Raw genomic sequence first — 144,179 nt, forward strand, 5'->3', positions numbered from 1 at the left:
ATTCTAGAGGCCCAAACAGGGACTGGGTTGCTACTGTAGTTCTAAAAATATATAGCCAGTAGCATACTTGGGGGCCCCATTTACAGTGCAAGTAAGGCCCTGGTCACAGACTATAATAAGGCAGTGCCAGAATCCCTCTCCCCTGCCATTCTTCCAGAGCAGGGATAGCTCTGCATAGCAGTGTATCCGGAGTGGGGGCAGGAGGCTAGTAGAATGGTAGTCGCAGCATAGGAAGTCTTTGCCACAGTATGCACATCCCTGCACCCAATAACTTATTTAAGTGGGACAGCTAACAGGTTACAAAGAGAAACTCCCAGCCTCGGAGCATGGGCAACTGGTGCTGCCTTAGTGGGGTGGGGCACATGCTCTCCCCTGCGACCAGTTCCGCCAACTGGGGGGGTTCCCCCACGGCTGATCCTGCCAACTGGGTGCTTCCTCGTGATTGATCCCACTGACGGCTGATTGTTGTGGCTGATTGCTGAGATCACTGCAGCCACTTCCAGGAGTGGCTGCAACCACTTCTGGGAGCAAGCACCAGCCAGTTGCTTCAGCCATTCCCAGAAGCAGCTGCAGCGATCGCAGCGATTGGCCGGCTCTTGCAGAGGGGGCACTGGTGCTCCCACCTGCCCCACTGCCCATTGCCTAAGCTGCAACGGGAGCTGGTCAGGGGGTGCACCAGCACTCTCAGGGGGTGTACATGCATGCCCATGCACCCCCTATGCATTGCCACTGCTCCCAGGGGCTGCTGCCTTCTGAGTTGATCCTTTTACCAGCACCAGCAGCTGCCTTCACTGTGTATAGAGCCAGGACAGCCCCTCACCTGCCACCATCTACAGTGGTTGCCATACCCCTTCCCTACCCTGACTTGGCTTCTTAAGCTTTCTAGGCCTCTTTGTACAGTGAACAAGCCCCTGAAGTTCCTGTGCTGCTATACACAAATACATAAGAATAATATCCAATAATGTTGAAGCATGGACCATTATTTACACTTTCAATTATGGAGACAAAGATACAGAAAGATTAACATGAGAGTTGCCCACTATCACACAGGAAATCCTTGGTAGGACGAAGAGTTGAACATAGGCTCCTTGACACCTAGTTCACAAGATCACTTCAGAAGAACCAGGCATCAGTATAGAAAGTGTGATAAACTAAGAGCCCTGCCTTGTAGCTATTACTGAGATGACTGGTATAATTCTACCAAGCTACTGCTGTTTTCATTATTGGAAGTGTCAAGCAGTGTGAAACTAATATGACTGGATTAAAAGGAAATAAATTATAGATGCAGGGCTGGCTCAACCAGGTTCTGATTTCAACTGATCTTTTTCAGGCTGTTTAAATAATCACTATGTTGGGCTACCACTAAAGTTTAGTGAATTTGATTAAACTGGAACACTTCAGGAAAATTAGAAAATGGGTTCTGCTTTTGCTGTGATGTAATGCTCCAATATTTAGCCCTTCCCTTGCTTAATATCTAGGTGAAAGAAAACATTCAGTCCCCATTGGACATCATAGCAGCTGGAAAAATATATTTTCATATCCCAGTAACAGATATAAATATATAAAAAGGGAAAAACAGGACTGAAAATTCATTTGATCTACCTGATTGACTAAGAAAGATTTAGATACTGCTATTAGCTACGAAACTTGGAATCTTCCTTTGTCCTGATTCTGAGCTCAGTTACATCAGCTTTATTCTTATGTAACTCCAGTGGCTTTGCTAAAGTTACTTCTGATTCGCACAGATGTAACCAAGAATGGAATCAGACCTAATATGTCTGATGAACTAAGAAAACCTCAATGTCACTGAATTTCCAGCAGTAACATGCCTCAAATTAGCTATCTGCAGAACTTCGTGGTTCAAGTCCATTTATTGCATTTTTATTTTATTTGACTAGTGCAAAAATGGCTTTTTTTCTTCTTCAATTGCTGCACTTTATCCTTTCACTGATGCCACAAAATATTGAAAATGCTATGCACAAAAATGTGCAAGTCAGAGCCTGTTCAGATGATGATGTGAAACTGGAGTTCTTTAAGCAAGCAAACTAGGCCAAGAACAAGATGAAGTTTAAGGCAAAGATTGTGCATACCTCAGTGATTCATTGGGCTTGTCTACACTAAAGTAGATTTCCCATAATACCTGCCAGTTGGGTCCCTGAGCACATGAGAATGTAACAAGTGCCATTCTGGGTCAAACCAATAGATCATGCAGTCTAGTATTGTGTCTCTGATAGTGGCAGAAGTGGATGCTATAGAGCAGTGGTCACCAACCAGTGGCTCTTGATCCACTGGTAGATCTTGAAGCTTCTTGCAGTAGATCTTGGAGCCTCTTGGAGTAGATTTGAGGCTGGGTTGCGGGGCTGAGTACCCAAATGCATGCATGCATGCAGCCCAGCCCAGCCCAGCCCAGCCCAGCCCAGCCCAGCCCAGCCCAGCAGGTCAATCTGTGGGGGCAGGAAGGGACGGGGGCTAGATTGAGGGATAGGGGCTAGATCTGCCCCCCTTCCCTCCTCACAGACTTACCTGATGGGCAGAGTAGGGGGTAAGGAGAGGAGGTGGTGGCACACAGTAGATCTTGGGTTGCTTTAAATGCCAAAGGTTATCTCTTACTTTAAAAGGTTGGAGACCGCTACTATAGAGGGAGAGAGCTGAACCCCTATTTAACACCCGCTCTGGCATCTGCCAGATGCCAGAGGAAATATCTGCAAATGTTCTGTGGGTGTCCCCTGATTGTAATATTCTGGGACCCAGTGAACAACAATTCCCTGTTCATTTGGTTCACACCCTTCATGATTTTATAGTTACACAGGAATGATCTAAATGGGGCATATAGGTAGATACCATTTGAATTAGTTTTCCTTTCAGCAAGCCTTTAAGTTGGGTCAGTCTAAACTACTTCTGTCTACAGTGTGGATTCTGGTGCAAAAACATACGTGGATCAAATAGTTTTACCCACCTACCTTTCAATGAGCTTTAATTGGAACGCTGACTCTGTTGCTTGTCAGTTGAGCTTGACTTGGAGGAACAAGATAACAGTGTTTTCCCCAGCTCAAAATAAAGCCCCTAAGCTCAAAATGAAGTCTACCTAGCTGAAAAATCCAAGTGTGTTGCTCACAAATAGACTGTATATATATTTGTATGACCACATGTCCAAGCTTCAATGCCCATTGAAGTCAGTTGGGTTTTGTCATTGACTTCTTCTGTAGAAACAGGTTTAAGTCCATTACCAATACCTAAAATGTTGAATGTGCCCTTCCAAATACTTTGTCTATCACATGAAAACATCTTAGATAATGAATGGCCCATGACAGGTGAGTTGATATAATTATTTTAATTTTCCAGAATTTACCCTCCTCATTAGTAGTACGGAAAAAGGAAAAAGAATGTATCCTAGGGAATGACAAGGACTTTCCAGTGGCAAAGAAGAAAATAGAGAGTGACTTGAAAGAACTTGCCAGTGTCTGTGGCTACAAGCATTTACCATCCATACTTGATCATATGCACACAAAGGGCAACCGTAGTGTTTGCTTTTTGCTCTGGAACCAGCTCTCAGCATCACCACATTGATTTATGGAAGCACTCAAATTCTGTAAGAAAATTTGTCCTTGGTTTGCAGGGAATCAGCTCAGGAATGTTGAAATGCTTAGAGTTGTGAAATACCTGCAGCATGTCATTTTAGCACAGCACAATTTTAACAGTTTCTTAAAAGGGCAGCTCATTTCTTCACTCTTATTGGGGCCATTAAATAAAGAGCCGATTATGACCATATACTGATTCATATAGTTAACTTCCATGTGAGTAATCCCTTCGTTTGAGATGTTGGTTTGTTTCAGTTCTTCACAAATTCAGGTGTCAAGTAATGGCAGGCAGCAGTAATGAGGACAGCAGTAAGAGCATTTGAAACAATGGAGACAGGTAAGCAAAGCTGTGCAAGGAGGACAGTCAGCCTGCAAAAGATCAGCTGCTGGTGTGTTAAGGTCAAATACCTAGCAGGGAGGATAAGTGGTTTAGCTTACAAAGAGTATCAAAGTAAAATAACAAAACCAAAAATGGTGGCTTGTAAAAATGATGAGCAATGAAATAGAACAAATCCAGCCTAGGCATTTCTATGACTCCTCTCACTATGCTGAGTACTTATGATTTTTAAGGGGTGTAGGTTGTAGGCGTGTTGGTCTAAGGACATAGGCAAACAAGGTTCCTTGGGTGAATTTGATATCTTTTATTAGACCAACCCAGATAGTTGGAGAATAGTTATTAAGTAAGCTTTTGGGTGCAAAAACCCTTCATCAGGCTAAGGAAGTTTCAGCAGTTGGTGTGTGCTCTTCCTGGATGGAATGAAAAGTAAAGAAGCCAGGGGCTGGGCTGGGGAGTCAGATGTCAGGCAGATTATAATGTGTCAAAAATCCAATGTCTATATTTAGTCCATGATCTCTAGTATCCAGGAGGTTGATGAAATGGAGTTCATAGGCTCGTCTCTGGGAAGTGTTGTGTTAGTTTCCCTTGAGGATCAGGACTGAGAGACTGGAGAGAGAGTGGCCCTCCTGTGAGAAATGTGCCCCCACCGGTAATTGGGTATTTCTGTCTTTGATAGATTTCCGGTGTGCATTCATTCTAGTGCACAGTTGTTGTCTGGTCTCTCCTACGTATTTTCCATCAGGGCATTTGGTGCATTGGATGAGGTATATCACATTTCTGGAGGTGCAGCTGTAAGATCCTGGGATGCTGATGGTTCTGTTGTGGGGTGTAGTAATAGTGGGGGTGGTGGAGATGTGTTGGCAGGTTTCGCATTTCTTGTCCTGGCACGGTCTGGATCCTTTTGGTGTGTTCTGGGCTTGAGGAAGTTTGCTTCTGGTGATGAGGTTGGCGAGGTTCGGTGCTTGTTTGAAGGCTAGGATGAGTGGCTCTGGGAAGATCTTTTTAAGAATAGGGTCTTTTTCTAGTATGGGTTGCAATTGTTTGAGGATTTTTTGTACAGGTTCAAGGGAGGGGTGATATGTCATAACCAGCGGTTTGCAATTTGTGGGGGGAGGGAGGGGGTTCTGTACGGCAGCAGTTCTTCACGTGGTATCCGGGTTGCTCTTTCAAACGTGTGATCTACCTCTCTGGAGGAGTGTCCTTGCTGGGTGAAAGCCTTTTTAAGATTGGTGAGGTGGCAATCCCGGGTGTTCTCTTCAGTACAAATGTGGTGGTATCTGAGGGCTTGGCTGTATATCACAGCTTTTTTGGTGTGTTTAGGGTGATTGCTGGTTCTGTGCAGATATGTATGTTCGTCTGTGGGTTTCTTGTATAATGTGGTCTGTATTTTATCATTTTGGATACTGATCATCGTGTCTAAAAAGGAGATGCTGGTGCTGGAGTATTTTAAAGAAAGTTGGACTACAAGAAAAACTACAACCTTGATCCCCCCACTACCTATCCCAGGGACTTTTTACATGCTCCCTAAAATCCACAAACAAGGGAACCCTGGCAGACCTATCATATCCAACCATGGGACACTAACAGGAAATATCAGGTTTTGTTGAATCAATCCTAAAACCGCTCGTCACCCACCGAGCAAGTTTTGTACAAGACACTACAGACTTTCTATGGAAACTTAAAAACATAGACCACCTTCCCAGCAACACACTCCTAGCCACCATGGACATTACCAGCCTATATACCAACATCCCACACCAGGATGGCATCCAAGCCTGCCTTACATATCTACAGGAACAAGATTACAACACAGATTATAGACCCAAAGATATTACTGACCTTATACACTTCATCCTCACACACAACAATTTCACTTTTAATAATCAACACTTCCTCCAGATGATGGGAACAGCTATGGGCACTAAACTGGCCCCACAGTATGCCAACCTTTTTATGAGCCACCTGGAAGACTTTCTCAAGAACTGCACCATCAAACCCTTGCTATACTTAAGATATATTGATGACACCTTCATCTTTTGGACTGAGAACCTGCAATCTCTGAGTTCCATCAGAAATTCAACAATCACCATCCCTCTATCCAACTTTCTCTAGAAAGACAGAAATACCCAATTACCTGTGGAGGCACATTTCTCACAGGGGGGCCACTCTCCCTCCAATCTCTCAGTCCTGATCCTCAAGGGAAACTTGCACAACACTTCCCAGAGATGAGCCTATGAGCTCCATTTCATAAACGTCCTGGATACTAGAGATCATAGACTAAACATAGACACTGGATTTTTGACACATTATAATTTGCCTGGCAACTGACTCCCCAGCCCAGCCCCTGGCTTCTTTACTTTTCATTGCATCCAGGAAGAGCACACACCAACTGCTGAAGCTTCCTTAGCCTGACCAAGGGTTTTTGAACCCGAAAGCTTGCTTAATAACTATTCGCCAGCTATTTGGGTTGGTCTAATAAAAGATATCAAATTCACCCAAGGAACCTTGTCTGCCTGTCATTTTTAAAGCATGTATCCTCACAACAGCTCTGTGATGTAAGGAAGTGCTCTTATCCCAATTCCCAGATAGGGATTTGAGGCACAGAGAGACTTATTGGCTTGCCCAAAGTCATATAGGAAGTCAGTGGCAGAGCAGGAGATTAAAGTCAGATTAGGTTCTAGATTTGTACCATAATCACTAGATCATTCTTCCTATTTAAAATACAAAAAGACCTTTTGCATCACTTCCACTACATGGCATGGGAGCACACAAAAGGTAGAGAATAAGTAGAGACCTGCCCCTTTCTTTTTTTATCATGTATGTCACCTTCAGAACAGATGCAGGATTATTATTTTTCTCTCTCCTTCATTCCTCCAACAATAATATCTTTTATGTGGTACACCTGTGTACAGCATTAATACTTGTTCTAATCCCTGCCCTACTCTGTTCATGGACCCCATGGGTTATAGCAAGATAGAAGTAACCTACATTTCCAAGAATGTAGGAAAGATATCCATAAAAATATTTTAATTCAAAGAAGGAAAAAATAGCTAAAAAACTACATTAGGATAGACCTAGATATTCCTCAGTGTACAGGTGACAAAAACACTCTTAGGAGAGATCAGGGGAAGTGCTTCCAGTAGAAAAACTACTGTAGAGGCCCATTGTAAGAGGGTCACTCACCCAGCTTCCTTAACAAGGCCAGTCAGCTCTGTGTTCATTGTTTTTAGCTAGTTTATTTTACATGGAGCAACTTTGTCCCCACAATAAACAAAACAAACAAGCACACAACAAACACACAAAATCAAAATCTGATGTCTGTCTTCAGACCTTGAGAGAGGCATTCCCCGTGCTGTGCCTCTCTCCCAGCCTTTTCTCCCCCATGCACTTTCTTCTTGCAGCTTTTAACCCTCTTCCTGGGTTCACCCTCAATTGCAGCTCATGACCAGCCTTCCAGCCAGGTAGACTATTAGCTGCTAACCACCTGGGTTTCAGTTCCCTTAAAGCTGAGCACCTTCTCACATCCAAGATGGGGCTTTGCTGGATTTGATGACCCACAACTCCCTTCTAGTCTTGGGTGCATCTTCCCACAATCACGTGATAAGGTATCCATTATTTCAGGTAGCTTTGTGCAGTCACAAGCAAATTTCATTATGAAACAATGTTCCAATAACCAGTGTTATTCTAGCTGTTATCATTATCATTAACAGTAATCATCATTACAGCTCATTAGTTAGGTAATACCTTATTCTAATGAGTTCAGTAAAATTGCCTTGGGAGCAAAGTACATCAAATATAATTTCTGGTATCAGACATCATTTTCACACTTTTTCTGTCATAGCATCTGAAGCAAAATATTTTATAAAAGTTTTCCAGATTTCAAAATATTGGTTGCTTTATTTTTCTTTCATGCCAGGCAGTGCTTCCATGAGTAGCACATCTCATACTTTCTGCTGTTATGCAGTAAATCCTGTATTTTTAAAGGCCATTAATTATTATGCATCTTCATAAACCTACAGGCTAAAATTACTTTCTTTTTTACATCCTGTAACAAGTATAGGCAACTGTAAGCATCAGGCATATCCATAATCATGTAGCCTTTGTATGTATTTTCTGGTCAACTTCTTGATGCTGCATCATTTTCATTCAATTCCACAGCCTTTTAGTTTCATCATTTCATGCCTTAGTAATATGCCATGCCTTGCTTTGCTTTTTTGTTTGTTTTTTTGTTGTTGTTTTCTTCTCTTTTGCATACAGTATTTCCAGCATGGAACATGACTGGATGTTAGTTTTTCATAAAACTGATGTCAGTTTTTCATTTAAAAATGGAAAGATTTGAGCACTGGGTAGTTCCTTTCATTTCTAGGCTACTGTTTTAATTTTAATGCAGCCCCAGAATAATTATTGTTGCCTCATGGCTCTTTGATTACTCTGTGGTGCCTGGGATCAATTGGAATTCCAGTTCTTTGAGGGAGCAGTTTTCCATATCATGCAAAGTGCTGCCTTGCCTGAACAAATTGGCAGTCTTGTTAACAGTCTCATTAAAGAGACACAAATGAAATAAGGTGGATCAGAGGGAGAGAGTCATCAGAGAAGGGGTAGACTGATGAGGTTTTCAACAATTTATTGAAACCTTTACTTAGCATCTCTTGTTCTGAACTGGAAAAGTTCATTCAAAGTTTTACCTGAAAAAGGAATGAGGAGAGGGTGCTTTCAGAAGAAGCAGAGTCATTTTACTGGCAACGTTTTAAATTGTGGTTTGTTTTTTCCTAATCTGATCAAATGCAGTTCCCTTGAAGAAAATAAGGAGAAAGCTTACAAACATTTTTTCCATGGATACTTTGCATGAATTGAATGCAAATAATCCAATGAGGATCTTACTGAGAACATAAGAAAAATAGCCATTTGCAAATATTAAACACATTTTAAAAAGCCAGATTCTGTAGCTCATATGGCTATGAATCCCTTATGCCATGAGGAGTTTTACTGAAGTCAGTTGTGTAGCACAGGGCAACCCCCAGCACGGGTGCCAGAGTGTGGCACGGAAAGGCATTTTGCTTGGTGCACACATCTCAGAGTGGATAGTGGGGAAGAGACTGGGGCTGCACTGCCACAATAAGGATTGGGCCTCTTGTGGTTTCCCCACTATCAGTCCAACATCTTACAATTCCAGGTTGTGGGTGTTTTTGGCACTCTGCCCAAAAATATTGCTGATCCCTGGTATAGCATATTCCATAAGCAAAGGCCTGAAGGAAAATATGAGTTTTCTTGTTTTCTTTTTCCTTCAAAATTGCAGGGGGGGTGGGGGGGGAATCTATCTTTTACGTGAGGTTCTGTTTTTATGGTGCTACATAAGAAAACCCATTTGACCCTGTGAATGAACTGTTCAAAAATGTCTCTGCCTCTTTAAGAGATAGAAGTCATGTATCCCATTGGGAATCTTGCTGTCAAAACCAGCCTCCTGGCTTTAGGCATTGATTAATATCTTATAAATAAAGCCTATTATTTGGTCATTCTTTTAGTCCATTTGTAATTCACAATCTTTCACCACACATAATGCTATCTGTGTTGAACTCTGTGTAGAGGGCATTGCAAATTGTTAGTAAATCTACCCTTTAATACATTTAGTTAGGCAATAATTCAACAAAAGGCATGTATGTTATAATGCAATTGTTGTAGCCAAGGGTTACTAGAACATATGAAACACCAGCAGACTATGATCCTTCTGAGGAAAAGAGTTTATAACAGCTACATCCTCAGAACTTTGCCTATTGATACAAAATTATTGGGACAGAGCAGTTGGTACTGAAAAGCAACATTAGCGTTGCTAACTATTACCCATAGATTCACTTTCCATTGCTCAAAGAAGGTTCTTTTTGGAACAAATACCAACCAATACTAGTGTTGAATGTTTTCATAAACATTTAAACACAACTGTTTAGGATGCAAAATTCCAAAATCAATTAAACGTATTAAAAGTTATGATTAATTTTTATACCATAAAAGCAAAAAAAGTTCTGGCTGGTTTCATATAACAATAAAAATACTTTGGTGTTCATTATAAAAAGCTAGAGGAATAAAACAGAGCATTTGCTCAATAGAAAATGCTGTAGTAAACTTTCAAAAGTTTTCTTATAATCCTCCTATCTTTGAATGCCTATAACTATGCAAAATATTCTCCTTTGGGAATAAAACTCCCCAGCATGGATGAAAGATGTGAGAGTTGGTGTCTGTTCCCATTTCTTCCACACATACTTTTCTCTGTAAAAGCTGGAAAGCTGCCTGCAAAAAGGTTGGAGAAAAGTTCCCTCAGGACCAGCACTGCTTAAGTTGTCATAGATGGATCTATGCTAGTCTCATGGGCCTGCTGGGGATTGACCCAGGGAAAAAAATGGACCCTGTCAGGAACAGGACCAAAATGCATGAATGCTACTGTAATTATTCTTGCACTCCAGCATGTAAATGGCCCTGGAGAGGGTGCTGTAGTTTAAATCTGTGCACAGCATTTTTCAGTTGTCAGGAGCTGTGTTGGTCACCAAGATGTCCAGAAATGAGGGAGCATAAAGAGGATTTGAAGCCAAATTTTGCCCCATCATCCTTGGACTGTGGCACAATATCTGCCAAGTTTTTGAGGAAGGTAGGGATTGAGAAAAAAACCCACTCTTTAAGCTATATTTGCATTAGGTTACAATGAAAAAATGTTCTGTGTGTTTTAAAAAAATTCTAACTATGATTTCTAAAGTGGATATATTTACCAAAACTAGATGCAGCTTGAAAGGTGAACCCCAAGTGAAGATGATGAGTTTGTAAGTAAATGATGAATTAATTTCTAACTATGATTTCTAAAATACAGACATAAAATCATGGACTATCTATTTTTAGTACAACTGCTTTACTGCAAAGTTTGTAGAGGAGCTTGGCAGCTAGAGGCTGACTTCTAGGAGATCCTGGGAGGGCAATTTACACCTCCTCTTCAGATAGGCCTCTAAAGGTTATTAGATGCTTTTGAGCAATATTGCATCTCACAGGAAGAGTATAAATCAACACAGCTAAGTCTAAGGTACTGGTTTCTGAGAATGAAAAGCAGAAATAAGTATGATTTTTACAGAAAAAGGAATTATAGGTGGTGTCCTCATTCAAATACTTTGCCATCTATTTTAATAAAAAAATCTCAGCTGGAATAAACATATTGAAAATGTAAGCATTAAAGCAAAACAAGCTGTGGACATAGTTTTATCTTTTTACAGTGAGACTGGTAGAAGGGTGACAATGGCAACCCTAAAGGACTATAGATCTAAGGTAGGATCCATTATACTGAATGGAGTAGAACTATGGCTCATCCAGACATAGAAAAGATCTCTAATTACTTTTTAAGGTGTTTTTTATCTCTAACAAGTTCTGTGAGAGGGGGGAATCGTGCAGTCTGAAATGAAGCTGCTTAATGTGAACATTTAAGCTAAAGCAATTAAGAACTTTAAATCATTGAATAAAAAATAGAGCTTGTACCCCTATTAAATACCCTAAAAATGCATTGTAGAAGCCTCTCCTCTTCCAAAAAAAGCCCTTATTTGGATGATTAAATAATATGTAAATGTTCTTCCGGACAAATGACCTGGGAAATGTATCTAATATTACCCTGAATTTAAAACAAGATACACATTTTAAAATTAGAGATGCCAGCAGGCAGACAGAGATTTTCTCAAACTTCTCCTTTTTGAGATTTGGCCTTTTGGCCTAAAAACCTACCTATCAGAAGCAAAATCACAAACAACAAAAAGCTGGTACTAGACTGTGATTCACTCAAATGAGATGTGCAGACATTATGGGCAGGTGGTGCTGACTGCCCCATATGCAGAAAGGATATGTTCTTGGGGAAAGACTAAAATAGACCAGGGGTGCTCAAGCCCCAGGCTGCGGGCAAGATTTGGTTCCCAGTCCCATGTCATCCAGCCTACAGGGCTCCTTACAGAAATTTAGGGATCCCTGTGGGGCATGACCCTGCTCACTAGATTGGGCATGCAGGGCACTGCAAGCCCTGATCCTGGCACATGGGGCTAGGGGATAGCACAGGGCCCGAGCATGCAGGACATGGCAGAGGCACCATGAGGCTCCTGGAGCCTGATGCCAGCAGACAGGGGTTGTACGGGGCCCCAGGGTCCAATCCTGGCTTGCAGGATCTGCAGACTGGCCCTGCACCCCTCATCTGGCCCATGGGGCCAAAAGGTATAGTGCCACTGAAACATAAGTTTTCAATCACTCTTTGTAGACTGCTAATTCTTTGAAGAAATAGGAGAAAAGTGGATCTCTCTATTAGTGGAAGATTGTTTTTAAAAAAAACAGGCTAGTGAGGAAACAAGAATTTGGCTCCTCTTCAATAACTTTAACCTATCATGGACTCTGATAGGTTTCAGGATCAGACAGCTATTTCTAGGCTACTCAAAACCCAGTGCCTCCCCTTGGTCTGTTTTTTTTTTATGTGGCCAATATATCTGGCACTTCATAGTTCTGTCTCTTAAATCCTATACTCTTCAAGGTCTTCATGAAAGCAAAAGCTACGGGTTGAAGGTAACTTTTGCAAAAAATGGCCCTTATTTTTCTAAGTTGGCCCATTTGAGGAAAAGCAAATTGGAAACAAACCTGGGTTTTTTTTATATCATCAGAATCATGGTATTGCACAAGACAAAATTAATGGGTGTATCTAAGGCTAAGAACAGACATTCACAAATCCTGAGACAGAATCAATCTAAGTTACGCGGTTTTCTAGAAGCTGCATAGTTCAATGGGTAGCAAACAGAATGAATACACATTCACACTTGGATGGGGTGGCATGCAGGCTGCCTGCACTGGCCAAAGCCAATACATTGGGGGAGCTCCTGCATGCCTCCCAGCATGCTCCTTGGGCTCCCCACGTTGCTGGAGACTGCCAAGCATAGCCAAACTCCCAGGCTACACTCAATTGGCTGCCAGGAATGGGTTAGCACTCCCCCCATCCCCTGCCACATCATCTGTCAGCCACAGGCATCTGTCAGCTGCAGGCAGGCCACGCAGGAGGGGAAGGGAGGTGTCTGTGTCCCTTTATGAACCCCGTCACAGAGCACCCCACAATGTACATACAGACCTGACACTGAGCCACGAGAAAATCTGTGAGTGGGCACAGCACCATGGAGCCTGGCTGGGCTGTCGGGCACGGGTGAGGACGCTCCCCCACCACCCCACTGGGCACCACGCACTGCCTGTCTGCAGCTAACAGATGCCTGTGGCTGACAGATGGCGCAGCAGGAGATGAGGGGAATGCTTGCCTGTGCCTAGCAGCCCAGTTGGATACACAGCTACAAATTAGAAAGTAGCTTTACATAAATAATTACTTGCTAGCTACCTGACAATGTTATTATTCCTTTAAAAAACCTCTAATTTTGAACTGTGTCTGAGAAGCATGTGGCGGTTATACTCCATATTACTATAGATGGATGTGATGGCCTGAGGGGTGCTAACTGAGATTGATTGAAACATCAGTTTGGTTTAATCCTGATGGTTGCAAGAAAGGAATATAAATGGTAAACAGAGGGGCAGTGCAGAATGAGATGATTAATAAATAAAGCACTCGCAGAACTCTAAAATATCACATTTCACATGAACTCTGAACTCACCTAATAGTATCTGTGCTGATATATGTGTGATCCATATTTTTCATGACATTTTATTAAAGTGTAACTTTTTTTTTCCAAACCCATGGTCACATCTACTATTTTATATGGTTCCTTGGGAAGCATTTCCTCCAAATGAAACCTATGATTTTTTTTTTTTTTGTATGAATGGAATTGAGATTTTTAGTTTTAAAATGATGCATAGTAATTAGAGCATACATTATTTAAAGGACTCATAGTTTAAGGAGACATAAAACCCAGCGGGCAATTAAATTCATGGCAAACTCCAGGGGATACTGGTGGAAACAGGTGGAAGTGAGTATTTTATAAGACTTGAGGACAAGTCTCACAAGGCTCAAGGGCTCAGGAGATGATGGTGTGTAGATACAAACTGACATTTTTCAATCTAATGCTGTTTTAACAAGCTGCATGGGAAACACTATAGCACTGGTGTGCATGTCCCCTATGAGGCTGACTGAACCCAACACTTCTCATTTAGAGCTGCAGATGGAAGCACAATGCTAGCTCTGTGAATTCTCCATGGTACTTACCTTGGCTTCCTGTTTTCCACAGAAGATGTTTTAATACTAATTTTTCTTCATTATCCAAATGTCATCCAGTTTAAAAATGACTTATCAAATAATGGCACACATCAACACTGAAAAAATGTACAATACTTTTATAGGATACGTACACCAATTAAACAGAATCATAGCTCTATTTTACTATCTGTATTACACTGTGATGCGTACAAAACTATGAGACTTTCTGTCTCCTCATTAAATGTGGGTTTTCATTAACAAGTAGTAACAAATAATAAATACATTTATAACTGATAATTTGCTGGACACACTTTGCTATGATGTAGCTACAAATCCTTAATCACTTGAGTAGGTCATAGTCCAGCAGACACAGGCAAGCTGCAGGTATGTTTAAGCATAAGGCATAATCCTCTGCATTAAGGGGCCAGATCCATGGATCTGGTATATTGCTCCCAGCACAGCTCAGCTAACCAAAAAATGATTTTGTCATTTGTTTCATTTTTATCACCTGCCAAGCTAATTCTCTAACATAATCTGTACATTATGCCAGTTTCCTGTGACCTCTAAGAGACAATTCAGACATTACATTGCATCTTTGCTCCTGTCTCTGAGATGTGCATCAGAAGGAGTGGCATAGAAACTGCAATTCTCTTTTACTGACAGATTCCTCTGTATTGGGAGGTTCAGCCTATGGCTCATTAAGGCAAATTTAAGGTTGCTTTCACAGTGGAGTTAAGTGGAGCTAAACAGGTAGTTTAAATACTACATTCTCTCCAGAAACTGTCATTAGAGAGCTTTGAGGATAGAAATTCCATTTTGTGAAAGTTTGGGAGAGTCCAATATTCATCTTTGTTCCAATTAGGAACAAAACCCCCAATGTTGAAAATTTCCAGGGCAAATATGTTTTTGATCAATAGAGGGGCCATCTTTTCCAATATCTTTGAACCTTTACATCTTCATGATTAATGACATATACGATAATGCAATTTTAATATTCAGAATGAACAATTAACAAATTTAATTCTCAGAGTATCAAAAAAGGGATTGTTTAATATTGGTAGAACTATTTACTTTTTGTTTAAATTAAATTTCAGTGGTATCAACATGATTTCACAAAGGACCAGATTCTATCCTACCTATTAGACGCTTAAGTGGCCTTAGGTACTTAAGTGCAATTCTATGCCACCTTGCTCAAATGCTTGAAAAAAATCTATCAATGCATCTATTTTTCTAAAAATCGCCATCTTACCCTTGAGATTGTAACATCTTACCCTTGAGAAGTAACAAAAAACAGCAAGAAGGGGGAGGACCCACCCACTTTTCATATTAACACCTTTTCGGGTACTCAAGCAGGATAGAATAGGATCACACTTAAGACTAAAAGCACTTTTATACATGCTCCAGGGGTGGGGTGGAGGTGCTTTAATTAGAGTGGCTCCAAGAGCCTCTCTAATGAAAGTGCCCCAGGATCCCATATATCAGTATCCCCACACTTCAAAATGGCAGTGGGGGTGCTTGAACTAAAGCTCTTTCAACGAGCTTTAGTTCAAGCACCCCCGCCACCATTTTGGAGTTGGGAGGCTGATACATGAGACGCAGGAGGCTGCCAGAGCACGATAATTACCATGCTCCAGCAGACTCGATTAACCGAGTCTGCTCCAATGCACTGTGATTACAGTGTCTACAGGCACCCTAAGGCTGCTTGCACATCTACTATTTGGAACAGAATCTGACCTGAAGTGTTTCAATTTTGAATGAATAGTATTCACTGACAGAAAATGCTTCCATCAAAGCTTTTCCGAGAAATTCTGTTTAGTTTCTGATTTATTTGGTTTCTCTTGGCAGAGAGCATCTGTTGGTTTTTGACAGTTGACTCTGCCATTGGGACCAATCTGAAAACTGTCTTCGTCTTAACTCCCTGTAAAATAACTTGATCAGAGAGACTCCATGAAGGAACCAAGTATCCTAAAGATGCAGATTTTTTCTTTCATTATTGTTTCCACTGGTGTATGAAGCTGGTGTATGCTGGTGTATGAAGCTATAACTGGGCCCCCTGTATATAACTCTTTGCAAAGAGTTATGTAGCCTAATCAGAAACTTCCTAATGCTTCTGCATATATAATTAAAGGGCATTCCAGAACACAACTGGAAAAAAGTGTTACTTCTACATAATGACTGAATTAATGGCTGCACTGAATCTTTCCATTATGTACCAGGTTCATAAGATCAGTAATAGAGCTGGCAGAAGTTATTTGGTGAACACTGGGCATGTCTACCCATGCACTTGAATGCACAGTAGCCTATTTTACTGCTCATTAAAGCATCATATCAAAAACTGTGCTAATATGCTAATGCACATTAAAAATAGGCTACCGTGCATTAAGTGTCACTAAAAAAAGTGTGTGCTTTCACTACTGCACATTAGAGCCTCCTATTATACATTTATTTAGTACCTCACATTAGAGGTACTAAATTTAATGTACAGTAGCAAAAGCACATTAATGCACATGTAGATACACCTAGTAAGTTTGCTGAAAACTGTCAGGTTGTCCTGAAAATATTCACATCCCAGTTAATGCAATCTATTGGGAACCAAGAAGCAGAGAACTGCCAGGAGTTTTCTAAGTTTGGAGACTTTTTAATATTCAGTACTTGGTTTGTTTGTTGTATGATCTTACATTTTCATCTATAGAACCATGTCTATGAGTCCTACAAATTTTAGTCAAATCACTGAAAAATAAATGATGTATCAGTGTTAGTCTCAGGGTTGCCCCAGAGTGAGTGTTAGGCTGAGGAAGATGAATGACCTGTATAGCAGAAGATGAACAGGACCTGATAAATGTATTCCATCCTTAGCTGACCCAGAACCATTGCAGTCGGCAGTAGTGGGAGGCAGATGTGGGGAGAAGGAATGTTGGTCTTCAGTAAAACGTGCTCTCCCTGGGGAAAATACACAAGTGACTTTGTATAGTATCCAGTTTATCATGTCATAGTGTTATCACAGGTGTCACCATATTCTTTGTTTTCTTAAAGCCCTAGATTCCAGATTCAGTCAATTCCACGAGAATGTCAGCTTTTATTTACAAAGCCAATATCTAGAGCCAATGCTTGAGAAGACAGCTGGGATGTGTTGCTGCTTTCGTACCAGCAAAAGCTTAATAGCAAATTGAAGGAATCCAGCATTTATTATTTTTAAAGGAGGCAATGTATAGACATTCATTCTATCCTAAGAGAGTTGCTGCTCTCCCAGGAAAAACCATGAGTCTACAGATGTTAAGGATTTTTCCCTCAGAGCACAAATGGCCTGTTCAGGAGAAAAAATAACTCAGGAACAATCAGAAATAGATCACTCCCATTCTTCCCAGGTTATTTTTTTCCTGGAGCAGCCATTTTTGCTCTAGGCGAAAAATCCTGAACATCTGTGCACCCATGGTTTGTCCTGGGAGAGCAGCAGCTCTCCTAGAAGAAAAAGACTGTCTGTATATGGCCAAAGTCTCATGATTGTTAAGACAATTCCATGACTTTTTAGGAAGTGGCTGATTTCTGAATGTTTGAGGTTGGCAAGAGGGGATTCCCTAGCTTTGCACCTAAGCCCTTTGTTGTAGCTCCTTAAATCTAGGGTCCTGCATGCTCTACAACTGTGTTGGATCACTGACAGGGGTGTTTCATAGTTATGGTGTGACAGCATTTGCCCAAAATGAAAACTGCACAATCCCACGGAAAACACCAGTACTATTGTGGGAAAGTACTTTGTGACCAAGAAACTTTACAAGTGCTTTCTAAAGTAAGTGGTTTAAATCAAGCTGAAGTCAGTGGGGAAGAAAGGGAGTCAGTATAGGCAGATTTTGTACCTATACAATACTTATGATGAATTGTATAATTTTGTAATGTAAAGTAATACTGTAAGCAGTTAGGGCACTATTCTCCTTTTATAACACAGATCAGATTTCTGCATTGCAGAAACCCACTTAAAAGCTGTGGAAACCCCTAAAGAATTGATTATTTTTTAGGCATTTGGTGGACTTGTGCTAAAGCCACTAAACCCAGATATATTTCTTTAACTAAATGTGCTTGTATGTAAGTGATACTACTTTTAGTAAGAAGTAAAATATTTTTCACTGTCCTGGAAAGCCTAGGAGCTTGTATAATAACCTATATAGCAAGCACTGTGTATATTCTGATAAACAATGCTGCCATTAATAAGTAAAAATATTTTTCCTCAAAATGTAAAGATTAAGTAGGACTGGTGATGTAAGATTTAATTAGTACTTCTCTGCCGATGTGAGATGTTCCATTTAATTAGAAAATGCTGTTGAACATGGAGGTTCTTCTTTGATTAATAAACCCACTTGCTGTCTAGCAGTTGATTTCTATTTAAACCTTTCAAACATTGCCAGAAAACTTATCCTATAATTTTCATAGTTGCCAAGAGGATTTGGGCACCTATTAATTTCAAAGGAACCTGTGCATTGAAATCCTCTAGGCTGGGCTTTTCAAAGCCCTCCTTCATATGATGCTGATGGTATTCTTTTTATTTTTCTTTGTGATAAGTCATTCTAGATGGTTCCCAAACTTTCCTACTGTTAATCACATTGCTGTGCCAATGAACAACCATTTCTGGTTGCATGCCCATTGGGTTTTTGATGCCACTCATAAGTGCTGTGACTCCAGTCTCAGTCCCACCCCCCGCCCCCCACCCCCAAGCTGGGAGGAGTGGCATACCATGGGAGGGTTTACCCCATTCCTGCCTGGCCAGGCTGGCTCCATAGTAGGAAGGATTGAGCCCCGGTGCCTGGCACAAGCCCCCTAGGCTGCCTGGATTATCCACTAAGCCTGGTAGATAAAGTACTGTCCTAGGGCACCCACATCATATAACGATAAGCTGATAAACTAATCATAAACTGATAAAGCTCTGTCTTAAAAGCAGATATTTTCATCTTTACCTTTGTTGAAAAGATATTTTAGCATTTCATTGCTCTAGTAGTTAGACCTCTTCAGCATTCATGACTGGTTTGTGCTCATCTGATCTTGTTCTAACAGGCCAATTAGTTAAATGTCTATTAACATGCTTATAACCTTCCTTTCTATTTACCCCTTTAATGTATTTATTGTATCATATTTGCAGTTGTTGCCTGGCTTGGCTTATTCAGGTATATAGCATATTCACAAGCACCACTGAATGGTTCCATTTCCCTTCATATTTATGAAAGCTTACTTTTTTTTCTGTAATCACTAGCATCTTAATATCCAAAGATGCTCTATGGGGCTCATTTTAAACTGTCAGAATAATACGTTGTATCCTTTGGATACCTTTGGAATCTTTACTGAGTTTCTCTAATAGTTGTGTATTAGGGGATGGACAATTCTTGGATTGCCCTAAAGATGAATTTTGCTTTATGTACAAATCAACTGCTGGTAACATATGGATCCAACAGACAATTCAAGAACAACATTTATCAACATGCCTTCTGTTATTTTTCAACCCCTACCAACTGACTTCTAGTTTAAAAGTCACCTTCATTTTTAAGCTAGTAAGTACTGCCTCTCTTTAGTTTCTCAGGCATTTAACAACATTCGTTATGACAGATTAGATCAGATTGTCAAACCAGTGGCATTTCCTTTTTTCATTGTGGTTCTCAGTTGTTTTAAAAAAATACCTTCACTTTGGTTAGAAGACCACAACATTCCTTTTCTAGCCCTTTCTCAGGTTTTGGGCCTGTGATAAAGTATGCTATTGATTCAAAGTGTGACCCTGTAGTGTCAATAGGACCAATGCAACTATGAATAACATGTGGAAATAGTTCCTACCTTCCTTATCTCTACTACTATATTCTCAGTCTCTTTAGCAGCCTGTTAAGTTTACCTTAGCAGTAAATTCCCAGGGGGGCTTGTTGGTATTTTTCAATAGTAAGACTATTTTTCCAGCTTGTCAACTGGCACTGACATTATGCAGTTCTTTAGTAGGTGTTCTTTTGATGGATAATGCCCTGGTGACACAAGCCAGAGCAGCAATGACAGAAGCAGAAGCAGCTGAGGTGGTAGCATGGTTTTTAGTGGATGAAACAGAAGAACGTGCAGAACCTGTGAGAATGTGACCCATAGGAGAAGCTGTTGCCAACCTTCTCTCCCTTTTATGACTTTCCCCCTTTCTTTTTCATTACGTCTGACATTTTTCTGAGATGGAGTTTTGTTAACTCTAAGTAGCTTATAGCAGTGAACATGGGAAACAAGGGTCTGTTGTGATATGGAACATGGACAAAGAAAACATGTGAAGACACTCTTGCAAAAAATGGAGAAGTTATTGGTGAGTTAGGCTTAGTCCTATTGTGTGTTTAATGCCAATCATTGCACTTAGAGGCTAATGGGAGCTAAGGATGCTTTGATCGTTGTAAGTTGCTCAGCAGGCAGAATCAAGCCCTGAGTTTGCCATGAATTTCATATGCATTGTGCTTAAAGCTTAGAGCATTTTTTTTTATTACTTTCATTGGACAAGAGGGTTATCAGAGCCAGAATGATTCGCTCCTTGATTTCCATTCAGAAATTAAAATTAGTGCAGAAACGAGCTTCTCCATTATTCAGCAATTTTTTTCACATAAAAGACATTAAACCTCTGCTCCTTCAGTTACAGTGGCTACATTTCCAAAGTACTAGTTCTGAAAAGATTCAAGACCTGGTTACCTGACGGACCATCTGTAGCTACAGTCCCTTGAAATCAAGGATAACGTCTGTCAGGCTAGATGGGTTCTCAGGTGACTGAGGAGCCCGATTTTGGATGCACACATTCTTTGGCAATGGGGACATGTTGCATGGGGGAGGGGGATTCACAGACCCAGGTTGGTCTCCTTCTCCTTTCTCTGCCACTGCCTTTCCGGCTCAGTATCGAGTCGTTGGGCCTCGAAGCAGTGCGTGCCTTATTGGACCAGGTGGCACCATGACACACCATCAGGGACATACTGGTCCAGCTGAGATCAAAAGCCTCAGTGGACACAGGGTTCCACCCATATGACTCCTCAAGATGATACCATGAGAGGTGGTAATAACTAAGGTATTGCTACTGGCAGTCAATACATTAGTATACACTGAACACAATCATGCAAGTAGAGTTATAAATGATTCTTTGTGTAGCATCTCCAGTACATTTTTAGAGGATGGCATTTATATATGAATTACTTGCTTTTGTTTTTAATGTTCAGCTATTTTCACTACCGTTTGCATAATGTACTGTCCATGTTATCAGAAGAAGTGGGACAATGCAACAAAGTTGAGGGCTGGATTCGGTCTTTAGGTATGATAAGATTTGGGATGTTTCAGCAAGATTACATTGGTTTTACATCAAAGTGAGTGAGATAAGAATCACATCTAGCCACTTTTTCTATCTCTAATACATACTGTGCAATAACCCAGGCACAAGGAGTGCCTACAGGGAAGACATTTCCAAAGGCTCTGTAGAGTTTGCGCTTTACATACAACACCTTAAAACTTAATAGACGTTTCACGGCTTGGTGCGAGTTTCGTGCCTTGCTGTATTTTGTTAATTACACAAAGGAGATTGCTTTGCAACATGCCGATACCAGGCTCCAGAGCTAGCTATGCCTGGTAGCAGTATTAGTAATTACCACTTCGAAAAGCCCCAGTTAAATACATATGCAATAAAAGCAAGCTAGGTAGGTTGAGATACAGTTCCCCTTATATTTAAAACGCACACAATGAGGTTTAATTAAGGCAACTTCCATCATTTAAAAATAATCTAATGTCACCCATGTATATTGGCAGGTTTAGAATGCTTTAAATAGGGAAAATCACCATGTGTATAGGTACCCCTGGACTCAAAGTCTGACAGGGAGAAGACTGCTGTAGGGATTTACTGGAGAGATATAGCCTTGAATCACCAGGGCACCAAAACAAGATGAGCAGCACTTGTCAGGAATGGATTTGGCTAGGGGAGGGGGGCAGGCATTCACCCAATTCCCCCCGTTGTCAGTTCTCCTGAATTTGTGACACACCTTGATAGTGGGCAGGAGGGGTAAAAACACCTTCTCCTTCTGCGGTTAAGGCAGGCTTATGCAGCAAGATATAATTCACGTCTCCTTTGCTGAGAGCCTTAGCCACTGTGCAGTGATTCTGTAAAAAAAAATCACTGCAGCAGGTTATAAATGACGTGGAGCAGGAAATCAAAAATCCCTGCCTTACCCCTATTGTGCAGAGAATGCAGACAATGCTGCCTAATCCTTATTGGTCTCCCCTGCACAGCTTGCTGCGAGCTCCACAGAACTGCAGTAGTCATCCCAGCCAAAAGAGCCCAGCAAGCAAATAAATAAAAACACCTCTTCTTTCCTCCTCTCCCCAATTCTTGTGAAGTGTTTTTGTATTTAATCTCTTTTTTCCAGTCTTTCCATGGCTTCCCTAGCCACATCCTAAATGCTGTTTCAGACTCACCTACATAGACTGAGAAAGAGAGGGAGAGACTGCAGCACAGTGAAAGACTATCTGAAAATGGCTGCTTAAAGGGAAAAGAAGCTCTTTTCCCAGGTGTAGAATCTGAAGCAATTTTTTTCCCTCAAGTTTAAAATGCATTTTATCTATTTGAGGTACTGGGATTCTCTTCCCCAATCATTTATGTGTTTGATGGTAATTAGAGAATAAAAACACCTGCTCTGCTTATACAAGTATCCACTCCCATATTTGAGATACATCGCGATTAAAATTTTGAGGTTTGATGCACACAGTTTTACATATATGGCATTGCATATGTTTATCTTAAAGCATGCACATTCCTCCTTGGCTCTTTGCATATTCATGCTTTGGCAGGCATATTTAAGGTCTGTGTATGAACAGAAAACCCGATCTGATGGGATTAAACACATAATTCATGTGTTGCTATTATCATTATATATTAAAACAAGCCAATATTCCTACTACTGTACAACAGGAAGGCAGTTCTGTCCTGAAGTCATTAAAATACAATAGATCATGCCTTCTAACATTAGCCTTATGAATTAGTCATGATCTAATGCATGCACACAATTTCAGTCATGCAATTTTGAAAATCTGGTCCACAGTCTTTTCTAAATTGGTTTGTTTTTAATCACAATACAACATTTGCCTCTAAAAAGGTCCAGAACAGAAATCTTTCCTTACTTCTTATTCCTGTGTGTCCCTATGTGTTGGTTTAAAAAGATGCTTTATATTTGTACAATAGCTTATGACTATCATGTGATGCAGGAATTACCATGGTAACTACCTGTATGCATTTTTTATTGAACAGTACAATGAGAAGGCAAGTAAGAGCGATGTAAGTTGCTGGCACATAAGTTACAGTTGCCTGTGGTTTATCTGTCTTATTCTGTATTCTGTTTTATATAACATTTTATAACATTTATTCTGTTAAATAGATATAATTCCCCATAGATACTGAATATCTATCTATCTATCAACCTACTTAATTGAATGCTTACATTTTATACATTATGTCTGAGAGAAGATATGACATTTTAACAAACTAGTTTCCCTTCCTGTGTGTACCCTATTAAAAGGCAAAACAGGTGGATGAGTTTTGCTATTCATGAGAAAGAAAATAACTTTTTTCCCATCACAAAATTAATTTCAGGGAGAAAGGTTTGATACATTTTGGTAGAAACTGTGTGGAAATGATCCAGTATATTTCTCATAGAAAGGAACCTACACATTGCCTGTGAGATAATGCCTACAGTAGATTTTTTTTTTTTACATGCTTTGTCATTCATTTTATATTTTAACTAATTCATTTATTATGACTCTCTGGACTCCCTGGTATTCTTTGGCATAAACAATAAACTGTGTGTTTACTGCAATGAAATGAAGCCTTCTTCAGAACTAGTTCAAAATAATTACGCTTCTTCCTCTAAGGACTATTTGGTTTAGCTTATTCCCGTTTTCTTTCCCATTATGCAGCAAAAGCATTCAAAATTTAAATACAGTTGTATTTAGTAGGAAATAGTAATAGCTATGATTTAGATACCATCATTTATTATGTTCATAATACTCCTCTTAAAAACTCCTGTATATCAGCGTGAGACTCCACCTCAGGATATGCGGCAGAAGGACACTGCATGTAATCTTATTCACTGAAGATTTTTGTGATCCTTCAAGGAGCATTTACTACTAATCCATTCCATGTCAGCAAAGCCCAGAGGTTCTAAGTGGCTTATTGAAGTGCCTGGCAGCGTTTTGTTCTTAGCCCTTCATTGCTTAAAGGAGAGAACAATAGTATGTTTATAGGAGAAAAATATATTTGTACCTTCTGCAGGCTACCTCTACAAGTAGCTATGGAAATAATTTTAATTGTTTTTTTTTTTAACTCATTATAAGCTAGACCAGTGATTTAGTGCTCACTCCTGTAAGGTGCTGAATACCCTTTCTCCCTGATGTAATAATAAAACATGCTGCTGCAAACCACAATAGAGAAAAAGAGAAGAAATGTTAAAGGATGCTGGAAACAGACCAGCTGTTGTTAGTTTCAGAGCCATGTGAATTCTTGCCCTGCAGGATGTAAACTATACTGAAGTTTTATGCAAGTCACAAAAGAGAAGTGTCTTCTCTAACCCTTTGGGAAGGCAGCATGAGCCAAATGATATAGCAATAAAAAGGAAACCTGGGCTATACTCCCAGTTCTGCTACTAGCCTGCTGAACTTGGACATGTCACTTCAGCTTTCCATGCCTCAGTTTCCCTATCTGTAAAATGAATGTCACTTATCTTTGTTAAGCCCCTTGAAATGTAAAAATGTCAAGCTCTATATAAACTAAGGGTTAGGTCTTATGATCTTATCATAACAATAAGGCTAAATACTTGTTAATTCATATAAATCCTGCTCCCTTTTTTTCTTCCTTTTTGCCTCTGGTCTTAGTCCATTGACCACAAGATCTATGTAGGTACAGTGAAGAACTCATACCCCATGAATTACAGGACTATAACCTTAGCTTCCCAGCTAAGTGACCCACCTGGCAATTTTGCAGAAGATGTAAGTAGCCCCATTTTCCAAAAATAGTTCATAAAAATGAAAGCTGAATCTTATCTTCATGGTACATATTCCTTTGAGGGAAAACATTACTATATCCATGGACATACATTGTGCAAGAAAACAGATCCACCTTTTTATATTTTTAATCCACCGTTTTGGAAGCAAGATTGTAATTCATTTTATCTGCAGCTATAAAACACAGAGATAAAGTTTAAACTGGCACGGTTTCCAGATCACTCTTAACCTATAAGAATTGCCCTAGTGTTCTGTCCAGACAATTCATTACGAAAGTTTGGCTCCTTTTACAAGAAGAAAGAAATCAAAGCCTCCCAACTCCCAAAAGAGGACACTGACTTTAAAATAAAAAATCTCTTTCTCTCAGTCTTTCTGCCTGTCAACACTACAGGCTGTCAGATTTAAAACCCCCACAAGGCTACATTAGCTTCCAATGCACAGGCATGGGTTGACGTCACTTCTTATATAAGATCACAATCAACTGGGTTTGCTTTTTTATTTTTTTTTTGGGGGGGGGGGTTCCAATAATGAATTAGTAATAGCAGTAGCTGGTCCTACTCAAGGGAGGTAGCCTCTAATATTTACTAATGTATATTTTAGAGTTGCATCACCCAGTATTTCATTTAAGGGAGAAGATATTACTCTTAATCTCAATAGATCCATCTGTGCCCTTATTCTCAAATGGCCTTAGGTGCAGCTTTCAAAATGTGGCAAGTATGACGCTGATCTGTCAATGAGAATGGCATTGTGGGAAATGTTCGAATGTCAGATAACGCCTAGTCCGTGATAATGACAGAAGATGAAAATGGAAGCCAGATAAGTTTGATATAGTCTAGACTACTGAATATACCTTGTATGCATCAGCTAGCCATTGGCAGCAGGACAGTGCTCATATCAGTAATACGATGTTTTTATCTGTTTAAGATTTTTCTTGTTTGAAAGAAAAATTCTATACAAATTACATATAAATATTCCTGGTAGAGGGGCAGTGTTAGTATTATTTATGTTACGAAGTTAAAGACTACAAAAGTTCCTAAGTTCAAAATTTAAGGCAGTTTATGAAATCTAAATTCTGACCCCTAGTGTTCTATCACTTGCAGCAAATGACTCAGGGTCCTCTATGATCATGTAAAAGTCTATATATCATAATGAATGTGTACAAGGGGGAGATTAATTAAAATTTAACAGGCAACTATCAATTTCTCAGGAAATCGTAGCACTTCCTAACTTCCAATTGCTTATCTATACTGCTTAGTAATGCTCTTTTAAGTTAGTTTTTTAGGTGTAACATTCTATGTTTTTAAAGGACAAACAAATTCTTTTATATATAACCATGACAGCCCTCTTATTACGTATTATCAGCAAAGTTTCAATCCTGAATTTTTAACATTACATCACAGACTGTTCAGATACAACTTGAACCAAAAGACTCAATATATCATCTGGCAGCAGGAAAATGCTATTAAGAACAAAAAAAGTTTGTGGATAGTCTGCTGCAGCCATGTGCTAGATGTGGGAGGGAGACAGAGAGAGCTCAGCCTAGCTCAGTTTTCCCTTCCCAACCCAGAGTTGTAAAATTCCTACCCCATGTAGTTCTCCAGAGATGGAATGGGCCTCTAATGTCCAAAAGCACTAGGCCCAAAAGCTGACTGTAAGGAAACATATCTTGTGAATCTCCTAATAAGTCCCACCTCTCACTCATCTCCAGCTGCTCCAAGTATTATATTTACTTGGGCCATCTACATGTATGCTTTACTGGGGAGTTGACTAATGAGCTCCACAGTAAAATGTTACTGTCTACCAGTGCAATGCTATTAGGTTGGAATAAGCTATTTAACTCTGCCATATGATAGTACTGCTCAACACAAATACTATCCTATAGCAGAACTAATTAGTGCTCCACAATGCACATATAGATGGTGATCAGGGCTGGCAAGGGGAAGAGGGTGCTACAGTGCAGGAGCTGTCTGCTTGCTATCCCCACACTGAAGCACCATCATGCCTGAGCCAGCCCCTCTGCAGCGTGTTAAACCAGGAAGCAGCTCTGGACTGGCAGACTGACCTCCCAGGTCCCCTGGCAGCCAGGGCTGTGCTGCCCTAGCTCAGCATGCTGCGGTTCTGGGTGCACATGTAAATGCTGCATCCGGGAGCAATAAACACCTGTGCAAACCCCAATGGAAGTTATTCAGGTGCATTAATAGCATGTGTAGATGCACCCATTATTTAAGTTCTGTTGCTCTGTGTAGCATCTACTATTGCTTTGATGGCAATGTGGGTTCACTCTTAGAATACTGAGACTGAGATACCATCTTGGCAGCTGCCATATTTTACCTGAATAACATAAGCCACATCAGGGAAATAGTGACTTCAGCCATTTGTATATCAGAACACCCTTCCCCCCCCCACCCCAACCCCCCAAAAATGTGTAGGACAAACAAAAGACATTCATTTAGCCTCAGGACTTTCCTCCCCAAGCCCTTAATAGTAATAACACGGAGTACTGGTAGAAATTGTTAAAAACAATTAAATACTGACTGAAAGTATATAATCTGTATGTGTGTGTGTGTGTGTGTGTGTGTGTGTGTGTGTGTGTAATTTATACGTAGCATATCTTATTCTTTTCTATTCGTAAAATGCACAGGTATAATAAAATAATATAAAAATAAAAACATGGATTTGTAATGGAGACATCCATATGATCCATTTTAGACCCACACGACACAATGAAGTAACCTTTCACCTTTCACCACTTCATCTGCACTTTGCCTACTAATCTCCCTCCACTGGGAACGCAGCTCATACTTCAAACCACTGAGCAGCTGTTAGATGGGCCCCATTCTTATTATCTTTTTTTAAAAATAAAAGCAACCTGCCACCAACCCCCCCCCCCGTTTACTTTATGAATAATGTGTATATTGCATACAGAGCATAATCTCAGCCCACCCACATTTAAGTAAGTGCAGGTCAGGTAAGGGGTGAGAGAGAGGGAGAGAGAGCTCCAAGCCATTTTTCTGCTCCCCTAATCCAATGCTGGCTCCAGAAGTGTACATGTCCTCAGTGTAAATTTACACTGGCCACAGCAATCCCATAAGGACTCAACTGGCCAAGATTTTGGTATAATGCCAGGTGCTCTGTCTTGCCTCTCTGTAAAGGAAATAGTCTATATCTGAGTGTTAGGGCAGGATAGAGAATCAACAGCTGCCTGTTCAGGGCAACTTTCCATATGCTTTGCTCTGCCCAGTGTCAGCTACACTCCACATGTCATCTGTAAGCATTTGTGTATATATATAAAAAAGGCTCAGCACACTTACTCCTATCTGTTGATGTATTGTATTAAAAGATTATTTCCATCATCCTATCTCTTCCTAGATCAGCCATGCTGAATCTACCCTTGGTAGTGGTCACTGAATTATATTTGTCAATGATGTATCTGTTTATGAGCCTTACAGCCTAGACCTGAGAAAACAATGAATAAAGGAGTGTTTTCCAAGAGAAAAAAAATGAAAGAGAGACCTTTACTTCTTCATTATCTAGTTGGCTCACAAAAAATATGAATAATTAGTTGCAAAGAAATACATTTGTAAACGTCCTTGACTTTTCATTTTTGTGCATCTCTTGCTGTGTTTCATAAAACCACAGCTATGCCATCACATGCCATCAGAGACCAAAGCACACATGAGCTGAAGGAAAGGTTTTTACTTTTTACCTGTGAAGGGATTCAGGTCACAAATAATGTTTCTTGTCTCAACCAGGACAACAGATAGTAATAACTAGCACTTCAGTAAACAACTTTGAAATAAGAGAGAGACATATTCAGAATAGAATTAATGAGCCTATTGTGAACTTATCATGCAAAGAGTGGACCAGATGATCAAAACACCCATTTTAATCTCTAGACTGACCGTTTAGTGGTAAGTGACCCTTTCTACACCGCTAATTGTGTGTATTCAATAGTTTTCTGAGTGTTTGAATAAAAAAATACTATTTCTTGGTTGCCTAGTATGTACATTTTCCCCTACCACTGAAAGCCTCATTGTGTCCTTCATTCATATTTCATTGTCTGGATTTGAGCAAGAGTTTCTCGCATGCATTTAAGAATAAGTTAGTGAAATTTCTTAGGCTCTAGTGGCTCCTTGTGGAGTTGCCTTTTTTAGACTCAACTCCTGTGCATGATTCAAAGTTTGATGGATAGGATCTGTGTAAGGAATTTGTCTTGACCTATATAGAGGCATGCCATGTTTTGCATTATAGTAAATAAATAAAAAAGAGTATAATAGAAAAAAAACAGGTCTCTGTCTAGTTACTTGGTACTTCTCTGCTTTTCAGTACCTAGTCTAATTAGGTTTGTATCAATGTTGTTTTAACTCATAACCAAAAACATACCTACTAGAATTGATCAGTATTTAAATAGAACACCCATGGGCCAGATTCTCGGTTAGCATAGGGAGGCACAAATCCCTTGAAGTCAATGGAGCTACACTGATTTGTATCAGCCTAGGATCCAGCACTTTCTGCAGTGCTCTTGCTTTGCTGCTACCAAGTTGCTAAATTCATCCACAATGCACTTATGCCCACTTCTGTAAATGACTCAGCTATCTCACAGGTGAAAATGAGGGCCCTCTATCACACAATAGGAAGAAAAACATCTAGCAATGTGATGTGCTAAGGGGCAAACTATATAATCTACAGTAAATTATATTAAAACAGCCACTTTCAGGTCATTCAGGACAACAGTCAGCTCCAATTTGCCATATGCAATTATTACATTTACCTCCTCAAGTGTGGTAAATTGGGCACTATATTGCTGTACTGCTATGGTCAAATACCTGTCTGTATGCTTGAAGTTAGACTCTGGGCTGATGTTAGATGAAAATGTAGCTATTAACATGCTATGGGCTTAGTTCCTTAAGGCAAAGTACAGTTCTTGCTCAGTGGGAATTGAGGGTCTCAGGACCTTCAAGCGTTGCTCATCAGCACTTTACCCTTCTGAGGTATGTGTGTACGTGTACACATATATATATGTGTATGTACATACACACAAATCAAATAAATATTCAAAACTCTAGCCACTTCCTACACCTCTCTGTTCTACCCTGTATATTTGTTCACCGGGGAGATTTCCAGAGACCAGAGTCTACATTTTGCATAAGACTTTGACTGATATCTAGGCATTTAATACTCAGAGTGAGAGCATAGAGTCTTCCTTCAATTTATTCACCGTGTAACTGTGTTAGGTTGGGACACAATCTGACACAAAGCAACTTGTGCAGAGTTTTAATATATGTAGCTAAAGAATGTGCTTATTTGTGTTGCAACAATCACAGTTGGCTTAAAATCTAATTTGCTCACATATCTAATTTGCAATCCTACAGTTCATTGTGATATAGGATGATATACCTCGCTGACAGAAGTGAAGTCTATGCAGCTGCTTTCCTAGCACATATAGGGCATACACATATAGGCTATGTACAAACATTACACTTTTACAGGTATAAGTGATTGGAAACTGGTCTATATCTGTAACAGAACAGAAGTTTGGCACATAAAACCAGCCTATACTCAGAACAGAAGTTCAGAGCACACAGACTGGTTTAAAAATGGTCTAAGATTTGCCCCCTCTCCCCCCCCCCCCCGAATCCCCCTGCCCAACCAAAAGGCAAAAGTGCGTTCTGTTCACTACCAATCTAAACTAATGCCACTTATAGAAAACCACATAACTTAGATCAATGCCACCTTGGGCTTTTTGAATGTCTCTACCTAGCCACAGAATAAGATATGAGCTAAAACATTGTTTTCTTTTCCTTCATTCACATTCCTTATCAAGCCCATTCTTGTTCCTATATATGCTAGGTTTCAAATCTTACAAAAAAAAAATCTCCATACCTAACCCATTTCTTTAGTTTTCTGCAGCTTCTGTAAATTAGGGCCATAATTGGGTCTTGTTCACTTATTGCTGCTGAGACACCCCATTTGTTTTGATGCAGATCTAAGCCCTCCATTCTCTGGCACGTATGGGAGTCTGATTCATGTTATTCCCTTGGAAAAGTACAGACCTAAACCCCAGGGATTCAGCCACTGGAGAACTTTCCTTGTGACAGGATTCATTGGGTAAGGCAGACCTACCATAGCAGGTCCCAGAACCAGCTTAGAAGACTTGATCAGTGAGTAAGTAGGGTCTAGGAACTCCCAACTACCTAGATGGTCCCTGGAAACTGACTATGGGTGCTGGTAAACTTTAATAGCATGATGGGACCTGATCCCAAATCCCAACAACTGTGCATCCTTCCATGCCACATGTGTGGCAGAATGTACAATTTTGGGATCAGTGTTCAGCTCCTAATCACTCTTTCAACTTGTCAGACCATGGGAAAGCCATATGCTGTGCAGCCCTGCATGGGGCTGCTGGGTTCATAGGTCTGCAAAAGCTGGATGGGGAAGTCAATCGACAAGTGCAAGGCTGCATACCCAGCAGCCCCTCATAATTACTTGTACAATAAATGTAACATCCGCTAATGGACTGAGGAAGGAAAAAGATTTTATAAACTCCCATTTGCATTAAATCGCCTTCTGAGCTACCCTGTTTGCACAGATACAGCATCAGTTCCAGGCAAGATAATTTCAGGTCCAATAAATACTGGACAGATGAACTGGTCTTATTTGTTTTAGATAAGAATAAAAGCCATAAAAGCAGTAGAACCAAGATCATTCATATCCAAGTAGTTCTTAACCAACTTATCTTACAGGAGGCTGCTGCGTGAAGAGCCACACAGCATCTTGCTGTAGTTTTTACTTCATAGGGCACCATTTTCTATTGTATTTAAAAATGATGATGAAAGTGTCGCAGCATTGTTCACCAACCCTGAATATGCTTCGATAAAATTCCTAATCACATATACTTGATAGATATTTAAAACTCTAATCGTTTTTAGTTTTGCCTCATAGTGCTCCTTTCCAAACCAAAGGTTTAGCCAAAGCCTGATGCTAGAGTAACCAGCAAATCAGATCATCTTATTGCCAAATGCCTAACAGAAAAATCTTGTCTGATATGTCCATAGGAACACTGGACTGATGACCTTCTGGGTCATTGAATCCAGTCCCTTCCTACCGCAGATACCCTATCATACAATCTTTTTCATAAACATATTGAGCACCAGACTATAAATAGGTAAGTTTTAGCTGTTATGAGTTCATTTTGGGAGGTGTTCTAAAACTTTACTGTTTTAATAGTCGGAAATGTCCAGCCTAAATTTAACAATGCCCAATTCATATCCTGCGGGGGAGGGGGGGTGGAGGGCGCATATGCCAACTCTGCCTGTTGTATGTTATCTTAAATACTTCTTTTCCTTCCATGGTGTTTGCTGTCTCCAGCATATTTATAGACCTGTCATATCACCTCTCAGCCTTCTTTTTGCTGAGCTAAACAAGCCAAACTTTTCTGACCTCTTAAAGCATGATAGACTTCCATTCCCCTAATCATCCTCATAGCAATTCTCTTCATCTCTTCAAATTTGAGTTTATCATTCCTGAACAGCGGTGTAATGGGGCCCCTCATTACTAAAAGCGGGAGGGAGGCCAAGGTTAACTGGCCATCCCCAATCCCTGGGACAGTCTTATGCAGGCAGGGAGCTCTGGAAAAAAATGGCCATTCAACCCAGGTGCAAGCAATGACTGGCAGGCCTGGGGCAGATTTATAAGCACAGGAAGGGATTTATAAGTACAAGCCCCAAGCCAGAGGAGCTGTAGAGTTCCAGGCAGAAGTCAGGTTGGGGAGTTCAGAGGAGGGACTCTGGGCTGCAAAGGAAGGACTTGGAACTACAACTGAAGTGCAGAAACCCTGTATCCTTAACCAGAAGTTGATAAGTAGCTTGGGCCTCTAGGCAAGGGCTTCTGCAGGGCAAAATTAACTCCAGGAGGGGAACCTTTTAAAAGAATGGCTATTGTCAGCAACAAAATGTTATCATGAATTGACAAAGCCTCTGTGAACATGATGACCCAACTGCTCCTTTTCAATTACAACAGTTTAAGGAAGCCATTAAACTCACTTATGGGACCACGGAGCTGAAACAAAGGGACAAAAGAAAAACATTTGTAAGGCTACAGAAATGGAATAGTTTTTTTCTGAGGTGGAACAGTGTTTGTCAGAGGAGCAGGTGAACAACTAGGTAAAGGACATAATGAAGCAGAAGAAATCCATGAATACAATCAGAACAGTATGAGTGTCGCCCTTAGCACTTCTCTCTTACTCTCTCAGCTTTTCTTTTGGGCTAAGTTCTGGCCAGAATGTGGTTTGCAATTATAAGTGGAAAAATGGTTTCCTTTTTTCAAAATAAATGGGACTACATTAAAAAGCCACCCAACTCCAACACCATTTTGTCCCTCTAGCTGCTAGAACAACCTGCTAATAAAGAAGGCCTAATTTTTTTCTTATTAAACAAAGGGCATAGCTACACTGTACATGATAGTGTTGTCTAAAAAAGACTAAACTAACTTTGAACAAGTTTGCTCGGGTACCCAGGGCAAAATGGAATCTACCAAGGCCAAAAAGGAGCTCTGTGTAAGATAACTTACCACTCTGAGAAAGTTTTAAAAGAACTTAATTCTTGGTGAACCAGAAACCCTGGGTCTTGGTCAGAGCTACCTTCTAAACTGATAGAAGGTAACAAAGTTAAAACCTTTCCCAGAAGAACATGTTTTATGGACCTGTCCTATCAAACATCAAAAGATAGTTATTTCCATCTTTGCATTTTATTTTTCATTATAAAGGGGTATTTGAACAGTGGCACAGTGCATTTTATCCAATGGGTCTCTCAATAGCAGCTGTTTAATTGTGTAGTCTCTTATGACTATTGCTAGAACTATCAGATACAATAACAGCTAATTAGCTAATCATTCTTGTTGACTGCGTAAGAGGTAATTCAATTTCTAGTTAGAAATTAGGCACAAATGTTTAACAAAGATGGTGATTAACCCGTGGAACCACTGATTCTATACCAAAGTAGAGAATGGGTTTTCTATCTCTTGAAGACCTCAGATCAACATTGGATGCCTTCCTTTTAGTTGAACAAAATATTGAGATTAATACAGGAGTAACTAGAAGAAATTGTCTGGCTTCTGTGAGATAGGAAGTCAGACTAGATGGCTTTAAAGATCTAAGAACAAGCAGGAGAAACCACCTTCATGAAAAGCTATAATACCGATTGGATGTGAAGCTGTTCATCTTTTAGTAATGTACCTTATTTACTTTATGTTGAACAAGGGCAATTGTTTGCACTACAACAATAGAAAATAATACTTGCATTACAGTGATGAGATTAGTGTATGTACTGTGTATAGTTTTCTATGAAGAATATGTTCATCTTCAAGTTAATTTTCAGTGTTGGTTGCTATTTATTGTCTGATTTCACTGATGCATAGTCATGTGTTTCCTACATATTACAATTCCTGGCTTCATTTCTGCCCATCCCCTCAGCACTCTTCTAGTATGAGAGTACAGAAGCCTTCTCTTTCCTTGTTTACCCACCCGTATGTGGCCAGATTGGTGTCAATTCTTGTGCCACACTGATTACGAACACTGTTACCTATAATGCAGCGCTGCTAGCTCTAACATACCTAAAGGACTAAGATAAGCTTCCAGTCCACATCAACCATTGGATCTGATTATATTTATAGAGTCTGGCACAGAAGCTGTACTGCTCCAGAGGCTCCTGGAAGTAAGTTCCTGTCTAAGGCATGGGGTTTACAGAAACTGCTACTGAACATCTTTTTATGGGTTTCGGCTCTAAGATGCCACAGAACCCTGGATTAAGTGCTCTATATATATTGTTGCATTGTCCCAAAATGAATTAAATTTATTATAGGCAGGCCTGGCACCCATTTAGGACAAATAAGCTGGCACTTATTTGTCTCTGTCTTTTGATTCCATATGACTTTGCCAAATTCTAGCCTTCATGCTGAAATTTCTGGGTCAGTATCTGCCTGAGGTACAATTATCCTTTGAAAGTTTCATCTAAAATTGTCTGGCTGTTTCCAAGGATGAGAGTAGGGAGAAATATGTTGTTCTACCCACATTGTAGAAACATCCTTCTGGCTGTCATTTGAAAGCTCTAGTACCCATAAGACCTGGAGCAAGGATTTGACAGGCAGAGGAGTCAACCTGCTACTCTTCCATGGAGGGGAAAACAGCCAGCTACTGGTATTGGTTACTTTGTTAGATTAAGTGGCCAATGTCCAGGGTGTGGATTTAAAGATTATAGTCCTCCTGATGACCCGTGAAAGTCAAGCCAAACTTCAAAGCTGCCCAAGTAGCTTTCATTCTTCCCCCCTTTTTAAATATGCTTGCTATTTTTTTTCTGCAGGATGTCCACTTTATCCAATGCACAGGATGGACTATCTTTGTAGATGAGCAGGAAAGCATGTCCCAGGACTCTGGCTTCATTTGTTGCAGACCTTGTAAAGTGTATGCTGAGTGAGAAAGGGGTTGGCAGGAAGAGCAAGATAGTCACACACTTCCAGCAATTGAACATCATTGTGGAGAACTGGTGTCTGATTTGCAGAAGAATCTATAGAGCACTGTATGATGCTGTGTAAGCACTCAGAAACACCAAATTGTCTCAGATTAATGGATACGTTTGGCCTTACCTCTCATCTGAAAACCTGGGAAAATTGCTCCCTCATATTGGGTATTGTGGAAATAAATAAGACAATGTTTGTGAAACTCAGATGTTGTAAAGCCAAGTGCCATGGAAAAGCACACAGGAAAATTACAAATTCAGTCTTCACAGTATAATTTGAAGACAGTAAGCCCTGGGGCCACACATTAATCAATAAGGATAAAAAATATATTGAATAGCCTCTCATGGGTGAATGCTGTGCACTCAATGAGGCAGGGGTCCTGTGGTAAAAAGCATACACAGACAGTGTGATCATATAATCCAAGGTTATTTCATAGTGTATGTACCAGAAGGAAGAACTAGGGTGACACAGATAATTCTAATTCTGGCATTTTTTAACTTCTGAGTGCTTGTCTTTTCAATCTTAACATGCTGTTAACATAGCTGTTTATGTATGTAATAAAATACATATTGATTGCATATTGCACCTGCTCCATTTGATGCTGCAGTGTCCTTGGAGGCAGTAGAAAGGGGAGAGAATTACATTTGAGCCCTATCCTTTTGTTCCTGTAGACCTGAATCTGTTTTTGAGTGTTTGGTAGAGAGGGAATACAAAATTTGATCTTGAGTGAGTTTATGTTCCAATTATAATATTCTTCAAGATTAAATAAATCTAATAATCCTAAGAAATGGGGTACTTATGGAAATATTAATGTAATAAGCCTTGTGTAAATTTAATTAGCTTGAGGAAAGTTTCTAGAAGTAATGAAGATGAGAAAATAAGGGAAACTGTATTTCATGAGGCTATCTTCATCTTTCACACTTCAAATACATGCTGCATTTAGATGTCTCGCTTTCTTTTTTGTCAGCTAGATGGATCATCTGAAACATGTTAACGTTGAAAACAAAATAAAAATGAATTAGTAAGAGAGAATCCTGCTACAAGATAATATTTTGTTGAGACTGATTTAATCTAGCTGGTAGTATGGCACCACTATTATTAAATCAAATCCTGAGAGATCAAATCCTAATGCTGCCGTGTGGCATGATATTTAGAACTGCAGCAGAAGTGACGGGGCGCATGATTTTAAACTATCAGTGTCTGAAGTTGGTCTTTGAAATAATTGTCTCTGAAGCAAAAGGAAGAAAGAAGTTGTATTTCAGCACTATTGTGTATACAGTTAATAGGACAGGCTCAGAAGAAGCTTTGAATAGTTTCAGCTTTGCTATTATCTGGTTGGAAATGTCATATACAGATGAAGAGATAGAGAGAGAGAGATGGTCAATAGAGAATTTCACATTGATGATGACACTAGTGTTTTGTTCTTTTATAAAATATCATTTTTAGATCCTACTATATTTCCATATGAAAACGTTTGTTTTGTCATGCGCTAAGGATTATGACATAATTACATTTACTCAATGTCCTCAATTCTGTGAAAAGTAGTCACTTAAAGTTCCTGATGTGTTTACAGTTGCATAATAAGGAAAGAGGCTTTGTGAAATTTCGGGATTAATTTGCAAGTGATTTATTAAAGGCTTCATGCTGATTTATTTTCATACACTCAATTAATCACAAGCAGCAAAAACATGAAAAAGATAAATTAAATTTGTTTTAATTTTTATTGCCTACAAGATAAAAGAGGGCCTTAGCGATGAACTGCAAACTCATTCCAATCAGTGCCCAAGTGTAAATCAATAATTCATCTGTATACATCTTCCTGCACTTTGCTGGCTATTGCAGATTAAATTAATGGCCATCCATGACAGATGAAAAGAATGACTCCACCATTTTTCCCCAGGAGGGCAACACGATTTCACTACCAACAACATAGTGTCTTACTGGCTCACACGCTATTGATTCATGGAAGAAAAACAAAAATCTTCCTTGACATTTAGAACCATATAGTGTTTTTAGGCGTATTTATGTAGATGTTTTGTATCTGCATATGTATCTGGCTTCAAATGTATATGTATCTAAAAAGATTTAAGGGAAAAAAGGTATAGTTAATGATACCATTTTATAAAAAGATGTTTGTGCCCCAAAGCTTGCAAAGAACAATTTAAGTTCCAAACTGAAAAAGAAGTTGGAAACTAAGCAAATGGATAAACACAGCCACTTAAAAGGACAAAGGCCACTGTAAGTGATTTTCCTGCACTAGTATAGTCTAAGTAAATGGACAGTTGGTCATGGAAGTTTTGCAACCTCCACCTGCCCTTCTGAGGTCAGGCGATATATCAGAGAGCTGGAGGGCATTCAGATAAAGGTTTGAGCAGTACTTAATAGCTACAGGGGCAAAAGAGAAAAATTATGAAGTCCGTTCTTCAATCTTCTTGTATATTGTGGGGGAAGAAGCCATCTCACTGTTTAGAACACTTTACCTATGAAGAAGGTCAAAATATTCAGTTAAGCGTAATGCTGTCCAATTTTCTGGAGTGTAGCATGCCAAAAAAGACTGAGACCCTTGAAAAATTTTTTTGAAGTGGAGATGAACAACAGGGAAAGGTATAGATGAGCGTATTGCTGAACTAAAGACACTGAGTAAGAATTGGGATTTTAGTTGCAGCCGTGTTGGTCTAAGGACATAGGCAGACAAGGTTTTTGGGTAAATATCTTTTATTAGACCAACTAAATAGTTGGAAGAAGTTGTTCTTTGTAACCTTTGGGGCACAAGCATCCTTCTTCAGGCATAGGGAGAGTCTGCTGATGTTTTGTGTTCTCCTGGATAGAATAGGAGCCAATATGAAGGTCTGTGAAAATCCAGATGTGTGGCTTTTAGGATCAGAGGCCATGGAAGACAATAGGTGTGAGACAAGTAGGTGCAGGGAGGGAGCTAGAGGGGGGAATGAGTAAGAACTGTGCATTTAGGAACTTGACAGAGAGAGATTATTTGTGGCATTGTGGACACTTCATTACAAGAAAGATTATTACATAAGGCAGATTTGTCCCTAGAAAAGACTGTCTAAATGTTCAGGGCAGCAAAAATTATGAGGACACAGGCTATAGAGCTAAATGCACCAAGAAGTGTTATCCATGCAGGAAGTATGAAATAATGTAGCTACAAAAAGCCATCTCAGAGTAGAATTTTCTGTTGGTAATAAGGCTCTTCACAAAGCAGAATTTTCCATTGACAAGCAGACTGCTAAATATGAGAGAGGAAAAGTAAATGTGAAAGATAATATACAAAATATGAAGAGCATGCTTGAAGGATTTTATACAGATATGGCAGAACCAAGCAATATCAATGAGAGAGGCTGGCTTTTGCCAGTGAAGTGCAAGGAACAAAGGTTTTATTTTAAATTGGACACTGGAGCTGAAAGTAGCATTTTACCAGACCATTAATATAGAACATCAAAATAACTGACTATACAGGAGCAAATATATCTGTGAAAGGGAAATGTACTGCTAGCATCTGATATAAAAATAGAGCATAAACATTTCCATTCATTGTGGTACCTGGGGAGGTGAAACCAGTTTAGGCTCTGCAGCTTGTGAGAAACTGAATCTAACTGTGGCGGGCATACTAATTCAGCCCAGCTCAAATAGGTTTCTAAAATCTTTGTTTTGGCAGGTAAGTCCCGCCCCTTGCATGGAGCGGGGGCAAAGAGTCTCCTGGACCTGATTGTAGCCTGTGCTCTGCAGGTCCAACAAGACTTTGGGGGCGGAGCCTCCAAAGCAAATAAAAGGAGCTGCATGCCCAGCATGCGAGGAGATGCATTGGAGGGATGGAGAAGACGGAAAAAAAGACTGAGAAGAGCTGCCCAGTGGACCCTTCCAGTTTTCCTGAAGAGCCCCAAAGACACATTTGCCGGGACTCATGCCTCAGCCCCATTCAGTGTGCAGCACGGAGCTCAGACCCTGAGAGCCACTCAAGGTAGCTTTTGTCTGCAACCCCTGGCAAGCAGCCGGTGCACATATTGATGCATGGAGCCTCAGACCCTGGGAGCCACCCAAGGCAGCTCGGGTCTGCAACCCATGGAGTAAAGCCAGGCTTCTAGGTGCACGGGGTGGCGCACAGCAGGACCAAGACTCTTGGAGCTGACAGCAGTGGCTCAAGTCTCTGACCCCTGGCTTGGGGCCAAGGTGCTGGTACACTCAACGCTGCACAAAAAGTCTGGGAGCAGACTGAGCCCCAGTGCTGCACAAAGCAGTCCAGGCCTCCAACCCCTAGGACAAGGTGAAGTGACTGTTACACACAGTGGTGCATGTGGTCCTAAGCTGGACCAGTGTCAGCGGAGCTGGGCAGCAGGAAAGCCCAGTGGGAAGCACAGCTCAACCCAGAGGATGGGAGGCAGTCCTCTGGGGCTGTGGAGTAGTAAGTTACCCTGGGAGAAAGGGTCCCCACAGGGGAGGGCCCCCAGGGTCGTGAAGGGGCACCACGTGGGCTGCTCCCTAGTGATGGAGGAGGGCATAGGAGTCTTTGGGGTCTCCCTTTCCTTTTCTTTCCCTCACCTCCTTTCCTGTAGTGGAACCTTGGGAGTGGGGCCCCTGTCCTAGAGGGCACCCAGGTAGTCTAAGGATTGATTATTATATTTGTGGACTGAGCCTTATATTTTATGTGAATAAATTGAAGTAATCATTTGTATATTAATACAGTTATAAGGCTGCCCGATCAATATCCTTTGTTCTGGGTTGTTCTATTGTTCATTTGCATTGCTGAATAATAATTGAGTGCCTATATATGTGCCTATATATATTGTATAGGGTTTATTGTTTTGTAAATTTGTACATATTCATATATATATATATATATATATATATATATATATATATATATATTCTTCCCCTTTAATGGTTTTGTTGTAATAATAACCTTGTATATAGTTAAGTATGCTTGTATATAGTTGTATATAAAATAACTTGTATATAGTTAAGTAATTGATTGACTGGGCCTGACTCTATAGGGGACAGAGGCAGCCACTGGGCTGTTGTGTCCCTCTACAGTACACTGCCCTGCCAATAATTCCCTCAGTAGGAGAGGGGAGTACAAACCCACGTACACCCAGACTACATAATTATATGTATACTTATAGTACAAGAATACACAACATTTATGCTGCCTCTTGGCCATCATGACCCAAATCTGGACAGTTTTCTTAGGAAGAAACTAACTGGAACAAAAGAAGCAACCATGCTCTTATGGAAAGAAATGTACCTACAAAAACAAATGCAAATACTGTCATACAGAAAGAGAAAATCAGCCTCAGCAGTCCTCAGCTAAAAATTTTGTGCGATGTGGACAAGCACAGCTGCTAAAAATGCAAGGCAGTCAGATCCTGGTATAAGGACTCAAGTCGATCAAGACATGGAAGAAAATCTTCCTACAAAAAAAACTAAAACACACATTAAAAACCAGGTCTGAAAATTCACCAGCCTGAGAGGAAAGTGAAAATTTCTGAAATACTCATAGAGACTTGCTAAAAGAGCCACAGAAAAGGGAGAATAAGGAAGTGAACAGTGAAGACTCACTCTTGAGTGACATGCTAAAAACCTCTCCTTGGTAGATGGTTGTTAATTGATTTTTGTGTTAATTGATTTTTGTACTTACTGTTAAGAGGGTATTTTGAGCAAATGAACCATTTCAAGTATTTACGTTCTATCATAGCATGGGATGGTAATATCAAGGAAGAAATTAGAGGAAGAATAGAAGTAGGAAATAGAGCCTATTTTGCATTGCACAAGCTCCTGTCATCCAACCTCATCCCAAGGAAAATTAAACTTCAAGTCTATAAAACCATAATAGGCCATGTATCACTGGCATCAAACCTGGGTTCTGTCACAAGCAAACAAGATACTACTGGATCATTTTGAAAGGAATATGTTATGGAAAATCTTCTCACTTATTTGTCCATGAAGGGAAATATTGGATGGCAGGCCCCTGCTTTCTCCTTCATCCAAGAGCCACAATCTGAATAGAGGCTTCCATTCCTTCCCTGCTAAGTAAGGGCAGCCTAGGTATTTGTTAATTGTTAGATAATTTTAGGCAAGATTTGCTTGATGGTGTTTGAAGATTGTGACATTTTGGACCAGGTTTTAAGTGAAAGTGTGCAGGGTTTAGAGCAAACTTAGGACAAATTTTAATCCATCTTGGGCTAAATATTGAGTGAACCTGGGCCAAGTTGGGAGCAACTGGGAGCAAGCCCAAGGCTGGATTTCAAGAGTGTTCAACTTGGATAAGATATTTTGAATAATTTCTATCTAAGTCATAAGAAAAGTTCAGCTGATTTGTAGTGCTGAATGGAAACTCATTTGTTTTCACAACATTTTTACCTGAAGTGAAACATAAATAGACCTGGGCAAAAAGTTATGACCAGTTATTTTTCACTGAAAAAGTAATATGCCATAGCAGTAGAACATTTCACAAATACATTCCAGTTTTAGCAAGCTCAGAAAATAAATGGTCCTAAATCGAATTGCTTCATTTTGGGTACATCTACATGTGCAATTTATGTGAGATGATAAACGCCAGTGAAGTTTGCACTGGAGTACACATGCACCCAGGACAGCAGCACTTTGACCTGGGGTGAAACAGGTGACAGAGGGCACAGGGGGTCAGCCCGGGGCTCTGGGTGGTGGCATCAGATGCCCGAGGGGCTGGCTGAGGCAAGAGGGCGCTAAAGTGTGGGGCTAGGTGGCAGACAGCCCGCACACTTCAACACCCTCATAACCCAGCCATCACTGCCTACAGGTGCCTACAATTAAGTACTCTACCATAAAATAGTACTGTCCACAACAGTAATAACTTGTGGCAGAGATAATTCATTTATTGCACCCTAATACTGGTGCATATGTAGATGGTGATGCTTTACTGCAGAGCTAATTAGTCAACTCTGTAGTTAAGAGCATGTGTAGATGCACCCTCTGATATTTTCATACTGAAGCATTTTGTTGATCAATTTGCAAAACTTTTTACATATAAATGTCCTTAGAATTAATTTAAAAAATGTAAATAATGTTTGAAATCACAATGGAATAATGGGCACATTGATACAAGATGCTACATCACCATAGCAATGTGCTGCGGTGACGTAGTGTCGGCAGACGTGAACCTTGATGCCAGTTATGTCACTGTAGCGAAGTGCTCCCTTGTTATAGTGCATTGCTATGGTGACGTGGTGCTAAAATAACCATCCACCACTGGTGTGGCGCAGTACAGGCTATTACTTCCAAAAGTAGTAAATGGTGGGGCAGTAACAATGGCATTGTAGAGGCAAGTGTAGATGAACACACTGTCAAGCAAAACATTTCATTTGACCTTAAACAATTTATTTCACTGTGATTGCCTGAAAAAGAAGTTTTTGTTCAATGCAAATTATCATCATCATTATTGTTACTACTGTTTGTTATTTTACTTTGGTATGATCTCCTCAAAATTCTAAATACAACTGCCTTTTTTGTAGAAGCTTTGTTGTGAGTCTCAGATGACATTCAAAAGAATGTCATTGAGGTGCAATTCTGGGGTTGCAAATTTATAGCTAAAGACATAATAAAGAAAAAAACATTGCTATAAGTCAGATTTTTTTTTCAAATTATGATGTATGCAATTATTTTTTTAAAGATATTTCCAAGAACATTTGCAAGAGAAGGGAAACAGAAATAAATGCAGAAACCTGCTTATGAAACAGACAATAAGGAAAAAAGAAAATCTATCACTTGGGCATTGGATCGGAGGCAAGTGCCTAAATATAAACCCTCAACAGGTTCTCTGAACAGGGCTACACTGCTGAATCAGGCCTGTGGCAGACTGTATTTTCTGCTAAGTACAATTTGTTTCCTGTCAAATAGACTTACACTACAGTCTTTAATCTTTGTCAAGAGCAAATGAATTACTTGTGGGCCAAAGTATTTTACTCCAAATTAAACAATGTGTAATTAAATTTAGTAATATGTACAGTAAACCACTGGTGCAATAAAGCTAGCTTTCTCATAATGTGTCAGCAAGGTTCCAGACTAATACAGACATTCTTAGGCAAGCAAATAAACCAACAGATGCTTATTTGTGTTTAAAATATTTTGCCCTCGTTGTTGTTATTCATATAAAAGAGGATGCAGAAATAAACTCAGACACATTTTCCCATGTCAGTTATTGACTCCAAGAGGTAATCCTTATTTTCTACATTTTAATTTTCATCTCCATGGGATATACTCAATACCTAAAACTGTTTACTGAGTTTGACAAGTAAGGCTTATTGATTTATTGCAAGGTCACATTTTAAGCCTCTCAGTAGGGTTCATATTCTATCTGGAGAAGAACAAGTGGTCTAGTTTTAATCAGATATTCCTGATTGAAATATTATTAAAAATAGTAACATGATGCACCAAAATAATATTTCATTTACAGTAAGATTTCTGTTCAAATATTTTCCTTGTACTGAAAATTCAGAAGATGAATTTCAAGCTGGGTCAATTAAAATGAATTCAAAAGTTCTATGAGGATTTGTACATGAAGTTAAACTACTCTTCTATGTTTTATCAGATTTCTTTTTTAATTCTCACTGGGTGCATCTACATGTGCATTTGATGCAGCACCAGTTTACTTGCGAGTAAATTACTTGCAAGTAAATATGCTGGGCACGTGTCTACATGTGCAGGAAAGTGGGAGCAGATTTGTTGCCAATCTGCTCCCACTTCCCAGGGCCCTGAAATGGGCTCTGCTACCACTCAGGGGAGCTCCAGGCTCTGGCTGCAGCTGCCAACAGCTGGCAGTCCTCTTCAAAAGCCAGCCCCACTTGCTGCTCTCTGGCCAGTCACTTCCCTGGGCAGGAGCAGCCTGTCCAGCATAGGGACAGCACATGGTAGTGCTCTCCTCACCACCTGTGCCGCACTATGGTGGCTCCAGCCCCTGCCCCAACAGCAATGACCAGTGCCCTGTGTTCCTGTTGGTCACCTCACTAGCAATACTGGCCTGCCATGCTGACCACTGCATGGCTAACAGCCAGCTCACCCCTCCCGGTGTTAGAGATCAATTCCCAGCCTTGCCTCCCATTAAGACACGCACAGATTGACTAGGGATGTGATTGCTCTGGGAGATATGAACCTTCTACCTCAATGATGTCACTGACCTACTTTCATAAGTAGAGTATGTGCAGTGTGTACAGTTATATAATATACTTTGAGCAGGAACTTACTAAGGTAATAGTTGCCTGCTAGAATGAAGTGCCAAGTGCAAAGTTTAGTGCTGAGTGCAACGCATGAAGTGCTGAGTGCATAGCCTTGTGATTGGGAGAAAATTTGACTGTTCAATTGACCAGTACTGTTCAATTTCTTTATCAGCGACTTGGACGAGGGGATGAAAAGCACCCTGTTCAAATCCCCTGGCAACACCAAGATTTGGGGCAAGGTGGGCATGCTAGAAGGGAGGAATAGGATACAACTGGATCTGGACAGGTTACGGGTGGGTGAATGTGAATAGGATGGGATTCAATACTGACAAGTGCAAGGTACTGCACTGGGGCAGTAAGAACCAGCAGCATACCTATAGGCTGGGGAATTCCCTTCTCATCAGCACAGAGGCAGAAAGAAATCTTGGAGTTACTATCGATTCTAAAATGAACATGGGCTGCCACTGTGAGGAGGCAGTCAGCAAGGCTAACCTCACCTTGTCATGTATCCACAGATGCATCACGAGCAGGTCCAAGAAGGTGATCCTCCCCCTCTATGCGACCCTGGTCAGGCCGCAGTTGGAGTACTGCATCCAGTTCTGGGCGCCGCACTTCAGGAGGAATGAGACCAGCATCAAGAGGGTCCAGAGGAGGGCCACCTGCATGATCAGGGAGCAGCAGGGCAAGCCCTACGAGGAAAGCTTAAGAAACCTGGACCTGTTCAGCCTCCACAAGAGAAGACTGAGAGGGGATCTAGTGGCCATCTATAAACTTACCAGGGGGACGAGAGGGGAATGGGTGAGACCCTGTTCCCCTGAGCACCTCCCGGAGTAACAAGGAATAATGGCCACAAGTTGATTGAGAGTCGGTTCAGGCCAGAGGCACTACTTCACAGTCAGGGCGGCTAGGATCTGGAACCAGCTTCCAAAGGAAGTGATACTCGCTCCTACTGTAGGGGTCTTTAAAAGGAGGCTTGATAACTACTTAGCTAGGGTCATATGAGCTTAAACTTACTAGGGGTCATATGCGCTCAGTATTTATTCCTGCCCAGGGCAGGGGGTTGGACTTCATCTCCTCAGGTCCCTTCCGAACCTACACCTATAAACCTATGAATCTATGACTGACAGTGATTGACAGGTGCCAGTCACCGGTGTGGATATAAAGGGGGCCAGATCTTATGGATCTTTGTGTTTGGGGGTTTGACAGGTAAAGACAGGTCAATGAGTGCGGGCCTGAGAGGTCAATCTCTTCCCTGATCTCATGCTTGGAGCAGTGTGAGTCTTGATGGTGAGAGATTGACAGAGAGTCATATGAGTCTGGAGCATGGACACAGGCTGAGTGAGGGTCCAGGGGACCAATCCTATCTGTGAGATAAGTGATCCAGAGGGTGTAGGATGTCTCAGGTGCGGGCCTGTGAGGCCAACAAGCCTGAGTGTGTGGGGTGTGTGAAAGGTTGCAAGCCTGTTAGCTCTGGTGCATGTAAGAGAGAGAGAGCTCTCTATAACCGAATACAGGAGTTTTGGTGCTCCTCTCATATGTTGGCTTTTGATTGCTATTGCTGTTTATTGCTGTTTACTTTGTTTGTTATTGTTTATTGTTCTGTGGCTGTAGTACAATATAGCTGTTGGTACTGACCCCTTCATCTTGTATGTTTTGTTTAGTTCAAGCCTTTGGGTGGGGCCAGGCTGGAGACCAATGCACATAGGTATAAACCTTTTAAATCCACCACATTCTGAAAAGACCTGAGGGATCGTTGAGAAGGTCTAATAACCCTTCACCACTAACTGATTTTAGAATCCCTTCACTGGCTCCTCCACACACAGTGACTACCTGCTTGCCCACCGTGAACCATCCCAGGGCTGCTGCCGCGCACCTGCTGCCTCAACCCTGTCCACCTGGCTGGACTCCACTAGGGATGCCACCAACGGGCTCCAGGATGCCACCACTGAGGCTGTTATCATCCTCCTGGGCCTCCAGCTCTGCTGCCTCTGTGCCCACTGGGCCAACTAGGACTGGCCAACCACCTCCTGCAGCACTCCCTGCTCTAAATTGTATGCACCAGGCTGTAGGGTGGAGGCAACTAGGGATCAGAGCCCAGGGACAAGTGACCAGCATGCTGGCCTCTGGCCATTCTCCCATGGGTGCTCACAATGTGGCAAGTGCAGTGAGTGGGGTGCTTGCCCAAGGGTGATGGAGGCAGGTGCTCCTCTGATGGGGGCAACTCCCCCTCCAGCAGGTAATGTCCAGGGTCAGCAGAGTTGGTGTGTGATCCTGGCCCCGCTACAAGCTCTGGCTCCACACCCACGTGGAGCCAGGGTGAGCAGCAGGGCTGGCCCAGGTGGGGGGCTGGGTAGTGCTGGACCCAGGGCAGGGGCTGAGCATAATAACTGTGGCATAATAGCTCCAGGACTGTCTTGAAGGAAACCTGGATGGCCAACCTACCCCTTGGGCTTCTGCTACTGCCAAAAGGGTGCACATATGCACACTGTGTAACTGTTTTTCATCCTTTAAATGCATGAGCATTTAAGGTACCTTGCTTTGTTTCCAGAGCTGAATTTAAGCTTTATCCTGGACTCATGCCAAAAGTCAGCCCTTCCCCACATTTGACCCATTTGCAAATGAGTACCTGGTCATTTGGGCTGGGTCATAGTAATCCAACATAAATCTGGCCAAATCACTTCCCAGTGTACTGTTGGAAACAAAAACTGAAATGTTGCTGTGGTCTCAGTCCTCACTGAATGGAAAAATGCAATAAAGAAGAAAAAAGTCAAGGTTTGAAATACCCCAGATTTTACTTGCCACATTTTCATTCTGAAGCAAAAATGACAATTAAAAGGAAATGATGTTATGCATTTCAAATTAAAACAGAATGTAGATAAGACTTAAACATTATGTTGTTTGCCTTGAAGAAATCACTTCCCCCATATGATTATTTAATTCAGGGCCAAGTGTGGTAATTCCAGTGCTGACATATTTCATTTATTATACATTACTAGTCCTAATTAGATGACACCTTTGTCATTTTAGCTTAGGTGTCCTTTACTTATGGAGCGTTTTCTTATTTGGGTCATTGTCTCTTGGCAAGAATATTTTTTCACTTTGCTCAGATCTGGTTTCTTTCATTCTGCTACTATAGTTGCCCCTCCCTTTAACTCGCTGATCTTCCCACCTGCTAGAGAATCTGACAGAACCAAGGAAGGGTGGAGAGAAATAAAGGAATACATGACAGAAATTCATTGCTTGAAGGAAGCTCCTTTTCTTTTCATATTTTTCCTTAGAATTTAAGATTTCGAGGATTTCCCCTATACTTACAATGGAAAATATAACTGGAGTTGACAATATCTTTGGACCAGCACAAACTTTCTAAGTCTTATGTAGTTTGTCCATATAAATAGCACCCCCTGGATAATTTTGCCCCAGTTCACCACCTTATAATCAATTATGGGTGAGGTGAGGAGGGGCAATGTCTACAATGGTACCACAGTCTGTGAAGTCTCCTGTGATATCGCAGCCCTGTTTTGGAAAGCCAACAGTTTTTGGTAGGTGGGGAAAACTTAAACTACACATTTCAATTTTGAAGTATTACAGAAATGAACACCGGTCTCTGAATCTTCTATGGATTGCCTATAGCTAATATATTTTTATTGAGATACTTAAGCAACATACAATATAGTGTTTTTGAGAGACCTATAACTTCTTCATGGACTAGTTGAAGAAATATCCAAATTCTGATCTATTGCCTGTTAAAGCTAAGTAACATGTTTTCTTGTACACACTAATATCTCTCCCACTTGCTCCCTCCCACTATATTCCTTGGTGCCTATAAGACTTGTGATTGAAGCAGAATTACATTCAACTTTAATAGGAGTTCTGTAAGTACAGTATATTAATCTTTGATTGCACAGCTTGACCATGAAACTCTTTTTTTCATTCATGTCAACTTTACTATTTGGAACAAACTTGCTCATGTTGCTAAATAAATTAGTATATTTTCTTAGCTAACTAAAATACAAAACATTCTGACCATGCTATCCCTGGCATGCACAAAAGCTTTTCTAAGAAAAGTAGCAGACAGCTTATCCCAGAAATTAAATATGCAGGCTGCAGGAGAACAAGTAGTTGTGGATACATTCAAACTACTCAACTTTCAATTAATTTGGATTGTAGTAACCCTGCCAAATACACTTGTACTATGCCTGCCTCAAATGCCTATCCCATTTGCTGTCCTTCATGCAGCTGATCGTAAGGGTAAAAACAGCACACCTCACCATGCTTACTCCTTGTCAGTAATACAGAAGTTCTGTAGTCTTTATAATGCCTCACACGCTGCCTCTGGAACATATCCATTGTTTGAACTGTTGAACCTGGTTAGTAGAAAGATCAAGAAGATCATGTTCTTGCATGTATTTGGAAACAGACACTACAACTGTGCAGCCATGCTAAGCCAGGAGTTGTGTAAAGATATACCTGGTATGGAAAGCAAATGTTGCTGTGAATCTCTCAGCTTATTCTAAACTCACCAAGGTAACATCCAAGTACTATTTGAATCACAAAAGAACTTAGACCTAGCTGTCTGAATTGAGTCACTTCTGATCATGTACAGTAGGCTATCAAGGATTCAGGTGATCTTTCCAGGCCAGAAAAGGAAATACCAATGAATCTAAGTGCCTAAGCAGCTTCTGCAAGTGAGTGGAAGCAATTTGGATCACTCCTTTAGGCACATCTACACATGCTTTAATGTTCTTCAGTTAATGTGTATTAAATCTAGTACCTCCATTGAGAGGTACTAGGAAAATGTGCATTAACCTGTATTAATGTGCATTAACTGAAGAGCATGGTTTTTAAGTGACACTTAATGCTCATTAGCCTATTTTAATGCACAGTAACTAAAAAGCATGGGGCACTTTTACATGTGCTCATTCAGTGAGCTTTAGTTTAAATTCCCCCACTATTTTGAAGTACTGGAATGTTGATACATGAGAGGCAGGAGGCTGCTGGAGCACAGTTATTACCACACTCCAACAGAAATGTAAAGTGCTCCATTTGGGGAGAAATAATTCACAACACACTTACAGTCTTGGCATTGCTACTCTTGCTAGCACCGCATCTGAATGAGACCTGGGTGTTGTGATAGACAACAAAATGAACATGAACCACCAATGTGATGCTGTAGCTGGTAGAGCTAATCAAACACTGGCATGCATCTACTGAGGCATCTTGAGCAAAGCTAAAGATGTCATCCTCCCTCTCTACTTGGCCTTGTTGAGACTGCAGCTGGAGTTCTGCATCCATTTCTGGGCTCCACACTTCGGAAAGGATGTGGAAAAGCTCAAGAGAGTCCAAATGAGGGCCACACACATGATTAGAGGCCTAGAGACCAGGTCATATGAAGAGAGGCTGAAAGACTTGGGACTATTCAGCCTGGAGAAGAGACGACTCAGAGGGGACTTAGTGGCAGCCTATAAGTATATCAAGGGTGTACATCAGGTCCTGGGGGAGCATCTGTTCACTAAGCCTCCCCCCCCCCCCCCCCCCCCCCGGGGAGGACAAGAAATAATGGGCATAAACTGATTGAAGATCACTTTAGGCTAGACATAAGGAAAAACATCTTTACAACTTAAGTACTAAAGGTTTGGAACAGGCTCCCCCCAGAGGTGGTACAGTCACCCATCCTGGCAATCTTCAAAAAGCATCTTGATGCCCATCTTGCTGGGGTCATCTGATCCCAGCAGTCTTTCCTGCCCAAGTGCAGGGGGGCTGGACCCAATGATCTCTAAGGTCCCTTCCAGCCCCTAACAATTATAAAATTATGAAATCAAGTCTGCTCTGATGCATGATAATCACAGAGAATTGGAGCAGGCTCTGTGTAAATGTCCATGTGTCACCCTTGTCTAATGTTTACATCTTGAGGCATGGTCTTCATTGCGCCCACTGTTAGAGCTGGACAGTGTGACCCCAGCTGCAAACTGCTAACAATGCAAACTCTGCTAACCTGCTAACAATGCTTGATGTTACATATCAAAGAGGAGGGAGGTTTCCTATTTTACTGTGCCATTAATTGTTTGGTAAAATGATGTTCCTCAGGGCTCTGCCTCCCCTTGCACACTGTCCTAGCACCAACCCAATGTTGTTAGTCTCAGTCAGGTTATTAAGGTCACAAATGCACCATCAATATCCCCAAGTACTTGATGCATATCTCTGTATAAGCCAAAAGCCTCAGTTAACTTCAGTCCTCTGAGCTATAAGGCTACCCCTATTAAAAGTCCTATTCTCCTGGCTGGGGTTTTCCCTTCTCAATCAATTAATAGTGAGTCCACAATTTACAGGTTTCTTTGACGGTTGTGGGAGAAACTTTTCTCCTCACCTCAAACAACTTATGATTAGATGTCTTTCTTTCCTCCACAGGACAGCGAGTGCTCCTCACTGCTTGGCTGACTCAGAAACAGGTCCAGATCTCTCTGCTGTCATCTCCCAGACAAGTCTAAAGACTCCTCCAAGTCTTCACATGTAGGAACTGCAATCAGTTCCTCCCATCTGCCCCGGCCAGGGCATGCTAGTTTGGAAGTCAGCTTTTCCTCCCTGGGCTTCCTCTTCCAGGTGTCATGCCTGTAGGGGTCAGGCACATCTTTATGAAGTGTTCAGGCCTGTGCCCGGCCAGCTGAGCCAGAACACTCTGATAAAGCATAGTTTCATAATTGGTAGGGTTGGAAGGGACAAGGGACCTGAGCAGATCATCAAGTCCGACCCCCTGCCATGGGCAGGAAAGAATGCTGGGGTCAAATGACCCCAGCAAGGTGTCTATCTAGCCTCCTTTTGAAGACCCCCAGGTTAGGAGCGAGTACCACTTTCCTTGGAAGTTGGTTCCAGCTCATTGCCGCCCTGACTGTGAAGTGGTACCTCCTGATGTCTAGCCTGAATCTACTATCAGTCAACTTCTGGCAGTTATTCCATGTTACTCCCGGTAGTGCTCAGGGGAGCAGGGACACTCCCACTGCCTGCTGGTCCCCTTTGGCAAGTTTATAGATGGTCACCAGATCCCCTCTCACATTGGAAGCCCATGTTCCTTTTGGAATCAATAGTGACTCCAAGATCCTTTTCTGCCTCTGTGCTGACAAGAAGGGAGTTCCCCAGCATGTAGGTATGCTGTTGGTTCTTTCTCCCTAGGTGCAATACCTTGCATTTGTCAGTATTGAAACCCATCCTATTCTCATCCACCCACCCCTGTAACCTGTCCAGATCAAGTTGTAGCCTGTCCCTCTCTTTTAGCATTGCATGGTGGCAATGATGCTGTGGTTTCACTTGTCCATGCCACCATTGAACATGCAAGTAAGCTTTCAGGTTGGGGTTCTCCCAATGCTTCCGGGATGCTTGCTGCCTTGGCAGCCTGCATCTCGCTGCCACTCTGCACTTATGTACAGGCACCCACTGTTTTTTAGTGATACTTTAATATGCATTAAAATAGGCTAATGCACATTAAAGTGCATGTGTAGATGCGTCCAAACTTGTCACTTAAATTCTACCTAAATCTAGTTAGGCACCTAAGAGGCTGATTTGGCTTCTGTTCCTAAGGCTTATCACAAATTAAAGCCTTGCTTAGGTCTATAAGGAAAAAGAGGATAGAATACAACCTCTGTAAAAAAAAATACAATCCTTGATGTTATGCCAGGATTAACTAACACTGCTGAGAAACGAACTGACATTTCTGAAAAGACTAGACATCTCAGTCTGGGCTGAAGAAGGTATATACACACAAACTCTGTTTTGTAAATTTTGTTGTGTACCTTCTTTATGCAAGTGATGGCTTGTTTATTTTAATTGTAGTTCATTTTAAAAAGTTCATACTGCACAGTAAATTGCCTGTAAATTACTTAAACATATGAGCTGGGATTTACAAAGAAGACAAATTAGGCAATTCATTGCTGTTGACCAACAATGAGATTGATGCCTATCTCTCTTCAGTGCCTTTGAAAATTCCACCCATAATGTGTACCTATAATTCATGGAGGAAACTCATCCCACATATTTAGGAATAATGGATAATATTTAGGATTATGTTTAGGATAATGTTCAGGATCCTATATGTTTAGGAATAGCTACAAAAAGCTAAAACTAGAAGAATTAATTAATTAACTTAAGCACATCAGTTCCTGCAACAGGAAAATGCTTTTAAGTGAACTGAAAATCTACCTAGAAAGCATACTTACATGGAGCAAATAGAAAATGGAGAGTTTTTTAAGATGACATCATTTGTAGTGGTACATGGAATTGACAACTTCACCTGCAATTCCAGAAGCGTGATTTAACGGGGTATTGGTGTGATATTTGTGTGCGCATGTGTGAAAAGAAAAGGCTTGGCTACAAACTGTCATGTTCTGGGACAACAATTTTGAGCAGAACTTGCATTTCAGTAATTAAGTCATTCTTTAAACATCTACTATATCATTTTAAATGACTTTGCTGTGGTCTGTCATTGACTTTTGATTTATGAAGTCATACAATCATAGAAAATTAGGTTTGGAAGGGACTTCAGGAGGTCATCTAGTCTAAACCCCCGCTCAAAGTAAGACTATCCCTAACTAAAGCATTCCAGCCAGGGCTTTGTCAAGCCAGGACTTAAAAACCTCCAAGGATGGAGAGTCCACCACCTCTCTAGGTAACCTGTTCCAGTGCTTTACCACCCTCCTAGTGAGAGTTTTGCCTAATCCAACCTCTCTCTCTCTCTCTCTCTCTCTCTCTAGATAGATAGATAGATAGATAGATAGATAGATAGATAGATAGATAGATAGATAGATAGATAGATTTTAAGGCCTGGCTTGACAAAGCCCTGGATGAAATGATCTAGGTGGGGATGGTCCTGCTTTGAGCAGAGGTTTAGACTAGATGACATCCTGAAGTCCCTTCCAAACCTAATTTTCTATGATAGATATGTATGTATCTATATTCTATGTAAATATAGAGATAGAGATAGAGATATATAGCTGGTCTGCATTAAGGATCCACAGTTTCACCTCAGTACTGAAACAGCCTCCCTAGAATCAAAATATATTTATGATTTTGTGATAAGACTTTGATTTATGTCTTTTGGATAAGACTATCTTGATGTACTGGAAAGCTGCCAGATTTGACCAGTTTAGAATTTCCCTTATATAGGAGCTCACTAGGGCTTTGGAGCTGGTATCCCTGACTGCTGTGTCAACTTCTCCTTGTTTCCAATGCAGGAGAATTTTGGACTGAAGAGGGTGGAGGTGTGGCCAAAGCATGATGTGCTCCAGCTTTGTTCATATGGTGAATAGTCCTCTAAGGACACTTGTCAGCTGGCAAAAGTTAGATCGGCCTTTAAAATCAGGTGTATAGAGGAAGCTCTTACTAGCTCTTTGACAAAGCTCCCCTGAACAGAAGCTTGGTGCACTTGGAATCTTGGCCACTGAGTAATATTAATTTGCTTTAACTTCCTAAACAGGGCCTTTGCTTTACTTTGTGTAATGTCTTACTTATCTTTATGCTGTAATGTTTAATGTTCAGTTCTAGTATTACCACATCTGCCTTTTGGAGAGCATTACTTTCCTCTCTGCAGCAATGGCTTTCCTGAGGTTATGGAAGTATTCTGCATTGTTTTCTCATGCCCAGTTCATGGCACGTTCCCCAGAAGTCGCTAATTTATCTCATTATGATATACTTATCAACAATCAACCTTATAAACTTCATATACTTTTTATATTCTTAATTCATTCACAGAGATTGGAGGGAGGTTATTAATCCCTAGAAAGAATGTATTGATTATCCATCTTAAATTTTCTCAGAAAAGGAGGGAAACACTAGTAAGGTTTCTAGCTAGATTTAAGTAATTACATATAATTAAATAGATGTCCATAAAAGTACATGCAATTCAAGCAATTGATTTTCCTTGCTGTTCCATGGTCCATACAATGGCAAAACATTCAGATAAAACTAGGCTAGTGATAAGCACAGTGAGTAGCTTGAAGAGACTATACATACCTGTTTAAATTATATTTAAAAGTAGTTGTAGATGTCCTAATTATTTCTCTTAAATCCCAGAGTGCAGTGCAAATTTGTCTTTAAGAAAACTAAGAAGAAAAATAAAAACAAGGCCAAAAGCACCCACTGTTAAATAGTTAATTTGGAGTCTTGACATCCCTACATAGGTTATACCAAAAGGAACAAGACATTTTTATCTTTTGGAGAGAGCGGTTAATGCTGTGATGTGATCTTTCAACCCATGCAGCTTTGAACTGTGACATTTATTCTCACTTCACCATTTGTTCCCATTCTTAACATCACACTGAGGGAGAACTTCATTCTGATTCACAGATATTCTTTTGTGACTATTATTCAGTCTTTACCTTGAGGGCTTTTTTCATGTAAAAGACATTTTGTGGAATCTATTGCATTAAATTTCATGACCACTCTTGAAAGCAGAAATTGCTTCATGATAACTTCATCTCTGCAACAGAGTGTATATATTAAAAGGGAAAAGGGTTTGGGCCATTGTGGACTCACACCTAAATACTGCTTATTAAGCTAGTAAAACTGCCTACTTGAAATCATTAAAGAATGTAGTCACTGAACATCTGAGGTGAAATCCTGTCCCACTGATGTTTTGATACTGACTTGGGGCAGGGGAGGCAGGTTTCCGTCCTTTCTCTTTGTTTCTTGCTCCCCACTTCAAAGCTTACGGGAGCAGTGACAGCTGGAGTGACAATTCATTTCCCATCCTTTTCAAACAGCATAGGCAGATTAACGCACAGGCCAGTGGGACCTGGGTCCAGGCACCCCTGCCAATCAGGATGCCTTGCCAGCTCGCAGTACTTCAGCCTACAAGGGTTCCTGCCTGGGGCTGCTGGGAGACACAGGGGTGGTGCCAGTCTCTTCCTGGTGGCAGGGCTGGGCCAGGGCTGGGCTCAGGCAGGATGGGAGCACTATGCCTCTATGTGCTGTGTGCAGAAGCTAAGCGGGGGGGGCGGGGGTGGTAGCACTAGAAGGGGTGGCTACAGGGAGGCTAAGGTGATTATGGTGTGGCTATAGCCTCCCCCCAAACCCTGCCTAGCACTGCCCCTGTGCATGGCTACACGTGGCCAGGAACAAAGCCAGGCAGCCAGCTCCCTGCAGGTACATTTAATGGGAGGAAAGGGCATGGGAGAGGGAAGGGGCATGGGAGGGGAGGCAGATCGAGGCCCCCACAGTGAGGGAGGGAGTGGGACAGGGGCAGGGGCTGAGGCTGGGGGCGCTGCCCAGCCAGGGTGCTGCATGAGACCCAGGGCTGGGGCAGGGAGAGGGATGCAGCTACAGGTGGCTTGTCCAAGAGGCATTGGAGGATGGGAGAGAGCCCTGAGCCCACACCAGGCAGCCTGCCTCTGCTTTTGCCCCACTGGGCTCTACTCCAGCCATAGTAGGGGGAGGGGAATGGGGATGAGGGGGAGAGGTGGGCATGTGCCACCCCACCCACAGCCCAGCCGGGTCCACCCAGCCTCCCGCACAGGGCACAGAGGCCCACCCCGCCCCGCCCTTGACAGCAGCAGCACCAGGAGGGGAAGTCCAACTTGAGTCCAGCTCGCATGAGGGGGAGGGGGCCTCCAATTTTGTGTTTGCCTGAGGCCCCAGTGAATCTTAATTCACCTGTCAAACATCTAGCAAGTCAGATGTGTCGTATAAGCACAGCAAGACAGGAATAAAAGGACAAGTAAAAGGATCAAACACATACGGGCACTCATCCTGCAGTTTGATTGATGTAGATGGACCTTTAGGCCTATACTGAATGCCAGTGAAATCAGTGGAAGTGCAGGTCCACTCTGTGCATCTGATGGCAGATTAGGGCTTGCAGGCTGGAAGTAGCATGGTGAAAAGGTGGTATTTAGTAATGTAACTGTCTGAGGATGACACTTAGGCTTGGGATAGACATTACACATAAACCAGTTTAAGTGATCAGAAACTGGCATAAGCCTGTAACAGAACAGACAGCCAGTGTACATAAACCAGTTTCAAAATGGCTGAAACTGGTTTGAGAGAAATCTGGTTGAATGTAGTATCAGACTTAACTGATTTGGCTTAAACGGATTTATGCAATGTCTGCCCCAGACCCCTTGCTGATTTAAGTTAAACCAGAGATCCCTGGCATCCCAGCATGCTCCATGGGTGGGGCTTTCTGCTCCAGCCCAGCCAGAGCAGGGACAGGCAGGAGTGGGGGTATGGCCAGGGAGGGGTTTAATTCCACCTGTTTATCACACTGGCAGGGGCCTGATCCAGATCTGCCAGGCACTCCTCCCTCACTGCTGCAGCAGCGGGCACCATGGCCCCTGAGGCAAAGGAGGGCAGGGAAGAGAGTTAGTCTACCCCCACTGGCAGCCAGGTTTGCCCACCCTTGCTGCCACACTCCCTGCCCACCCCCAGGGGCCCTGCCTGTCTGTGCCCCCTCCCTGCCACTGCAGCAAGAGGGGGCGGGGTCCTTGTTGGGAGCAGCAGCCCCTGTCATAATGGGGGGGAATGCGAGCCCCTTTCTGGAAGGATTGCTGTGCCTTGGGGCTGGAAAAGCTGCAGGAGGCTGTGCACAGCAGCACCAAGGTCTGGAGTGGGCCAGAGCCCTGGAAGCCCCCCACAGCACTGCCGCACTCTGCAGCAGCTCTTCCAGCCCCACAGAGCAGCCCCTGCTGAGAAGGGGTTTGCACTCTGGGAAGCCATGATGGTCTGCTGCCCATCATGGTCACTCGCTGCTTGCCACTTCAGCTGATGGATGGGGATGGGGCCTGGCCCTTGCTGCTCAGTCTGTGCTTGGGGCAAGGCCCCTCCTGGCAAGAGGAGGCTTATTCAGCCACTGGCCCCAAAGCACAGGCTGAATGGTGGCTGCAGCCAGGCCCAACAGACCCCACTGCAGTGCCAGCAGTCTTTCTGTGCTTGAGGAAAGCCCCCTTCTGGCACGAGGGGGCTTATTCAGCTGCTGGATGCTGGCACTGCAGTGGGGTCTGCCCAGCCTGGCTACAGCTGCCACTCGGCCTGTGCTTGGGGCCAGCGGCTGAATAAGCCCCCTCTTGCCAGGACAGGGCTTGGCCCAAGCACCACCTGAGTGGCAAAGGCCAGGCTCCACCCCTGCCTGGCAGCTGGAGTGGTGAGCAATGAGTGACCATGATGGGCAGCAGCCTGTTGTGGCTTCCTAGAGCATGAGCCCCTTTCCAGTGGGGGCCTCTCTGTAGGACCGACAGAGCTGCTGCGGTGTGCAGCAGCACTGTGGGGGGCTTGCAGGGCTCTGGCCCACTCAGGACTCTGGTGCTGCTGTGCACAGCCCGCCACAGCTCTACTGCCCCCGCCGCACAGCAGCCCTGCTGGGAAGGGGCTTGTGCTTCCCCATATTAAGATAGGGGCATCTGCCCCCAACAGGGGCCTGCCCCCTCCCAATGCAGCAGTGGGTTGGGGGCATGGCCAGACACTGGGCAGCAGGGCCTTTTGGAGTGGTGGGGCCAGGGGCGGGGGTTATTCCTCCTCCCTCTGTTGTCTGGCAGAGGGGACAGTAGGGGGGCCTATTCCGGGGCATGGAGCACGGTGGCAATGGTGGGCAGACCTAGTTGCCAGTGTGGGTAGAAAGGAGACTAACTCTCCTCTCTTCCCCCTTCTGCCTCAGGTGGGGAGCACCAGTGAGGGGGGAGCACCCAGCAGACCTGGCTCAGGTCCCTGACAGTGGGATAGAGAGGGAGAAATTAAACCCCCCTCTGGCCAGTTCAGCCCCATCACAGCTTCCCTGCAGCTGAGGGCGTGCTCTAGCACTCCCAAGCCCCTGGCCTGAGCAACTGCAGGCATGTGCCTGTGTTGCCTCAGTCTGGAGAAAGTGTTTGTCCTGTTACAAACTGGTCCAGCCCAGGCAGGTTAGATTAACCTGCAAAGGTTGAATCAATTTAGGTTCTGGCTTTTTGAATGTCTGTCCCTAGCCTTCGGGCAGAGGGAGGCATAAATGTAATCACTTAGGAGGGGCAAGGGATGAGTAAGGATCTCACCCACCATGTTCCCTTCCTGCCTTCTCTCTCATTCTGTCTGTCCCATGTCTGGCTCCAGGTGGGGGGTTAGAAATGAAAAGACTCTCCCTTATTATATAATATGCCACTTTTACTTTTTACTTAAAGGGCCCCTAATCCATATCTCCTCCTGCCTTCCTATTTTAGGTAAAATTGCAGCTGGCCAGCCCCTGGCTGCTTCAGCCCACAGGATTTGAAGGGAAATTGACCAGTAGGAATTGGGGAGGCTCTGTTCCCCCAGACACCACCCGGGATTACTAGAAATAATGTCCACAGATTGTTAGAGAGAAGGATCAGACTGGATATCTGGAGCTGCCAGACTCTGGAATGGGCTCCCAAGTGAGGTGGTGCTCTCTCCTACCTTGGGGGTCTTCAAGAGGAGGATCTTCAAGAGGAGGCTGGACAGATATTTGGCTGGGGTGATATAATCCCGACACCTGTTTCATAGTTTCATAGTTGGTCGGGTCGGAAGGGACCTGAGGAGATCATCAAGTCCGACCCCCTGTCATGACAGGAAAGAGTACTGGGGTCAAATGACCCTGGCAAGGTGTTCATCCAGCCTCCTTTTAAAGACCCCCAGGGTAGGAGCCAGCACCACTTCTCTTGGAAGTTTCATAGATTCATAGATTCATAGATGCTAGGGTCAGAAGGGACCTCAATAGATCATTGAGTCCGACGCCCTGCATAGGCAGGAAAGAGTGCTGGGTCTAGATGACCCCAGCTAGATGCCTATCTAACCTCCTCTTGAAGGCCCCCAAGGTAGGGGAGAGCACCACCTCCCTTGGGAGCCCATTCCAGACCTTGGCCACTCTAACTGTGAAGAAGTTCTTCCTAATGTCCAATCTAAATCTGCTCTCTGATAGCTTGTGGCCATTGTTTCTTGTAACCCCCGGGGGCGCCTTGGTGAATAAAACCTCACCAATTCCCTTCTGTGCCCCCGTGATGAACTTATAGGCAGCCACAAGGTCGCCTCTCAACCTTCTCTTGCAGAGGTTGAAGAGGTCCAGGTGCCCTAGTCTCTCCTCATAGGGCTTGGCCTGCAAGCCCTTAACCATACGAGTGGCCCTTCTCTGGACCCTCTCCAGGTTATCCACATCCCTCTTGAAATGCAGCGCCCAGAATTGCACGCAGTACTCCAACTGCGGTCTGACCAACGCCCTATAGAGGGGAAGAATCACCTCCTTGGTTCTGTTCGTCATGCATCTGCTGATGCACGATAAAGTGCCATTAGCTTTTCTGATGGCTTCGTCACACTGATGACTCATGTTCATCTTGGAGTCCACTAGGACTCCAAGATCCCTTTCCAATTCCGTGCCACCAAGCAGGTAATTTCCTAGGCAGTAGGTATGCTGGACATTTTTCCTCCCTAGGTGCAGTACTTTGCATTTCTCCTTGTTGAATTGCATTCTGTTGTTTTCTGCCCATTTGTCCAACCTGTCCAGGTCTGCTTGTAGCTGTTCCCTGCCCTCCGGCGTGTCCACTTCTCCCCACAGTTTTGTGTCATCCGCAAACTTGGACAGAATACACTTCACTCCCTCATCCAAGTCGCTGATGAAGACATTGAAGAGTATCGGTCCTAGGACCGAGCCCTGCAGGACTCCACTGCCCACACCCTTCCAAGTCGATACCGACCCATCCACTATGACTCTCTGGGTGTGACCCTCTAGCCAATTCGCCACCCACCCGCCACCTACCTGGGGCATGGGGTCGGACCTGATGATCTGTTTAGGTCCCTTTTGATCCTAAGCACTATGATATTATGACACTATAAAAGCCTGTACCACTTCCTCCTCCTGTCATCCTCTTTCCTACTCATGTGAGAAGAAGGAAGTACTAGGGGGAAGAGCAGAGCCAGAGAGCCAGGGACAGAAAGCAAAATCCTGGGGATACAGTTGAATCATAGAGTCATAGAATCATAGAAGTAGGGTTGGAAGGGACCTTGTAGATCTTCAGGTCCGACCCCCTGCCTGGGCAGGAAGAAAACTGGGCTCAAATGACCCCAGCCAGGTAGGCATCAAGCTGCTTCTTAAAGACCCCCAGGGTAGGAGCCAGCACCACTTCCCTTGGAGGTCGGTTCCAGATCCTAGCCGCCCTAACTGTAAAGTAGTTCCTATGGATGTCTAATCTGAACCTACTCTCCAACAACTTGTGGCCGTTATTCCTTGTTATCCTGGGGGGCACTAGGGAAAACAAGGATTCCCCCAAACCCTTCTGGTCCCCCCTAGTGAGTTTGTAGATGGTCCCCAGGTCCCCCCTCAGCCCTCTCTTGCGAAGGCTGAACAGGTTCAGGTCCTGTAGCCTCTCATTGTAGGGTCTGCCCTGCTGTCCCCAGATCATGCGGGTGGCCCTGCTCTGGACCCTCTCAAAGTTGTCCACATCCCTCTTGAAGTGGGGTGCCCAGAACTGGACACAGTACTCCAGCTGTGGCCTGACCAGTGTCGTGTAGAGGGGGAGGATCACCTCCTTGGCCCTACTTGAGATGCACCTGTGGATGCACGATAAGGTCCGGTTAGCCTTGCCGACCGTGACCTTGCATTGTCAGCCCATGTTCATCTTGGAATCAATGATGACTCCAAGATCCCTTTCTGCCTCCGTGCTCTCAAGAAAGGAGTTTCCCATCTTTCATAGATTTCATAGACATTAGGGCTGGAAGGGACCTCGGAAGATCATTGAGTCCAGCCCTCCGCCCAAAGGGCAGGAAGTCAGCTGGGGTCATAGGATCCCAGCAAGATAAGCATCCAGTTTCATCTTGAAGGTGTTCAATGAAGGCGCTTGAACGACCTCCGGTGGCAGGCTGTTTCAGACCTTGGGGGCTCGGACAGTAAAGAAATTCTTCCTTATGTCCAGCCTGAAACGATCTTGTAGTAGTTTGTGACCATTCGACCTCGTCATCCCTTGGGGCGCTCTGGTGAACAAACGTTCCCCCAGATACTGGTGGTCGCCCCTGATAAACTTGTAGGTGGCCATCAGATCACCCCTGAGCCTGCGCTTTTCCAGGCTAAAGAGCCCCAGGGCTCTCAGCCTGTCATCGTAGGGTCTGCTTCCCTGACCTCTGATCATGCGCGTGGCTCTTCTCTGGACTCTCTCAAGCTTCTCCACATCCTTTTTGAATTGTGGAGCCCAAAACTGGACACAGTACTCCAGCTGCGGCCTCACTAAGGCCGAGTACAGGGGGAGAATGACGTCCCGGGATTTGCTCGAGAAGCATCTATGGATGCAAGCCAGCGTTTTGGTCGCTTTACTAGCCGCAGCATTGCATTGCAGGCTCATGTTCATCTTGTGGTCAATGATGACCCCCAAGTCTCTTTCTTCCATAGTGCTAGCCAACATAGCACTGCCGAACCTATAAGGATGCTGCAGGTTTTTTTTTCCCAAGGTGGAGAACCTTGCATTTATTGGCGTTGAACACCATCAGATTCTCGTCTGCCCACTTGCTGAGCCTGTCCAGGTCAGCCTGGATCATCCGCCTGTCTTCTGGTGTGGATGCTTTGCCCCAAAGTTTGGTGTCATCTGCGAACTTGGCCAGTCTGCTTCTGACTCCAGTGTCCACGTCATTAATGAAGATGTTGAACAGTATGGGTCCAAGGACAGAGCCCTGGGGGACCCCACTGGTCACTGGACACCACGATGAGTGACTTCCATCAATTACTACCCTCTGGGTCCGACCCCGGAGCCAATTTTCCAGCCAGGGGATCGTGGAGGACCCAAGGCAACAATTGGCCAGTTTCTCCAAGAGACGATCATGGGACACCAGATCAAAGGCTTTTTTGAAGTCAAGATATATGACATCAATCTCATCTCCCTTGTCCAGGTGATAGGTCACCTGGTCGTAGAAGGAAATGAGATTGGTCAAGCAAGACCTACCCGCAACAAACCCGTGCTGGCTATCCCTTAAGAAGTTGGTGTCGGCCAGTCCATTAAGGATGGCCTCCTTAATAAACTTTTCTAAGATCTTCCCTGGGATAGAAGTCAGGCTGATGGGCCTATAGTTAGCCGGATCCACTTTCCTCCTTATCTTATAAGTGTGTTGCCAGCTACTACTGCCCAAGTGCAGCACCCTGCACTTGTCAGTATTGAAACACATCCTGTTTTTGTTAGCCCATCCCTGCAACCTATCCAGGTCTTTCTGCTGTCTTTCCCTCCCTACTAGCATGCCCACCTCACCCCATATTTTGGTATCATCAGCAAATTTGAACAGGTTGCTTTTCACCCCATCATCCAAATCACTGATAAAGAAATTGAACAGCGCGGGCCCAAGGACAGAGCCCTGGGGGACTCCACTGCCCACTTCCCCCCAGGTCGAATATGACTCGTCCACCACCACCCTCTGAGTATGACCCTTCAGCCAATTCGCAATCCATCTGACCGTGTAGGCATCGATGCCACAGTCACCTAGTTTTTGAGGATGGGGTGGGAGACAGTGTCAAAGGCCTTGCTGAATTCCAGAAAGACTACATCCACGGTGACACCTGCATCCAATGCTTTTGTGACCTGATTGTAAAAAGCAATCAGATTGGTCTGACATGACCTGCCCTTAATAAAACCGTGCTGGTTGCCCTTGAGCATCATCCCCAATGCCGGCCCATCACAGATGTGCTCCTTGATGATTTTCTCAAAGAGTTTCCCCAGGATTGAGGTAAGACTGATGGGCCTATAGTTGCCCGGGTCCTCCCTCCTCCCTTTCTTAAAGATGGGGACCATATTGGCCATCTTCCAATCATCTGGCACCTGGCCCAAGCACCACGAGCGCTCATAAAGCTGTGCCAAGGGCCCTGCAATAACCCCTGCTAGCTCCCTCAACACCCTGGGGTGGAGAGCATCTGGCCCTGCTGATTTGAACATGTCCAGCCCCTCCAGAAGCACTCTAACCCGGTCCTCCTCAACCTTAGGTCTTGAGGCGTTCCCCTCGAGTATGTCTTGAATCATGGTTGGGGAGTCCTGGTCCCTGCACAAGAAAATGGAGGTGAAGAATTTGTTAAAGAGGTCTGCCTTCTCCTCTGGCGCAACCACCAGATTGCCCAGCGCATCTTGCAGGGGCCCCACATTTCCCGGTGCCTTCTTCATCCTCCCTATATATTTGAAAAAGGACTTTTTATTATCTTGGATCTTAGACGGTAGTCCTAGCTCTATGTCTGCCTTAGCTTTCCTAACAGCCCCCCTACAGGCCCGAGCAGTGGAGGTATACTCCTCTTTGGAGATTGCCCCCCCCCTTCCACTGGGTGTACGCCGCCTTTTTTGCAACCAGGCATTCCCGGACGTCCTTGGTGAGCCAGGGAGGCTTTTGGGCACTCTTGTGCCCCTTGCTTCTTGTTGGGATCGTCACCCCTTGGGCCCTGAGTATTGTCTCCTTAAGGAACGACCACTCATCTTGGGCACTGAGTTCCCCTGCCCTCGAGAACCCCAGCACCTCTCCCACCAGTCTCCTCAACTCATTGAAGTTGGTCCTCTTGAAGTCTAGGGCTACCACCTTGCTGCAGGCCCTTGTCACCCTGTGCTGGATGATGAATTTCAGCAAGCGATGATCGCTATCACCCAGGTGGTCCAGGACCTGGAGCCCCCTTACCAGATCATTGCCTGTGACCAGGACCAGGTCCAACAGGGCATTTCCTCTGGTGGGACTGTGCACCTTCTGGGTTAAGTGGAGGTCCTGAAGATAAGGAAGATGGAGGAAGAAGGAAAGGTCTCAGGAGGAGAGAAATCTTTAGAAGAGAGATATTAAGAATTCAGCTGGATCCATAGCATGCAAATTTAATCAGTGTTTGCAATGTGCTTTGAACATTAAATATGCTTTGTAAGTGATAGTTGTTATAAATAATAAATGACTCCCATGTCACTGCCTTTTGCTCCATATTTGGATAAGCAGGAAGCGCACCGCTATGGCAACATAACTTGCAATCGCATGTAGACCCACACGATCGTTACATCGCCATAGCGTACCATATGGCGATGTAGCATGTTGCTACGTCGCTATAGGGCAGCATGTAGATGCACCCACTGAGTAGCTGAACTGAAGCATCTCCTTTGTTCACAGTGGTGAAAATACGTGAAGCAAATAAGAAAAGAAAAATGTAATGTGCACTTTGTAAAGGTAAGTGATGAAAATAATGCCTAGGGGTACAGATACAATGAGATTAGATTGAAAGTTAATGATTTTTCATTTCCAGAGCTGTTTTCTTTTCAATATTGGTACAACAGTACTCAGTGTTTTTTTAACAAGTTCCTCCTACTAACCTGCAGAAGCAGGTTAAGGTAATTCTTAATGTTTCCTAGCAATAATTTTTCCACCTAATCTCTTAGCTCTAAAGCCTAACACTCCTGTTAGAAAGTACCCCTCCTCACTTTGGGACTCGTTGAATTTGTTATAAACAATAAACAATAACAAACAATAATAAATAATAAATCCCTGACTTCTGCTGGGATTGCCCCTTAAACAATGAACTGTAGCTTTACATTCCAGCTCAAGTCAGGGGTTGTGTAGAAGAAGCATGGGAGGAACGTGATTCTAACTGGTTCCAGGTTTGCTTTTGCCCCAGGGGACAGTAAACTGCAGCAGTTTTTTGTTGGTACAGGCTACATTATTGTCTGTGCCAGTTCCACTGTCTTGGCTGACACATTGCTCCCCCTACTCCAATCTCTGTTCCTACATTCTCCACCACAGGATATGTAACAAGAACTAACAACTTGCTCCTCCCACTACACATCTGTGCACAGACTGGCAATGTGGGTCACACATGCAGGACTCCTTACCCTGTTTCTCCTTTGCATATGTAGGCAACAGGGCTCACACTGAGCTAAGGGTAAGAGACCGCCAGTATAAGAATTCAGTCCTTACTGAACATAAGTTTAGTTTTTTATATTTGTCTGCAAATGGCAAAAAACTACAATACCATCTTTTTATATAAAAGGATAAATAGAGCATTTTTATTAACACTTTTTGCAGCAACAAAAGTGACACAGTCCACATCTTTTCATTAAACAGAGCAAAAGCTATGGTCACATTTTACATCACTTTGAGGCACAAAGCAAAATATTTTCCCTTAAGGTCAAGGTCTGATTTGCATTTAGAAGAAAGAAGAAACAATCCTCAAGTTGTATATTGCGGTAGCAGGGCCTCCAATCACTAGCACAATACAATGAACAGATCAAAAATCCAGAATGGATTGTTACATACAATGTAAATTATTTAATTTGAATTAGGAAATGGATCATTATTGTCATTTTAGAGCATTAAGAAGTGGCCTGGTGTTGCTAACCTCAGTTTGGTTTGGTTCAGTTTAATCCCAACAACCCCAAATATCTACAACAAGCTAAATGAAGGTAATATATAGACTTAAAAGATTATGCACTTTATAATGCATTGCACTTATTGCTTGGTACACTAATGTTGCAATTCTTGTTGAGTTATGCAAGGAATGGCAAGCGCAATGCTTGATGGCTTCCTTAAACCCAACACTAATTATTTGCCACTTTGGTTTATAGTGAGTTTTGTTACTCATATTCAGTGTCCATTATAATTCTATTTATCTGAAAGACAAATACATTTTTTTTTAATTAAGGGATTTGTAAAATAGTGACATTTTCTATAATTACAATATCTTTAATAAACATCTATTTATACAACTGTGGCACAATGTGTCATAAAATATGAAAACTCTCAAGGGAAGAAAGATGCTTAAATTATTCTCTGTTTCTTTCAGTTACTTCAAAATATTTTGCAGAACAAATACATACATTGTATATAGGGCTACTTGCTCATAGTAAATTGCTCTTTGGATTTTGCGTGGGGATATATCTTTTTCCTAGGTTAAATGTTTCTCTTCTAAATAGATCTGCAACCAGTATAAAGTTGTCATTTTTTGTAAATAAAAGAATATCAATGCTTGTTTCCCACAAAAGGTAATTTCCTGCCTGCTTGAAAAGTTAGATTTCAAATTAGATATTATTTTATACTGGTTGGTAAGTGTAAGGAAGAACATGACACAGAACAAAAGATTCTTCAGAAGATTCAGAAACTTCAGTAGATTCTGTAAAGAACAGAAATAAGAATTTGTGCCCAAACATTCAATAAAAAACTCCTAAATAATTCCTTTATTTATCGCAGAGTAGCCTGCAGCATATAATCACAATAAACATATAATATGCCCTATTTTGTTCTTTTAGGGCCTGATTCAGTTTCCATTGATGGAAACTGGATTGATTCCCTATACGTGCCAAGGACTGACCCTTTATTTTTCAAGAAAGTCCTCGTCTCAGACCAAACACACAGTTCCTATATCGTACTGAGTAAACTTGTATACTTAACACAATTATTTAAGATCTCTTTCAATACAGTGTAACAAATATATAAGTGCATTTTTTAATGATAAAGTAGTTTTGGCTTTCTAAACAGGATTAGATGTGCCAACTTGGTTGGTTAGTTGTGCTTTAATCCTTAGTTATGAGTTTAGCTCATGTATACTGCAAGTATCTAATTGCCTCTATAGTTTTGACCAGTAAACCTTTAAAACTCTAATGTTTATAGAATGGATACACCTGAATGGAGGTGATGGCATGTCACAACTCATACAGATTGCACTTTAATGGAAACTTGTTTTTGTTTTTACAGTAAGACCTTCTTGACTGATATGTGTTTACATTTATACCACATTTTTGTGTGCAAACAATCACAATGAATTTAATCACAAACACTACAAAATATATCCAATATTTAGGTTTGTTATGAATAATCTTCTCCTTCCTTATAGCTGTATGAGTCTTGTACTTCCTGTTGTACAAATTCTTCTTTCTTCTCCCAACCATTAGGCCAGCCACCATTGACCTGGGTCGTAGCACCATAAGACTTAGTGGTACCATAATTTACATAATTCTGTGTAATGTCCCCTGTCTCTTCATCAAGTTCATCTTCATGAATAAAACCACACTTCTCTTCACTTGTCTGTTCAGGGTCTGCCCAAGGTTGTTTCTCTCCTGAAGCAAATATACCATAGAATACAACACCTCCATAATGGACTAAAGCAGCAATAAGGAAGACATACTGCCACTCTTCTCGTGTCTGTAAAGAAGGAGATTGCTAAATTAGAACACAAGCACAATATGGTTAGCTACAGGGTCTGAATGAGGAATTGAGGTTGTAATTTTTCAAAGGATATCTGGGAGTCAAATCCCACTCCCAGGTGCCTAACTAATATAAAAGACCTGGAAAATGACTTTAGGGAAAGGTTTCTTTTGTTGTTTTTTTTCATTCTTTCTTAATATCTGGAATTAAATTGCTCAGCTTGAGATCTATATAGAAATACTTATAATAGCTTACCTTGTTTTTTGTCATGGCTCCAACTATTATAGGACAAACCATTCCAGACAAAGTCCCAACTCCATTAGAAATTCCCATTAAGATGCTGGCATACCTTGGGGCAATGTCTAAATGGTTGACATTGAATCCTGCAACACAAATGTAAGCTTATGTCCGTAGCATAAAATGCATTATTGCTTCAATTTTGAAATGTGTACTACTGCTATAGTTCAATGGTAATAAATTGCCTAGTTTGGCCTGCTTCCATTGATAATATACAAAAAGGGATCTTGCCCTGAAATGTTTATAGGACAGAACAAGATTATAGGTATGGGGATAGATTCTAGTTTTAAATTTGAATGGAAAACATAATATAGAATTATACTAATGCTGTTTTCTGTTTAAAATCTGTTTGAAAATAATAAACACAGAGGGAAAGAAAACTAGAGAAATAATTAAACTTTGGAGAAAATTTCCTAAGTGTAATTCATGTCCCTCTAATGTTGGAAATTATAAATTGCATCACTTTCTGTTACACTTCATGTCACTTCTTCTTCAAGTTCTCCATGGGTGCGTCTACATGTGCAATTAATTCAAAGCAATATACTCCAGCATATATTGTGCTAGAGTTTATTCCTCCCAGGTGCCGCATTTACATGTGTGCCAGCTGGCAGTGTGTGGCTAGCTGGCACCGTTGTGCCCCAGCCAGACACATCAGCATCTACACATGTATTCCTGCATGCTAAAAAAGACTCTGCCACAAGGTAGTACTTGTATTTACAAGTACTAACCTGTGGCAGATTTTATTATTTTGCTGCAGCCTAATAAGGTAGACACAGGCATGTTTACTGTGGAGCTAATTTACTGTGAGCCACAGTAAACATCTCATGTAGACCTACCCCATAGTTTTCTATTTGATCACACAGAACAGAAGGAGGTAACTTATTTTTCATGTGACTGTATAAGATAAAAGTAATGAAAGGAGACTATATTTAAAAGCTATTATACTTTCTTTCTAAGATGTTTCCATTTAGAAAGAAATGCAATTAATTTAGAAAGTGATACAATTAATTTTCATAGTTTTAGCTTTTTGTAGCTATTCCTAAACATATGGGATCCTGAACATTATACTAAACATAATCCATTATTATATTATCCATTATTCCTAAATATGTGGGATGAGTTTCCTCCATGAAATATAGGTACACATTACGGCTGGAATTTTCAAAGGCACCGAAGAGAGATAGGCATCAATCTCATTGTTGGTCAACAGCAACGAATTGCCTAATTTTGTAGGAGTAGAACAACTGTTAAAAAAATAAAAGCAGGGTATTTCCTTTAAGGGCACAATTTTCTACAGAAGGTGCATTTATTTAGGGTTGTCATTACACATTTCTTCTTGATTAGGTATTGTTTGTTAGAAAGTATTAAAATGAAATCAGTTTGTTTAAATGGGAGAACTGAAGTTGGTACATCTTGAAGAATAAGTGTGCTGGGAGGAGATATTAGACTAGGGAGAGGTTGGATACCTGACACAATAGACTTGCCTGTTGCAGACCTGTTGTCAGCTTGCAATCATATTGACAAGAAAACAAGGAAAATCCAGGTGAAATGGGCTAAATAATGTTTATGAAAGGGGAAGTGTAAGATCTGAGCAATGAGATGTTAAAAGATTTTGAATTGCACCAATAATTTAATATGGAGGAACCACGAAGCAATTAGGCACTAGCCTAAATGAACATGCTATAGTAAAGCAAGATAAAAGCCTATTTTATTGTGACATCCACTCACACTTGGGTTGTGTATGGTAAGGTGTGTGCTTTTGCTTGTTGTCTATTGTATTGTATTGTATTGTATTGTATTGTATTGTATTGTATTGTATTGTGTGTGTGTGTGTGTATGTGTGTGTGTGTGTGTGTGTGTGTGTGTGGGCAAGATGGCCTCTATTGTTCTGGCCATGTGCTCTGTACATGGAAAGCTGGGGCTTGTATCTAGGCAAAAATATGTAAAACCCTCTGGCCTCAATGGCCAAAGGAAGCAGAAGATTCTCCAGGCAGATTGGGCAAGAGAGAGGCTGGAGCGTGGCACTCTATAATTGGACAAGGCTTGGGTGATATCACAGCAGATATATAAGAACAACTCAACTAGGGGTTTTCTCTCTTCCTCCTTGGGCTGCTAAGAGCTGCACAGCTGAATTGGGAAGCAGAAAAACTGCTCCCCATGGGGGGGGGGGTCTCCCCACTCACCCTTTATTGGAGAGGCGAGTGAAAGCTATGTAAAGGGAAAGCCTCAGGTACAGGGAGATAAAGTCTGTCTCAGAGTTTGAGACCCCTGTTTCCTCCCTCCCCACCTCCTTTTTTTGAGTGGAATAATACCATGGGGGCATTAATCCCTGGAGCAAGCTGATCAGAAATGGCATCCTGGCAGTTTTGGCCACACGGGCCTTGAGTGGAATAATACCATGGTCCTATGAATCCCTGAAACAGACTGACCAGGAATGGGGTCCTGGCAGTTACTGGCCACATGGGCCTAGCAGGCATGGCTGGTGAACTCAGACTGGAGGGGCGGTGAAACGTTCCATGCAGAGGCAACCCGAGCAGGGTGCCTGGGGTGGTCACCTTGATTCTCCCCCTCCCAGGGACGACCCTAGTCCCATGGGAGCAGGGGTGGGGGAGGTTTTGCAGCCAGCTGGGAATGTGCGGGGGGTGGGGGGGGGAGGGTTTGTGGCCAGCTGAGCACTTCAACTGCAAACCCAGCTGAAACTCCCCCTCCCTTCTCCCCTGGGATGTTCCACTGCTATACCAGTCTGAGTTCTGGCCCCCTCTGATTTGTAATTATATTGTCTCAGCATTGTGGTATAGTTGAGACTGGATGTCCAGACTGCAGCTATAGGCCTGGGCCCTTTTTATTGTTTCACAGCTATTGCATTTCAGCCTAGCTGTGTGGCTGAACCCCAGCCATATGTTTGGTTGGCAGATTTGGGCCAAGGTGAAGCCTGGCATGGTTTGAGCCAGGGTGAGACCTGGCACTCCTTTTATCCCTTTTTTAGTTAATGTCCCAACCAAGTGGTATGGTTGGACACTGGTTATAGTTCAGGCTCAATCCAAGACAGACCTGACCTTCCCTTCAAGTTTTTTTGCAGTTTTCTGCCCAGCACAGCTGGGATTGGGACTAAGGATTTTGGGGTGCAGTATGCTGATGAAAACCAGTTAACTCCTCAAAGTCATCAAGTGGAAGTGGAGGCTGGCACTCTACCATTTCTCCAGGAGCAACAGAGCCCCTTGCAATGCAGAAGGACCCATGCTCTTGAGCAGCTCCCTATAGTGCAATGAACCCAAGAAGCAGCTCATAGGACTCTCTGGTTTGGGTGCCCCTCTCCAGCCCATTGTTGAAGGGCACATATAGGGGTAAAGGCCCCCAGAACTACCCTTTGGGGACCCCCAAGTCCCAGACTGTCTGGGCATGGGTGAAGCCTCCCTAAGAGGGTGCCACCTGTAGACTTCATTTTGTATGTGTTTTTAAATTATATTTAGTGTTTTCTTTGTTTTGTTTTTTTATTTACTGTAATAAATAAATACACTGTTTGTGAGGATGGGGTTTTGTTTATATGGGATGTCCCAGCAAATTTAGTGTTCTGAAATTTCGGAGGGGAGGGGGTACTGAGGCAACTGGTATCATTTGTGAGTTAACCCAATATGTGAATCCAGCCCTTTTTGCTGCTGACTGGTACCCAGCAGACGGATTACAATGTTATTTTTAATATGCAGAAAAAACAAATTGTAAACCTAAGAAGTTATATCTAGAAGAAATGCTTTAATATTTGTATTTCAGAAAAATAATACCTCTGCCTAGTTGTGGTAAATATGGTGGAAAGCTGAAATATTTTAGTAAAAATAATAAAATATACAAGGAGTGGCATTCACTTTTATCTTCTCTGCAAATGATAATAAGTTATACTAAGTGAAATCCTGAATTTTGTAGTCAATTATTATATCTCTCATATGAAAAATGAATCTGAAACTCTGATTTTCTTTCTGTATTCTTTTTTCTTAGAATATGAAATAACTAAGCACTAAAAACAGAACTATTATCTTACCAGATATGGCAAATCCACTGAAGCCCACAGCAAGCACTAAGAATGAAATAGCCACTCCTTTACTGTGAGAATATCCCACTACCAGAAGAAGAGTTGCCTCCATGCCAAAACCTTGTGGGATAATAAAAGGAAATTATGCATCGGATTTAACTACCAAGTTAAATTTGCAAGGCATCATAGTTGGAACTAATTTAGAAGAGGCAGTGGCAAAGCATTAACTCTTAGGAATATAATTCAGCAATGCTTACTCCAAAAAAAGAAAACACTCAGTGTAAATTAGCTTTTTAGTTGGCATTTACATAACAATTTATTGTGACTTTCTGTCCCTTTCAGGAGCTGAACCAAGTCTTGTGCCTAAGTCTCATTGATTCAATGGGCTCCTATACACATGCAGGGAGGCTGCTTCAATGTACTGTAATTACAGCTCATTGGAGCAGACTCGATTAATCAAATCTGCTGAAGCATTGTAATTACCATGCTCCAGCAGACTCCAGTATCACATGTATCAGCATCCCCTCACTGAAAAATCCATGTCCTACCCTGTGAAAAATGTTTTCAGTGAGTGTTAGAAGAAAGCATGTGCAGAAAGTCCCATTCTCTGCTTGAAGGCCTCCTTCAATAGTAATGACCTGTTTTTAATAGCTGAATGTTTATCATGCAAGCTAGAGGTAAAAAGTAATTCTTCATATTTATAGACATGCAGTTTGTTTATATGCTGTACACAATATCATATTCAAGGTGTTCTGGATACCTTTTAAAAAAGTAAAAATACTTACCTCCACAGTTCATTATCTTTCTCACAGTAGTAGTTGAAAGAATTTGTCTGCTTCTTAAAAAGTCTGCAATTTGTCCCCCAATAGGCACAATAATTGTCATCACTAAATGCGGCACAGCAGATAAAATACCCACCTGAAATAATGATGAAAAATGGGAAACGTTAACACGATAATAAAATATTGATTTAACATTTCCTAAAGAAGCAGATAATCAGAAACTAATTAACTGATTTTCTGCAATGTCAAGGTAGGTACAAAAAGTAAACATCTTGATTAACTTTATAAATAACTGAAAATTTGTGATGTACCTGATTGTAACTTGCCTTTTTATTTTTTTTAATAATGGACAGGAACATTTAAGGTCCATTCATTGAACTCAACTTGAAGTTCCAAGTAGGCCAGTAGGTAAAGGAAGTCATGGCTTTCCAAAATTAAAAAACCATTAAGAAGCACAGGGGGTCTGGACCTGCACTGCTTGCACAGTTGGAGTCATACTGAGGCCAGTAGGCCTTTCATTGTGGAAGGAATGTAGGATTATGCACAGAATACTGCATGTTTAGAAGCCATATGGAAACTATACAATAATGACATCTTTATATTCAAATCAATGGCATTTTTTTGTCTCCAGGCTCCACTGGATTTGCAAAAAAACTCCAAATACGTCCTTTTCTATTAAACTTAGAGCTGCTTATATTTTTATTTGATGTTCTAATATGAACGATGGGTTCAGACCAAATTTTGGTTCTAAAAATACTAAGTCTCCAGAGGTAGGGAGACAGATGTATGGAATCCTGGCTCTGAACCAACATTTCACAGCTGTTCAGTTTCTCTTTATAACCGTCTACACTCTGAACACAATTTGCACTTGGAGAAGGTTCAGGCTAAAGAATCCAGCCATGGATATTGCAGCTTAGGCCTATCTGAGTTTCAGATGACAGAACTATTTTTTATATTCTGTTTAATATAAAACAGAATAAAATATTCTGTGGCTACCTGCTTGTCACTATGCTTGTTCAAACTTCCTGCTCCAGTAGCTCAGACCTCCATCACTTGTACTAATGGAAAATCCTTCTTCACTGTCAGAAAGATAGGACCTAAGGGTACATGTAGATGAAACAGGGGCCCTAAATTGAAGCAGTGGGTTTTAAAAAACACCACTTCAATTTAGGGCCGATTAAACCCCTGTGTCGTGCACACACCCCGCTGACTTACCTGCCTTTCCAGTGGCGAGGTGAGGGCAAGCTGCCAGTGGGTGGAGCGGACCCTGGGCTGTGGCGGGGCAGAGGGCTGGTGCTTCCCTCAGTGGCAGCGGTGCCCCCCACAGCTAGCACCCACCCACAGGCACCCAGCTCGGGCAGTCCTGGGAGGCCCCACAGCTGCAGGGGGAAGCACCAGGTCCCCTTGCAGCTCAGGCAGGCAGGAGGCTCTGGGGGAGGGTGTGGGGAAAGATCAGGCTCCCTGCTTTTCTTGGGTGGAGCCTGCTTTCCCGGGCTGCTACCAGGCTGCCTACAGGACATCCTACAGAGCTCCATGGAGCCAGGTGCTTTGCTTTGCAGCTGTAGGGGCCTCAAACTAAAACTCTTCAAAGGAGTTTGAGTTTGCAGTGCTCCAAGTCATATAAGATGCATTACGCCACCAAATTTCCTACAGCAGCTGGAATTAATGTGCAATACACCACTGAGACATGCAAACACCAACACCACTAAAGCACTGCAAAAAGCATTTAGCCCGCTTTAAAGTGTCATGCACACACGCCTCTTATTTTGTCTACACACTGCCTAAGACACACAATTGAGAAAGTACAACTCCATCTTCCAAATCTGAGGATGACACCAAATTGGGTGGAGTTTCAGACACTCTGGAGAGCAGGGCTAGAATCCAGAATGAACTAGATAGACTGGAGAAATGGCCTGCAATCGATCAAATGAGATTCAGCAAGGACAAATACCTGCACTCAAGAACAGAAGGGATTGGGAAGGGATTGGGAAATGACTGGCTGCACTTCTGTATGGATTGTATAGATGCTGTATGTATCAAGTAAGATGTGGACAGACTGGAAAGAGTCCAGGGGAGAGCAATAAAAATAACTGGAGTCTGAGAAGCGTGACTTATGAAGAAGGGCTGAAAGAACTAGGGTTATTTAGTCTGGAGAAAAGAAGACTAAAAAGAAACTTGGTAACCGTCTTCAGATACCAGAAGGACATCTTTAGAGAGGATGAAGATGAGCTTTGCTCTGTGGCTATAGGAGACAGGAGTAGGAACAATGGCCTCAAACTGCAGCAGAAGAAATTTAGGTAGGAAATTAGGAAGAACTCTCTGATCATGTGAGTGATTAAGCTTTGGAGCAGGCTACATAGAGGAGTTGTGGAAGCAATCTCCATCCCTGGAAATCTGGCCAAACAGACATGTAGTCAAGAATGATACTTCCTTGAGAAAGATACTGGAATAAATAAATGTCATGCATTCCCTTCCTGTCCTATTTTTCCATGATCATATTCACAGTAAGGGCATGATCCAAAGCCCATTAATGTCCACAGGAAGATTTTGAATTTCACTCATCTTTGGATCAGTCCAACATATCAAAATTGGTCACTGACCCAACAAGAAGTAGTTCATAGCCCCTTCACCCCCTGGGAGAGTGGAAGGTGTAATTCATGCCCAGGAGATCTATCTTATAATATGCTAATTGCACCTTTTTTAAAGATGATGCAGCTTTCTGCCTTCTATAATCCCAGCCCACTTACAGTCTAATGCAAGGAGCTTGGTGAAGTGGTTCTAGTCCATTCCCCAATTTCCCTATAACCTTGGCAGCAATACGAACACATGAGGGTACATGAAAAATTGCAAATGGAACTGGCTCTTCTGCAGCCTACACGATATTATGTTGCACACACCAACCCTACATACCTGCATGAATACTTATTTGAAGTGTGCAGCCCTACTCAACCCCCCAGATTTTAATAGTATGCTAAAGTATGCTACCTGAACATTTTAGACTAATCAGAAGGGTACATACCTTTTCCAGTTTTCTTTACTTTCATACTGGTTCATAAAGGGAAATAAGTTTAGAGAATTCTAAATATACTGGAAAAGTGCTTTTTCAAGGAAAGAGCTACACGTGACTCATTGATTACTGATGCTCAGCAATATGGAATTGCATATACCTTGCTTATTTCAAACCCAAACACCTCTTCAAAGTAAGCAGGCTGGCTAATAAGCAGCAAATAAAAAGTCCAGCTTCTGCAAAAGTTTGCAACAATAATTGCATAGACAGGCATAGATGTAAAAAATTTTCTCCATGGAGTCTTGAATTTCTGCAAGACAGAAAGAAACATTGCTTAACAAATTCCTCCAGGAAGGGTGGCAGATAATGGGTGCTATCACATCTTGTCCAAAAAAAATAAATATGTGGTTTAAAATAAACTTGACATACTTGAGTAGTTCCTGTAAATTTAATCTTCAGAAGGGAAAAGCATATGCATCAGTGTTTGGAGGATCAAGAATTAGTTTGGAAATGTAAGTGAATAGACAAATGTCTGCAAAGTCAATAAAAAGCTCATATTCTCAATATTATAATTCATTTCCATTTTTTGTGTCCAAGCACTGTTGACATAGTCACATACAGCCTGAGCAAGTATAATTGAAAACATTTATAATAAAGTAATATCAGACAGCAAGCCTATCATTTCCATCATAAGCCTTGAGACTATATTGAAACCCATGATTCATTAAAAAATGGAAAAGATATCTATTTTTTATGGCTATTTTTTACCCAATTCTATGATGGGGGCTCATGCTGTCTGTAACAGGACCGATTAACGTGAGTGACTTGGCTCAATTAAGATTTCTACATTATTGGATGAAAATTAAATCTTTTATGCCTATCAGATGCATTTAGATGTTCATTTTAGAAGCCTCTCCTCTTCCCAATAAACCCTTGTCTGGGTGGGTAAATAACATCTATATTCTTCTCCAGACAAATGGCCTGGGAATTGTACTGAATAACACTGAGCCAATATTTCCCCTATATCTAAAACAATACATAAATTTAATCATTAAAGATTCCAGCAAAGGGACAGACATTCAGGCAATGAGACTTTCTCTAACTTTTCCTTTTTTAAGAGTCATGAAGCACTCTTTAGGCCCAGAAACCTACCTATCTTCAATACAAAACTACAAACCATTACTAGAATGTGATACACTCTAATGAGATATGCAGGTGTCATGGGCAGGTTGTTTTGAACCCCATTTTCAAGAAGAATATGTTCTTGTTGGAAGAATGAGATAGATTCATTAAAGCACTATTTGTGGTCTTGATTGTTTTTGAAGAAGTAAGAGGAAAATGAATTTCTCCATTAATGGAAAATTTTAAATACTGCGCCAATGAAGAAAAAACAGTTTGGCTTTTCTCTAACAATTCACAGCCTGTCTGATACCCCCTGGGCGTATTTGTATTAGTTGCACAAAGAATAAGGGTCAAAATCAAAGAGAATTCTCCTGGTTTACTGCATTGTCCACAGATTAATTTTATCCAAATTTGTATCATCACATACCATGTTCTGTTTTAATTTCATTTTAAGTGGCAGAAGGTGCAATTTTAGTATATGCTTTTAGCAAACAATTATAAATTATATTATTGTGTGTATATATACAAATATAAATAATGTTTACTGTTAGTTGTATCGTATTGCTAAAGTGAAAGTATAATAAACAGCTACGACTAAGTTGCTTCTGAATTCTCATTCTGGTATTCTGGAGGTTCCTTTATAAAAACTCTCAGCTGAACACAATTTCTTCTTTTTTAAAACAAAATTTTAGCCAAGGTATTGTTGCATTTTTAAGTGAATTTAGTCTTACAAAAAGAAAACAGATTGGTAACACTGCATCCCTGTAGAGTACCAGAGACTTCATTGTGGCTCCACATGTTTCTCCCCATTTGTGAAGCTCTATTGAAGGATCTGGCCCTGGATTCAAGATTTCCTGGATACAGCTGAAAGTAGGATTAGATCCACAGCACCTCAAATACTGGCATATCTCCAAAAATGGAAGTGCTGCAGTATGTGTAGTGCCTTAGTTAAGGGTTAAGTGAGACTTAATTGGTGAGAAGGGCTTCCTGAATGCCATGGGAAGTATGTCATATTGCTCATTTCAAAACCAATTAAACCAATAATATACAGTAATCACTTCGAAAAATAAGTTTGTATCTGGCTTCAAATTGTGAAAGTACCAAGAAATTAAACAGGAAAACTCCAGCTCAAATCCAAGTAAAACATATTGACTTCTTTTAGGCAATTTTTGCCCAGGGTTTAGAATCTGTTTAAAACTTCAATCTGGAGCAATTTTTTTCCTCTTATCAAGGGTGGGGTTTTCAAAAAGCATTTATGTCATTAAGAAGCACAAGTCCCAATGCATGTCAAACCAACATTAGAGTGTAAACAAGCTGTCCAGAAAAAATGGCAGTCAGCAGTAAACTCTTTTAAACTCTCCTTATTCCACATCTGAGCAGGTGTAAAGTTTTCCACAGCAGATCAAAGCTTTTAATTATGGGGGAAATGGCTATTGCTTGCCTGTGCTGAATTAAGAACTAATTGTCTGACCCAATTAAGAAACACTATAAAGAGCGATCTTTGGGAGTGAGGGATGAAGGCTGTGAGTGGAGAATATGTTGTAAAGTTGTGAGAGACATAAAAGTCAAAGCGGTTCAACTTTTCTTTAATTAGCTGAGGTTAAGTTATTTTCTTTAGAACTTGGTCATTAAGAAGGTGAAAAATATGCTCATATAGCATGACTGGATTACTGAATATTTGGAAGGGCCTCCAGTTTTGTACAGACTGCATGGAGTATTCTGAGAGGTCCACTTGTATAGGGCAATTTCAGATTATGTGGGGTTTAAAATATATACTTCCTGGGAGATTAAGCATTGTACTAGAATTGTTAGTTTTGAAATATAAGAGTACATCTTACTATAGTACTCTGGCCATTGTATTAATGGAATTTAGAGCAAATTCTGATTTGAGCTTATCTGGCTCAACTCAGCATCTCATGATATATCATAATTAATATTATTCTATCTATTCTCCCTCACCAAATGATGGAAGGGTAGAATAGGCAGGACATAGAATACATGCAGTAAACCAAGAAATATTATAAAGAGCTTGAGGAGTTATATGTGGCACATCTGGAGTAGATTATGAAGTATGATAGGAGAAATGTATATAACTCTATAACATGTTCCTGCCTTCCCTGCATATCAGGAAAACTGCACAGAAGGAACACTACTTGAGAGCTGATCTATGGATGTTACCCTTGGGGTGTGGTGCCTGTAGGAATATCCATTTCACTTGCAGAATAAGCCGTATTCAAATATCCTCATTAAAAAAATATAGAAGATCTAAGTCAATTGATGCTTGATGCTTTTCTATCATAATCTACCTGTTGCACTATAATCAAAAGACAAATTAAATCATATCTAAATTAGTCTAGTTGGGCCTAGAATAATTAATCTTTATATATTTGCTTATAAGAGGCACTGCATTTTGAGGAGATACATGGGTCTGGTGTAAAAGTGACCAAAGAATGAGAAACCAGAAAAGGAAAGGTTAAGATTAATATGATTTGCCAGCTTTCTGGAACAGCCAGCTTCCACTGCAACCAACATTGTCATTTTTATGCCAAGAGTAATCCCACCAGAGGGTGGTAGGGTCATGCCCTCTTATACTTTGCAACAGCATGAGCCATACATATATTCCATCAGAAGCAGTGTGTTATTTCAGAAATCTGAATTGTGCAGCCCAAGTGCATGTCTATCTTTAGTGAAGTTGACCATATTCACTATTTATCATCTCACCTCTTCACCCAAAACCCATGATGCCAATACATGTAAGGGTAGAAATGCAGTAACATTCTTACTTCCATTGCACCTAAGAGGTTGGCACTCTCCCCGATGCTTTCTTCTATGTATCTCCGTTCTTCTTCAGTGATTGTGGGGTGCTTTGCAGGACTCTCATATGACACCAAAAGCCAGAACATGTACCAGACCATCCCAAAGCTCCCTTTTTTTTTGAAAAGGTAAAGGAAAGAAAGGCTTGGAAAGAAAGCAGAAAACAAGTACCAAACACAGAGCACATTTAAAATGGCATTTGGGGTTGCTTTCTCATTAGCTACACTCACAAAACAAGCCCAGGTCTGCAAACTATTGTATGTTCAAGAGATTTCCTGGATTGCATCCATGGTAAAGTTACCATTTCATTTACAGAATGCCTTCATTGTCAGAAGGGAAGAACCCCTAGGAGTCTGACAGATTCAGTGTTTTGTTCTCTGCTAATTATATATGAAAATTCACTCTAGCCCATGCTTATGGCACAAGACAAAAGGAAACAAAAACCTTCACCTGGATGATATTAAGATTACAGCACTATTTTCAACACAGGAGCACAAAAAATTCTGTGGCAGTTTATTTTTAGGATGAAAGGTTTAATAAATGTTCTTGTCTAAGTAACTGCTCATAGATGAATTTTTTGGTGTGATTCCATGAGAAATAAACAGTGTTAATTAGTGCAGTGTGAGTATTCTGTATTACATCTGTATTTATTAGGGTTAACTCTACTATACCGTAAACAGAATCATTCATCCCAGCTAAAGTCTTTTCTGAGTAGAGATCCAGACAAACCCAGGGGACTAGACATGGGACAGCAATATTTTTGCTTATATATACTATGTTTATGCACATTCTATTTTTCCTGCTTTCCCATTTTATTTGTCCTTTCTTCTGACTTCCATTAGGGAAACTTAAAGATACCTGGTGTTTGCTGCATGGCAGTTCTCAAATGTTATAACTGGTTCAGGTTTTGTCTGATATGGAATTTCCCTCTAATTCACACTAGTTTCATGCCAGCATAATTAACCAGAACTTGTTATAACCAGATTTTCTACGGTGTAAGTCATTAAACACAATGATTCATCAATAGGGCAATGACATTTTGTACTAGCCTATCTAGTCCATTTTTTTTTCTTTGTAGGTCTTTTGAATTTACATTGATACAAACAAAAGGAATGCTACAACATGAACTGTGATTCAACAAACTCTCCAAGCAGTTCATGACACTGCAGTGGTCCTAAGAGTAATTAAAGTTTCCCTGTCAAATAACCTACATTCTTCATGTTGAAGACTGTTGCTTCTTGCTTTGCCCTTCCATTCCCTTCCTTTTTAACCACTGTTTCTATAGTTTTATATCCTTAGCTTTGTTACTCTATGCCTCCTTTATTTCCAGTATGCATTAACAAGACTGCTTTCTTAAAGGTGTAAAATAAATTCAGATAATATTGGAGGGAGGTGAACAAGAATATCATACCATACACATAAAACACAGAAGGCCACCCAGTATATTGCACAAGAATCCCAGCTAAAGGCATTGCAATGACAGCTCCTGCATAGGAACCTACAAAACAACAAAGATATGAATGAAAACAGAAATACATTCAATACTGAAATATTTAGTTATTGCATGCAAAAAAAGGAAGAAAATAGGGGGAAAAGTGCTTACCACAAAAGGAAGTGGTTGCTAGCCTACTTCTTTCTAAAGGAGGGGCCCATTTGCTCCATATCCCATGGCAGGCAGGGTAAGTGACACCCTGTAGAGTGGGCATTCACCAGTTAATACATGCTACTAGTCAGTGCATAGATTTATATATTTATTTCAGTTTAGAACTATCATAAAAATGATGATGGTGGTGATAATACTGAGCATTTCTTGTAACGAGTTTGGCCCCAATCCAATGTTCCATAGAAAAGCTGAAAGATTTGGACAAAGCTTGAAGACTGATCCAAGTTCCACCTATTCAGTACATCATATGTGCATTAATAACTATTTAAACCTCACATGAAATAGGTGATAAGCATAACCATTCCTTAAAGATGGGAGGAAAATGAGGCATAGAGGTCAAGTGACATGTCAGCGGCCAGGAAAGTACACAGGCATTCTTTCCTGCAGGAGAAACTCTCCCACAAGAAACATCTTCCTTATTGAAGAAAGAAGATCTTTCTCCTTGATGAAGTTGATGAATGCCTGTTCACTTGTGGTTTCTATCAGGAGAGCAATGATTCTCTTGGTAGAAAGGTAAGACCTCTAAAGGTAAGACCAGAGTCAGGATTAAAACCAGGGCCCTACCTTGAGCCATACTCAAACCATACTTGAGTCATCTGGAACTTCAGCTACTTTTTAAACTTCATTTAATGCCATAATATAAACCTTTAAAAATCAAGGAATTTTCCTTGTTCTAAAATTAGAAAATAAAAACAGTGTAAAACTAACCCCTATTACAAAAGGAATTTTCTTACTGCTTTTTTGCTGTAATGAGTTCTTTAAGCACCCAAGGCAAAGGATAACTGAATAATGTTGATTCCATTTTAAAATATAACAATATTCCAAAACTATATCCATCTTTTTATATAAAAGTTGTAAAAGGCATAACAAAATTTCAACCCAAATTATTCAGATGTTATGAGTTATCTTGTTACCCCATAAAGACAGAAAATATAAAATTCACTAACTTTTTTACAAAATTATCACTTCCTGCCCAATTACACATTGAAAAAAATAATTTGAATTTTGCATTTTCTATGGGAACAGCTGAATTTTATTCTTCTTTTAATATGACATTTGATATTGTGAACAAAATTTTAAAATTCAAAACTTTGTAAATTGAATGTGTGTATTTCCCCTGGTGTTCAGAACTTGAATTTGCCATGAATTTTGCAAAATTCTTATTCTGAGACATATAATCAATTGCAACTATCCTGCATGCTCCTATTCAGATGCTTCTTATCCATAATTTCCTCCAAGATGGAAAAGAGAGATCTTAAAGTGACAAGTCCAAAGACATTTGGATTTATTTTTTTTAACTTTGTATCCCTCTTACTCTCTTCCCTTCACCTTTGTGTAAAGACAACCATTACACTGCCTGATTTGCATGTAATGTCTGCACAAATATTTTACTCCAACGAGTTATGAATGCAAAACTTGTACATCTTTCTTTTGGGCATTGATTTTCTTAGGCATGGTAATTTTGGAGATGAAGCCTGAAAATATCAATGAAGCAAAAGAAAAAATTACAATACAGTCTTAAACAGGTTCCCATTTTAGTCAGATATGAAACTCCTATTGACATCAATGGGAACACGGTCAGGTTCTATAATAAAACCAAACTAGGTTTTAAAGGAAGTGCCCATTCTGTGGTGCTGAATGAGAAATTCTGTTTGGGAATGTCCAGAACGTTTTCACACTCTACAGTTTAAGTGGGATTGAGAGGTTCATCTCCCAGCTTTCTGTTGACCTCTGAGTAGTATGGAATTTTTCTGTGCAAAATTACTTTTTTCCATCATATAAGTGGAAGACCCACTTTTGAAAACCACAACCTGGTAGTTGGAGAATCAGTTCATTGTTATTTTTAAGATACAGCTCCTTTGATGGAATCACTTTTGTTTACCCACTCTAAATTCTGCATTTCATGAGCATTTCTAGTCACATGTCCTTGTTGTTCCATATTTTTTTCCATACCTCTACAAGGCCCTGCAAGATCCTAACAAAGATGACACACCCAAAATGCACCTTTGCTGCAGATGGTATTAGCATATTAAGGGTGGAGGTCAGCAATATAGCAGCACCAAATACCCTGTAAAGGGGAGAGCGGGGGAGGGTGGAGAACAGAGAAAACAATGACAGTGTTGGTTAAAATTACATTTTCACAAGTGTAAACACACATACATCAAATATTCAAATAATCTGGGAGAATTCTCCTAGGTTTGTTCTTCTGGTAGGGAAAATTACCATCTATGGCAGTAACCAGAATTGAATCTTCAGAGAAAGAAAGGGGCAGCTGTTGCTATTGTGCAGCCAGATGAGGCTTCATCCTGTTCTTTAGTGGTTTAGTATCAGCTAGCATAAGCCCTACAAAGGAAATTTAATATACCTCCCAATATTTTTTTCAGTAATTATGATGAACCAATTTAAGCAGAGGTTTGGTCCCTCTTTGAATACTGCTCTGTTTTTGGCTTTAGTGACTAGGCCTGGAGCTTTCTGTGGCATTGTATTTCATGGACCAAGTAAATGTTATGTGAAAAGTGTTTCCATTAATCAGGTTTTTTTTCTAATTTCTCAGCTTTTAATATTACTGAATGCCAATTCCCTGGTTCCTATAAAAACTATAGGATTCCTCGTAGCTGTATAGCAACTGCTACAGAACTGTTCAGAAAGCATTTACATTTTAATTAGTTAAATGTCTGGAGTAAGCTATATTGATCCCAAGATATTTCAGCTTCTATACCCACTATGTAATGCAAAAATCTAGAACCCTTGGTTCAGACCTTTTATTAGAACAACTAAGAAATTGCAAAAGAATTATTATATTTTTCTGCAAACTTTTGGGCTCATCATCTGGCTGCAGGAAAATTAAAGATGGTAAAAAGTCCCCACAGGCAGAAAATAAATTTCATTTTTCCACAGAGGAAGCTGAAGTTGGAAGTCTGTTGCTCTGGGTCCATGGAAGGGTCTTTGTGAGTTGTTTTCAGATGTGCAGATGAGACAGGATTCCTTCCCTGGTGATGTCGGATGGCAGAAAGGCAGGGAGGTGTAGAAATCTTTCTTGTTGTTCAGCAATGAAGTTTAAACCCAAAATACTGACTATGTGGCACTTATAATATAGCACAATTATCATGTGATTGATGTTAGTCATTTAAAATTTTAATTTTATTTTGGCGTGTATCTTGGAGATGTTTTTTGGTGTATTTTGGAGTTAAGATCGCCACCTAGAGCTTAAAACCTTGTGAGTGTTTTTAGAAAATACTTCCTAATTGAGAGGACATAAAAATGCTATGTTATACAAAATGTTTAAACCTCTATCTTATTTTAACAGGATCTAATGAAAAAAGAGACATCCAGCTGCCCGGAAGGGTAAGAAGGGCTGTATGAAATTCAACTATTAGTCTTGGGTACTTATTCACTGGACTTGGATCAAGCCCATAACAAGGACAAGACTACTCCAGCAGAATATGGATAGGCCTTACCTGACTCTTGTATTTGGGCATCCATAATAAAATCTTTGTAACTTCGTGTCTAATGTTGCCTTCCTGTCACCTTGAGTTTGCAAGTAAATTTATGTAGAGAATGCTTCCTTCAAAAATTGCTTATTCTCTACTTTCTAGGCCAAATGTTATTACAAAATAATTCTGACAGATTCTTCTCACAGTGTAGAATACAGGGGAACTCATCTCAGGTAAGAGGGCAATATGAGAGAGAGGAAAAGTTCAAGCCCTCATGAGAGGGATAGCTCAAAGTTTTCAAGCTTTCAAACTCTGGGCTTTGGGTCATAGGAAAAAATGCCTGCTCCCTATTTGCTCTCTGATTGGGATGAGAGCAAATCACATAGACTTGAACTTTCTATAATCTTGGGATCTATCTTGAAACACTGGAGCAGTGCAAAAGCAATGAAGCTAGAAGCCAAGATGGGACTGATAATACAGGAAAACATTTCATGCTAAAATAAATTACGGAGACATATCACCATTTGACATCATGATGTACCATGTAGAATTGACTGATAGAAGCCTTCAGCATTACCCAGAAACTGAAATTTGGCTCCCATGCAAAATTTAATAAAAACCACACTTCATCCTGGAAGAAGCAGGAAGCAGTGATTAGTTACAGGGAGGAACTGCTTCCCAAAGATCTGTATGTTTCATATGTATCTATTTAAGGCTATACAATGGTACAAATCCTTAAACAGGAACTTGAATCTACTCTACTTTGCCACATTTGACAAAGGCAAAGGGCACCTGTCCAGGAAAGTGCCTCTTGACCCTTCAAAGTTGCTTTATTTAAACAACTTTCAAACCTAGTTGCCTCTTTATTGTTCAATCCCCATCAGCCCCCTCTGCCTTTATAAAAATATCTAGTTCCCAGTACAGTATATTCCTACTTTATCTTAGCAGCAACTTGTTCCAGATGGTGTGTGTGTGTGTTCCCTCCAGATAAAACACTTTGGCCTCCCTTCTCTGTTTGCTCTTAACTTCATAATATATAGCTTTTTGTGCATCGTGAATCCCCCTAAAAGCATGTGTAGTTCATTGCCTTTCATTTTAATAAGATGCTGCCTATATGTTCTATGATATCTGCTTTTTTTCCTTTTAATTTATTGTTAGAAATGAGAATGTTTCAGTCTCTTAGAAACTTTCTTTATATACTGTGTATATATATTTAAAAATGCATATTGAAAATAATAACTTTTCATGTTGAAGCTTCTCTAGAGCAGAAGGCTGTAACCATCCTACACAAGAATAATGAAAACCAAATGCAGAGTAAATTTTCAAGCGTGGTTAGAAAGGGGCTATCTGATTGTTGTTTTTTCTAATGTCTAAACAGAACCTCTCAACAAATGTCTTGTACAACAGCCATGCACAATTTTTATGCCCATGCTATCACTGATGCATCCTATTAGATCATATTTTCAGTTAGTGTGAATCAATGCAACTCAGGTGAGGTGAGTAAAAATCACCATTTTCTTCAGCACTCACGCCAGGAAAAAGAGATTATTAGAAGCTGTAGCCTCTTTATAAGGAAGTAATTTGCAAAAATTTATCTGATGGGATTCATTTAATACCTGCTTAAATCAGTATAAATTATTGCTTCTGTGAATGTAATCTATCTTTACACTTCCGTAACTGAGATCAGACTATTTCCCATAATTTAATTTTTCAGTTTAAAGCTGTATTTCACAGAACACCCAGATGTATAAGCTCTCCCCACAAGAACAGAAAATGTGTCATTTTAAAGAATAACAAACCTATCTCTTCCAAGTGGCTGGAGTTGCCTATGTTCATACATCTGGCTGCGGGATGCCAAATTTAATTACAATAAATAATATGCAGTATCATATAACATGATGACCCAATGAGCACAGAACTCCACAGTGCCACAAATACCAAGGCACTTTCGGTACAAAACCACTCTTATTAAAAAACAGTCTTTCCAAAACCATTCCCACTAATATCTTTCTGTTTAAAATTTACACAATTTAAGGGAAGGCAAAGTCAGAAAATATGGTTTCTGGTTTGGACAGCTCTTTCACACTCCTCCTCTAATTTAAAATTAAAAATAATACCACCAGCTTAACTCTTCGATATTTTTGATTAGCTGGTTTCCTGAATTACCTTCAGCCTAGAGCAAATAGAGCTCTCTGTCTTTACCCATGTCAATATATGCACACATGTACACTTACATTAACAGGAAATTTATTTTCTACACTTGAATAGAATGTTTTTGTTTTTGTTCATCTGCCTTGTTCTCTTGTGTTTCACCTTCAGAGATGTCTCATTCTTCCTTCTTATCTGTGTTGTATATACTTTTTTATTAGACTCCTGTTTTCTGCCTGATATATCCTCAATTAACCATATACTCCACAGTTAACATGCTGACTCTGCCTAAATCAGGTTTCATGTACAAAATAGCTATGTATGTATTAAATGCTCCTCTTCTAGTAGATGTCCTCTACAGATGCAAAATGTCAATCAGGATTTCCAACTTTTATAATCACTCACAACCAATTTGTGAGTCCAGGAGACCTGGTTGTATTTTAAAGAAATCTTACTGGGGTGTAGGAATGAGTCATCCCTATGCACAGGAAGACTAACAAGTATGACAAAAGACCAGCTTGGCTCAGCAGGTCACTCTTCAGTGAGCTAAAACACAAAAAGGAAGCTTACAAGAAGTGGAAACTTGGACAAAACTAGGGAGGAGTATAAGAGTATTTCCTGGCCACACAGGGATGAAATTAGGAAGGCCAAAGCACAACTGGAGTTGCAGCTAGCCAGGGACATGAAGGGTTTCGACAAGTATGTCAGCAACAAGAGGAAGGTCAGGGAAAATGTGGGGCCCTTACTGAATGGGAGAGGCAACCTAGTGACAGATGATGAGGAAAATACGGAAGTACTCAATGTTTTTTTCACCTCAGTCTTCACAGGCAAGGTCAGCTCCCAGACTACTGCACATGGCAGCACAGTTTGGGGAGGAGGTGAGCATGCAACAGTGGCAAAAGAACAGATTAGGGACTGTTTAGAAAAGCTGAATGCCTATAAGTCCATGGGGCCGGATGCACGTGAGGGTGCTAAGGGAGTGATGAAATTGCAGAGCTGCTGGCCATTATCTTTGAAAACTCATGGTGTTTGGGAGAGGTCCCAGATGATTGGAAAAGGAACAAATATAGTGTCCATCTTTAAGAAAGGGAAGAAGGATCCAGGGAACTACAAATTGGTCAGCCTCGTCTTAGTCCCTGGAAAAATCATGGAGCAGGTCATCAAGGAATCCATTTGTAAGAACTTGGTGTAAGTGGTGATAAGGAACAGTTAGCATGGATTCACCAAGGGGAAGCCTTGCCTGATGTACCTGATTGTCTGATTTGCTTCTGTGATGAGATGGCTGGCTCTGTAGATGCAGAGACCACAGCGGACATGATATACCTTGACTTTAGCAAGGCTTGTGATTCAGTCTCCCACAACTTTCTCACAAGCAAACTAAGGAAGTATAGGTTGAATGAATGGACTGTAAGGTGGATAGAAATCTGGATGGATCATTGGGCTCAAAGGATAGTAATCGATGGCTCAATATCTAGTTGGCAGCTGAGCTCAAGTGGAGAGCTTAAGGGATCAGTCCTGGGGCCAGTTTTATTCAACATCTTTATCAGTGACCTGGGAGATGGCATAGAGTGCACCCTTAGCATATTTGCAGATGACATCAACCTGGGGGGAGTAGCAGCTGTGCTGGAGAGTAAGGCTAGGATTCAGAGAGGCATAGACAAATTGCAGGACTGGGAAAAAAGAAATCTTAAGAGGCTCAATAAGGACAGGTGCAAAAACTTGTACTTATGACGGACCAATCCCATGCACTGGTACAAGCTGGGGAGCGACTTGCTAAGTAGCAGCTCTGCAGAAAAGAACCTGGAGGTTACAGTGGACAACAAACTGAATATGAGCCAACAGTGTGCCTTTGTTGCCAAGAAGGCTAACAGCTAACAACAGACAGGGTCGCATTAGTAGGAGTGTTGCAAGCAGATCAAGGGAAGTGATTCTTTCCCTCTATTTGACAATGGTGAAGCCACATCTGGAGTACTGTGTCCAGTTTTGGGCCCCCTACTACAGAAAGGATGTAGAAAAATTAGACAAAATCCAGTGGAGGGCAATGAAAATGGTAACAGGGCTGGGGCACATGACTTCTGAGTAGAGGCTGTGGAACTGAGCTTATTTAGTCTTGGGAAGAGAAGATTTAGGTGGGATTTAATATCAGCTTTCAATTACCTGAAGGTTTGTTCCAAAGAGGATGGAGCTAGACTGTTCTCAGTGGTGGCAGATAACAGAACAAGGAGCAATAGTCTCAAGTTTCAGCAAGGGAAGTTTAGGATGCATATTAGAAAAAACTTTGTCACTAGGAGGGTAATAAGGCACTAGAACAGGTTACCAAGAGGGGCTGTGGAGTCTCTATTCTTGGAAGGTTTTAAGACCCAGCAAGACAAAGCCTTGACTGGGATGACACAGTTGAGGATGGTCCTACTTTGAGCAGGGGATTGGACTAGATGACCTACTGAGGTCCCTTCCAACCCTAATTTTCTTTAATTTCTGTTTTGCCTGCAATCAAAATGTGTTTGCATCCTTATAGTACTTCATAATATAAGTCTCATACTATTAGGTATGCTTTAGATGCTCTGTAGCTACAGAGCTTTCATACTATTTCTCATATGATGCTCATTTGTTAGGATTAAACTGCCTGTGCTTGAGAAAGCAAGGTTGCATAAATTCCAGAAAGATTTCTCTTTTTTTTACCTAAAATTAATCAGTATTTGAAAAACTTTGTGATCCCAGTTCTTATGTCTTTAAAGTACATCTAGCTGTATGCTATATTTGATCAAAATAAAGATATCCACAGCAAACTGGCCACATCCAGAACTTCCCACAACTACATTTACCATATATCTTCTATCCACATTTATTATCTGTCTTTATGGTACAACCTAGGAGTCTATGTCATGGGAACCCCATTTTTGAATGGTACTGCACAAACGTGGGGGTCATGATTGACTACAAGATGACCATGAGCCTTCATTGTGATGCTGCAGCTAGTAAAGCAAGCAAAATGCTGGCTTGCATCCATAGATGCTTCTCAAGCAAATCCTAGGACGTCATTCTCCCATTGTACTCGGTCTTGGTAAGGCCACAGCTAGAGTACTGCATCCAGTTTTGGGCTCCACAATTCAAAAAAGATGCGGAGAAGCTTGAGAGAGTGCAGAGGAGAGCCACATGCATGATCAGAGGTCAGGAAAACAGACCTTACGAGGAGAGGCTGAGAGCTATGGGACTCTTCAGCCTGGAAAAGCGCAGGCTCAGGGTTGATCTGATGGCCACCTATAACTTTATCAGGAGTGTTCATCAGGATCTTGGGAAACGTCTGTTCACCAGAGCACCCCAAGGGGTGACAAGGTCAAATGGTCACAAACTCCTCCATGACTGTTTCAGGCTGGACATAAGGAAGAACTTCTTTACTGTCCAAGCCCCCAAGGTTTGGAATAGACTGCCACCAGAGGCGGTTCAAGCACCTACTTTGAATGCCTTCTAGAGACATTTGGATGTTTATCTTGCTGGGATCCTATGATCCCAGCTGACTTCCTGCCCCTGGGGCAGGGGGCTGGACTTGATGATCTTCTGGGGTCCCTTCCAGCCCTAGTGTCTATGAATCTATGAAAACAGAAAAAAAAAAAGAATCTTCTACTGCTGCATCACACTGCATAATAATTTTCCCAATTTCATCTTTAACTCACCACTTGCTTTAAAAGTGAATTGTATTCACTTTGACAAGCTACTCTGGAAAAAGGTTGATGTGGGTGCATCTGCATTTTGAATTGACTTTTCAGCCTCTGGAAGTCCTCCCAGTACTATCCCATAGTGCATTGCTTCATGCCAAAATTCATCTCTCTGTTTTGCCCTGTTATACTCTAGGGTTATGTTGACCAGATGTCACCTTCCTGTTAATGCTGGCACTCAGCCTAGTGCACATCTTTTGAAATTTCTCATTCCTAAAGTCAAATGTTATTCTCGGCACTATAACAGCCATTCCTTTGTGTCTCTATGTGGGCCTGCACAGAGACCATGGATTTCCCCAGGATCGAGGGGAAGAAAGAGGTCCAGACTTGCTATAAGAGGCAGCCATTGGAATGCAAAGATATACAAAGGTGTATTCTATAGCAAAGGAAATTAACTCTAAGTTATTTAAAAAAAAACAAAAAAAACACACTTAGGACAGTAACAACTGGTCCCACAGTGCTCCAGTGATGGACCCCTAGTACCATCAGCTAAAATGATTAACAATTTTACCCAGGTTCTCTCTTCCTTTTTTTCATTTGCTATTCTAGGATCTGATCCAAGTATATTAAATCATAATTGTAGCAAAACAGGTCTGGAAAGGCATTCAAAAGGTGATCTAGTTCAACACCCTGCTCAAGGCAAAATTATCCCCCTGTCCGAATCATCCCAGACAAATGTTTGTCTAACCTGTACTTAGTTTCCAGTGAAGGATATTCTACAATCTCTAAGTAATTTGTTCCAATATTTAACCACCCTCATGGTAAGAACATTCTTCTATCCCCCTTCAGTCTTCTTTTTTTCCAGACTAAATCACATTTCTTCCAGCCTTTCCTCATGTTATTTTTTTCTCTAGATATCTCCTCCAGACTTTAAAATTTATCCTCATCTTTCTTGAACTGCAGTACCCCAAACTAGACACAGTACTCTAAGTGAGACCTTCCCAGTGCTGAATCAAGTAGAAGAATTAATTCCTGTGCCCTGCATGCTGCTAGTTTTGCTTTTCTGCTTTTTGCAATAATAGCCCACCTGCTGAATCCTTTTCATTTTATAGTCCACTATAAACCCAGGTCCTTTTCTGCAACATAGCAAGTTGGCCAGCCATTCCCTGTTTTGTATTTGTTCATTTGATATGTTCTGTTCCGAGTGTGATATTTTACACTTGTTCTTATTGAATGTGATCCAATTTATTTTAGATACTTTTTCAATTGAACATTTTGAATCATAATCCTGTCCTTCAGAGTGACAATTCATGACCCCTGTCATCTCCTAGCTTGGTATCATCTGAAAACTTACAAAGTATGCATTTAGTCACACTTAGTTAATGGAAGTTACAGCAATGGCCCTGCTGATGAACATCTGGAAAATGAAGGCATTGGGCCTGTACACAGTTTTCATGAAAGCTCTTCAGGGCATACCATATCTGGCATAATGGGCACCCAATTCTGAATCCTGAAACATATCTGTGTGTTCTGCTGCTGTACTATCAGGAGTAAGAGAGGATGTTCTCCCAAGTCCTGTATACCTTTGAGAAGGGGTGTCCAACTTTGGTTCCATGGGCCAGAATGACACACCCCTAGCTATGGGGCAGTGGTTTTTTGACATAGCTATGGAGCCCAGGGAGTGAATGCTGCTGCTGCTTGCCTTCCATTTCCCCAACACCAGTTTTAGTTGCCAATGGCAACTGAAGGCCCCAAACTCAGCATTGGGCAAGGAGTTGGTGGCAGGGGAGGAGGGTGTATAGCAACCAGTTGGAGACCCCTGACCATGGGCATCCAATAAGTTGGATGCCAGGAGATTGAGAAGTTCTGGTCTCACCTCTGCTGCTATTTCAGGGAGCTTCATAATCCCTTGATACTACACCTGATACACATATAATAGTTACAGGATATTTTCTTAAGGAAAAGCAGGGGCAGTTGAGAGAGGGAAAGAAGCTGACCACTCTGAAGAAAGTGATTAAAATACAAAGATGTTGCAGAGGGAGCTTATTCTTGTATTTTTGCCAGTTGGCTCATTTTCCTCGTTGGAGGAAATTTGGGAGGAGAAGTGTTTTTCCTTATCTGGTCTTCTAACCCTTGCATTTGTGCAGCTGTACTGCTGTAAACTGCTTTCCCATGCACTGTAATGTATAAGAGCACAGCACTGTAGACCATTGTAGGTACTGTGTGCATCTGCTTGGGAAGAAATACCAGAACCAAAACTACACTGACAGTTGTGAGAGTACAGATGCACCAGAAATGCTGTGTGACAGATGGTGGTATATTGGGTTTATTCATAGATTCATAGATTCTAGGGTCGGAAGGGACCTCAATAGATCATCGAGTCCGACCCCCTGCATAGGCAGGAAAGAGTGCTGGGTCTAGATGACCCCAGCTAGATGCCTATCTAACCTCCTCTTGAAGACCCCCAGCGTAGGGGACAGCACCACCTCCCTTGGGAGCCCGTTCCAGACCTTGGCCACTCTAACTGTGAAGAAGTTCTTCCTAATGTCTAATCTAAATCTGCTCTCTGATAGCTTGTGGCCATTATTTCTTGTAAACCCCGGGGGCACCTTGGTGAATAAAACCTCACCAGTTCCCTTCTGTACCCCCGTGATAAACTTATAGGCAGCCACAATGTCGCTGCTCAACCTTCTCTTGCGGAGCCTGAAGATGTCCAGGTGCCGTAGTCTCTCCTCATAGGGCTTGGCCTGCAAGCCCCTAACCATACGAGTGGCCCTTCTCTGGACCCTCTCCAGGTTATCCACATCTCTCTTGAAGTGTGGCGCCCAAAATTGAACGCAGTACTCCAACTGCAGTCTGACCAGTGCCCGATAGAGGGGAAGTATCACCTCCTTGGATCTGTTCGTCATGCATCTGCTGATACACGTTAAAGTGCCATTAGCTTTTCTGATGGCTTCGTCACACTGCCGACTCATGTTCATCTTGGAGTCCACTAGGACTCCAAGATCCCTTTCCGCTTCTGTTCCACCAAGCAGGTAGTTTCCTAGGCAGTAGGTATGCTGGACATTTTTCCTCCTTAGTTGCAGCACTTTGCATTTCTCCTTGTTGAATTGCATTCTGTTGTTTTCTGCCCATTTGTCCAACCTGTCCAGGTCTGCTTGTAGTTGTTCCCTGCCCTCTGGTGTGTCCACTTCTCCCCACAGCTTTGTGTCATCTGCAAACTTGGACAGAGTACACTTCACTCCCTCGTCCAAGTCGCTGATGAAGACATTGAAGAATATCGGTCCTAGGACTGAGCCCTGCAGGACTCCACTGCCCACACCCTTCCAGGTCGATACTGACCCATCCACTACGACTCTCTGGGTGCGACCCTCTAGCCAATTCGCCACCCACCGGAGTGTGTAGTCATCCAAGTCACAGCCTCTTAACTTGTTCACCAGTATGGGGTGGGATACCGTATTGAAGGCCTTCCTGAAGTCTAAGTATATGACGTCAACCCCTACTCCTGCATCCAGGTGTTTTGTAACCTGGTCATAAAAAGAGACTAGATTAGTCAGGCATGATCTACCTGCTACGAACCCATGCTGGTTTCCCCTCAGCATAATTTTTTCCTGCCATTAGAGATGTGGCATCTGAAAGAGAGGATTTCAGGGGTGTTCTTAGTGGTTCTGTCAATGTGATGTGTTAAACCCAAGGACTATGAATGAGTCCTAAGGCCATTGAAAACCGAAGGCCACCTGCAGATATTTATAGGTTATAGGTTAAACATTTCTGCTGTCATAAACTGGCATCTTTCCATTGACATTCATTAATATCATTGACTGATTCCTAGTTTAAACATATCTGTTTCTTTTCAAAATTAAAATAGTTCAATATTCATGAAAAAGCTATGCAAATACAAAAGTAGAACCACTTTTTAAAAAGAAATAACAAATGAACTCTGTTTGAATAAATATCAATTTGGCATAAAAAGAACTTAAAATTTTGAGAATTTATTAGTTTGGATTTTTTCAGAGGGAACAGTTTTTAGATTGATTTGTGTTTAAATGATATCACGTTATTTCAACATAAATCAGGTGGTTTCATGAAAATATCTAAAAGGCAATATTTCTATATCACAGAGTATTCAAACAAAACTATGAGCATTTTCCATTGTGTTTCATAATAAGTCTTTAGCCTGTGTCCAGAGACTGCAACAAAAATGTTTTCATTCAGAGATGATTCAGACTTTTTATCACTGCTACTCCGCAAAACTGGGAAACAGTATCTACCTGGAAAAAAATTGTGAACCTCCATTTTGTTTAAAGGAAACTACTAGGGACTATGAAGGGTTTTTCCTTTCAGGGGAAAATAGAGGCCAATATTCCACATCATTACAGTTAGTTAAAGCAAAATAATTCACAGCACTTTCTTCTGATCATAAACCAGAGAAATTACAGTTTACTAACTCTGACCAAAAAATGAAACTGAATTAGGGACCATTAAATAATAATTATATTCTTAAAGACTTTAACTATGTTTTAATAGTTTAAAAATGCAAAGTAAAGCAGTGATTTATTCCTTATGAGTCATATCTTGGAACCAGCACACTATTAACATTGAAAAATTTACCCTGCTTGCTTCTTCATTCTCTTGGCAATTATGGCCATACTTATAATATTTTATTTTTATACCTCTGTTCAGAATTAGTCAAATTATTTTTCCATTGCTTCATTATGTACAAGCATTCACATCAAGATACTTGTCTGTAACTAGACTTCCGGATCAACATTTTCTTGTACGATTGGGGAACCCTCTAATACTGAATAGTTTCTGTTTTTTAAATGAATGTGTGCGCTTGATTTTTTGTCCTCATGTTCCTAAAAGCTAAGTGAGATTTTTGCTTTTGTGAGTAATTATGTATTCAAGATTTGGCCATGTACAAATATATAATAATTCTTCTCAATGTTTTGCTTGGTTAGGCCTAGATTTTACTGCCAAAATGAACCCTGGGAAAGGAAATAGGAAAAATGGGTAAAAACATGAGTTTTCATTTGTAAAATTGTTCTACTATCAAGGTCAGATGAAGCTGTTATTTCCTGTGGAAGAAGAGAGATATTTGTATGCACATTTACTGATGTTCCAATGAGATACTTAAGATACATATTAGGGGTGTGCAAAGTGGGCCCTATTCAATTCAGATTCAGATTCAGCCCGAATCAGAGGCAGTGATTTGATTTGTTGATTCGGATCACTGTCCCCGATTCAATTTGACCAAATCTGAATCTGAATATTTGATGCTGATTCGGAGAATCAGCGATTTAGACATTAGACACAGCTTTAAATGTTTTTTTTATATACCTAAAAGTACCAGCATGGCTCGTGAATACAGAGATGCTAGGGCAGATGGGGTGTCCCACAGGAGCTTGGTGGCAAACCCAGAAGTAGACCAGAAGTACTTCCAGTCCACTTCTAGGTCAGCTGGGAAGTGTGTTGAGGGGCCCCCACTGTGCCCCTCTGACTTGGCAATTGGCAATGGGGGGACTCCGGGTGCCCCCCCCTACCCAGGAAGCACCAGTCACTGGGCTGGGGGGGCACAGGGGGGCCCCCAGCATGCTCTCCTGTGGACCTAGAAGTGGACCAGAAGTGCTTCTGGTCCACTTCTGGGTCTTCTGCCAAGCACACTGGGGAGCCCCCCACGCTCCTGTGGGACACTCCATGTGCCCCAGCATCACAGCATTCACGAGCTGCCTGCTACCTAGAGGTACGCAGAAAAAACTTTTAAAGCTGTCTCTATGTCTGAATTGCCGAACCTTTCCGAATCTCTCCAAATTGATTTGGAGGGTTCCGATTTGATTCAGAGAGATTAAAGGGTCCTCTGATTCAATTTGGATTTGGAGATTCAGCCACTGAATTGGACTGAATCTCCACCGAATCGAATCAGGGACCAAAGCTCCGCACAGCCTTAATATGTATTACTGTCCTGCTCATCTCCCTTCCTTCTAGATAATGCATATACCAAAGTGAATAATGATAATATTTGTTAAAAAGAGAACGTATTATTTTAAAAAAATATATGTTAAAACCAAAGGAGTCAAGTTGGGGGTTGAGGTGGAGTCAAATCCTTAGAAATGTTTGATCTCTGTCAGGTACAATGTCCTATGATGCCCTCTCCCATGTTGGGAAAACCTGCTTTTGCAAAAGGTTGTCAGTGGGTAATAAATAGTTAGTTCTACTGTCTTTAACCTCTCTTCTGTGATAGGAATCACCAGATAGAAATTTAAGCCAGTCCTCCATTTCTTTTTCAATGTCAGAACAAAAATAAGGGACATGGCCAGGGGCAGGATTAGGATCTCAACCTCAGTGCCTTTCATTCTATTGGGTCAAACCTTGAGAAGCATGTAGCACTGCCAGAATACTACCTATTGAATTTTCTTAGGCATTAATGACCCATTCTGTTCCTCATGTGGCAAATATTTAACCCTCAACCCTAATTTCTACTAGTCTAAACTTACCGTTTTGGACAAGCCAAGAGTATACAACAATCCGGTTTAGTGGTCTGAACTTGCTCTTGCAACTTGGTATACCAGATTAGATAACATATGAAGTAAACCACCCAAAATTAATCTATTATTCTGACTCATCTATTAGGTTAGATTAGGGTTAGACTAGAACTTATAGTGGAAACCAAATACTTATTTTAATAATGATGTTCCAATGAGCTACTTAAGATACATATTATTACAACTCATTAATAATACATTATAACTTTTGTTTCTATTTTGTGAGTCAATGGCAAAACTCCTACTGACTCAAATAGTTCAAGGCAAGGCCCTGTGTGTCTATCAAGCTGTAGTTTCCATTGTTTATTCACAGACCAGCTTTGAAATGAGAGTATATATTGTTCTGAGGTATTTTTAGTAGTGCTGGATGACAGCATCAGGACAATCACTGATCCACAGAAACATAGGATTGGAAAAGACCTCCTGGGACACTGAGTCTTGTCCCTAGCTATCACAAGCAGCCATACTGTATCACAATTCCTTTCTGAAACTAAAAACTGAGTGAGTCCTTAAAAGTAGTTATGTTTTCTCTCATTATTCCTACTGAAAGGCCATTCCTGAACCTCACTGTTATGATGATTGGAGACCATCTTTTAATTTTTAAACTAAATCTTTCCATGACTATCTTTATACCCATTTGTTCTTGTGACAACATCATCCTTTCAGTTTAAATAGCTATTCTACTTTCCTGGAGCATAGTCTGAAAATGTGTTTATAGAGAGCAATCATGCACATTTAAAATTTCCTTTCACTAGTCTAAAAAAAAACCAAATTATTTTAATCTCCTCACATAAAATAGACTCTGAATTCCAATGCCCTTCCTTACCCTCATAGCCCTTCTGTGAACCTGATCAAGTTTGAATTTATCCAGGTAACATGCAAACCCATGGTTTCACTTTACAACTCGATATAATTGCGTAGGTGTAACTGTACCCCAACACATGCTTTGTAATGGAATATCTTTGGGAGGGTATAGTTTATTCCTTACTTGTGTAATCTATTAGATTGTTGCAAAACAAGAGCATTTTATTTAAAGTACATTATTAAAGTTCTTAGTCTCATTTTGTTATTGGGTGCATCTACACAGGCATTTTAATGCACATTAGCCTATTTTAGTGTGCATTAAAGCATCACAAAAAACTGTGCGCTTTTGCTAATGTGTAAAATAAGTGAATAAGCCTTTTTCTAGTACCTCGCAATGAAGGTACTCAATTTAACGCACATTAGTAAAAGTGCATTAATGAATGTGTAGATGCGCCCAATTTCTCTCAGTTTAGTTGTAGTTGTTGTTTTCAGAATTAGTTCCATATTCTTTGATCTGAATTAGTTCATGGAATTGTTTTTGGATGTATATATCATGCAGTGGACCAAGAAGTAGTTCATCTAGCTAAATTGCATGTTTGTTTGCAAAACAAAGTCTCAAAGCAAGTCTTCATGCCAGTCCAGACACAGGTAAGCCAAATCCTCTGCTCTCTTTTGATTCCAGGGAGGTATATCAGCAGAGGACTGGGCCCCAAATTCAGTTTCATTTTAGAGCCTCACTCTGCTCTCATTGATGATCATATTCTGCCCAGGCAAAACAAAATGCTGAATGCAGTTACACTTATATAACTCTAGAATTAATTCAGCTGGAACAAATTAAGTACTCTGAGACCACGTTTACATGTGCACTTTACTGCGGAATAGACTAATTAGCTGTGGAGTAAAGCATCATTGTCTATACATGCAATGGTTTTAGGCTGCAGTAAACTCATTAACACTGCCATAACACAGTACTGTTGGGGATAGTACTATCTTATAGTGGAGTAATTAACTGCAGTGAAATGCACATGTAGACACTGACCACAGTCATAAATTGTGCCTGGTCAGCCCATGCCAGCAGAGGGCCAGACTCCTGCCTTCTGCCTAGCTACATGACTCCACACTTTCAGCACCCTTGTGCCCCAGCCAGCCCCTTCACTGCCCAATGTAACTATCTGAAACCTGGGGCAAAGCAGGGCAGGAGTGACTCTGGTGTAAACTGCTCCAACCCAGCTCAAAATGCTGCTGTCTCAGATGCACATGTAGATGCTGTGGCTGGGAGTATTTTACTTTGGCTCAAACTGCTCCAGAGTTTATTGCTTTGAATTAATTGTGCATGCAAATGCACCCTGGATTTAGTAAACTAGAGATTATTGCCATGCTGATTCAGAACAGTGGTCCAATTAATCCAGCTTCATTCTCCAGTTGTGAGTAGTACAAAATGCTTCTCAATATTGGAGAAACTTTTCATCCTAATCTTTTGTAACTATGCTTGGTTTATGCCTTGAACCATAAAATCTAATAATACTTATATAATTGTTACACCTTAATATATTAATTTACACATAGAGGAAGACCGTCATATATCCTTATTTAAAAATCAAGGGGCAAGGGACTTGGAGCTCCCTTATGCCAGGGCAGGGGGACTTGGCCCCTATCTGGGCTTCTGTGGCAGAGCCTTCCCCAGCAGCAGGCAGCTCCTGGGGGCAGGAAGCTATCTCCTGCCCCCTGGTAGGCGGCTGACCTGGAGCAGATTTGGCTCCTGGTCAGGCATCTACATGAGTATTATAGTGCCATTACTAATGCCGAGTAAATTTGCTACTTACATTTGCAGGTAACAGGTTTACTCAGGGTTAGAGAGACTTACTGTGAAGCAAGCCTGTGCACGTGTAGATCCATGTGCTTACTACATAGTAAACTATGCTAATTTACCATTCAGCATTTTGTGTAGATGCTCCCAGTAAGTCCCATGCGCATGTAGATGGTAACGCTTTACTGGGTGTGTCTACACATATAGTTATGCATGCCTAAACATAATGCACCATAGTTTAAGGCACATTATGGTGATTTAGGTGCATGTCTACACATAGATGCACTAATGTGCATTAAGTCGCATTAAATTTAGACTCGCATAGCTAAGTCGCATTAGCCCATGTGTAGCTGTGCCTAATGCACATTAATGCAATGTGCATCCATTGACACGCACGCTGTTAATGAGCATTAACCATTAACACATGGGCTAATGCAACTTAGCTATGCAAGACTAAATTTGATATTTGCTTTAAGCATATATCAAATTTAGGCAGGATTAACCTAATACTTCCATTTTTGAAGGTTCATTAAGGACACACGTGTGTGGACAAACCCCTTTAATGTGCCTTAAATGGTGATTTTAGGCTAATCCTGCTTAAAAGGGCCACATGTAGACAAGCCCACTGTGTATTAGATTAGTCTAATGAACAGTAAAATCTTGTGTAGATGTGCCCACTAACTTTGTCAGCCAATTGGGACTCTACTGCATTATTTAAACTTAGGCCCTTATTGTCTATTACAGTTTCAGTATCTCAGGAAGTTACACAAGGAAGTCAGTCTCAGAAGCAGGATATCAAGTGGTAAACAAAGGGGAAAGTCACTGGTGCACCAATTGATGGTGTTGAATATATCTACCTTGCCATGCCTGCTCCCTTCTAAAGAGGGCACCCTATATAGGCCTAACTCTGTCTCCTAGGCCTCTTTCAGATACTGTGTAACCCTAGAGATGCACGAAAGGAGAAGTCCTTTATAATTATAGAATAGTAGGAGCAGAAGGGACCTGTAAGATCATCAAGTCCAGTCCCCTACTATGGGCAGGAGGTAGTTGGGCTCAAACAAGTTCAATGAGGTACTTATCCAGCCTCTTCTTCAGCACCTCCAGGGATGGCGACTGCACCACCTCTGCTGGGAGCATATTCCAGATTCTAGACACCCTTATGGAAAAGAAGCCTTTCCTTATGTCCAGCCTAAGTTTTTCCTCAACTAACTTGTGCCCATTGGACTCGTTCTCCTAAGGGGTGCCTTTCTGAAGAGCTGCTCCCCTAGATCTTGGTGTTCACCCCTGACATACTTGTAGGTGGCTATCAAGACACCTCTCAGTCTTCTCTTACTCAGACTGAACAAACCCAGTTCCCAGAATCTCTCCTCATAGGGCCTATCCTCCAGGCCCCTGACCATATGGGTGGCCCTTCTCTGTAACCTTTCAAGATTATCCACATTCTTCTTGAAGTGTGGTGCCCAGAACTGGACACTATTCCAGCTGTGGTCTCACCAACACCAAATAGAGGGGGAGGAGCACCTCTCTGGATCTATTGGCAATGCATCGGCTGATGCACACCAGAGTTCTGTTTGCCCTGCTGGAGATGTCATCACACTGATGGCTCACATTCATTCTCTGGTCGATTGTCATCCCCCCAGTCCCTTTCAGATGCAGTGTCAGCCAGTGTCATCATATAGTTATGATGAGGGTTCTTCCTACCCAGATGAAGGACCCGCCACTTGTCCCTATTGAACCTCATCTGATTGCATTGAGCCCATAGGACCAGCCTGTCAAGGTCATTCTGGATCCTTACCCTGTCCTCAGATGTGTCTGCATTTTCCCACAGCTTGGAGTCATCTGCAAACTTAATCATTGTGCTTTCCACTCCCTTGTTAAAGTCATTGATAAAGATGTTGAAGAGCATGGGCCCAAGCACTGATCCCTGGGGGACACCACTCAAGATATCCCTCCAGAATGAGGCCACCCCATCGATCCCTGCCGATGAAGCCACCCCATCGATCCCGGGGACATTTCTGTCTTTCTGTATTTCTGAAGGAAGAGTCCTATATTTCTGTAAACATTGTGACAAAATATTGACAGTCAGACAAACAGAGAAGATGCTATTTAAATCTTCCATACCCAGGAGTATGCCCCAAACTGAACTAATGCTACTTCTCACATTGGGTGCTCTGAAGATTGACTATACTTAAGCCCCCTTCAGATATGTCAAAGTGATATATTACAAGTCATGAATGTTAAAACTTGCAATGTCAAGATCAACGGTCTACATCAGTTTTTCACTGCTGATTAAAATTTCTAAGTGACAGTGGCTGGCAGCATGGTCAATAACAATGAGAACAAGACAAGATGGCTTGATTTGAAAGCTGGGTTCAAAATGCCAAACTCACTAATCTATCATGGGATAAGGAATAAAAGCCATCCCTAAAAAAATAGAGAACAGTATTCTAGAAAGCTGTAACCATAAAAAAAGATTATGGCTTACATAGCACAACTAACTCAATAAGCACTCATATTACAATACAGAAAGAGCTAATGTAATCCTAGGTTGTATAAACAGGGCAGTAATGAGTATGAAGAGCATTGGCAAAACAGATACTGGCATCCTGAGCATGGTTCTGATGTACACATTTAAAACAGGTGCTGTGCAGTGAAGGTCACAAAGAGTTAAATTTGAAAACTGGAGAAAATGTCTTGTAGTGAGACTTTGGGGATCAGTCTGGTTAATGTATGAAAAAAGGTGAAGGATGAGTGTGCAAATGCATCCATAAGGGAAAATTCTGGGTAAAAAAGCAGTTTTTAATCCAGTCATCCAATCTAGTCAAAAAAGGCATAATAAGAAGCAATGGCTAGGACCTGGCCAGATCAATTTAGAAAGGGACACAAATATTTAAGAGCGAATGATAACACCATTGGAACAAGGAAAGTGTTAAATCCACCATCTTTTGATATAAGGGGACTTGTCTTTAGCCAGACAAAACATTTGGCTCAATACAAAGGGTAAGGGGAAAGAAGTGTGCACAGTACATAGAAGTAAGACTAAAATCTAATGGCCTCTTCAGACCTTAAAAAAACCCGATGAATCTAATTTGACTTTAGCCTAGTAAAGTAATGAAATTCTTAATTAATACTTTTCATTCCACATTGTCACAGCAGTCCCAGAATAAATGTGTGATTTCAGGTACCTGTTGTACTCTCACACCTAAGTGAAAATGTGTGGAGCTGTGATGTCCTGGCTTTTGTATCACTTTCATATATTTGTGCTTTGCAAATTCAAGAAAATGATCTTCATCTGTGACTGCTAAAATCTCATTACTTTGTTTTCTAATAGGAAAGATGTGCCAGTATTCTTTTAAATTATGCTAACAAAATGGCATTAAAATCCTGTCTCAAGTCCATAGCTAAATTACTGTTTTCAATAGAAGAATATTTCACCATGAATTTCCACAGTGCCCAGGATAGATTTTTAGTGTTCAATAAGGCAGGTTTACTGAAACTGGAACTGTACAGTCCTACAAAATACAGCAGTGAATCATTATGCTCTCCACATTTTTCTAATAATTCCATGTAACCCTATAACAATGGCAAAGTTCTTATTTTTTGCTGGAATCCAGAATTTTAGCTGATGTAAATAGGTGTAAATCCATCACATTTTCTGGCCTTGTTAGATTTTAGAATTTGAAATTCACTGAATTTCTACACAATCCCTATTAGTTTTGCTTCTATTAAATATTTAGTGTTTTCCTCTAAAGATATACATCAAAATATAAATTAAAGCCCCCACATTTGTGAATCTTCAGTTTCTTACTTCTGTTTCAGTTTTCCTAACCAAACCATTAACATTTTCCACAGCAAGCAATCCTTTGGAACCCAGTGATATAGTTTGCATGAGTAAACTGGGACATTTTTTTACAGAAATGAATCGATGTATCCTCCTTTAAAGTGCTGGAAAGTATTTCAGCAAACCTACATGATTAGGATATGGGTAACATTGTTATTATTTCCTGTTTTCTAAACCAAATCAGCAGACTCAATCATCATACTCTATATAAGCCAAATCTTTGTAAACTAAGGTATTCAGAATTGAAATTGTGTCTGGAACTTAATTCCCACACCCTTTTCACCACCTTTTAATGGAGGGTACCATTATTCTATACTTGCTCTGTATGTAGAAATAAAATACTGTATGTATTTAAACAAACAATATTCACACTGGAACTGAAGTACCTGAGGATGTTTGGTACCAGTATTGGTTATGAAGGAGCTAACTTCTGATCTTCTAGTCAGCCCCTGACTTTGCATTATAAAAAATAACTCCTGAGGTTATGGCTGCCAGCTCTACCTTTCATGTTCACTTCAAAGTCCTGCCAATTAAATTGGGCTATGATCCCAGGCACTGGTGGAGGCCTACTCTATTTACACTCAGAGCAGCCAATGCTGAACAAAGCATCATGTATGTTCTGTCACCCCACTGCATTGCAGGGCCTTTTAAGTAGCAGTCCCTGTAGGGTGGAGGCTAGGGGGCATATCACTAGGATAGCTGGTGCTGTTGTTCCCTCTGCCATATGGCTCCAGTCCTTCCACTTCCCTGACATGAATGATGAAGTCATTTTCACACCTTAATGCTTCAGCAAGGGATTTGGGTGGGATATTCTGTTTGATAAAAGGGGGCCTCAGATGTGTGGCAAAAATTAATAACGTATCCAAGCCCTTATTAAATTAGATGGTGGGAGATCTTCTTTTACATATTAATGCTTCACGAAAGGCTTATAATAGGATTTGAACATGAGTAGCGTGTGCACACACACACACACACACACCCCTTAGCACCCCCCACCTCGCCCCATAGACACACGAATAAAAATAGCCTGTTTCACTGTGTTTTTTCAAATGACAAGTAAAGCTGTTAGGCTGAGGCTCCTGGCACTGTTCATTGAAATATACTGTGTTAATAAACTGGATCAACCTTAATGCTATCAGCACTCTGGACAAGCATCTATGAAATACAATGGGAAACCTAGGATAAGTGTTCTCCTCTAATAGCTTCTTGCATTTGTCTTGATAGGCAGCTAGGTTTGTAAACCATTTTAACACTCATGAAAGAAACCCATTTTTGTTAGGTCTATGAGGTTCCATTAATTCAACACCACTATCCATTGTTGGGTTGTCTATACATGGTCAAGCCTGAGCAGGAGTCATCCCATCCCTCTGTACCAATGTAATTTCAACATTTTTAATTTTTTTAATTAAATGTGTTGTAAAATACCTTCCAATATCAAAACAATGCAATATTTTTTCTGGCACTATTGACACATGGTCCAGACAACTTAGAGAATATTCTTGAATAAATTTAGCATTCTTCAGCATTTTTGATTAATTTATTCAGGCTTCCAGGAAAGAAGAAAGAAAAGCAGGACTGGAAAGGAAATCTGAAAACAAAAGACAGGAGGAAGGGGCAATGCTAAGAGAGGTAGAAGTGGGTTGACTGGTTCTATGCATAGCATCTGATGAAGTATACTGTCACCTACAGAAGCTTATGCCTCTCTGACGCAGTTAGTTTCTAAGGTGCCACCCTACCCTGCCTTCGTCTTGACATCAGACTAACCACAGACAACTGCCTCTCTTTAATGAAGTTAAGATAGACATTGAAGTATCTGCATATAGTTATCTCAGAATTTTTGGGCCTACTAAATTAATTGTCCATTTTTTTAAAGAATGTATTGACTGTAATGTTGATGGTCACTAATCTGTCTTGCCATCAAACAGATGGGATGCATTTACACAGCAAAGTAGATACATGGATAACCATTTCTTTATATACAGAGGAGATGATGACATCTGAGAACTAATGCATCCTGAAATTTAGGACTAGATTCTGAATTATGCCATGCTACTGGGATAGACATACAATGCTCCCTTGATGAAGCCAGTGAGGAAGAATAAAAGCCTTTGAGCATACGGACCCATGACTACCCACACCCTAACTTCTATCTTTACAACTTTATGCATAGTTCATATGGGTCACAACCCCAATTTCCAAGCTATGGCTAGTGAACGGGGTTGGCTGTGCCAGAAGGTATTTTCTCTCTCTCCCAAACCCCATAGTTTTCACCCATGAAGCTAGCTAGTTTCCTTAGCTTATGAGTATTGTGACTTTATGCCTCAAAATAACTAACATTACAATATAAAGCTAATTATAATAAAAATAAGTGAACTAAAAAAAGTTAAAATATAGAAAAGAACCCATCATCCTGCTTACAATTTTCATTGATACCTGCTCTAGTCTTTGCTTAAAATGCTCTGGAAATGAAGTAAGAGGCATAGAAAACAAATAGGCATGTAAGAGTTAGGACTAAGATGATTGGAGAATCCATACTGGTCTCATCTTTACAGGAAGTTAGGGGAGTTCCTTTCAAAGGGCTTAAAAGGAAAAAGTTTTTACAGGCATAACAGATCTTAGGGAGCACACATAAAAAGGCACATACAATTTCATACCTTTGAAATTTCATCCAGTCACTGCAAGCCAGATTCTGCCATCATTTATGCAGGTATAAATTGTCATTTTGGGCAGCTCAGTACAAACAATTCTTAAATGCACAACCACAGTCAGTAGCGTAAACAAGATGAGATCTCACACAACAGGGAGAGAAAATAATAATGAATATATCAGTATGTCACTAAATCTCACAGTAATCTGTTCCCACCTTGAACACTGAGTTCAGTTCTGATACGTGATATCAAAAAGGGAAGGAGCAGAAATAAGGTCCAGAGAAAGGCAATCAATGTGACTGGAAGCAAGGGAAGTGACCCATATGAAGAGAAAGGGATTGGTAGGATTACTCTACTAAAAAAGAGATAAATAAGAAGTTGCATGCTAGTTGCATATAAAATAGGAAAGGCCAAATAGATTCTCTTAATTAACCAGTTGTAAGAGTTGTCAAGAAGATACCAAATGAAACTAAAGGAGAAAACTCATTTTAACTGATAGATTTGGAGAAAAAAATTACTTTAATATATATTTTAATTCCACAATATTTTAATATGTGGAATTAGCAGTCACACAAACCCTGGTCATGGAGCCACTGCTGGGAACTCCCTGCTGGTAGGGACTGGGGAGTTTATTCCTTGCCCAGCTCTGTGAGCATGGACCTGGGCAGGGAACAAGCTGGGAAGCTTGTTCTTCTTCCCTCCCCACCCCCCAGGTCCATAAGCAAGGAGCTGGAGGGGGAGCAAACATGTTCCCCAGCCTGTTCTTCCTCCTCCCTCCCCCCCCCCCCCCCGCATTTACGGAGCTGGGCAGGGAACAAGCTCCCCAGCCCCCACTGTACAATTGCAATTGCAATTAAGGAGCAGGGTCTGAGAGCTCTTTGCAAGGGGACAGTTCTAGCTGATTGGGGCATCGGTTGGGACTTGCCCCTCCCCTGCAGCTCTTTCCAAGCCCCATTCCCTTGATAAGGGAGCCAGAGCCAGGAGCTCCCTGCTGCCAGGGCAGGGGAACATTGTCCCAGTCCAAGCAGCAGGCAGCTGTCTCCTGGCCTGGTGCTCCCTGCCAGCCTCTGGGCTAGTACCCAGGGGGAGCCTAGAGTTCCCCCAGTGGCCACAGGGGCACATTGCGGGGCTGCCGAGCAAATCTTTTCACTAATCCTCACATGTGTAGACACCTACCCAAAACCCTTACTGTGCAGTAGCTTACTGCACAGTAAATCTCGACTGGAGTAAATGCATGTGTATATGAATGCAGTGGGCACTAAATTAAATTGGGATGGGTACATCTACATGCTCATTCGTGTGCTTTTGTTACAGCGCATTAAATTTAGTACCTCTAATGTGAAGTACTAACTAAATGCACATTAGGCTGCCCTAACATGCTGTAGTGAAAGCACATGCCTTTTTAGTAATGCTTGATGCTCAGTAGCCTAATTGTACTGTTCATTAGCTGATTAGCATGTTTTTGCCAAAGAGCAGTAAAACTGTCTACTGCACATTAAAGGCAGATATAAATATGTCCAACAGGTCCCAATCCCCATGTGGTGGGGAGACAGCTGCCCCTGCAGCTGGCACAACTCTCTCCACCTGGCAGAGATTGGGACCAGCCCTCATGCCCCCTGCCTGCCCCTGGGGCTGGCACCCAGAGGAGCCTTGAGCTCCCCCTGACTGCTGCAGGGGGGTAGAGCAGACAGGAGTGGCTCTGGATGGGGATGTTCCTGTTAGGTGCAATTTGCTCCTGATGGAGGTGCACATGTAGATGTGCATCCTGGAGAACATTAATGAGCCTGAATTTTCCATGCAGAAAATTCAGGCATATTAATTGCTTGTGTAGTTGTGCCCAGTCAGTGGAAGAATCATGATTAGAATCAAGAGTTCAGGTCCAGTGCTTACCCCATTAGATAATGTTGACTCTCCATGACAAGGATCTGATGTTCAAACCCTTCGTCATGGTGCACCACACTTCAGTGACTTGGCATAACTCAAGGAGTGCAATGCAGCAAGATTCTGGCCACAACCCCTCAGTGGAGAATTCTTATGAATGGGAAATGTTGCTCATATAAATCCAGCATAGCTGGCTCCTATACGAGCCACTTTCCTCCCACTGTAGCACAAGACATAGGAGGTGACACAGGACTTGACAGAGGTCTACTACATTATTCCAATCTTTAGCTGGTTTAAACTGTCTTAAGAAATCTGCACCAGTGATGTAGTCTGTTTAACTCATGCTTGGTTTGGCTTGAATAAACTCAATTGTTTTCCACTCTTGCTGCATCCAGCAGAGCTCCATCTCAAGGGAGAATCAAACACTAAGTGGACTATTTGTATATATTTAGATATGGCCATAGCATTCTATTATGTATGCTTAATCATTAGATTTACTAGTGAACTTCACTATGCCACTTTATGGTCTATGGTATCAGTAGGATGCTTAGAAAATAATCAGTATAATGGCATTGTTCTATTATAAATAGGAAGCAAAAATCATCATTGCATTTTGTACCAAAACAGCTCACCCCTTAGCATTCCTTTAAAACAACTAAATATATTGTCCATGAAATTCTCATTTTTAAGTCAAGCCTGTTTTTGAAAAAAGAACCCATAAGGTTTTTTGTTGGTTTTTTTGTTTCTATCCCTGCAAATGATGGATGTATTAAAAATGTCTATTGGATTGAGATTTAATTATGAGATAAACATCAATCAAAGTTTATATTATGGAACAATTATTAACTGTGTGGTTAAGATCAGAGGACTGTCTTCATTCCTCAAAGTGCTGCCTACTCAGAGGACATTGATGGTCCAGTAGTGTTAACTGCTTTTGCAAGAGCCCTTACAATACTGATATTCAAGTTTGCACCTGAAAAACATCTAAAAAAGATTTTCAGTGTTTTTATTTGATGCTGACTTCCATTGTGAATTATGACTTAATTGACTAAATAGTGCAGATATGTGCCAATGATCTGCATTAGAATTTTTCTGGTTTCACTTTTTATTATTAAAAGGAAAAAATGCCCCAATTTTCTCTCTCAAGAAGTTTGCACTTCTTAGGGACATGCTTTTCTGTCAATTGTGCCAGTTGCTAGGAAAATCCAGAGTGAATCCAAAGCCTCAGTAATAATGAACATTGCTAGACCTGCAGACAAAAAGCTGGATCCTCAATCTGCTAATATTTTGTATAAGAGTTTTGCCATTACCATGAATGGGAACAAGACTGTAACTAATGTATAGTATATCAGGATGTGTGTTTTTGCCTGCTACTACAACCTCAAAGGCCCTGAATCATGGAAGTGTTTCCTCCTGCTAAAGATATTTATGGGGGTTTCTCTGCAGAGCTTATTAATTCAATTCCCAGCCAAGAAAGAGAGCCTTGTTTTTTAATGAAGCCAGGTGTTGCCTTTGTTCTTCCAAAGTCTACCTACCTGTACACCCTCATTCACAACAATCCCCAGAGTTTGAGAACCTGGGGAATAAGACTAAGGTTAACCATGAACTCTAATCCTTATGTGACATGCTGTTGCCACTAAACCACCAGACAGCCCCTCACTATTTTCTTCTATCAGTATCTTAATGTTTAATCTTTCCATTGATTAAACGTTATCATTGAGAACTTCCCTCTGAGGAAAGGTGTGACCGCAGTAAATCCCACCCTTGAGACTCTGCACTGCACAACCCTTGGGTCTTGTACTTTGCTTGGATTGTTTACATGGTGATGTCAGATCAGCACCCTCCAATTACAGAGTCTCGTCTGGGAGAAAGCATTATGGTAAAAATGGAACAAGGGTTCCCTTTGGTTCACTACATGGAAAAACGCATGTCTCAAGCTTTGTTTGTTGGAAATGTGTAGGTGCTCAGGGCCCAATATTGATCTCTTAAAGGACTGATCACATCCTGTGTGTCACTGTACACCCTCATCTCCCTTAGTAGGTGGTTGGAAATTAGTGTTCAACACAACAGAGAAGCAGACAGACAATCCCTATTTCAACAGACTTCAAAGGAAGTCAAGGGTGCTCAGAAGATGAACAACACTCAAAGTACTTTAAAATAACCTTTAACATTTCCTACAAATCATAATAAAATGTTCATTGGAAAATCCATTTCCTCCTCAAGAAAATACTTCAATTGACTTCAGAACTGAAAATATCACATTTTTATATTATTTGAGAGAATCACTTGACAATTCAGAAATGTTTTTGGTTAATCAGCTTCATCTACTTTTCTTTGTTACTATTGTTCCTTTTTATAAATGAATTGATCTTTGTTTTAATGTATAAGCATAATTCTAGGGATAAGAAGACATTAGCAAGCTTAAGAACAAAGCTCACAGTTGCTATGTGAGATTAATTTTGATCCAAGCTGTCATACAGAAACAAACAGATCCTATAAACATTTTATCCAATCTTTCTCATGCCAAATCTGATCCCAGAGAATTAAATGGAAGCTATATTAATGATAAGAGCTATGGGACTGAATCTAAAATGAAGAGGCAATGTACAGCTACAGATTTGATTGTCTGTAGTTAGAAAAGTAATCCAGGATCCCAGTTATAAAAACTGAAAGTTTTGATTGACTTGATAAAATTGTACTGCAGATTTAGAAAAAGAAAACCCATATGACATGGCTCAGTGTTAATGATAATTGCTTGGCAGGGAGTAGTAACCATTTTAAAACTAGGCAAGATCAAGATAAAAGTTCTTGGCGTAGCTTTAAAGGCTAATTAGCTTAATATCAGCAAAACATAAATAGTAATCTATTTAAATAGAGAAATAATGGGTTCTAGGAAGGTTTCCACAACATGAACATAAATATTTTGTTACTAGAGGGTTGTTTCTTCTATATTTTATAAACTGATGACATTTTAGAATCATGCCCAAATCTTTGTAATTAGGACTACAAATAGGGCTGCTGGACTGAGTCTTAATGTCAAATAAACAAACTCCTGCATGCTCAGCATCCCCCTGCCCTGCTAGTAACAACTCAGCTTTCAACAAACCCCGCTCTTCCTTTGGCACTCCTGGTAGCTGGAAGTCACTCATCACTCCTGTTGTCTTCTCCATATGATTGCTGGTTCCCTCTCTCTCTCTCACTGATCTTCTGCTCCCCTCCCCCTGCCCCCAGGATGATACCTTTCTCTTTGTTGAATCCTTCTCTCCTCTTGAGTACATGACTGAATCTATGAGCTGTTCTGTGGAGAAGGGTTCTATTATACTGCATAGTCTTAAGTTCACCCACGATATCTGTTTCCTAGACACTACTAAATTCTGAATTGCTCCAAAAAGAGATAAAACTAAGAGTGTCCAAGGCATTTAATGAAATCAATGTATCATCCACTAAGATGTGAATGGATTTCTGTGCTTAAACTGACATGTGTAACTACAGTAATTTATACCCAGGCACATCTACACGTGCGCTTTAATGCGCAGTACCCCGTTTTACTGCACATTTCAGCGTCACGGCAAAAACTGTGTTAATATGCTAACATGCAGTAAAATTAAGCTACTCCTGCATTACGTGCCACTAAAAAAGCATGCACTTTCACTACTGTGCTTTAGAGCAGCCTAATGCATGTTTAGTTAGTACCTCTTATTAGAGGTACTAAATTTAATGCGCAGTACCAAAAGGGCGTTAATGAATGTGTAGACACACCCAGTGAGAACCAGAACCTCCTGAAAGAGCTGAGCCTGGCCTTGATATTATGAATTATGGTAAGAAGTTACCATGAATTATGATAAGAAGCTGAGTCTGGCCTTGATACTAAGAACTATGGTAATTTACATCCTTTGAACTCCAGGGAAATTTTTATGTGAGTTTACTGGAGGTTGTAAACTATTTACTGGAGTTTAAAACTATTAAAGCCTAAGGACCAGTCTTAAAGTTCATATATACACAGAAGTCTCACTAGACTCTGGCCAAATTCAATCCTGCTCTAATTTACATAGCCAGCAGAAACTGGAGGGGGGAAGAGAGTGCAAGTAATGTACACTGATTTATAATTTAGTGCAGCACAAGTGAAAGTGATTTTATTCTGTGATAATTTGATTCAGTGCTAGCAGACCTAGTCATGTGTCCCTTTGATTTGTTAGGAGTAGTTGGAAATGATGTAGGCATGAATCTGACCCAGAGAGGGTCAGATGGAACCATTTGTGAAGGAAAGTGTTATTCAGGGAGGCATGAATGTATACCTTCCTGAAGAACACTTTCCATTACAAATGGTTCCATCCATTTCAATGCAGCAAATTTAGCCATCACATTTGGAAACATGTATAATTCTGTGCTGTGGCTACCTCAATTATGGTGATACTCTGCACAAACTGAGTATAGAACCAATACAAATTCCACTGCTTTTCCATGTTATGAGTAATCTGTGCATGTTTTATGACTGGTATCTTAATTTGACACATAATTTTTCATCAAGATGAATTTGTCCTGGTCCAAGTCTTCTTCAGTTTGCTAAGCTAATGCAAATTCTGAGTGGTTTCAATGAAGCAAATGGAGCTGGTCTGCATTTATAACCGTGTATTGGGAAGCAGCATTGCACTTACACACTTCGGGCTGCATACAACACTACTGAACACACAAAGTGGTATCCATGGCTTTTCCAGCTATGGATCAAAATCTGTTACCACTTATACCAGTTGATTGATTAAAAAAATTAAAAGCCCATTACCACTTCCATTGCAATTGCACTGGAATAAATGAGTATAGAAAGTCTCTTTGGGTCAGAACCTGCAGCTTTACTCGCACCAAACTCCCAGGGAAGCAAGTTATTAATGGTTCAGTAAATACAGTAGAATTTGGCCCAGACAGAAAAGTAAGAGTAGTGGATGTAATGGAGGACTTCTAGATGACAATCATTATGTTTTGTTGCAAATTGCCTTTTATATTTCTGATCCAATTTTAAAAATGAAAGATATAAAAATCTCCTGTGTCAATATATGTATTATATAAAAATATGGTGCTTTGATTTCACTCCCCACAACCCCAATTTTGGGGGACCAAAGCATCAGCACTGATTTAGAGCTCCACCAGATTTACACTGGGAGAAGATCTGACCATTTAGAGCTGCTCATTGATTTATTTATAGAGCTCTCTGCTCTGTAAGTATATTTTCTGTCCTAAAATATCACAGATACCACCAAGCTTTCTCATTGGGAATAGTTTCTGTCACAGTCCACTCCAATATCTAATTTTACACAATCCTGAGGGAAGGTGAGTTACATGTTCCCCTTTAATATTCATTTGCACTTAGTCCATTTCTGCTCTGAAGAGTGGCACTAGGACCTTTCCTACCTCTCCAAATGATGAGCCTATAGCATTAAGGATGGATATAAATGCCTTGTGTGTCTTGAATACTCAGTGGATCTAATTAACAGGTGGAATCACACCCAGGGTGCTTGAAATATTGCCAGACACCATAGAAACAAATCTTTAATACCCTGAGCCATCTGCACTTGCTTTTCATTGTGCAAAGCTCATTGAAACGTGATTTTTCCCCCATTTATTCAGACTACACTAAATTCAGTTCAGTGTCAATTAATAACTACTACTAAATGATGAGCTTTCCCCCTTTCATTAAAAGAAAAGTAGCCACTACCTCTAAATAAAATTTTCTTGCAACCTGGGGGGGGGGGGGGAAATCCCTCATTTGATAAAGGTAGAGGTATACTTCACCTTTTTGAATTTGCCACTGAATAAAGCTAAAAAAAAAAATTGCACCTTTAACTGAGCATGTTTTTATTTAAAAAATAAAGACAAGAAACAAACCTGAAATCCACAGGCAATTATGTAGCAAGGTCAATAAAATGGATACAATAACAGCAATGTTGGAGTTTTTTTCATGGATTTTGTTGTTTCTTGTTCTTTAAAAAAATATGCAAGTATGTATGTGTGTGTGTATATCAAATATATATATTCATATTATATATATTTACATATTTACATTATATATTATATATATTTATACATGTATATTTATATTGTATAATATAAGAAGATAGTATACTATAATGTATATATGTGTGTATGCATATATAATATATATCTATATATTTTATATAGATATATATCTATATATATATACACACACATAATAGATAGATAGATAGATAGATAGATAGATAGATAGATAGATATACACACACACATTTCTGTTTGCTATTATAGAGGACCAGACCTATTTGGTGATGCTTCTGCTTTTTGAAGAAATGACAGTGTCATGAAAGAGGTGGATCGCTGCCTTTTGTTTAATTGAATGAAATAAAATCCCGTCCTGTATCACTGGGACCTCGATGTTGCCTTGTTCCTGCTCTAAAGGATGCCTTGCAATCCGACCTGTTAATGGTTAGAGCGCGTGTTTGACTGGCAAGTCACTGCTGAAACCGTGCTGAAACTGTGCCAAGCAAATCTTATTTAACGAGAGGATATTTGGGAAGGATTGTGCCTATCCGAGAAGCAGGCTGCTTTCAGACATGAATCCAACAGATCTCATCTGCAGCAGAGCTATAAGCCACCCGCAGAAGATCTCTAACACATCAGACACCCTGCTTCTGTCCTCCCCATACGTGCCTGCCTTTGCACAGGCTGAGTATCCAGCCAAGAGAGAGGCATAGCAATCTGGTGTAGCGGTTGGCTCCATAGATGATGCACGTGCATATGTATTTATATTTGCTCATCATTACCTGTTAGCTGCCAGTCTGGATGCGATATATCCCCCAGGGATTTGAGTGATGATATATCCCCAGAAAAAAGAGCCGTGGATCATGCCAACTGTCTCGGGATCCCAATTAAACTTCGCTTTCTTCCAAGGAGAGAGGGGGAGAAAGAGAAGAGGAAGGCAGTAAGCAGGCCAGATTAAAGCATTCATTAATGTTAATTGAACACTCTGCGGTCTGTGGGGAATTGCACATCAAATATGGCAGGTTTTACCCTCTACAAGCAAGAGGCTATAGACATGGGCGCAAGGTGCCTCCAACGTATTAACTGCTAGGTTCAAGCCGTTCATCGCAACGAATTAGTTTAGACTATCTGCCAAAATGTGGCACTTGCACTTAAGAGGAGCGCGTTTGTGTGTGTGTGTGTGTGTGTGTGTGGCTGAGAGATCCACCCAGACGCAGCCGTGTCATTGGCGATCACTGTACATTATAAATGTGTGATCTTGCAACGCCAATTCTCCCTACTCTCCTGCTAAGTCTGCATGATCCGGGGTGTGGGGAGCAGGACTGAAAATCACCCACGGGGAAAAAAAAATCGCAGAAGCCTGTTGCAGGTGGGCAAATCCCCTCCAAGTTCATCCGCAGTTAGGGAAGTCAGTGTATTGCAGCGTGCACGCGTTCCCGAGGTTTGCAAGATCTATCGAAAATACATAATACAGGGCTCAGTGGGAATCAGAATTAACCTCATTCCTAGACGCTCTTCATTCCTCTATGCTCACCCTTTACCGTTGTGTGTGTACCTATGTCAACGTGTTATATATATTCTGTCTTTGTGCCTATGTATTATGTGCATATACACCCGCTCTCATTAGACCATTCACTTGCTTAACACCCTTGAATTTTATGACCCCAAATCCAGTCATCCTGGTATTTCCAGAGGTCTACACCAAGCTGCTTCATTTCCTTACAGACCATCGTGCATCCATTTTTCAGTCGCTCATCTGCATTTATCTTAGGGAACGACGTTGATGTTTCTCTAAAGCTGGGCACAAAGGTAAAACTCCTACACGCAAGCTAGCGCCAAGCAAACTGGTGGCAAGAGAAACAAGAAGGATCGACCTTGCTCTCTCCTGGGCATTTCTGACCTCACGGTCCTCTTTTCGTTGCTATTCTAAGTACAACATGAAGCTGGACTGAGGCAATTTGGGACGGGAATCCTCCGACCCAAAAACAAGGGCATTAAAGTAGAAGTAAAAGGAAATCATCATCCCTACTTTATTGGAGATTGTGAAAGTATCATGAAAGCCTACAGGGCCTCTCTTGCGCATTATTTTACTTATTGGGGTTGGTTTTCCCTCACCCCCGGGGTATCTAGTAGTGTTGAGAGGGAGTGGGGTTTACGGGGAGTGATTCCCACCTCTTTAATAATTTTTCCTCCTCGGTGTATGGTGCTGTTGTTGACCATGTCCACGATGGCTACTCCCAAGTTACAACGGATTCCAAAGGAAATGCAGAATCCCAGTCCGCTCATGATGGCAATGATATATCTTCGGGGCAGCCCAAAACAGGTGCAGTCGCAGAGAGGGGCTTTCTTCTCGGGCATGTCCAGAGGTTTCCCATCTTCCGTGAGCTCGATATTGTCCCCAGGCTTCTGTTTCTTCTCTAGGACTCTGCCCAATGCAAAGGGAAAGACAATCAAGGGACCTGAAGTCAACTCTCCCAACCACTTTAAATAGCAGGGGTATTTGGGTTCTGATTCTTGCTCTTATTTAACTCACAGGTATTATTTAGCAATGACCTGTAGGATTTACAACTAGTCATTCCCCCCAAACTCGAGGAGGAGTCTTGGAGGAGGATTAGTCCCCTATCCTTAAAGCCTTGTGCGGAAATATATAGGCTGCGTTCAGAAGACATCACCAGTATCTACTGCGGAGGAGCCATATTGGCTGGTTCAAAGGCGGTTGCTGGGGACTGCAAACATATTTGGGAGCAGGGTTCAGCTCTAGTGACTTTATTACATTTTTAAAAAATCAAGGGAACGCATCTTGCTTGTGATTAAGGGAGCATAAGGAGGGTTGTGAAGCTGAACAATTATTTCTATTTATTCCAGATTTGCAAAATGGCTGTCACACGTATTGGGAGAGAAACGTGCCAGTGTTTTGAAAAAGAGCCTCTGCAGAGGACTCGACGTCCTTGCAACATGAACAACTTCCATTTCATAAAGAGTCTGATCATCCGAACACACCGCCCATTAGAAACCACAAATACATCTCACATCACGAATATACATTATATAAATACACACACTATGATCACGAGCAAGATTTGGTCTTTGCATTGGTTGTATAGGTTGGTTTTATACAGTGATCACGGTGCCCATCGTTGACTAAAAAGCTGAAATCAAAGCGTCTAAGGTACAACGTGTAAAATTATAAAGGAAAATGTAATATTGACACCTATTTCGATATAACACGATAGAATTCTAGGGGCATTTTCACCTACACGGAGAGCTTCTATATATATATATATATATATATATATATATATATATATATATATATATATATATATATATATATATATATATATTTCCAGAGGGGAATCCGAATAAATAAATACAATTCCTGAAAGGGCTTGTCGACATCAAAATGCATTGTGATTATCATACGAAGGTGCCCAGTGATGAATTTCTTGATTCTGCTATGAAAGGGCCAGTTTCATCTGGCGCAATGTGCATCCCCTTCAAAACAAGGCGTTGGAAAACCGCATGGAAAGAGTCAATTTTGATAAAGCGCTACCTTGGTTCCCATCGGACCAACATTTTTTCACGTGAATAATTCTCCTTGACCGTGTAGTCTCAGGTCAGCTCATGTCAGTAACATCTAAGGGGATCGCCAGGATCTGGCCTCAAATATTATCTGTATTCTAGATCAGGAACAAATATATCAACCCAGCCATTCCTCAGTTATACTCCTTTTACTGCTCGCGCCCGTGCGGCTTGCAAGACCCCGTCTTTTTCAAGTGTTGCCAAATGGAAAGATACATTTCAAGTTTAAACTGGTTCGTTCAAATAGGACAACATGCGAAACCCGGCTTGCTCAAAGAACTGCACGTGTTCTTTATCAAATTAGGTCAAAGTATTTCGGACAGATACAAACGGATCAACACAAACCACGGCGGCTTCTGCTCGAAAATGACGAGCAGAAAATCGTAGTTTAATACTCCGTAAAGGGGATAATCTTAGTGGAATCTGTTTTACATGCTGGGGTGGTATATTTTATAACATTTGGTTGAAAGTTAGAGAGTGACTATGGGCTCTACATGGTGTGGAGGGATGAAGTTTATTTTTTTGTGGGTCAAAGAATGGACAGGTGGCCTCGATCGTTGCATTTACATTGGTTGAGTCTGCTTGAAGATCAGTAAAGTTCCCTTGACATTTTAAAAGACTCGTTTTTAATTATTCAGTTTTTTCCCTTCCTAAATGCCCCTTTCCCCCCCTCCTCTCCCCCCCCCAGGCACTTTAAAGAGACTGAATTCCTCGTGGCAAAATAACCTTATATTTCTAGACTCCAACTCTACGGATTCCACCTTGAAAACAGAAACTTTCAATTTCTTCTTTATAATTTTAAATATTTCCCTTGCATAAAAAAAAAGGCATGGGATGTTGTGCCTCCTGTAACCTTACTGTTGGAATATTACTCCTGCAGTATTGTACTGCATGGCCGCCACGGAAGAGAAATAGGTATTCAAAGAACTCCATCCTTAAAAAATAATAATTCTAATACATTTGGGGAAATTAAGTCACTTTAAAAAAAATCAGAATCTAAAATATATGGAACCGATTCTCACTTTATAATTTATTTTCCTCCTAAATAATATCTTGAAGGTGTAGGAAGTCGTCAGACTCGAGATGCATTTGATGCGTCCACACTACGAGGATGGTGTGTTCAAATGTTCTGACCACCCTTTGCAGGGTGTGTGTGTGTGTGTGTGTGTGTGTGTGAGAGAGAGAGAGACAGAGAGACCGGAATTCTCTACACACCTTGAAGAGGGTAGAAATGCAGACCCGCGGACACCCGCTGTTGAATTGCATCTCAAATTTCATCCGTTGCGATTGTGAATTTGCTATAAAATCCTTTGATCCTTTTTCTGCGCAGACGGATAAATAATTGAACGCATCACTCTCTATGTTTCAGCTTCAGAGGGAGAAATCGTTCGGTTATCAATTATTTATGCATGTCCATGTTTTTCTGCCTCTTACAGGCGATCCCACAAGGGAATCAATCGAAATCGGGAACGTCTTATTTTATGCCTTTATTTGTGCAATGGACCTGTCAGAAGATTAGAATGTTTTGCAAAATTAAAATGAAATGATAAATCGAGGGAACTGCTAGTATTTAAAACAGGATCCGATTTTAGGGACAGAATATGGGGCGGGGGAATCTCTCAGTACATATTTACAAACACCCTCCACAAATCAGATATACAGGTTATACCCGTGCCATGCTCCGATGTTGTTGCGTTAGTTCCTAGGATCCAGATTGATATAAAGAAAATCTATAAATAGCCATTAGCCTATTCACAACGAAAGGTGCTCAGATAGAGGCTATCCGACCTGATCCACCAGTGGCAAGTCATTATTTCTTGTAAGAAATTCAGCTCTATGTAAGGTCTTTCTTACCTGTAGATGTGGCCAAGCGATTTCCCCGCAAAATTCTTCAGCCCCTCCTTGCCGGGGGTCAAAATCCTTTGTTTTACCGACTCCATTCCTGCAGAGGTTGTCACTGGGTTCTGCTCTGTTTTGAATAAGGCACCGCTATAAACAGTGATGATCTCTCATATTGGTTTAATCTCTAACTTTTTTCACTCATGAAATAGCTATTGGTGCGTCTTCTGATGAAGGGAGAGTGGGAGAGAGGGGGTGTGTGTGTGTGTGTGTGTGTGAGAGAGAGAGAGAGAGAGAGACGGCGTGTGTGTGCGAGAGGGAGCGCGCATGCAGCCCACGGATTTCCTAACAGAGCAGAGTTGGGAGACACGATTAGAAAGTCTTTTTGGATGTGCAGGATCCAGCGGCGGAAGGTGGAGGCAGTGCCATGCTTGGTTTGGGAGGGGAAAGAACCCTGTTTGTTAAGAGAAGAAAGTCCCGGAGTTGAAAATAAATCCTGGTTTCAGGCGGAGTGTTTCCCTGCACTGTAGATTTTGAGATGGGGGATTCTTTTGGTTTACCTTGCAATAATAGAAGTCAAAAATAAAAATAAAAAGTTCCCACTGCCTAGCACACACCAGCTTGAGAGACCCTGCTGGCTGAGTTGCAAGCCTTCGGATAAAAACAGCGCTAGCGTTTCATTACTGTGAGCTAATCCTTAGGCACCTGCCTGTTCCGGCGCAGCTCGCCCAGAGCGGCAGTGTAGAGTAGACTGGGACTTCAGGCTCCGTGGGGCGGCGATTCGGATCAGCACAGAGCCCCGTCTCGCTCCGGAGCGCGTTCAGCACCACAGACAGCTCCCCTGGCTCTGGGCTCGGTCCCTGGCGCGCTCAGCACCACGGAGAGCGCGAGCGGTAGCTCTGCCTGGCAGCCAACTTTCTAGGGGAATTGGGAGGATTCATTGTGGGGCTCTTGAAGACTGGATGCTATGGAAACCGAAGAGGAACCATGTCAGCGTCTCTTTCCAGGTTTTTTTTTTTTTTTTCTTTTTTTTTTTCCTTCCCAGAGAATGGTTCAGGGAAAAAGGAGCTTGAGACACTGACAATTTACTTCTGCAGTCCCACCTCTGCCCCCGTGTTCTGACGCATGCCTGACCCTGTAGTGCAGGGCAAAGTCTACAGCGCATTTCAGTGGAGTTTGCTGCATGGGGGGAGCGTTGTAGCTAACTTAATTGTGCCGTTGTTATGAGAAAAGGACCTGATCGCTTAAGCTAATCAATCAGCGCTTCTGTGGAAACACAGCATCAGTAGCAAAATCCAACAGAATAAGACTTCCAGGTGTAGTTCGGTAGCTATTTTTCTATAGGCTCCTTACTCAAAGATGATCTTTTTCTATATCAATACTGATATCACTGATATATGATCATACATTATATCTTAGGTATAGCATAGTGGCTTTTTACTTCTACTTGTGTTCTGTTCTACCTTGTTGTGTCTTGTACATTAATCATGCACTTATAAAGATACCGTAATATACCTTTAAGATCCGGTTTGTGGTGTTTGCACTGTTTGAAGGCTCAAGGTTTGTTCTGACGCTTACCTTTTTTCTTCTTTCCAGAATTTGGTAATCATTGCTCCGCTTTCATCACCTTACAATAGATGATAGATATCAAATGCTAAGGGTTCAAGATTACTAGGCCTCTTTCAGATATGATATCCACCTCTATATATCTATAATATTTCTTAGTCGTAAATACATCGTTATGAATTTATTTATGCCCCAAAAGAAATATATATGAAAATGTAAGAGCCTTCACTACATTGCTTATTTTGTACCAAAAGTTAATAAAGTTTGTATTTTAAAAATCAAGCTAAAATATTTATCTTCTGATTAAAATACGTAGACCTGCAACAATAGTCTTTAAAAACAAAATCTTTGGATTAGCGAAATATTTTACTGATGTTGCCCCCTGGTGGAAGGACAAGGGAGTTTTTCAGCAGCAAAGCACTTTCATATCAGAAAAAGCAGTCCTTTTTAACACCGAAATTGAGAATAGCAGCCAATTTAAAATAGAATTTCAAGTTTTCTTTTTCAAACGATCACAACACATTATGTAACACAATAACAAGTACATTTAAATTATATCAGCCTGAAACAGGCAGCTAAAAAAAACCTGTTTTTTCTGTGCAGCATGATGGAGTACTCAATGTGACCTTCAGTGAAGATTCTATTATCTCATCTTCATTATATTACCTCTCTATTGTCTTGCTGCAAGGAACTTTAGGGGGGGTTGCAGTCTATATATGCCTGTCTCTAAGTTCATAACTGAACCTGTCCTTTTTGTTGTATTTAACTGCTCCAGTTGACCATTGCGGATATTTAAGACAAACTATTAGTAATAAAAACTTCTGAGTTCACAAAGGGATAGGAAATAATTCAGCAATATATTCAGAAAAGCAAGACTGTTTAGGCCAAAAACCAAACAAATGAAAAAAAAAGCCATTTAAGAATTCAGGAAAGCTTGTTAGCTTTGCTGAATAAAGGCCTTAGACTGTAAAATGTCCAGAACAGAAGGCTACTTGCTTGTACACAATCTAACACAATCTAGTCTCTAACTGGAATCTTTCCCATTAATGCATTATTATTTCACTGAGTACTTTCTGATTTGACAGCTCTAAATATTAATATTGATGTGCACAAAATCTGAGGCCATACAAGAATAAATTAAAAGACTTGATGAGACATCTGTTTGATGGGCTCATCCTTTAAAAAAAAGAAAGGATCCTTTTCATTATGGTCCAAAATATGCACTGTAACAATTGACCCAGGAAGAGTTCAATGCTACAGTCAACAGGCTGATGTGGTGATATGTTGGGATGCAAATATAGTATGCCCAACATGCATTATATTTATATTTTTCAGTCAATGAGGACCCACTAAATTGTTTCAGCTTTAATTCAGGAACCACTTTGTGGCCTTTGTGCTAGAATATATATAGAGACCAATTAGACTTGTAAACAATACCACAGATTATTGGTATAATAATACTAATCACTATTAGTACTATTCAAAGGTCTCTGACAATACACTTTTGTGTCATACTCAAACTCCACTGTCCTAAAGGCCTGATCCAAAGTCCGTTGAAATCAATGGGAGTTTTTCCATGGCCCTCCATGGGATTCTGGATCAGGCCATTATGCAGTAAATGCTTGTTATGATTTCACTACAGAAGTTTTTACATATTGGCTAGGAGCAAATACATCTGCTTCAAACCACCTAATAAGAGCACAAAACAACTCAAGAATCTATTGGAACAACAGTGGGATGATGCAGTGAGTTGCAAATCACTGCAGTTGCTTTCAGGCAGAATTCTGACTACTGTATTTGTGATTAACCCTGTATCATTTAATCAGATAAAATCTCTCCACTGACTATCAAACTTGTTTATACAGCATGGGGCATTTAAGGACTCATTCTTTTCAGGCTCCAGTTTGGGGGGAAAATAAGGTTCTCCTCATGTCTTTTATGATTAGTATATCTCTAACAAATTAATTAATTAAAAGATCACAACTATATTTTGAGAGGTCAGTTCTTCACATTAATATCTAACTAACCTAGTGTCCTTTTTAGCACACACCTCACTTCTATCTGAATGCAGTGCCATCTATTTAGAAGTTTATTTAGTCAGCCTGATTGTACATATTGACTTTAAGATTTGCATTTGGGTCTTTGAACCCAGTAGCTGAATTAATTGAATCATAAATGAACACCATATATTGTTTTCAGAATACATATCTTTAAATTACATCACTATGTACCAGTAAAATAGATTAGATATTATTACTATTATTTAAATATACATTTGGATCCTGGGAATGCTATTAGTTGCCTTCTTTTTGCTGCATCATACCTTATAAAAATGTAATTGCCCATTCTAATGAGGAATGTATACTAAGACATGATAGTAATGTTACAATGAAGCTTATTTTATAATGCAAGAACAAATTGCTGGCTACTTTGCAAATATACATTTGAGAGGATTTCTCCAAAATTCATACATATATACCCTTTCAGCCTGAATGTTTTGGATGTCTGTCTTCTAAAAGGTTTTCCAAATTTCATCTATATCTTTTATCATATCTTTTATCTTCAAAGAAGCAGCATCCCATTTGGTACAGTTTTAAATAGTCTAAAAATTCAGCAGTAACATGCATGCCTACAAGAGACTCCAAATTGACTTGAGGTATGATGCAAGTGTGAGAAGGACTCCAAGATGAAGAATGAAATCCTGAAGTCAGTTGGTCCTTCACTTTAGTGAAGCTGAGATTTCACCTTAAGAATAGTAAGACCTGGACCATGTTTGGGACTGAGGAACTACAAACTCCTAAAATGATGGTGGAAATAATCATTTCTGTCCTTCAGTTAGGAAATGTGATGGCAAAAAAAAATGATGGAGGGAAGTCTTGTCTGGAAGAAACAACAGGTTGTCTATGTTATCTGTACTTCAATATCATTTTATGTTAATCGGTTGCTTTTAAATAAAACTTGGATTCCAGATGAAAAAGGGAGACAATGACAACTTCACCCATCTGTGTGCCATCCTTCTGATCCCCACCAGAGGTGTGTTCTAGGCAAGTCAAATAGAAGAACTTAGAGCAGCCCTTGGCCAATCAAGTTATCCTGTTCTGCTAGCCCTGGTCAGTAGTACCTAATGATCACATTAAGAGCTGTAAAGGTCAGGTAATTTTATGCATGAAAGTGTGGTCTCTATACACTATTGACATCTATTAAAAGGGTCTTTATGCTTAGTACTGCTCTTAAACCTATTTCTGAAATATCCAGGATCCACTACTTCCTAAATCTGAAGTGGCATTACATATGTTCATGGCCAAACAAACTGACCCTTTCCAAAGCCAGGACCATGACTGCTAACCCACAATGCAAAGAGAGTAGTGTGGCTACTGTGGAATTACACTGAGAGGTGAAACTATAACATACATACTAAAGCTACTTATAATTGTTTCCTGCTTTCCCCATTCTCCTTATGTTGGTATCTTGGATTTTAGACCACTCGGGCCAGGGGTGGTGCCTTCTCATTTGTCTGTATAGTAACTAGCATGTGGATTATTTATCTTGAGTTGGGTCTCTGATGACTACTATTACTAGGGTTGGAGCAATGGCCCAGAAAATATCGCTGAACAAACCTTGCTGCTAGCATTTTTTTTTTATTGGACCAACTGTATAGTTGGGACAAATGTTAGCTGAACTTTTGGACTATTTCTAGGCAAAAAATAGTCTCTGATTATGACACAATATTGTGTTGGAGCCTTAGTTTTGTGCCATTATGATAATGTGAAACAGCCTGCAGTCAAGTTTAAAGGCACCTCTAAATATCCCGGTCTTCTGATTTCAGTGAGCATGTATTCTCGCTGGGTCTTGGTGGGAGGAGTTTTTGCAGGTGCTGAATATCTGGACAAAAGGAGAGTTAATGCTGAGAGTCATTTTGCATCAGAGCATGCTTTTTGAAATAACACCCTGGGACTTTGGCCTTAGAGTACAGAGACAGATAGGACACAAGAAAAGGCGGGCAGGGATTTAACAAGGATCTGGCTACGCTAGGCTGGACCATGCTGTGTTAGCTGGATTTCAGTACATGGAATTGTTGATGCGTGTGGCTTTCCTTCTGCTTTGGTAAACTATATCTATTGTGAACAGAAGAATTTAAGATATCTAATGTCCTGATTTTCTTTTGTCAGTATTTGCTCTTCCAAAGAGACAATGACTTGCTACAGTCTTTCTATCCTGTAAAGCTGCTATTGCATGGTAAAAGAAAAACAATAATAATTACAATAAAAATGAAAAGGAGAATAAGAACCTTGAGTTACATGCATTCCTCTTATTTATTGTAATAGTAATGTCAGTATCTGATTCTGAGGTAATCCAGAAATTAATTTGACACATCAGTATCGAGCACTTTATTTAATTCAAAACAATGCTCCTGCCCTCTGGTGGTGGAAGTTAATAAAATAATAAGGAAGTGATGATTTTCTTGCATGTCTTATTTCAAGCTGCAGCTATAAACATGAAAAGTTTTTGATTACACGTTAGTACATCTGATTCTCCATAGCTGGAAATAATTAAACTAAAGTGAAGATTCCTTGTTTTGGTATTTTAAAAGGAGTTTATTTTTATCAGCAGCAGCTAAAATATATGAAGAAAATAGTAGCAGCAAATCAAACATCTAAAAATAATTGTGAACATTTTCAAAATCTGTGAAAGTGCTATGCCAATTAATATTTTATTAAAAAGCCATCATTTTTTTCTAAATCGCTGTAGACAATTCTGACATTAAGTTTTTGTCTTAGGACAAAATATGGGTGTTTAACTTATTCCAAGTTATAACAGTCTGTAATACACAAACAGAAACACAGCTACCTCTGGGGTGAAAAGGTTACAATTTAAGAGTGCACAGAAACATATTGCAACTGTTCATGTTGGAGGAATTCTATCAGAGAAATGTAATTGTCTCAAAAATTGTTTGAGGACATTAGAGGTATTATATTACCTCTTTGAGGAATTCAACTGTGAGATATTTAATGAGGACATATTCAGATTTTTTGGAGATATTTTATCTTGTAAAAGCTTTCGTTTTCTGTCATGCCCATCACTTGTGTATCTAAGAGTTGAGGCAAATCTTTTCTAAAAGAGGTGGTTATTCTCATTTGTATTAAAAATATAAATTACTTACAGCAATCCAGAGGTTTCAAGTGAATGTAAATGTAATTTATGAGACTTTTACTGTCTTTCTTCCATTGCTAGTGCTGTGTAAATAGGTCTTTCTGTAAATAACAATTGAATTCAGCCATTCTAGGAGTGCAGTGACTGCTGTGCTTTGCTGGCTTGTTTTGCCTTTGTATTAATTTTTTTCAACCATTCTTGGCTTTTCTAGAAGTTCCTCCCTCCTCCCAGTTTGGTTCTAAACAGCAAGGTCAAATTTATTTTGAAAGGGTTTTTCACCACCCCTCTCCATATCTAATAGGCAGATTTTCATCCAACTAGATAACTGAGCTTCTGGCTGCTCATGAACAGCTGCTGAAAGTCATTCCAGTGGGTCATGCCTCTACTCTAAGTAAAACATGGAGCATTACGTTACAGTGTTTTGATTAACTGTATGTTATTTATCATCAAAAATCACATAATGGAGGGTTCTGCTTTTGATTCTGTCCATTCACTGTTTGAACTTGCACAAGTTACAGAGATGCTTTGGTGCCTCAGTTTATCCATGTATCAAAGAGTGAGAGAAATAGCCTGTTTTGTAATCCCTCCCCTCCCTGCCCCCCCCCCCCAAAAAAAATTCAAAGCACAGATATAGGAGCAAAAATGCAATTTAAGTAGCTGAAGCATGGTAAAATTCAGCTGTGAGGCAGAGGGACAACATAGTGCCACTAAAACCTGCTGGAGTGGAGTGGGAGGCAAATGTAGTAGAGACCTGGAGCGTTTGATCTGTTTATCTATGGCAAAGGTAGATACATAGTGGGAGCGTCTACATGTACCACTTTTAAGCAGGCTTAGCCTAAAATTGCCATTTTTAAGACTCATAAAGGCATGTGTCTACATGTGCCCACCCTTAATGCACCTTAAAAATGGTGATTTAAGGCTATGTAAGCTTAAATTTAATATCTGCAAAAACAGTCATATTAGTGCACATGTAGATGCACTAAAGTGCATTAACACAGTGTGCATCAATGGACACACACTGCATTCATGCGCATTAGCATGCCTGCATGTGTGCTAATGCGACTTAGCTATTCATGCCTAAATTTAATGTGCCTTAACACATATTAGCGTGTCCACGTGTAGACTCACACCTAAAAATTGCTTTAATGTGCCTTAATCAAATGTGCATTAAGTTTAGTTACGTGTAAATACACGTGTAAACATGCCCAGTGAAGTGGTTCTCAACTTTCTCCACTCAAGACTCATCTCCTCCATATGGAAACCCTTCAATCTAGCCACAATCCTACCAGAAGCCTACTTGCATATCAATATGGGAGTGGCCTTGAACACTGACAGCTCCTCATATAAATTAAAAATGGAGTCAAATTAGAATCAGAACTTCATGTTTAAAAAATGTCAGATTTGGGAGGGGGGGGCTCTGATTTACATGTTCAGATCCAAAGTCAGCCCAACACTATCTGCTGCAGGCTGCATTCCCAGTAGGAAGGAACCTTGCTTTTGGGGTTCCACTTGGTACACATCTAAAATTTCACAACACCAGTCCACTGAGACAGGAAACTTGAAAGATCAGCTTACTCTAACATAACCCTGAATTTCCTGCCTAAAAGATCCTTTCATTTTTCTTGTTATCACAATAAAACAAACAAAATAGTTTCCATTCTTGTTGGTCTTAGGTCTTGCTAGTACTAGAAGCTCTTGCTAATGCCATCTGTAATCTGAAAACCACAAAGATTTCTTCTCTCCTGAAGTGCTAAGTATTTAAAGAGATACATGTAGTAGACATTTTCTTTGGGGAAATTGTCCATATTTTCAGAGGTGTATAAGAGAATAACTGTTCTTATTCTTACCAAAACATGTAATGGGGAACTGAAGCTTATAAAAGGGAATATCTGAACAATAGATTGACTGTGTTGCTATTGGTGAATATCCAGATTGTTTCTCATTTCTACCCCAGGGAAGCATTTGAACAGTACATTATTAAAGGTGGAAGGAAAATCTCTGCTTTATTTAGGACATTGTTAATGAGCATACTGACAACTGGGCTGTGTTCACGGAAACAGAGATTCAAGAGTGTCAGACACTTATTAGTTTTAGGCTGAAACACTGCACTCTCCTTTTTCCACTGCTTTTCAAAATGCGTGTGCTCCTGCTGAACCTTATGTAATTCGAAACATTAGCTCCTCCTGTACATGAAGTTCATTTCCTAATGTCTCAGGATACAGAGTAACATCAGGCCAATGATGCATTCTGCTTCATTGTTTTATACCTGAATTTACATGTTATATACAGGACAAGGTCCTCAGTGACCTGACAGATGAGCTATTGGTCTTACTAGAAGTTTTTGCTTCAAACAGAGCAGGGCATAAGCCCCTAGCTATCCAACCGGGTCAATTAGAGGGGAAAAGACTATTTCCTATGTTCCCAATTAGATGGATCTGGTCTATTACAAAGCAGCCTAAACTTTCAACAGAGCAGCAGCCAGGAGGCATAACAAAGGTAATTAAAGCACAGGACTAAGAAAGAGCAAGGCACTGGTCCTTCTCCTATTCACTCAGTGGCATGTGCAGGACTTGGTTCTGTATCTTTTATGCCAGGGTGCATAACAGCATGATAGAATAGTAGTCAAAACCTCTGTCGGCATTCAAAGCAGCCCCTTCTGTGTCTGTCATAGCAACACTTCCATCAATGCTCTCAGCTATATGGACCAACTCCTCCTGAAAGTGACCAACTCCAGAACAGAAAGTGCAAAGAAAATTCAGAGTAGGTCTAATGTATATTTGGCTTTCAGCCCTCTGTGAATTTGGAACTCATTAGTTCTTGTCATTTTGGTTTAAAGGCCAGTACTTCTTTTTCAGTGGAAAAGGAAACATACACTTCCCTTTTGTTACTTGCACAAAGCGAGTTCATAGCTGCATCAGCCACATTTATTTGTAGAATGAATTGTTTTGCAACACTAGAGATTCAAAATACCATTAATTTGCATAAAATATCTGAACCAAGGTTAAGGGTGCATCACATCTGGTAAGGGGAGAGGGTGTTTATTCTTTATTGAACAAGTGGTATGGAAGACCATGGTCAGTGAGTTTATTGATTATGAAGACTGGAGTGCAACTGGGACATCAGCAACTTCAAATATACATTTCCTGTTGTTGGGTTCTTGCAGTACCAGCATTTTTATAAAGCAAGCTTGGCATACCTATACAATATCCCAATGCATATAGCTCATTTGTATACAATAAATTAACCAACAGGATATTGCCAACATCCTTGAACTTTTTACAGAATTTTCTATGCCACTGAACCCCAGCATACAAACCTAGATTCTGATGGTTTTTGATCTAATTCTGAAGTAAGCACTTAAAAACATTCTCTAACCATAAGGATGATCCATCCTAACCACTTCCTAATAGGGAGAATACATTTGTTGGACATCTACAGAATCAGCCTCTGTGTCTGAATGTGCTTCCCTTCAGACTCCAAGGAATATTATATTTGGTGTCAGCTTAGCATGAGTAAAAACATGAGAAGTTTGGTTTTCAGTTTGGTTTAGTACCTTAGTAGTGGTGCACAGAGACAAATACGTGAAAGATTGATATTATTGAAAACAAACACTAGATAATAAGCACATGTTATTTAGATCAACAAAGGCTTGGTAAATTCTGTGCGGAATGTAGGAAAAGATGAAGAATAGTGTACACAGTTTCTGTGATACCCAGCAAGGCCTATGAAAGACCAGACTTCTTAGTTGGAGGTGTGGGAAAATGTCATAGATCTTGCACTTAGCTTGTTTGGGGTCTAATCTACCTATCATTTAGCAGTCACACCTGGCAGCATGTTTCCCTTTCTTCAGTGGTACAGTCTACTGGGTTTTTTATTAGTTTAGCACCATTCAGTGAATGTCACTGAATTCTGGATATAATTCCATCTAATAACCCACCATGGGCTGCTACAATGTGTGGTTTATATCTCCTATTACAATTACTTAGGCTGAACATTAAGATGGAGACTGAAAGCTCTTCAAGCCAGGGAAATGTATCTTATTCTCTGCTTGTAAAGTGCCATGGAAATATCTGCTGCTATATACATGATTAAGAAATCACATTAATTAATTATAAGAATAAATCAAACCTGGAAGCCAATAAAGTACCACTTTTATTGAACTTGGTGGGAGTTGGTTTATGTGAGGAGAGAAAAGACCAAGCAAGGATTTCAGGATTTGCACATCAACTGATGGGCAGCTTGCAAAAGCTATTCAGCAGCCAGGTCCTGTGCCAGTGCTCAGGGGATGCCAGATCCCAAGATGCTGCTTGAGTCCCTCCTGGGATCACTGCATCTTGCTGCAAAAACCCTCATACCTCTCCCCACCCAGGCCCTTGCTTACCCTCATACCTGCTGCTGGAGCTGGGCTCCCCAACCTAAGTCTCTCCACACATACTACCTCTCCAGTCCAGCATGAGTGGGAGAAAAGAGGTTCAGGCAGAGAGGATAGGAGAGCCAGAACCTTCCCATGGGTCCCCACTGACTTAAGTGGGATTCAGATCAGACTTTTTATTTTTTGCCTTCACTCTTTATTGGCACGAGTTGGAAAGTTCTACATTAACTACACAACCACAAACTTAATTATGGGGAAGCAAGTGCTTTCTAAAAATTCCTTTTGTATGTCACAGTTGCTTTCTCTTCCTATGCAGAGGTCCCTAACATTCAAATAGGACTGCTCCCATGGGACAGTTTATCTTGGCTAAAGATTTTGCATAGAATCCATAAATCCAAACATCCTCCTTAAACTCAGTTGATGTTTTGCTTCCACAGATAGATTTTCATGGCATGTTGCCCACTTTTTACCACTTATGACAAGAATATTAATCACCCTCCACATGTTGTGCACCGCATCATTAGTGTGTATCGTAAATCATCCAGAGACACCTTTACAACTGGTTAGCACTGCACCCAAGGGCATCAAGCACTTGTCAGCCTGCATAGGCATCTCTTGCTCACTCATACATTGTGCTTTGACTGTTTTTTTTCAAGAACCTGTATACATCAATCACCTGTCAGTCAAAAGCTGTTCCATGCCTTTCCAGTTAATGAGCTTTATTTAACAGGTCTATCAGTCCTCCCTGCCTAGAAAGATGGCAACCAATCATACAGCCTGAAAAAGTAATGGAGTATGTGTTGAGTGAAAGAAAAATAGTAGAAATCTTACTTAACACTATCTGAGTTACAGACAGGAAGGAATTTTGAGAGGCTGTAAGTTGCCCTACTGGGACTCTGCTACAAGAAGGTAGATACCATCTTAAATATATTAGGATTTTCTTAGAGGGCTCTTCCAGATAATTTTATTTCAGAACAGAATAGATAATGAGATTTCCATCCTTTGAATACCTATGAAAGACAAGGATTATGGGGCTGAAAGCCCTCTTTAACCCTTTTTGGTGTACTTTTGTTTGCTGGACCCTTACAAGTATGAATCCAGTATTAGGGCTGTGAGAAGCTTCAGTTTCTGATTCAGTTCTGAGGAGATTCAGTCTGATTCGGTAACCGAATCTCTGAATCTGAATCAAATCAGGAAACCAGAAAAATGGTCTGAATTGATTCAAAGCTTCCGAATCAAGTCAGAAAAGCTTTGGAGAAGATTCAGAGATTTGGCGATTCAGGTAGTCCTTGCTCACCGCTGCAGGGAGCTGGACCTGGACTCTGTGCCGGTAAGTGGAGGGAGGGGACCATTGGGAGAACCCCCACCAGGCCCCATCACCTGCCTGCTCCCCCAGCCCCCCTGAAAACCCCCCCAACCCATGTCCACTCTCCCAGCCCTGTCAATGGCTGCCCTGCCTGGCCCCAGCATACTGTTTAAAAAAAAAGCAAAACAAAAAACCCCACACTCACTGGATGCTGCAACAGCTGCCAGGGCCTTTGAAGGCTCATGGCAGAGCCCACCCCCGCATGCACTGTGGGACAGTAGGGAATCACCTCCCCCCTCCAGCCCCCCCTCCCCCCGGCCAGGAGCAGGGTGAGTGCAAGGCTTTTTTTTTTGCTTTTTATTTCAGCGCTGGGATGCTGGGGCCAGGTGGGGCAGCCATTGAGGGGTCTGGGAGAGTAGGAGGGGGATTAGGCCTGTTTGATTCTGAGTTTCGGCCAATTCAGCGGCAACTGAATCTCCGAATCAGATTTGGCTGGATCAATTCCGGACAGCGATTCAAATCACTGAATCAAATCGCTGTCTCCCAAATGGGCTGAATCCAAATCCAAAGTGAATACTAGCTGCTTTACACAGGCCTATCCAGTATCCCTATTGCCTACCTGCCAGCAATAAGTCCTGACTGCTAGTTTGGAGCTCCCTCTAGTTATTCCACCCCAGAGCCCACTTGCCTCCAGGGAGTTTGAGAATGCAAAAGGCCTAATATGGGCACTCTAAAAATGGGAGAATGTCATTCTTATCTACAGAGGGCAGGGCAGTTTAGCACTTTAGGCCACATCCTTACAAGCAGGTACATGCAGTTTATAGAACTGCAAAGCACTTTGAGGTGCTGCAAACTGTATGTGGTGCATGTTAATCTGTTTGCTATACTGCATATTTGGAGCATGGGGGCAAAATTAGATACTGGAAAATCCCAGTATCTAAAAAAACACACCAAAAAAAAGTGGTGTGGCACACATGGCAACAGCACGTGCTGCTAGAGCCATGCTTTGTTTACCAGTCAGGCTGTGTGTCCTCAGATCACTGCCACTGCAGCCCTAGGAGGCCTCCCGGACCCCAGGTAAGGCTACTGGGCCCTACCCCACCTGGGACAATTTGCTGTGTGCCACAGTGACCATTCAGGGGCATGCGTGGGGACAAGTAGCAGTGGCACAAATATGTACTGGTGCTATTTGTCACCAGGGAAACATACACGGGTGCTCATGAGGAGAGGGGCATGAACTTTGATCGGCGAAAGCCTACTTTGCCAGACAGAATGAAACAACCAGCAGCAGCTGGTGTCTCTAGATAGATTTAAGATTTTAAAGTTCAGAAATGCTGTGTTTTCACTGAAACTAGTAGAAATACATGTGAAAATCAGGAGCTAGTTGTGATTTTTTAAAATCTGTTATTGTGTTCCATGTATTAAAGATTTGATCATCAGAGATTTTAGCCCTTTACACCCTCTTTTCTTAAACCATGCCTTAAATAATCCCTTGTTGTTTCATAATGGGTTATGCAAAGATGCAAAGTAAATACTATACATTCAAAAACTGAAGTTGATTCACAAGTAGCTGATAAGATAGCTTCTCAGCTGGGCAGGATTGTGATCTCACTTGCAAATGCTTTATCTAGTATTCTGTGGCCATGTTTACACATGCATCCGACTGCACAGTTGTTACTGCTTAGTTGTTACCATGCGGTCATTTAGTACTTGCTTTAGCAGGTACTAAATGTTTGTGCACTAACTTCTGGTATTGCACAGTCCTAGCACCACTTGGGTCATTTCCAACCCTACTGTGCAGTAGCAGTGGCATCACAGCTCATGCCCACCGATGCTACAGTGACATAAGTCTCATGTAGACACACCCGGTATTCTCTGTGGGTGAACATGGAAGATTGTATATGGTGAGTTTGTGTAATTAAGTATCTGTTCCTGATTGCATTCAAGCACCTGGTACCTCCTAGTATCTCATTATCCGTTCTTTTAGAACTGAAATGGCCCAAGGCAGCTTAGCCAATGGATAATTAAAAATATTTATGAATAGGCTTCAAAAGATACTGCAGCTTCATTACATTCCCACTGTTCTGCAGGTTTTACATTAAAAGGCAAATCCGCATTGAGAACAAATAAGGTTAGTGGATTGTAGCCTGACAGGAAAAAAATTGGAGACTGCTCTTGTAGTACAAAAACCAGAATTGAGAAGCTTCTGAAAAGCAGAAAGAAATACCTCCAGAGTGACCAAAAATAATCCAAGCAATAATCACTTTTTGAAATGATTGCTGAAAATCAAACATTTTCACCATTTTGTGTGGATTTTGGCTTTGAGTGAAAAGTTTTGGCAAAAGATTGTTTTTCTCCCAAAATGAAGGAGTTCTTTTTAAAATGATCACACTGAATTTTTGATTTCAAGAGTAATTAAACATTGTAGGAAATATCATCAAAGTGTTATCAACACTGAAAACAAAATTCAGTAAACCAACATTTTTATTTATCAAAAACAGGGGACTTGGTGTTCAACAACTAGTTTTGCTAATGTTTTGAACAACACTTTATTAAAAAAGTAATGGAAATCTTTAACAAAAAGGCACAGTTTTGAACCACTCAAACCAAATAGCTTTGAGACTATAATATTTAGTGTAGATTTAATTTTTCAGCTAACTCCAACTTATTGCCTGTTTAATTGTTATGTTGTTGAATAAAATGGAATCTGGTGTCACACAAAGGGTAGACTCAGTCTTCAGTAATTTCATTGCCTATAGTCTCCTTACACAGGTCCAGAATTATTTTCTCCCTGTTAATAGTTCTAATGAATTTGAGTGCGCAAACACTATATCAGGTAAGTATCTGTTGGATAAATACAGAGAAATATGATTGTATTGAAGTCCACAGAATTTTGCTATTGGCATCAATGGGGCCCAAGCTTTGTCCATCGCTGTCAAATTTTAAGAGAGATAAATTTATACTGGATACACAGAGGTCCTTTGCTGTTGACTCCTCCAGGTTTTGCTCTGAGAAAAAGATGAGGCTATTTTGCAAACCTGTTCACGAAAATCCCCACCAGCCAAGAAGCAGAAAAGAGGATTGATGCAAGTATTCAGACTACATACTCCTATCTCTACAAAAAATAGGGTGTCTGCCATCTCAATGGATCCAGTATCATTGGGCTTCAAAGCTCTTAAGAAGATGCAAGTATTTCTTGACAGGTGATAAGGGAAATAAAGCAAAGCAAAAATGATCAAGGCTGAGTACATGAGTTTGGTGAGTTTATCTCTTTTCTGAAAGTGATGGAGGCCAACCTTTCTCAGTTTATTGACACTACTGCAGTAACAGAAACAAATAGCAATAAATGGCAGCAAGCAGCCAGCAACTGTGCAGCTTATGGAAAGAGGAAGGCTTATGTGGGTAAAGCTAGAAAACACATAGAGGGAGCAAATAGTTTTGTTGTTTGGGCAAATCTGTGTGCTCGCAGTGTAAGCGACAGGCACACTCACCAGGCTAGTCACTATCCAAATAGAGAGGCAAATCAGAAGTGACTGTCGTTTGTTTAAGACCTGCAAGGATTTTAGCGGATGTACTATGGCCAAATAGCGATCCATACTCAGGCATGTGACAAAGTAGATGCTGCAGTAATAGCAAATGTGGTAAACAGTCCTAGTTATTTTGCAAAGAACATCCCCAAAGATCCAGTGCAGCTGATTCAGATGGTAATAGATCAGGAATGGAAGGGTTAAGATCCAGCTGATGTCAGCTAAAACCAGGTTGCAAAGGAAAACTGTGCTTCTGTTCCAGCGCTTCACCCGGAATACAAGGATCCAGATGACAGAGATGTTCAAAGTCAATCCTGCAGTCAGGATGAAGACAAAAGTCCCTGGGATTAGAGTCCTCTGGATGCTTCCCAGGATGGTGCCAGCACTTTCACAAAAGTCTGACTCTGCTTTCTGCTCAGATACAAAGGAGAATAAACAAATGATGAGACTGCATGTGTTGTATCTAAATTAAGTCTACTCTCATCCAGCAAGTTCACAGTGAGATATTGGAACATACTGTGATTTTCTCTGTTCCTTATTACCAGTTTGAAAAATGAAGTTGGCAGGGACAGTTCTCAGGGGCAGAAACAGCCCATTAAAAAATCTTGGGCATATAATCAACAAGTTATTATGGGTCTGCTCCAAACTCCACTGAAAAAGAGCAGAAGTCCTGACAGCCTTAGATCAGGTCTCCCATTATAGTAACTGTGATTCTTTCATCTGCACCTGTATAACTCATTTCCAAAACTATATAAGGTAGATGAGAACGCAAAGTCAGAAAGGTAGATCTAGGCACATATTGTAAAGTATTTGCTACTATCAATTTATATGAATTTGCACTGTGTTCATGTTCTCTTTCTATGCATACACATGTAAAATAGTGGAAGATTAGTTGGGAGGGAACAGCTTATAAACAAATGTCAGAGAATATTTGTGTCCACAAATTTCTAATATATAGATGCCTTTGTGCTAAATCTGGATCCTGCAAATTAGATTAATTTAACACACATTCAATCTGTCAAATGATAGAAATGCATTGTGTAACCTACACAGAGAAACAAAGCTAATCAACACAGCTTGAATTTCATATAGTGAATATTCACTGTTAACTGACTGCTTGGAAAGGTCACTGATAAATTATTCACAAGAATTATTTGGTTTACAGTTGCAAATAGCAAGTAAATTTAAGGAATTTATAAGTAGACTATTCATAAATGGAGAAAGAGGGAAAATGCATTAAAATAAAGCAGGTATCTGGGTCTATTACTCAAATGCACTGCAGAAATTGAGACATAAGTTTGGCTTCACCAGCAAGTGTCGTTTTAATGGCCTTTTGTTTCCTTTGCTGTGATTATCATCTTAGATTCTCTGCTTTCTTCCCAAACTTGTATTTCCATCTTCTCTCTCATCTCTGGAACGATTAGAACTGGAATCCTGGGAAAGACGTTTTACCAGTCTCTGCAGTGAAGTACCTACTATGGGCTGCAGGACCTGTCACTTCCTTCTGTTCAAGCTTTTCTACTTTGCATAATATTCATACAGCATTGGGTTAAAGAGCGAGATTCAGGGCAAACATGGCTTTCTGGCTGAACCATTAGGATACTTTATGGGAGGAGGAAGTGCTGGATCTTAGACTGCACCACTGCACATTCATATCACATATTCAGTAGAGCAGAAAGCCAGGGCTGCCCCTCACAATAAGTGATCCAGTCATTAGAGAAGAATCATGATCACATATGTGTACTTTCTCTGTTGGACTATCAAAAATTGAGGTGTCTGCAGACTTAAGGTATCTCCAGGGTTAAAAAATAACTGAGCAACTGAGTAGTTGTTTTGAAGACAACAATTTTGGTGTTAGGCACGTAAGTTCTCTCATGGAGCTATCTCCTAAGGACTGCAATGAAGAGATCTAAAAGGAGTTAAAACACTATGCTTCTAAAAGAAAATATTGCTTTGATAACAGCAAACCTCTTACATTTCTTACACGAAAAGCTACAACCTGTGGACTAGTTAACTAATAAGTCCCAGAATCGTTCATTATTATGTGGACTGAGCTAGCTATTATTAAAAACAGAATTAAACCTTCACACAGCTACCTTAATATCACACAGTATTCCCTCTCCTCTGAAAAAGACATTTTGCAAGCACTTACCTGGCCAAATATGCTCCTCATCTTTGCTGCATGCGCTGGGCTGTCGCTCCTCTGATTTACCTATTTACCAAGGTACATGGTAAGCTCACTGACATGACAGATGTGTGAATGATATTTCAATGACACAATTCTATTGTGGCTTGACAGGAGGAGGGGAAGGAGTTCCAGGCATGAGGAGGTGTCTGATTACACTGGGCAAAAAGTGAAGTAGTGATTTCTTCTCATGCTGAAAAGTCAGTCAGGATGAATTGTCTGCACAGTTGTGAATTTTCCCTTTGCAGTTAATATCTTCCAGTTGCCTGGTACAAAAATAGAGACAACCTTCTACCCCTCCAGAACTCACCCTGAATTTAGTTTATTGTATGAACTAATAGTAACATGGCTCCTCCATCTTATTTTATTGGGCAAGTGGATGGTCAGACTGGGAATTTACATTTAAGTCTTCTAATTGTATTCCAGCATGTTGAGCCCTGCAGCAGGCACTTACCCTAGTTTGCTTCAAGCCTGTCCACAGCATCAGTTTTAACTCACTGCCTCACTCCATTTCTTCTTCATGAGAGAGGGGCTTCACACCACAAGTATTTTCTTAACAGCCTTCCCCTAATTGGAATCTGATTCATTAACAGACTGTTCAAAACAGCTTTTCATTTCTGAGGTTATTGGATGATGATGGTTAGCAGGTGACCCTGGCATGCTATCTCTGTCTCTCAAGTCACTCTGGTGGTCCCACTAGTTATAGCCCCAGCATATTACTGATGCCAGACAGGGAGCACTTTTACACAGTGAAATTGCTGAATGTCACTTGCTGAAACACCTAGACTCAATTGGGCATTCAGTCGTTGTGACGACCTTTAGTTTAGACATGAATCATATCAGCGTCTGGATTGTCACCATAAGTTATGTTTTATTCATGCGTGAAGACACAAGAACAAAAATGCAGTTAAAAAAGCAATGGTTTTCCTTTTGCTATTCCATGAAACACACACGGCATGTCAGATTGTCCTCTCATACCTCAAAAGGCAGGGAGAAGGGGTGTAGAAATCTCAGGGATAAGTCATTCACACAGGTTGCTTTAAATTGACCCATTAAGGGAAGGGTGCTAGATATTTGTCCCTTGGGTTAAAAAAAAAAAAGCAAAAACAACAACAACAACAACAAAAGCAGCTCAAATATGGAACATCCCAAGGATTCATCCCAAGGAACAAAGGCAGGGATCTGTCTCTGATCTCAGGCAATACATTCCCTCAGCTTCATTGGAGTTATGCTCTCAAGGAACGCCTCTTACGTTGGTCGCTACCCCCTTTCTTAATAGCCTCAGCACCTAGACAGTTTCTGATATTTCATGGATCTGAGTCCCCCTGAACACTGATAGTCCCCTGTAGTGTCACTAGGAAGATGGGGGGCAGTGTCATGGAGGAACCTAATTTATGCTTCTGATAGAAGAGTGGAAACCTATTCATGGAAAACATTTCACGCCTCTACAGATTTCTTGTGGATCTGGCTGATAGGATTTACCATGTTAGAGTACTGAATCCAGCTTCTTGTTTCCTGAATTATTCCAGAGAAAGCTAAAAAAGTTGTTGTAATACACACTGTCAATTATGCAGTGTTATGCTGACCCCCAATGCCAGCATCTTGTATTTAGCAGCATGCAACTTAACAACATTTACCTTCCCATCAAAAAATATCATACCTGTCACTGGTCATAAACTTATCTGGCTCTATTTAACCTCTAGCTGCAATTTTTGATTTTGACCTTTCAAACCAGTGAATGCTGCAGCCTGGTTGAACAAATACTTCCTTCCTTTTGGGCAGAGCTGTTCTATTATTTTGTATTTATTCTGATTTTCCTCACTATTAGTTTCATTGAATGTCCCCTTGATGGCTTTAGAGGCAGAGACAGCAAGGTTACCAGCTAATCATTTGTTATTAAATGAGGGGGAAACAGCTTTGTTCACTATACAACTCATAAATTGAATTTATCACAAATCCTCTCTCAAATCCCTAAACCTACATTTGAATGCCCAAGTCAGGTCCATTAAAATCTGGATTTGTTCCAAAGTTTTTGAACTTCCATAGTAATTTCATGCCCTGGTCTATACCTGCCTGTCACTATAACATGTAGTGAGGGATAAATCCTAGCCGTATCTGAAGTCAATGACAACATTTACATTGATATCAATATGTCAGGATTTCACCCAAAGAGTTAGCAGTATAGATGGTAATACCTGAGAACTGCTCACTGTCTGACTACAACATTACACTGTTTACCGAGACTGCTAATGGGATAATGTCAACTGAAATGTTTATTCAAGGAACACTGATAGCAAAACATTAAACTATGAACATGTGGCAACACAATGTAGATATATATCTAGCTTTCCTGGAAGCACATTCATGTTAATACATTCCTAGTTAGGTATTTTTATTCCTCTGCTATAAACTATACTTGAAACCAGTAAAAACAGAGCCATCTAGCATTCAGGCCATGCTTCCTAAACATTTTCTCTCTATTAAGTTGCATAGAGAAATAGCTATGACAAATCAATGGATGGAGCTAAATGGAGCAGGAGAGAACCAGATCTTGAACTTCTCTACTAAATGGTTTTGTTGCTGAGCATAGGATAGTTTCATCTGTTGGATGTGGCATTGAAGGCACGTACTTCAGCTATGTTGAGTCGTGGGAAGAAAAACATGAATCATTTATAACAGACCCAACTGCTTAATACATTTGGTCTCAATAGAAATTATGTTGCCTACTTCCTGTTAGATTTCAGTGCTATCTTCCTCTGCCAAACCACCTTTATCTTTATTGCAAAGGCGATGCAACTGGGGAGTTAGTTGAGAAGCTTGCTGTTTTTATGTTAAGTAGACTGTGTTTAAAGGTGAGAAGTGTGACTCCTTTCTTGGCTGGAAAGATATTGGAAGATATGGGTAATTGGGGATGTGAGTTAAATTTAATTAATATTTTAGACTGGAAAGTGATGGAGCGTGGAAGTTTAATTTATATATATCTATATATATATAATCTATAATCTATATCTATAATCTATATCTAATATATCTATATATCTATAATATATATCTATAATATATATAATTTATATATCTATCTATCTATATATAGATATATATAAAGAGAGAGAAAAAAAACACATTCCTGGATTCCTGTTCCTGTTACTCAGTCTGATAGGTCACACTGGCCTGTAGAAAGATGTTTCAGGACAGGTAGGATTTGGTGGAAGACTGCTCTAGTTACAATAGTCTAAGTCTAAGACAAGAATACATTATCTGCTACACGCAGGTCACTTAAGTTTTCACCTGTATAAGAAAGACCAGAACTTGATCCATTGATTGTAGTAGGAGAGGCCAATTTGCCTTGAGTTTCTAGAGAGACGCAAGTGTTTGTGGGCAATGTTTGATATGTGTTCATCAGTACAATACAACTCTGTATCTATCAATTTAGGTGGAGCTGTTTCTCCTATCACTTCCAGTTTCAGTGAGTTGCATTGGATAGACACCAGATTACTACAACTATACATCAGAACAGAATCAGATCTGTAGAATTCATTTAATTTTCAATGCTGCTTGCAGCAGGTTCGATCTGCAGTTCTCATTAACAATGACATGGCTGTTCTCCACCTATGATTAACCAGCCATTAGAGTAATTACCCACTATTGATTTCAGTTTTTAAACTGTGCCCATCTAACTTGGGGATTGATGGCTGGGCAGGATGTCAGTTACACCAGTTTAAATCTGAAATGTCTTTATGCTCTTCCCTGAGATGAATCTGGATTTGAACCTGTTTACCAGACTTCAGAGTTTGGTCTCAAGGATGCAGGGAGCAGTCCAGAAAGAGCTGTTATACATAGGAACATAGGAATTATCAGATCAGTCTACGAGCCTTTCTAATCTGTTCTTCCTGTTGCCAACTATGGTTCAATTTAAAGCACAAAATGTGTTAAAATCCATCAGAGTTTAATATTAAACTGTTCCTGTTCATATTTATATTCAGTAGCTGTTCATCATTTAAGAAGGGAGCTATACAGGCTGGCATTTGTTTCTTGGTACAGATTGCTCAGTTGGTGTTGAGTGCTGTAAAGCAACAGATGTGAATGTTTAGAATACAAAAGGGCAAATCAAGGTAAATTAGTAATCTCCAAGAAAAGGAGTATTGTTTCTTAGTTAATTGCAGCAACACTGTTTTGTCCATCAGCTAGTGATTATGGACTCATTTAATTCATATTTTAGATAAAGTCATTTGTTCATGAGAAATAAAATTGAGTAATTTTGGAAAGAGAATGCTCATATATACCACCTGGCTGTTGAATTTCATGTTATACACAACTCTAAGCAGCTTTCTCAGCTATTCAGTCTTGCAAAAAAACTTTGCAAATTGTACTGAAGTGCCATATATGCATATTAAGGGTTTAGGTAGTTAACCATTTCAACCTAAGTTCCAATATCCCTGTTTAAAGATGCTAATGCCATGCTGAAAACAATATGGCTAGATTTTCAGTTATTGCAGTTGTCCTGAACATGTGGGAAGAATGACACATCACCAGGCTGCAAAATGAATTTAACTCATCTGAGATTTTTCCAATATCTTTCTTATAGTGATGGTTGTCATTCCTTCCTCCTTTGGATCCATTATTTTGAAGAAAGCTGTGAGACAACCTGACCCCAGACTCAGCCAGACACACTTTTAAGGAATAATACCAGGGTATTCTTACACCTTCAGGGGTGCCCTTCGGCCCCAAAGCCCTCTCTGCTGTCTTCTGCTTGACCACTGATGGCAGACCTAGATTCTCCAAAGGTCACCTCCCTGATCAATGGTGCCTCAGCTTTACCTGCCTTACCCAGGTCTTGACAGTTCTTAGCAAAGGAGATTTTGCCAAAAGAATCACACCCTTGTCCTGTCATGCACTCAGGAAAGGATGATCTAGCTTTTCTTAGAAAAGGACTGCCTGTATGGTCAAATCATCTGGTATCACAGTTATCACTGACAATAAATGTATTATAGAAACCAGACCAAACATAGGAAATCAGTAACCATATGTTGAGATACAGACAGATATGAGAATAAACATACACAAGAAAAATTTAAAACAGTACTCTGACCTTACCCTGCATCTTAAATCCAAGAATGCAGTTTTTACCTAGTTTGACAGGTTAGAAAGTAGCTGTTGCCTCTGACATTTGTCAGGGTCTTCCGCTGCTTCTTTTATCAGCCAGCGTACTCAGCCCACTGGCTGAGGGCCCAAAGCCTTTCCCTAGGCCTTGGAAAACCTGACACAACACCCTGCACCTAAGGCAAGGGTTAAGTATGGTTTCTTATCTGCTCATCTAGACATACCATCCACTGGATTCTTGCAAAGTCCATACTGTGCCTGTAACTTCCTGCCCTCAAGTGTGTGCATGTGCTTAACAGATAAGATGTTGTTCCTGATCTAATTATGAGCAGGATAATATTTTCATCCCTTCAGATATATCCAAATGATACTGTCTCTGACTTAGTTTCCCTGCTAAGAAATGTCCTTCTCTGAATAGCCAGGTGTTAATCTTATGGGTACTTTCTTTTCTTATATAAATTTGTCAGGAGATGCCTGGCTCGTGTGCCTCAGACCGCATCTGCAAGGCTTCTTTTGGTGAGCAAAAGGGATCAGAACTCATGGTAGGTCTTTTATTAGACTAACTAGATATTTTCAACAACAAAAAAAAATCTTTATTTGCAAGCTTTCAGGCACACCCTTCTTCAGGCATAGGAGAATGCAAAGATTGTAAAATTCATGAATTTTCATTTCCACCTAGGAGAAATTTTATAAACTTTGCATTCTCCTATGCCTGAAGAAGGCTGAGTATGCCTGAAAGCTTGCAAATAAAGGTTTGGGTTTTTTTGCAAATATGTAGTTGGTCTAATAAAAGATATCACCTACCATGAGTTCTGATTCCTTCTGCCTATAGACCAATATGGCTACAACCTGTAGCCTTCAATGAGCAAATACATTCAAGTCAGATGCTAATTCTCAGCAATTACTTCTTCCAAGTTTGAATAGATGAGGAACACTTAAGTTAATCATTGCCCTACTAAACATTCTTGGCTAAAATATACATGTAGTTTTGATACATTTTTATATTAAATATCACAAGACATGAAGACATAATAATGATAAAGCTAAATACAGCTTGACACTACCTATGCATAGAGACATGGGCCATATCAGTAAAACTCAAGAAAACATGCCTGACATTCTATAAACACCTCAAATTTTTGTGTGGCTTCATGACAGGTTGCCACCAGCCCTTGCTCC

At 40.9% G+C, this 144,179-nt stretch overlaps 1 protein-coding gene across 1 annotated transcript; it reads right to left on the reverse strand.

The window, feature by feature from the left end:
* Positions 1-65,761: 65,761 nt before the first annotated feature.
* On the reverse strand, positions 65,762-120,739 carry SLC17A6 (solute carrier family 17 member 6). The gene is made up of 12 exons (XM_006275508.3): positions 119,809-120,739; positions 116,545-116,797; positions 115,155-115,273; positions 83,559-83,673; positions 81,546-81,633; positions 81,354-81,440; positions 79,912-80,054; positions 76,167-76,316; positions 73,003-73,135; positions 72,227-72,337; positions 68,152-68,279; positions 65,762-67,893 (listed from the first exon to the last, which is right to left on the reverse strand). The coding sequence occupies exons 1-12, from the start codon at positions 119,892-119,894 to the stop codon at positions 67,558-67,560; spliced, it is 1,749 nt and encodes a 582-aa protein (XP_006275570.1). The 5' UTR covers positions 119,895-120,739; the 3' UTR covers positions 65,762-67,557.
* Positions 120,740-144,179: the final 23,440 nt, after the last annotated feature.

The sequence above is a fragment of the Alligator mississippiensis genome, chromosome 2 (genome assembly GCF_030867095.1).
Source record: "Alligator mississippiensis isolate rAllMis1 chromosome 2, rAllMis1, whole genome shotgun sequence".
NCBI lineage: Eukaryota > Metazoa > Chordata > Crocodylia > Alligatoridae > Alligator > Alligator mississippiensis.

Coding starts and splice junctions, on each gene's coding strand:
- SLC17A6 (XM_006275508.3), bottom strand. CDS start 119,894: ATGGAGTCGGTAAAACAAAGGATTTTGACCCCCGGCAAGGAGGGGCTG. Junction 73,136..76,166: donor TTGGGTTTGAAATAAGCAAG/GTATATGCAATT, acceptor TCATTATTTCAG/GTGGGTATTTTATCTGCTGT. Junction 67,894..68,151: donor GAGCCATGACAAAAAACAAG/GTAAGCTATTAT, acceptor CCTTCTTTACAG/ACACGAGAAGAGTGGCAGTA.